The 144,179-nt window shown below is 39.2% G+C and overlaps 5 protein-coding genes across 9 annotated transcripts in view; 2 read left to right on the forward strand and 3 right to left on the reverse strand.

Annotated features, from left to right (window-relative positions):
- Positions 1-22,368: 22,368 nt before the first annotated feature.
- LOC116262425 (uncharacterized) lies at positions 22,369-82,424 on the forward strand. Its single transcript, XM_031641780.1, has 18 exons — positions 22,369-22,661; positions 24,842-25,015; positions 26,576-26,757; positions 36,892-36,997; positions 37,133-37,209; positions 37,980-38,067; positions 38,589-38,775; positions 60,836-60,962; positions 61,087-61,164; positions 61,375-61,476; positions 61,581-61,676; positions 61,888-61,962; positions 66,762-66,881; positions 67,252-67,380; positions 67,819-67,896; positions 69,088-69,174; positions 82,029-82,115; positions 82,194-82,424. Exons 1-18 carry the CDS (start codon positions 22,607-22,609, stop codon positions 82,242-82,244), a joined length of 1,899 nt encoding a protein of 632 aa, XP_031497640.1. The 5' UTR covers positions 22,369-22,606; the 3' UTR covers positions 82,245-82,424.
- A 3,638-nt stretch (positions 82,425-86,062) lies between these two features.
- LOC116261733 (probable protein phosphatase 2C 12) lies at positions 86,063-97,501 on the forward strand. 4 transcript variants are annotated; one of them, XM_050079922.1, is made up of 9 exons: positions 86,063-86,174; positions 86,621-86,952; positions 88,272-88,443; positions 89,278-89,431; positions 89,548-89,611; positions 93,037-93,144; positions 95,169-95,294; positions 95,383-95,615; positions 96,754-97,501. In XM_050079922.1, the coding sequence occupies exons 2-9, from the start codon at positions 86,758-86,760 to the stop codon at positions 96,974-96,976; spliced, it is 1,275 nt and encodes a 424-aa protein (XP_049935879.1). In that variant the 5' UTR covers positions 86,063-86,174; positions 86,621-86,757; the 3' UTR covers positions 96,977-97,501. The 4 variants fall into 4 exon arrangements, with proteins under 4 accessions (XP_049935879.1, XP_049935878.1, XP_049935880.1 ...); XM_050079921.1 differs by having other exon boundaries at positions 86,084-86,282; XM_050079923.1 differs by having other exon boundaries at positions 86,084-86,282; positions 89,374-89,431.
- A 5,152-nt stretch (positions 97,502-102,653) lies between these two features.
- LOC116261734 (BRI1 kinase inhibitor 1-like) lies at positions 102,654-103,756 on the reverse strand. The gene has a single exon (XM_031640561.2). The coding sequence runs from the start codon at positions 103,715-103,717 to the stop codon at positions 102,947-102,949; it is 771 nt and encodes a 256-aa protein (XP_031496421.1). The 5' UTR covers positions 103,718-103,756; the 3' UTR covers positions 102,654-102,946.
- A 24,100-nt stretch (positions 103,757-127,856) lies between these two features.
- On the reverse strand, positions 127,857-128,761 carry LOC116262763 (uncharacterized). The gene has a single exon (XM_031642256.2). The coding sequence runs from the start codon at positions 128,695-128,697 to the stop codon at positions 128,098-128,100; it is 600 nt and encodes a 199-aa protein (XP_031498116.1). The 5' UTR covers positions 128,698-128,761; the 3' UTR covers positions 127,857-128,097.
- Positions 128,762-140,148: 11,387 nt separating this feature from the next.
- Positions 140,149-144,179, reverse strand: part of LOC116262821 (DNA repair and recombination protein RAD54) — a 15,596-nt gene continuing 11,565 nt past the window's right edge. For both annotated transcript variants that reach the window (XM_031642328.2, XM_050079878.1), the window contains exons 19-21: positions 142,430-142,634; positions 142,234-142,332; positions 140,149-140,722 (exon numbers count right to left, since the gene is read on the reverse strand). In XM_031642328.2, coding sequence (XP_031498188.1) covers positions 140,375-140,722; positions 142,234-142,332; positions 142,430-142,634 — 652 coding nt within the window. In that variant the 3' untranslated portion in view covers positions 140,149-140,374. The remainder of the gene's footprint in view (positions 140,723-142,233; positions 142,333-142,429; positions 142,635-144,179) is intronic.

A 144,179-nucleotide genomic window follows, 5' to 3' on the forward strand; every position in this document is an offset into this window, starting at 1 on the left:
AACCAATTGGTGCTCTTGTGTATCTTGAATGCTTTATAAAAGGAGATTGCTTATGCCAATTGTGCTTATGGAAGTTTGTGGATCTTCAGCAAAAGGTGACATTGCTTGCATATATACCTGCTTAAGAAATTTAACTTTTGACCATCACATTGTACAATTTTCAAAATGCTTTAGTGATCTCAATTCTTATTTGTCTCTTTCTATGATTGTATTTGTGGGATTCATTCATGCCAAGAAAGTGGCAAAGTTTGATAGTTCTTGATGGGCCACAATGACTCATTTGGGGAACTTTTTTATATATTTACTTAGGGGGAACCGGTCGCCTTTGATGTAAAATTCCCAAGGAATACCCTTGTACTCCTATGCTTCTGGCTTATTTCGAGGCTTGGGTGGACCTGTGGTACATCGTTCAACTCGAGTCTCACGTTTGCCACCATTGCAGCCCATAGGAATAACACACTTAATCTTTTCTGAATGTGAATGAATGTGAACAAAGTTTACCTGGTGGTTCTTCAAAATGACACTTGATGTTTCTTAAAGCCTGTTTGATGGCGTCAGACATCCAGGGGGCTTTTCTCTCAATAATTAAAATCCTAAAGAGACGGGAAGAGAAAAAGGGTTTCTAGCCTGTTTTTGTAACCTTTGTGTGATGGCAACAAATAAATTTCATGGAGCACGTGACCACCATGTGATGACCAGGTGAAAGTTTTCTGGGGTGAAAAAAGTTACTGTCCCTTGCCTGCTTTATAAACATGTTGTACCGTTGACGAGAGTGAGCAAAACATAACTGCAAGAACTTTTATTTGAACGGTAAAAATAATTTGTATAAATCAATGAACACTTATAATTCCGTTAGGAGTCCTTGTTAGGCGTCTCCTAAGCTTAGCAATTTGCTTTAGTCTGTGCTTTCATCTGTTTTAGTGTGGTTAAAGGGTCGGTTAATGGACACAGTACTTGGGTAGGGGAAGGAATTGGAAAGCCTAACCCAACCCACTTGCAGGGGATTACAACCTTGATACTAATGAAATTTTCGCTGTTACCAAGTGAAGGCTGGGCTTTCACCGAGAGTTGGTGTGCGTGAGTGCAGTTTAGCGTGAAGTGACCTCGAAGGATGTCATGGCTGCCGTGGAAGCGCTTGGAGGAGACGATGGAGATTATGAATCGTCGTCTGCAGGCGGTCGAACACCAGAATATGGAGGCTGAAGCACGGATCCAGACGTTCATGGCAGAGCATCCCTCGTTGATGTCCTTGATGCGAGAAATGTTGAAGCCAGATAGGGGGACGGGATCGACCAGCGCCGATCGCGCGGAGACCGCTGATGTTGAGTTGCGACCTCCAAATTTGAATCCTCCCCCTCCTCCGTCTTCTTCGCATCTTCAAATCTCGCCTCTGCATCCACCTTTGCCGCTGGTGACAGGAGGCACACCGATGGCCTCACCGGCAGTTGGGGATAGAGGGCTGGGTCCATCGCCATGGAAGCAACCCAGGATGGATTTTCCCTGTTTCTCTGGTGAGGATCCCTTAAGTTGAATCTTCAAAGCGAAATAATTTTTTGATTGCCACAATATCGAAGGAGAACAGAGGGTTAGCCATGCCGTGTGCACTTCGAAGGAGCCGCCATCAGGTGGTATAGATGGCTTGTCACTGAGCAAGGGAGAACGACGTGGGCAGGACTTGTTGATGCCATGAAAGCTCGGTTTGGTCTGTCAGCATACGTAGATTACAACGTGGAGCTGACGAAAATCAAACAAAAAGGCATCGTGGTGGAGTACCTGGAGCACTTTGAAGACCTCAGCAATACGGTTCGTGGGTGGCCATTAGATGCACTGATTGGGGCGTTTGTGGGGGCACTGGGAGACGATCTGCGCATTGAGGTCCAGGCGGCCAAGCTTAGAAACCTATCAGAATGCTTTGAATTGGCAAGGCTGGTCGAGGAAAAGCATCGCGGAATAATCTATGGCAGTCGGATCCCATACTCAGAGAGAAACGAACGTCAGACTGCCCTGCGCCCAGAGGCAGCCGCAGCACCGGTAGCTACTCAGAAGTCAAACCAAATGGCTCGTCAAGTGGTCCGTTTCTCACGCCGGAACAGATCAAGGAGAAGTGCTTTATGGGGATTTGCTTCTGTGACCAAACCGTGGACACCTGGCCACACTTGTCGAAAACTTCATAGTATTTGGTAGAAAAAGACGAGGAACCGCCAGATGAGTTCGAAGAAGGAACCCAACCAGCGACAACCATGCAGGATGATGCAGAGGTTACCGAAGGGGGGTCCCCTTGAAATCTCTCTCCATGCACTGGTAGGGGTTACCGAAGGGGGGTCCTCTTGAAATCTCTCTCCATGCACTGGCAGGGGATGAAGTCCCTCAGTTGATGAAGGTAGATGATCAGCTGCGAGGCAAGAAAGTGAGCATAGTGGTGGATGCAGGCTTCACCCATAATTTTATATGCGAGAAATCAGCAAGGGCCTTGGGCTATCGAATAGAGAATCCAACTGCATTCGACGTGGTGGTAGGAGATGGCGGCACATTGAAGTGTAGGGGCTCTTCACATTGGCAATGGCAGGGGCAGACCTGGTGTTAGGGGTGCAGTGACTACGCAGCCTAGTGTAGGTGAAGTCCTGTGGGACTTCATTGGGATGAGGATGCATTTTGGCCAAACAAAGGAAGGGCGGTAGACTCTTGAACCCCAAGAAAACCTATGAGTGGACAGAAAGTGTTGAAGATTATGAAGGGCCCGGCGACCTCACTTATGTTGTTAATGACTGCGGTCAACAAGAGGAGACAGATCATACGTTGGAGGAGCAGGGATACATTTGTCAAGAACAATTGCAGGTCATATTGAAGGAGTTCAAAGTGGTTTTTGAACCCCTAAGGGTCTGCCCCCACGGAGACCCTATGATCATCACCTCGAACTCCAAGGTTGGGTGGGATAGGTCAATAGACGACCTTACCAATACAGTCCACACCAATGACAGGTGTTGGAAGAATTAGTGAAGGAGATGATTATGAAGGTAACCTAGCAGCCGCTTGCATCGCCCACATTGCTAGTTAGAAAGAAGGATGGAAGGTGGAGATTTTGCATAGATTATCGTGCATTAAATGCCATTAAGGTAAAGCTTCGCTATCTCATCCCCCTTATTAAAGAATTACTGGATGAGTTACATGGAGCTGTGTATTTTTTGGAGTTGGATTTAAGGGCAAGTTACCATCAAATCAAGAAGGCGCTTCAAGATGTGCCCAAAACTACCTTCCAAAACTACTTTCTAGGTTACCAGGATAAAGAAGAAGAGAGGAGAGAACGAGAGAAAAGAAAATCAACATCAAGTCTGATTAATTAGGGCAAAACTCAAGCTTAAGTACAAAACAACTATGGGTCTGGACTAGACCGACATTTACTGAAAAACAGATCCGTATTGGACCAATCTAACATAAAACTTAAAGAACACAACTAAGGAACACAAATACTGATGTTCAACCCCCGTGCACTACGATCCATACATGGATGGTAACAAATACTCCCCCTTTCCAAAAACACCTTGTCCTCAAGGTGTGAAGGATGGAAATAACTGCTGTAGATCCTCTGAATCTTCCCATGTAGCAGGTAACTCCTCCTCGGAGAGCCATTCAATCGGCCACTGCGACTTCCACCTTTCTTCTACTTTGAGGTGACATACCCTACTTGGTGTAAGGGATGCATGCCAATGGGGATCGCAAAGGTTGGTGCTGCAGAGACTTCTCCTTTTGTCGGTGGCTTGAGGCACGCTTTTAGCTTAGACACATGAAATGGCCTGGCTGATACATGCGAATCGTGGGAGGGGGTCGCCCATAAACGACCTCAAAGGGGTGATGTTCATGGAAGTATGCCAACTTGTATTATAAGCGAACTTTGCCCAAGATAAGAAGTTAACCCATGTTTTGGGACGCTCCCCAACGAAACACCTCAAATAAGTCTCCAGGCTCCGGTTTACAACCTTTGTCTGTCTGTATGTTGTGGGTGATATGTCGTACTCATCTTAAGTTGAGTGTCATGTAGTCTGAAATACTCTTGCCAAAAAGCACTAAGGAACATCGAGTCATGGTCACTTATTGACAGAAACTGCAAATTCTCGAGGAATAGAGAAGAAAATTTTAGGCAAAAATGTTTAACATGGTTCGACTCTTTATAGAGTCTACATCTACATCCACGGTCTAAGGCAATACTCTCTCAATCTCTCATCCATTACCATGAGATTGAGCGGTTCTATTTATAGAGATTTCATGGTTTACAAGATTTTTATCTGATAACTTTACATATGCAGATTTTGTAGGGATTGATTTTCCCTTGTGTTGATCCATTCGACAATTGCTTCCTTAGATAGTGGCTTGATCCGTATCTCCTTGATTTTCTTGAGTGATAGACCTATTCACATCTCCTTGATCTTCTCGTGTGATAGGCATATCCTTAACAGCCCCCTCAAATTAAGCATGGGAGACCGAATGCTTAATTTGCTGCGAAGAGCTTCAAAACGGATGGTGGAGAGAGGCTTAGTAAACTGGTCATCAATTTGGTCCATACTGGAAATATAGTGAACTTGCAAATGACCCTTGGCGATGTGATCACAGATGAAATGAACATCAATTTCGATATGCTTAGAGCGGCGAGGAAAGACCGGATTTGCCGAGATATATATAGCACTGACATTGTCACAAAAGATAGTGGGTACTTGTTGGGAAGAAATGTTGAGTTCCTGAAGAATGTATATAAGGGAAAGAACTTCTATAGCAGTGGAGGCGAGCGCCTGATATTCAATCTCATTGCTGGACCGAGCAATGGTCGCTTGCTTCTGAGCAGACAAAGAGACAAGGGAGTCACCAAAAAAGACTGCATATCCCCCAGTAAAATTGCGATCATCAATATTTCCAGCCCAATCAGTATCAGTGTAGGCAATTAAGTGAAGATGAGTGGACACAAAGGAAGGAGAAGACTATATCCAACGGTATGTTTGACATAGCGAAGTATGCGTTTGACCATAGCCCAATGCGTATCATGAAGAGCATGCATATATTGACAAACTTTATTCACCACATAAGAAAATTCAGGCCGAGTAATAGTAAGATATTGAAGCATGCCAACAACTTGACGATAAGGTGTAGGATCAGAAAGAGGTATTCCGTCATGAGCTGAGAGACGAGTGTTGGACGCCATAGGAGTGGATACCGGCTTGGCTCCGAGCATGTCATGACGCATAAGAAGATCAACCATATACTTCTGTTGAGATAAAAACAGTCCCTCAGGTGTGTGATGAACTTCTATGCCCAAGAAATAGTGCAACAGACCCAGATCTTTGAGAGGGAAGCAAACAACCAACTTAGAGATAAGACCTTCGACCAGAGAGATGGACCTACCTGTGATGATGATGTCATCAACATAAACAAGAAGGTAAATAAGAGTACCTTGTCGATCATAAACAAACAATGACGTATCAATCTTGGAGCCGATGAACCTATTCAGTTGATTAAACCACGCCCCAGGAGCTTGCTTGAGACCATAAATGGCCTTACGAAGTCGACATACATAATCAGGAAATTGAGGGTCGACATAGCCTGCAGGTTGGGTCATGTACACAGCTTCAGACAAGTCCCCGCGTAGAAAGGCATTGTTGATGTCCACCTATCTGATGGGCTAATGACGAATGAGAGCAATAGTGAGTACAAGGCGAATGGAAGTATGCTTGACAACCGAACTGAAGGTATCAAAATAGTCACAACCAGCCTCCTGGGTGAAACCTTGAGCAACCAAACGAGCCTTGTGACGCTCAATGGAACCATCTGGTTTGCATTTGATTTTGTAGATCCATTTGGTATCAACAAGATTAGTTGCTTGGGAACGAGGGACCAATGTCCATGTCTGATTTTGGAGGAGAGCATGAAACTCTTGATCCATAGCCTGTCGCCAAGGGGCATGTTTCACAGCCTGGGAGCAACAAGTGGGCTCGATTTCTTGATGAAGGTGTACTACAAGAGCAAGGGGAATGGAGTGCAGGGAAGAGGTATACACCTTAGGTTTAAGAGAGCCGGTTTGAGACCTAGTGAGCATATGGTGAGAGCGAAGGATGGAAGGGGTTTGCGATGGAATGGGATGAGGAAGGTTAGTTGTAACTAGGTCGGGTGATGGTGAAGGTTGAAGGTCACTGGTGGGAGTCGAATTAGGAAGAGGAAGAGGAGATGGATGTTGTGGCGGGGGTAAGGGGGTCGGTTGGAGGAGAATGGGAGATGATGGGGAAGGAGATAAAGTTTAAGGAATATGTACTGGCAGAGTGGCTGTAGGAAGGTTCGACGATTTGGTGCTTAAGGCAGTTTTGAAAGGAAAAACTTCTTCATCAAAGATCACATTGTGGTTCACCATGAGTTTTTGAGTTTGTTTGTCATAGCACAGGTAACCTTTGTGTTGACTGCTATAGCCCAAGAAAACACATTTGGCTGAGCAAAACAGCAATTTGTGAGCATTGTAGGGTCGAACACATGGAAAACAGGCACAACAAAAAACCTTCATAAATTTGTAATCAGGTGGTCGTTTGAATAAAACACGATATGGTGATTGCATTTTGACTGTAGGAGAAGGCATACGATTAATTAGATAGACTGTTGTTGTTTCTCTGTGTCTAGAGTATGTACAGTCCTTTGATTTGCAATGTATTTTCTTTACTTACGTTGAGTCTTGGTGTAAGCTTTAGTGTTCACCTGTGTCGGAGCACCCTTTCAAAACGGCCCCAAGTGTAATATTGGGATTCCTTGTTTTGGATGGTCGGCATGAGAATTCTGTAAGCGGCTTCAGCCATCCTATGTAAGTAAAGTTAAAAGCTTACTTGCTTCCCTCGTGATGTACTCATCTTGTTAAAGTAAATATATTGCGAGTTTTCTTTCCACACTCTTGTGTACTTTGTGTCTTTTGTTTTTGAAGAAGCGTTCAAGTGATTTGCGCCCACTTGAACGAGGCGAATGCTTGCAGCTTACTAGCAAGAGTTTTGCCGCGCTGCGCGGTCCGAAAGAGTCAGCCCGTGACAACTAGTATCAAAGCCCAGACTCTGTTCAATCTGGGGAAGCGATTGGAGAGTCAGTATAGAGCGTTGCGCCGACTTGCTGCTATTAAGGAGAATGTCATGGCATCACAATACAATTTGCGGGGTGCCAAAGGCAAGGAGCCGGCCCGTCCAGAAGAGACGAGCCCGACCCATGACCAGGGAAACCTGGAAGAGACGGTGAATAAGTTGGTCGCAGATGTGGCCACCCATGAGGAAGCCCTCGGCTTTGCTGCTGAGACCTTTGAGGGATTCAAGGAGGAGAAGAAGTTGATGCGGGAACAGATGGACGAGTCAGTGGCCATGAACCGATCACTCTCCGACTTGGTGAAGACCCTGCAGGACGAAGTTGCTGAACTTCGGGCTTCAAATCAGAGACTGCTACATACGAACTCAGCTAGTAGTAGCCAAGAGAGGACCAGTAGGGTCGACGTTCAACGTCCGGCAAAGTACAGTGGTAGTCGAGATGCGAGGGCGATCGATAGCTTTTTGTTCCAAGTGGACTACTACATGGACTTGCAGAACGTCGTAGAAGAAGATCTGAAGATCAAGACCGCAACAATGTTATTAGAGGGAGATGTTGTGATTTGGTGGAGGAGGAAAATGCTGGACATTGAGAATGGTGACTTCACAATCAAAATCTTCGATGACTTCCGCAAACAATTGAAGGGGTACTTTATGCCTGTTGATACTGAAAGGCATGCATATAGGTTGGTTGCAAACCTTAAACAGACAGGTGCCTTGAGAGACTACATCCGGACATATCAGAAGGTCATGTTGAATGTGCCTATGATGCCAGAAAAAGATAAACTTCACTGGTTCATCATAAGGCTCCAATCTTGGGCCCAAGCCGACGTGGAGAGATCGAATCCTGAGACCTTAGAGCAGGCATATGTGGCAGCCGAGCGCTTGGCTGACACCAAACGCAGAAGCTACATAGATACCTTCAAGTCTATGAAGAAGTCTGACCACGGCGGTAAGAGGGAGGAACGGCGAGACAACATGAGTGAATCGTCACCTCAAAAGCCCACCGAGAGAAAACCCTTCTTTCACAAGGACAACAATGGTCCACCAAGAGAAGTGACTTGTTGGGTATGCGGAAGAAGGCACTATACGCGTGTCTGCCAAAAACGGGTGAGACCCACCGAACAGGCCAATGCTGCGAGGGCTACCGAAGGCAGGACTAAAGAAGGGGAAGGATCGAGGATTGGTGCACTTCAGCTTCTCAACTCACTAAAACGTGAAGAGAAAGTCAAGGTGGCAGTGACGCCTTCCAGGGAACTCATGTATGTTGAGATTCTGGTGAACGGAAAGTCTGTGATGGCTATGATAGACACGGGTGCCACGCACAATTTCGTCTCAGTTGTGGAGGCGATGAGATTAGGATTCACCCTTGAGAGGGGAGAGTTGCGCATGAAGGCAGTCAACTTAGAGGCAAAACCCATCCAAGAAGTGGTCCGGGATGTAGTTGTGAAGATTGAGAGTTGGTCAGGGAAAGCCAACTTCTCTGTGGTCCCGATGAATGATTACCATATGATTCTCGGCATGGAGCAGCTTAGTGCAGCGAAGATGGTCCTGATGTCGCATTTGCGTAGTGTTAGCATCATGGATGAGAAGTCTCCCTGCATGGTGCCAGCGACAACAGTGAGAAAAGACAAGGGCAAGGTTGCGATGATATCTGCGCTTCAATTGAACAAAGGCCCAAAGCACAGCGATGGGGTGGACTTGGTGGCAGCCATGGAAGTGTCTAAAAACTCTCCTGGTTTGGTCTTAGAGGCACTTGCGCCTGTCTTAGAGGAATTTGCCGGGACAACGCTTGTGAAGCTCCCTAGATGGCGACCACATCGGCATACAGTGGGCCATGCCCCTACAGAATTGAAGAAACATGCAGATCAAAGACGAGGGTCGATGGAATTTCGAGTGGGCGACCAAGTCCTCGTGAAGCTTTACGCAGACCGGGCAGGCATCTTCCGTGGGCGACGCCGAGCACGGATCAGAAAGTATGAAGGGCCATTTACTATGGTCAAGTGGATGAGGAAGCTGGTGTACAAGTTAGATCTCTCGCTAGACTTCAAGGCGTATCATGTGTTCCACATCCGCAACCTTCAGCCCTTCTATGCAGATGCTGAAGACCCGGAGAGAAGCCAGCCATGGCGAGAACCAATCTTGCAATGAGCTCCTTCGACCCGGAGGACCACCGACCAACAGTTGGACCAGATCCTTCGGCACAAAACTCAACCATCGTGGCGAACCGAAGTGATACTTGGTCAAGTGGGTAGATGAAGACCAGTCAACAATGGAGTATGGCTTTCGTTTGAAGCGAAGTCATCCAGAAGATGTCAGGGTCTACCATGAAGATGCTAGCGCCGAGGACAACGCTTGTTTTGAAGGGGGGAGCCTATTCTCCTGCGTCTAGAGTCTGTACAGTCTTTTGCTTTGCAATGTACTTTCTTTGCTTACGTTGAGTCTTAGTGTAAGCTTTAGTGTTCACCTGTGTCGGAGCACCCTCCCAAAACGACCTCAAGTGTAATATTGGGATTTCTTGTTTTGAATGGTCGGCATGGGAATTCTGTAAGCGGCTTCGGCCATCTTATGTAAGTAAAGTTAAAAGTTTACTTAGTTCCCTCGTGATGTACTTATCTTGTTAAAGTGAATATATTGCGAGTTTTATTTCCACACTCTTGTATACTTTGTGTCTTTAGTTTTCGAAGAAGCGTTCAAGTGATCTGCGCCCACTTGAACGAGGTGAAGGCTTGTGGCTTACTGACAAGAGTTTGCCACGCCGCGTAGTCCGAAAGAGTCGGCCCGTGTTGCGGGACACCGACATAAGCCATGAGTGTAAGCCTAGTTTCCACTATATGTCAGTGTTTCCGTTCAGTACTTCCATTTTGTTCATGAGTGTGAGGACAAGAGATTCTATGTTCAATGCCTTGAGTTTGAGATAAGAGTGCAATGATTTATATTCTCCACCTCAATCACTTTGTAAAGATTTAATGTTGCACTCAAATTTGTTTTCAACTTGCTTTTGAAACGTTTGAAAAACAGGCAACACATTTGATTTATTTCTAATAAAAAATATCCAAGTATAGCGAGAAAAAACATCCACAAAAGTAACATAATAACGATAACCATGTAAAGAAACAACTAGAGCAGGTTCCCAAACATTCGAAAAAATCAATTCAAGAGGCACTTCTATTGTATTTTCAGATGAATGGAACGGTAAGACGTGACTTTTTCCTAACCGGCATGCTTCACAAACTTTATTAGAGTCTTGGCAACCAAACTTAGATAAAATATGACTAACTAGTTTCATGCAGGGATGTCCCAACCGATGATGCCAAGCATCAATAGTGGTTCGTTCTCTTACAAGAGCCGTGGGTATGCATGACATCTTTTGTAGCTCCACCTGATAGAGTCCACCTTTAGTTTTTCCTTGAAGAAGAACTCGCCCGGTCTTGCGATCCTTAACAAAGCATTTGTCATAGTGAAACTCAAATATTGCATCATTATCTTTAGTAAAATGTTGGACCGAAAGTAAATTTTTCGAAATTGATGGCACATGTAAGATTCGATTCATACGAAAGTCTGTATTGGCAACCTTAAAGCAAGAATTTCCAATGGACGATATGAACAAACCTATCTCATTACCTATTTTGAGTTGATCTTTGCCTTTGTAGTCTGAATATGTTGTCAAGTTGTTTAAGTCAGCAGTGACATGATGAGTTGCCCCTGAATCTGGATATCATGCACTATCTATCTCTTCGGATTCAGCTATAGCAGCATTGACTTGTGGTGGCTCGTCTTTGAGAAACCGATATTCTTTGCAACGCAGTACACTGTGACCTGCTTGCTTGCATGCTTGATAGATGGTGCGACAATTGGTAACCATATGGCCAGGATTTCCACATCCGTGGCAGACTATTGAGCGACTTGCTCCAGTTCGACCAGAATTCACATTTCTATTTCCACGACCCCGTCGATTGAAAGGCCTGCTTGAGTACCCTCTCTTTACTTGTTGATTGCCATATTCAATATTGGCAATATGAACTGCATCAGTTTCAGGTTCATTTGCTTCACATTGAGCTTCATGAATCAAGAGAAGACTAAGGAGTTCCTCAAGTTCAATTTGCTCAACTCGTGTGTTCAATGAGGTCCTCAAAGCTCCATACTCATGAGCAGGAAGACCAGCAAGAATGTAAGATACCAGATTGTTGTTCTCTACTGGTTTAGATGCCAATGCCAACTGATGCGCAATGTCTTTTACTTTGTGAAAATAAGTGGCAATGGAATTTGTACCTTTTCTTATGAATTGAAGCTAAGCGCGATAATGTTGTATCCGAGAGCGAGAGTGGGCTGCATACATGCGTCTCAAAGCACTCCATACTTCATGCGATGTCTTCAATCCTACTATTTGACTGTGTACAATGTCTGTGAGGGAAGAAATAAGCTACCCAATTAGCAGCTGATCCATCTTTTCCCATTCTATATATGCAGGATTTATCGCTACTTCCTTGTCATTTTCAGCAGGGAGAAATTTTACAGGACACATATTTGTGCCATCAGCATATCCCATCAATCTGTAACTTTTGAGAAGGGGAATGAACTGAGATTCCCATAACAAATAGTTGTCTGTAGATAGCTTCACAGCAAGAAAGTGTTGCAGGCTTGTTGGTGTTGGAAGAACAGAGAAAATGCTGACCACCGATTGTATTGAAGACATTCCAACATTGTTCTGAGTCGTCATGACTTCAAAAAATCGTAGAAAATCAATGGATGGTCGGATTGATCTGAAATTTGGATTGTAGGTAGCTGGAGCATTGAGCAAGGGATGCTCGACAAATCAGATCAATCTGGGTTCTTCTCGAAAATCGCACCCCAAAGGAAGAAACGCCCTTTTTGACGAGTGTTGGTGGAGCTCCTTAACAGCAGCGACGGCACTTGCAGAATGTCGGCTTTTTACCCCTTCAAGGTCACCAAAACCAATATGTTGGTGAAAGCTTTTTCAGCTCTGATACCATGACAGAAACTGCAAATTCTCGAGGTATAGAGAAGAAAATTTTAGGCAAAAATGTTTAACGTGGTTCGACTCTTTGTAGAGTCTACATCCACGGTCTAAGGCAATACTCTCTCAATCTCTCATCCATTACCGTGAGATTGAGAGGTTCTATTTATAGAGATTTCATGGTTTACAAGATCTTTATCTGATAACTTTGATTTTTCCTTGTGCTGATCCATTCGACAGTTGTTTCCTTGGATAGTGGCTTGATCCGTATCTCCTTGATTTTCTCGAGTGATGGACCTATCCACATCTCCTTGATCTTCTCGTGTGATAGGCATATCCTTAACACTTACAATGGAACATGGCATCCCAACACTTACAATGGAACATGGCATCCCATGTAGTTTGCCCACTTGTTTTTGAAAAGTCTGTGTTACTGTTTTGGCTGAAAAAGGGTGTGCGAGAGCTATGAAATGTGTATACTTAGAAAGTCTGTCTACCACCACCAATATGATGGACTTACCATGGGAGCTGAGTAAGCCTTCGATAAAATCCATGGATATGTCCTCCCAATTCTGCTCGGGAATGGGAAGGGGCTGCAATAAGCCTGCTGGGTGCGTAGTATCATACTTGTTGCGTTGACATACCTCACACTGCCGCACATACTCCTGCACCTTACGCTTCATTCCCGGCCAAAAAAATGCTGCCCTCAAGCGTCTGTAAGTCCCCTCTACTCCTTCATGACCTGCACCTTTCGAATCATGAAAATGTGAGATCAAAATGTTTGGCAAGTCTGTCTCGGTCGTGATAAATATTCTATTGCAGAAGCAGAGGTAAGGGGGGCGCCATTCATAACCATATCGTCTTGTATAATCTTGTGTTAGCTCAGTTCGAATGCGCTGCACAGATGCGGCCGATCGGTGCACTTGCTGAATATCCTCCCATATGTCACAATGAATGGCTGAGAATGTCCAAAAGCCTTGCCCTTCCTGCACTTATCGAGATAGTCCATCTGATGCTAGATTTTCTTTCCCACTGTGATGTCGAATCTCAAAATCGAAATTCGTCAATTTCATCACCCAACACTACACGGCGAGTACTAAGGTTTTCTGGTGGAGACAATAACACAAGTTGTGGTGGTCTGTGATCACCACAAACTTTTGGCCCAGTAAGTAATGATGCCATCTAAGAACAGTCAACACCATAGCGATGAGCTCGCGCTTGTAGGCAAATTTACTGTAGAAGGTGGGCCCCATTGTGCGACTGAAGAATGCCACAGGATGCTTGCCTTGGCTCAAAATAGCTCCTACCCCTACGTCTGAGGCGTCCGTTTCTACCTCGAAATGCATGGTGAAATCGGGCATGCGTAAGACCGGCGCTGACATGATGGCATTTTTGAGCTTGGCAAACGCTTCCTCGGCCTGGTCGGTCCATCGAAACTGGTCCATTTTTGTCAAATGTGTCAATGGTGTGGCGATACTCCCAAAATTTCGCACGAACTTGCAGTAGTATCCTACCAAACCCAAAAAACCACGTAACTCCCTGACCGACTGTGGAGTGGCCCAATAACGCACGACCAGCACTTTATCCTCTTTCATTCTCACGCTGCCCTTGCCGATCACATGGCCAAGATATGTGACTTGGCTCGTCCCGAATGAGCACTTGGTTAGTTTGGCATGAAGGAAGTGATGCTTTAGTGTAGATAACACCACCCGTAGATGATCTAAATGTGTCTCTTCATCTGCACTAAAGACAATGATGTCATCAAAGAAGACCAGTATGAACCTCTGTCGGTGCAGCCGAAAAATATCATTCATGAGCGATTGGAATGTCGTCAGGGCATTAGTGAGACTGAACGGCATAACGTGGAACTCATAATGCTCATCCGGTGTCAAAAATGTTGTCTTAGGAATGTCCTACGGTGCAATCCGTATCTGATGATATCCTGCACGAAGATCCAACTTGGAAAACAAGGTTGCGCCCTTGAGTGCATCTAGAAGATCTTCCACGATAGGGATGGGGTAGTGATCCTTCACAGTGATAGCATTCAAGGAGCGGTAATCTACACAAAACCGTCAGTTACCATCCTTCTTATGAACAAGGAGGGCAGGAGATGCAAAAGGGCTGCGACTGGGCTGAATAATTCCCTTTTCTAGCATTTCCTACACCAGTCGAGTTAGGGCATTACGTTGGGTTGGGTTATACATGCATGGTCACCTCTTCACGGCTTCGGCCCCCGATTGAAGCTCTATGTGGTGGTCATAGGCGCGTGGAGGAGGTAATCCATGTGGAACATCGAACACGTTTGAGAATTCCTCTAGTAGGGCAGGTAGACGTGCTCCCGTGAGGGTGGTGGTTGGCCTCTCTTCTCTCACACGCTGGTCATGAATAACACATAAGAAGTGGCTGCCCCTTGCATCATCTTGGTTGTGGCTGTCTCCTGGACTGGTTGTCTTGGAGTAGCCGACAGGGTTAGGCGCCTCCCATCCGGTTGTGTAAAGTGCATCTTCATGTTAACGAAGTCCCACACTACCTTGCCCAGCTCTTTCAACCAGTGAATTCCCAAGACAAGGTCTGCCCCGGCCATGGCTAGTGTATACAACTGCACTAAAAACCCATGGCGTTGTATCTCCAATTTCTTGTCAGTGCACCATGCTATACATTGTAAGGAACTTCCATCTCCCACGACCACATCAAATGCTCGTTGCTGGTCGATTTGACAACCCAGGGATCTAGCGGATTTCTCGCAGATGAAGTTATGTGTGGACCCAGTATTCACTAGTACACTGACCTTTCGACCTCGGAGCCAACCCTCCACTCGCATCAACTGCGGAACTTCATGTCCCGATAAGGCATGGAGGGATATTTCAGGCGTCTAAACGAACTCCCTCTCATCTTGTCCCTGTTCGTCGAGAGTCTCCACTGGGGCGTCGTCCCCTTCTTCCTCAACTAAATACATGTAAAATGTCGACAAGCGTGGCCCGGCGTCCATGGTTGATCACAGTCGAAGCAAATATTTTGACGTTGTTTTTCACGTATCTGTTTCGGAGTAAGGCGGCGAATAATAAGGCGGTTCGCTGGTTTGTCTATGTTCGCCCAGCCTGGTGGTACTTCCGAACTTGTAGCAGCTGCACCTTGAGGATGAACCACGACCACCCCTCGCCCGAGGCTCTAATATCGCTGTTGCTTCTCCTCCACCATACGAGCTATCGCAAAACAATCGTGTAAATTGAGGGGTCACATGCCTTGCGCCTCAATACGGATCTCGTCCTTGAGTCCCCCAACATAGGCACCGATCAAAGCTTCCATTGGCCATCCCCGAACCATATTACTAAGTTCTTCGAAACGCTCCTGGTAGGCAACGACCGACCCCGTTTGACGTATTTTGGAGAGCTCCTGGTTGTAGTCAACATAAGCCGAGGGTCTGAAACGTGCCGCCATGGCTGTGATCAAGGTCCTCCAGTCTGGCCGTTCGTGTTGAGCTATGAGCCATCGGTACCAACGAATTATTTTCCCGTCGAAGTTCATGGCAGCATAAGCCACTTTCATCGTCTCCAAGATCTCGTGGCGCTCGAAGAACTGTTTGGGCTTAAATATCTAGCTATGTAAATCTTCTCTGCTGAATCGAGGAAAGTCGATCTTGGTGGGCTTGAAGCGCGCTGGGTCGGTCCCCCCATAAAAACCAGTAGATGAGTTAGGGAAGAATCCCGCAAGGGCATCAGTTCGGCTATTGCTGCGGCCGGGAAGGGTTTGATTGTTCGTGCCGCCGGAGACGAAATTCAGCATAGCAGCGGGCAGAACGTTGCTGGTGGGCATGGCCGATCCGAATGTACCAAAGGCGATGCCGGCACTGATCGGAGGCTGAAACAGAGGCGCGACGGGTGGCGTACGCTGATCCTGACCGCATACACTAATCCTAACCTGGTGGCGTGTGTGCCGACGAGCTGGTAGGAACTACGTGCACTGGTGAGCGGTTGTTGAAGTGGGGGACGCCGAACGGAGTGCTGCCAAGGGCAGGAGCTTGCTGCAGCAAATCGTGGAAACCGGCTGCTATGGAGGTGTGAAGACGAGCCTCAGCCTCGGCTTGCGCACGTTCCATGGTCTGCAGCCGCCGGTTCACTTTGATGATTGTTTCTTCCATCCAGGCGCGATGCGCTTCTACCATTGCCAAGGCGGCGTTGTTGAAAGAGGGTGCATCTTGATCGTCGGATGTCGGTAGCGGCGGCGGCGTGGCCATACCAGGCTCTGATACCATTTGTTAGCCGACGGCTACAAGGCAGCGTGAAGGAGAAAGAAGAAGAGAGGAGAGAACGAGAGAAAAGAAAATCAACTTCAAGTCTGATTAATTAGCGCAAAACTCAAGCTTAAGTACACAACAACTATGGGTCTGGACCAGACCGACATCTACTCGAAAACAGATCCGTATTGGACCAATCTAACATAAAACTTAAAAGAACACAACTAAGGAACACAAATACTAATGCTCGACCCGCATGCACTACGATCCATACATGGATCGTAACACTAATGCTCTTGCCACATTCCAGTCCTTAATGGATGATCTTTTCATACCTTACCTTCGTCGATTTGTACTTGTCTTTTTTTATGACATCTTAGTGTACAGTCTCAAGGAGGATGAACATTTCCAGCACCTGTGACTAATTTTGTCTACGCTGCAGCAGCATGACCTACATCCTAGGCAAATCAAAATGTGTATTCGGGACAGATCAGATTGCATATCTGGGTCATGTGATCAGTAAAGGGAGAGTTCAAATGGAAGACGACAAGGTGAAGGCTATGAGGGAGGTAGTCCTTTTTGGGTCTAGCAGGTTACTACAGAAGATTCGTCAAAGAATACGGGTGGTCAGCAGCCCCTCTAACTGAACTGACCAAAACTGATAAATTCAAGTGGGGCGTGAAGGAGCAGGAAGCTTTTGAGAAACTTAAACAGGCCATCACTTTAGCGCATGTGTTGAAGATGCCAGATTTTGGAGCTCCATTTTGCATCGAAACGGATGACTCAGATCATGGGGTAGGAGCGGTATTAAGCCAAGAACAACATCTGATTGCTTTCTTCAGCAAAGCGATGGGTCAGCATATGAGCGGGAGTTAATGGCTATGGTGCTAGCAGTTATGAAAGGGAAACAATATTTAATGGGACGGAAATTCGTGGTGATGACTGATCATAACAGCTTAAAATACTGTTTGCAACAAGCAACTTCGACCCCCACCCTACAACGATGGCTATTCAATCTCATGGACTTCGATTTTGAAGTCCAATACAGAAGAGGGAAGGAGAACGTAGCAGCGGATAGTCTGTCCCGCTTAGGCACTCCACCAAAAGACTTATTGCTGGCCTTCTCGCAAGTGCAAGCTGATCTGTGGACGAGGATCAAACAAGCCCATCAACAGGCTGAATCTGTGCGCAACATAAGAGAACGACTAGACAACAGCCCAGTCCAAACATATGAGTACACATGGAGAGATCCTTATTTGTATTATCAGGGTGAAATTGCATTCCACTAAAAACAGAAATTCCACAGTACTTATTGGAGCACTATCATGATTCCAAGATAGCAGGCCATGCAGGGATAGAGAAAACATATAGACGTATCAAGGGCACATTCTATAGGCCAAGAATGAAAAAGGCCATCATTGAGCATATCAAAAACTGCCACACCTGCCAACAAAATAAATATGAAACGATGAAGCCAGCCGAACTGTTACACCCTCTGCCTATACCGGAGCTTATATAGGAAGATGTTTCCACTGATTTCATAAAAGGACTCCCAGTATCTGGAGGAAAATCAGCGGTCTTCGTGTATCTTTATCGCATTATCCCACCCATTTTTTGCTAAATCAGTAGCAAAGGCATTTCAGGAGCAGGTAGGGAAGCTACACGGAATTCCCTGTTCTGTAGTAAGTGATCGAGATTCTCTCTTTTTGAACAATTTTTAGAAAGAATATTTTCAACTACAAGGAAATTGACAATAAAAGCCTAGAAACTTACCTGCTTTGCTTTGCAAGGCAGCGACCAAGATTGTGGGCTGACTACCTGTCATGGGCAGAGTATGCCTATAACACCGGGTGGCATTCTTCTACCCGGACCACCCCATTCAAAGCAGTTTATGGCAAAACCCCTCCCGACCTAAGAAGGTATCAGCCAGGGACAGCTAAGGAAAAGGATATTGACACACAACTCATATGCAGGGATGCCATCTTGAAGGACCTCTAATAGCATTTGGCTGCTGCCCGCAATCGTATGGTTCTGCAATATAACCGACGCCACCGAGATCAGCAGTTCAAGGTAGGACAATGGGTGCATCTTAGATGGCCACCCCATGGATTGGGAACCAAGTCAACATGAGGTAATGTCAAGCTGGCATCTCGTTTTGTAGGCCCTTACCTCATTACAAGAGAAGTGGGAACTTTGACTTATGAACTACAACTTTCAGCAGGCAGCTAGATCCACCCTGTTTTTCATGTGTCCAAGCAAAAAGCATGCTATCTAACTCCCACAGCTGAAGAGCTAAGTTTAGCACCAGCTCTGCATGACCTCCCAGCCTTGTTCCCTTATCGCAGGTTGGGCACACAGAAGGTAACAAAGAATAGCAGCATAATTACTGAATGGCTCATTGAATGGAACAGTTATGAGGACTTACCAGCTCCTGGGAAAGTGCAGAAGATATTCAGCGCCGTTTCCCTGAATTCACACCTTGAGGACAAGGTGTTACTGTAAGGGGGGAATACTTGTTAGGAGTCGGTCTGAGCCAACTTGTTAGGCGTCTGCTAAGCTCAGTAATTTGCTTTAGTCTGTTCTTTCATCTGTGCTTTCCACTGTTTTAGTGTGTGGTTAATGGATCGGTTAATGGACCTAGTACTTGGGTGGGGAAAGGAATTAGAAAGCCTAACCCAACCCACTTAATGCTTGTATATAACTGAGCAGGGGATTACAACCCTGATACTAATGAAATTTTCGCTGTTACTAAGTGGAGGCTGGGTTTTCACCAAGAGTTGATGTGCGTGAGTGCTGTTTAGCGTGAAGTCCTCACAAATTCAATGAAAAATAAAAATAGCACATCCGAATGAACAGAAAACAGCACATCAAAAGCTTACTGGAAAGTACAACCCATTCAACAGCTGCAGAAAATCATATTATTTGTGAACCATTTGCTTTCTAGTGGCTAAATCAAGGACCCAGTAAGATCTTCCCAATGTCTACCCTCCTTTCTAAAATACTGTGAGCCTCTGCCACTAACCGATGATGATTGATGGGCCAGTTGCAATCCCCACAAAACCAATTTCAATTTTGTTTCTCTAAAGATCAATTAGATCCAGTTAGAATGTTAGAACAACCCAGAAAATAGTCAACATATGATTGTTACTCAGGTAAATCTAAGTTACTTTCTACTCTATGATGTTCTTTACATACCACTTTGCCAACACAATCACTTGTCAGTTGGCAAACTTGCACGTAGAAGTTAACTGGAGTGAGTAAAGTAAATGGAAAACGGTATCATCATCCCTGCCTGATAATTACATGAAGAGTTTGTTGCATCTGAAATAAATCTGGTTGAAGTTTGGCATGTGCTACTTGCCATCTTGTTTTTAATCAATCTTTTCTCGTAACAAAGCAAGATTATCTTGTTTACCATTTCAAATAGAGCTTTAGAATCTTCTGCTTTTATAGATTATGATAGTTGATCTGATGGTTCTGCGATAGGCGTCTTCCTTCCTATCATTGACATTTTTTTTGGTCTATAAGTTTTTGATGAAACATAAATGAGAAACATTTTGTTGTTTATCGTGATTTAAAATTCCATGCTCTCCATTGCAATTTAGAGAACGTTCAATGTACTTGAAGTAACGATGGAATTGAGGTCACCTCTCGAGTTCACAAGTTTTCCTTTTCTTTTTTTTTCATAAACAAGAAAAGACCGCCAAACTTATTAAGAACTCCCCAACAAATGAGAGAATTAAAAGACAACATAGGTGTCTTTTAAATTTAACTCACAATTAGAATTCAAGCGAATTGCACTTATTAATTCTTGAGGAGTGTGTTCTTATTGTATCATATTTTACAGTTGAGACAGTCTATGTGAGTTTAAAAGTTGGACTGTAATATGGTGTAGACATTTTGTTCATTAGCATTCGAATCCAAGATGAAATCCAGCTTTGCGAACGTCCAATAAATCAAATATGATAAAAGGTACGTCCGATTCAAACTCTATCCATTGGCGTCCCTACACAAGGAACAGGCCATTTGAATAATATGGCAGTGTCCAGGTTTCTTGCGGGCACCACTTATATGGGAGATCACATAAGCGATTTTCACAGGTTTGTACCGATGTCAACAGATCGGATACGAATTAGATAAATATTTTATTCTTCTTTTTTGGATATCTATATATTCCAATTCAAATTAAACCATATATGAATTCATGATTTGAATCTGAATTTTATATTAACAACCAAGTCTGAATCCGACTTTTAAATTGAATGGCACCGAGTGTAGAAAACTGTTTAAAACTATATCTGATCCGAATTCGATCGGTTGTCATTTCCTGTATTTAAATTCGGTCTGGGTTCTCAATTGAATATCAATTTTGTTTTTGCGCATCCTATTCGGTTCAAAATTGGATTTATCAACATCCCTACAGGTTTGGTGCTGCTGCTTGATTCCTTTTGAATAGAAAACTGATTTTCAGCATGAAAGGGTTATGGATTGTGGGAGATGGAGGTGACAAGCCAAAGGATGATCTCACTGTTCACATGGTTCCTGGGTTTCCATATAGTGCCAACAATCATAAAGGGGTGCATTTTCCAAAACGTGGGAGAACTTCCTTAAGGTCATCATATAAGGAGGATTAATTCTAATAGATAATCAGTTATCCCAATATAACTTAGGAAATTTATGGAGAGTTGAATTTAGTGCAGCACAAAATTACAAATTCCTGATGATCCATAAATTTTTAACTAACCTTGCCCTCAATCATTGAATTTATTGATGCTCTCTCTCTCTCTCTCTCTCTCTCTCTCTCTCTCTCTCTCTCTCTCTCTCTCTTAATAGTTGAATTTATTGTTGCTGTATACGCATTCAACAAACCCCTGCTCTGCCATAGCAGGGTGTTCTCTTTTTTTTCACACTAGTAAGTGTTTTATTTATTTTATTTAATTGTTTTGTAGATTTGGCTAACCAACATATAATACGTATATGTGTATCCACATACTTACAATATATGTATAATATATATTTGTATACAATATAAGACACATGTAACTCTATGCATTATATATGTAAATAACATTATCTATGTTACATATATACATATGCTGAAATGTAACACACACACACACACACACACACACACACACACACACACACACACACACACACACACATATATATATATATATATATATATATATATATATATATATAGTATAACATATATGTATACGTTAAATATATAATATATACTATTATATGTATATATGTTATATATTCACATAGATGTAACATATATATATACTACATACTATAGCATATAGTAATATATTATAAAATGACATATATGTTATAAGTCATATAATATGTATGTACACACACATATATAAATATATATAATACATATTATAATAAATATAATATGTTTGTATAATACATAGTAAATATTATATATTACTGCAACACGCACACACACACACACACACACACACACACACACACATATATATATATATATATATATATATACCATGTATACATGTGTATTAATGTATATGCATGTACATGTATAATATGTAGTTGTATTATGTATATATGTAACATATATATATGTACACATACGTTATACATATATAAAAAATACCTAACTCTTGATATTTCTAAAATACATTTTTTTGTCTCTTGGTTGCTTGAGAAGATATGTAAAGTCACCTCCATCGAATTACATGAACAAGATAGTAACTTGGTAAAGACATATGGGTTTTTCTCATACAACTTTCTAGCATGCGTTGATGTAGAGAATTCATTGATCTAATCAATTTACATATAATGAGATTGGCTATTTGGATATAGATAATCACGTATAAATATTTCTTGGTATATTTGAACAGAATCGAAGACAAGGTCTGCATGGCTCCAATTTTTATATGCAAAGGTTTAGCGAGTTAGATCTAAAATTCATAATTATGAAGCACATCCAGGAAACAATGACCATTGCTATTCTCGACGCGTGTATGAAACTGCCGTTTAATCCCATAAAATCCGTCATTGTTTGCTTTAACTCAAAATGTACCCTTCCATGTCCGGAGGCAATGAAGCCGGCTTCAGATTGGGAAGTTCATCAGCGTCAGGGTGTTTCAGTAGAGAGTATAGCGCCACCGCCGCCTTTCTCGCACGAGCAGTATCCGTTATGATCGAACCTAGGATAACGGTTGACATTTACATAACGCCTCTGCATCAGCCCACGTGGTGGTGGTACTGGTCGTCGTCGTCGTCAGACGTGGAGTTGGAGGCTTGGAACGCCACCGACCGAAGAAGATGAAGCTGCAACCAGGCCTATCTGCGATCGTCACCGGCGGAGCCTCCGGCATCGGTAATTGCCCTGACTAAATTTGTTATCTTCTGTGAACCTTCAGATTGTCTGGAGGCTTTGATGATCGAAATGATTGAGCATCCCCCCGCAAATTTTTTGGTCGATCATTCTCGGTCTAATGTTTTTTTTCATGGTTTTGAACCTTGCGCTTTCGCGATGAATCAGTTCGCATGGTTGGTTAATCGCGGGGGATAGAGATTAGGTTGTCTGTGGCTGGGATTAGAAAAACCGATGTGGTTTTAGGAGTTTGGGTTGGAGTTCCACGAATGGTATTTTCTCGTTTTTAGTTCTTGCTGGTTGAAAGGAAGCATTGTGATAAGCACGGAGAGAATAGTTTGTAGGCAATATTTCGAGGTATATGCCGTGAAAATACCTGATTGTCACAGTAGTCATTCTATGTGGGTTTTCTGACTTGCTTCACCATGCTTGAGGGAGGCGCCTCTGTGCGCCTTCTTCTCTGGATGAGTGCGACAAGAGGTTGACTTTATTGGCTGCTGAAGAATGCACCGGGAAGCGCGTGAACAGGGATGACCAGCGTGCTTTTAGATGCGCGCGTATTCGTCTGCTTTCCTTTCCAAAAGTCAGTCTCGCATGCCGCCTATCAACATTTAGATTGAGAAAAACATTTAGATTGAGAAATCTTTTAGTAACAGAACTTTTAGCGTTTATTATTGGTGCCCACATTTTGGCAGTTGGCACTCTTCTGTCAGCTTCAAGTCCGTCAGTTCCAATTGCTTGCATCTGTATTAAGGGAGTTTACACAGAGAAGAATACGGGGTAATTGACTGATATATGAGACAGTTCACAGAGTAACAAATATCCTGCCATGCAGTCTGCGTAGCTGGAACTATGCCGATAAAAGTTGGTGATATCTTGCTAAACATCTAAGCCGGACGCCTGGGAGGAACACGTTTTATAAAATATTTTATTAGAGTATTAACCACTTCGTTCTTTTCTACAGATGTGTATGATATTTTTCGGGAAAATTGTATTCGGTTGAGGTGGAGCATGTTAGTGAAAACAAAGTACATAATTTGCTTTTGGGGACTCTATATACCTGCAGTATGCATCCATACCAACTATATAGATGCACATGCACAGCTGTGCACGATAAAAAAAGATTGCAGATCTGAGGATGATCCTACCCATAGGGTTTATGCTGAAACCAGGAATATACATTTATAGTAATAAAGAAGTGTTTATATGTATATTAAAGAACCGTTATAGAAGTCTACTAATAAGATTGTTCTTGTATATGCCGCTGTCAGACAGTTAAAAAGTAAAAGTGAAAATGCAGGTCCGCGAGAGCTGTATTGTCAGGTTGGATGTGTTCAGTTGGAAAGATTGTAAATGAGCTACTTGGATTATATTGAGTACCGTTGTAAGACGAGAATCCAAGACAATCACGTTAAAGAGATTTTGGACCTGAGGTTCTAGATTAGGAAGAAAAAGCAAGATAGGATGCAAAGTAGGAATGAGCAATAAGGGGTTGTAATTTTCTAAATTTCAGGAAATGGGAAACATGAGACAGCTTAGAAGCAAACCAAGAAATAAAAGGGAAGCAACCTGTGCATCAATCTGAGAAAAGGATTTCAATGGGAAAGGGAAGGGAAATAAAATAAGAAGTTATACAAAAAAAAAAGAGGAGAATGAATGTAATCGATTTACTTGGAAGCAAATATTTATTCATGTCTTGATAACTGGTAAAAATATGTACACTGATGATCTTAAAATTGCGCTATACTTATTAGTATTTAATACATCATTTATTGACTAGCAATATATAAAAACTTTCACCTAATGGACAAAGCTAACATCATTTATTGACTAGCAATATATTATAAACTTTTGCCTAACAACTTAGAGAATCTCAGATCCCATACAAGAATAAGTTAAAGAGTTACAACCTAATGAATAAGAATAATGTAATTTGGCACAAGGATATGTTTGTTGATCGTCTACACAGGCACATTTCTAGATCCCCATGTCTCAAGATTTTTCCTAAAAAAATTCCTCTTGTTTTCAGTTATGTCCTGTGATACCCTTCTCATTCTGCTTCCTTATGTACATAATAAACTAAAACATGCAAAATTTTTATTACTTAGTTACACTTTATTGTTTAAGCTGGTGCATAGAAAAATAATTACTAATATAACTCTCTGTTTAATACCTTATGACAGGTGAAGCACTCAGTTCTGCTCTTGGAAAAAAAGGAGTTTTTGTCACAATTGTAGATTTATGTGAAGAAAAGGGAAAGAAAGTTGCCTCCATGTTTGAAAAAGACTTTAAGGAGCTTTACCCAAACATGAAATCTCCTTGTTCTATGTTTATTAAGTGTGATGTTTCAAATCATAGTAAGCATTTCCTTCTTCAGCTCATGGCATACTATTCCTGTTTGCACGAACACTTATTTCATGACTTATAGCCTTTATGACATTTTCTCCTTATGTGTTTGTTATCAATATTTATATTTTGATTATCTTCTGCTTTTGCTGTTGTGCTGTTAGTATCATGTTGTATAAGGTTCTTACTTTTTGCATTGATGTTAAGTATCATTTTCATTGTTTTCCTATTTTCTGTTTCCTTGTGTTTTGTACACAAAAGAATGTTTCTCTAGACCTCAAGGACAGGTGCTAGAATTTGAACTGATATGTGGTTCATTGATGGAACACCTCCCAAGTGGCTAGAATCAGACTGTAGTTGGTAGCTGTTTGCTGTTCAGGTCGATGGTAGTTTTTGTTCCTCCAGTAATGGCATTTGGAGAAATCCCTTACTAAAATGCTGGGGAGCTGAAAAGGAAGATACGGGACAGTTTGGCTTTTTATCCCTCAGGAACATATTATTTGTGAATACCATCTCTTTGGAGTACACATTACAAATGTCCCTGTCCCTTCTTCTCTTATAGGTGACATCAATCCTATAAATTGGAGGGGTTTCAGTTTTCTACTTCACAATTCTTGTTATGCCTCACAGAAAATCTGCAGTAGTTGCAGGACTACATTCTTCAAGAGTTTGATGGTGGGCATTTGACTTCATCTTTTTTGTTTCTCTGATTTTATTTCAGTTTGACTAAGCATATGAGGGGGTTGCACATGAGTGGAGCCATGCCTAAGCTTGGAGAGCCTGTGCTCAGCATGAATATTAAAAGCTGGGAATTAAATTTGAGTATATATATATATATATATACATATACATATACATATAAAACAAATCAAAGACTTCATGCATGATACACCTAGACCTAGTTACTGAGCCTAATTTAGCTGAGTTCCATGATAGTTGCTCTTGCTTGTCCCATTTGGTAAATGAACTTGAATAAATTATTGTGTGGGTCAAGCTCAATCCGAGATTGTACAAGTTGAACTCTAGTCAAATTTGAGTTGCCCATCTTTTGCACTCCTGACCATTTGATTTTCAATGAGCATAATTTGCTGCCTCCTCAAGGCCTTTGTGTCTTCAAGTCATTGCGGAAACATGTATTATATGTCTTTGAACAAAAATGAGCAACTGGTGTGCGACAATCTCTGTACCTCAAAATGAGCTTTCAACCATTTATGTTGGAATAGTTTATTGATACAGCATTTACATGGCCCGGTCCTTGATGTCAAAAGTTTGGTTTAGCTGAAATAGTATAAAAGAACAGATTATTACCAAATGACAACCAAAAGCATGCAGTACCTACTCTTGTTCCTATAATGGGTATGCATGAATTGACCAGGTTTTGACTTCATAGAGTTTCACTTGCGGAATGATAGTAGAAGGGGTTTGTTACCAAAGGATGACCCTGGACCCATGCTAATCCAAACAGCACACTACTTTTAGTTTTTTTTTTTTTCCCTTTTACCAAGCTATATCCCTGTTATTATTTAGTGGAAAATGGTATTTAAACACTTTTTGCTTCAATTGATGAATAGGTGATCTTGTTGCTGCCTTTAGGAGGCATTTGGATGTATTTGGGGGATTAGATATCTGTATCAATTCTGCTGGCATCGGTACTCCAGTGCTATTCTATAAGGATAAAACAGATGGTACATGTTCTTGGAGACGTACTGTACATGTGAACCTGATGGCTGTTATTGATTGCACTCAACTTGCGGTATGCACATGTTACTCAAACACGAGACTTTGGTCTCTACATGTTTCATGGTGTGGTTCATTCTGCCAATTTTCTTCTCATGGTATAGATTTACATGGTCCATAACCACTGAAAATCTGCTTTTATTATTAATCTCCCTCCCCCCCTCTCTCTCTTTTTCCACAACCTCCCTTCCCACCAGTTAAAGCTTTCTAGCAAACCAAAGGGTGGGTGGGCTAAAGTACTTCTAACCACCCACACACAGAACACACTCATACAGGCAGATATGTTGTATGTGTAGTGTGTATGTTATGTCACATTAGCGTAGGTCGGGGTGAACTATTTTGCAAGAAAGATTCGGTGTTGCTGTTTCAAGGGTGCGTTTGTATTTGTATTCATGTATATGAAAGAAGCTTTTGTGTATAAATTTAAAACGTACGTATGCATTAAAGTATAATAACAGTTACTGTTAACTGAATATATGACAGATAGCTATCAGACCCTCAGACACTAGACTTTGATCAGAATCATCTACACTGATTCTATGGAGGTCAGAAAGTGGGTGTTAAGTTGCAAATATAAAAGCTAGTATGTTTTTCAAGAGTGCAAAATACCCTTCAAAGAAGGAAGAAATTGAGTTTCCTTAGACAAAACTCATTATCTCCTTTGAGCGATATTTCAGGCTTTTGAAAAAACAACTTGGCTTCCATATTTGAACTTAATCTTTGCCATTTGATTTCATCAAAATCGAAGGCCTAGATGATTCCCACTAAGTCTTGCATGTGAGTCTAGTGTTAGATGTTATATATATAAAAAGAGAAAAGAGCACACTATCTTTTTTAAACACATTAAATTTGTATACTTTCTCTCACATTCTTGATTTCTTTCATGAATAATTTTAAGAACTTTTTTTTTCATTTTAAGTAACTTTAAAAACCTATAACATTGAATAATTTTAGGAACTTCTAGATTTTGCAATATTGAATAGATCTAAAATTTCTCATATCTATATGCTAAAAACTTTGAAAGATGAAATAACTGACATGCTAAATTTATAGACTGTAAACCTACCAGTAATCAAAAATTTTAATGTTGAAGTAATTTAAAAATATCTCTTGTTGAGGAATTTTAAAAACTTCTGAAGTTTAAGGATTTTTATTATCTGTATTAAAAGCTTTAAAAAATGAGTTAACGTAGTACATTATATCATGACTCTATGCCATCCATAAAATAGTAGGTACAAATTTCCAAATGATTTTAAACTTTTCCACAAATAAAGACATTGAGATGGTCATATCCTTCGATAATTTTCACATGCATGCCATGGACGTCACACTTCCCAATTATGTTCGCTTTGAAAGTTATGGAAGCAATATTAATAATATCAAATTGCCATTGCCACTCATCCAATCTTAATAAACTATGTAGTTGTGTGTGTGCAAATGCATGCATACATGGATGTATTTCCGTGTCGAGAGATGTAATTTCTGTTGTTCACAGTTCCCGAATGAGACAGAGGAAGCTTTCAAGAGACCATGAAGGAAAAAGGAGAAAAAGAGCTATCCTAGCGAAAGAAGAAAGCAACTAATACATGGAAAGATGAGTTGAAAACCTATTAGCTGGTGAATGACCTGTAGGAATGAGGAGGCAACCTAGTTGGTTGACTAGTCTATAAACCATGCCCCTGACTAGTCGTCTAGGTTGACAACAGAACATTGGTCAACAAAAAGACTAGCAAAACATTCGAATTCTCACTCCCTCCCTAAGTGAAAAACATATTGTTATCAATTTATAACAACGATTAAACTGGAAAATGACACCTAGGTAGGTTTTTCATTATATAATAATTAACACGATTATGTGTTTGAAGAGCAAATTAATAAAGTTGGAAAGCTATGAAATGTGGGTGCGGCTGGCGGACAATCTTATCAGTGTCAACTCCACCCGAGATGGGTTTGGGTGCGACAGGTTAGTCCGCTGTGTCCGACCCTTTGACCTCAGTGGGCCAGGGTCTGTCCATTCGCTGGACACGGTCAGTGCTGACTGGGTACATTTCTGTCTGTCGAAATTTTCTCTTTTCCCTTTGCCTTTTCCACCTCCTCCTCTTTCCGCCCATTTTCCCCCCTCGTCTGCTTCCTTTCCTTCCGTTCGCCGCTGCACTAAAGCTTCCTTCACCAGACGCAAAGGGTCTTCCAATTTTGATGATATTGATGAACTAAATCAATGATAACACATTTGTTGGATGAAATAGAACTTCATATTTATTTATTTTAGAACAATGTATCCAATTTTGATATCAAACTTGACTTGAATTGAATTGATCAATCATGATTGAAATGGTGAATGATACATTTTTAGTTTGTTCAAAATCTTCATGAATGTATTTTTTTTTTCATATTATATATATATATAGCTGCACCCGCATACCCGTGATTTTGAATTTGGTCCGCGCCTGCACCCGTACCCACACTCGCACCCGTACCCATGTGGCATAGTTGGAAAGTTAAAGCCTTAAGATTATGTAGCATAAAAAGAGCAAGTTTTACAATTTAGCATCATCTTTTGTAATGTTTTAGAGCATGCTATATCTTCCGCTTTGCTAAGAACCAGCCCAGTTTCTAAAATGTAAAAGTCCAAACCAAAGCCTAAAATCAATAACTTTTTTTTTTAATATTAAAAGAGACATAAATATAATCATGTCTTGCACACACACACACACAGATTATTTAAAAATCTAAAACATACAAATATCCAAATTATAGCAGCATATGAACTGTGATTGGAACTATAATCATAAGTACACAAATACAGAGAAAATGCACATATATGTACTTCTGACACAAATCACATCCACAACAGCAGAAAGAAAAAGGGAAAAAAAAATTGCCTAAAATTTGCTTCAAAATTGCCTAAGAAGAAGAAGAATGCTTCAAATTTGCAGAAAAAAGAAGGAAAATGTTGGCCTTGTGCAGTCTAAAAATAAGAAGAAGACAATGCAGAAGATTACTTCAGAATGCAGAAAAAGAAGTAAAAAGGATGCCGTCAGACAGGTCAAGAAGTAAAAAAAAAAGAAAAGGAAGAAGGAGAAAGACAAAGGAGAGAAAATTGAGGGTTGAGAAAAAAAAAGGGATTAGCCCGTTGAGTGTGTAGGTAAATCTAGGCATGCTGGACGATGAACTAGGCATTTCCAATGAAAAGCCACCTAAGCAACTAGTCTAGAAAATCACCAACCAAGCCTAGTGATAGACTCTTACCTCCGGATTCTCACTGATGAACTAGAACAATCAATGAGAAGGAGAAGGATGTTAATCTTCAAAACCCAGCTGGACATTCTGCAAAAGTCCCTCATAGAATACAATAACCCCTGAAATCGCCCTGCATTCTTGTAAAATAGAAAGAACCACATTTAATTGGTACATAAGTGTTTGATACATAGCACTCCCTCAAAATGATTCTCACATCCTTCACACACACAGCCATTCATTCACATGCATTGGCTAGGTTCTTTGGGGTTGGTCACCGAGATTGTTTCATCCAAGAATTGGCCTGCTAGCTGTGCTGGTAGTGGTTAAACTGCTCTCCAAGATTCACCAATGGAGCTGCTTGCAACTAGCTGATTTGATCCACCAAACTTCTGATCAAGATCAGCTTGGATTATCAATCTTCATCCACTTTTTCCGGCCAACATTGCCGAGATTGTGTTGAACCACCATCCCCTCTTAGCTGGAAATCTTGGGACATTCTCTCAAAACCAGAACCAGTGGATCTTAGTAGAAGATTTGTAATTTCATAAAATTTGCAACTGCTCTATATATTCTTTAATTTTTTGTGTTCCATTGATTTTCCCCAGAAAATGTTAAAAAGAAACTTCTAAGAAAAAATTTCCCAAGATATTCCTGGCAATGATAGGTGACTATCTCACTGATCTGCACAGCTTATCAGACGTTGGGAATTGCCCTTAGGATTAGAAGGTGTCACTTGTGTCCCACCTTACAGAAACACAAGTGCCACTCCCACCTTCCATGGTGCTTCACGCCTTTTTTGGGCCTTTTGTTGGTAACAAATTGCACATATATCTACGGGAATGCGGAGGTGTGGATATTATGTAACTATAATCTGCATAAATGAATGTAACAAGTTTAATCAATGAAGGGCTTATAGCATATCAAATTTTATGGTAAAAAATTTGTTTTTTATTGGTAAATGAACATGATCTCTATTAGGTATGTTATATCTTCAGTCAATCTGAAAGATGCACCTAAGCCATAGTTTCTTATGAGTGGAAGTAAGTAGACCTGGTGAACTGTAACATTAGTCTATATGCACGTGCAACTGCATATTTATCTTTTTATATTTGTGTATGCATGTTTGTGTATATATATATATATATATAGAGAGAGAGAGAGAGAACAATAACATTACCTGTTTTTGGCAATGAAAAATAGTTAAGTTACCTGAATGCTGCCTCTGATAAGGCCAGGGAGACTGTACTCCATTCCACATATACAAAACTCTGCAGGAAATCATCTGAAATCTGTCTATTCAATGTCTTGGTGAAACAAATCTGCTGTACAGTCCTAGTTGGATTGATAGATCCAGTGTAAATTTTGTTGCAGCCTTGAAACGTGGAGAGAGAGAGGGGGGGTTGAAGACGTGAGAGTTGAGAAGAAAAGAACCCTTCCAATTCACTAACCCTATAAAGAGATTAGGGTAAAAAGAAGATTTACAGATTACATCAATTTAAAATAAAGAAAATATTAAAGAGATCTTATAACTCTTTAATATTACAAAGAACCACCTAGAAACATAAACATTCTTATTTCAACACTCCCCCTCAAGCTGGAGCATACATATTAAACATGCTCAGCTTGTCACAACATTTAGAGAAATCACCAATAAGGAGAGCTTTGGTGAAGACATCTGCAGCTTGGTCTTCTGAAGGGACATGAATAGTGGCAATGGTTCCTCCTTGAACGAGATCCCGAATGTAATGACAGTCAACCTCAATATGTTTAGTTCTCTCATGGAAAACTGAATTATTAGCAATGTATGTGGCTGCACGGTTGTCACAATACATGTTCATGGGAAGTGGAATCGACACACTTAGGCTAGATAGCATGGATCTAACCCAAGTCATTTCTGTTGCAGTTTGAGCCATAGCTCTATATTCAGATTCTGCACTAAATCTTGACACCACGCCTTGTTTTTTACTTCTCCATGATATGAGGTTACCTCCCACAAATACACAAAATCCTGTGGTAGATTTTCTGTCCTCGACTGAGCCAGCATAGTCAGCATCACTATAGGCTTTCACTTCCAGAGTCTTGCCTTTTGTAAACAAAAGGCCTTTGCCAAGAGATGATTTCAGATATTTAACCACCATCAAAGCAGCATCCAAATGAACTTTCCTTGGTTTTTCCATAAATTGACTTAGCTTCCCCACTGCAAAACTAATGTCTGGTCTTGTCACAGTAACATAAAGTAGTTTTACAATAAGGGATCTATAAGATCTAGAATCCACTAATTCTGTTTGGTCATCATGAAGGTGTATACGTGGATTCATAGGCAAATTAGCCGGTTTAGCTCCTAGCATCCCTGTGTCCTGCAATAAATCAAGAACATACTTCCGTTGAGAGATAACAACACCCTCCCTATTGCGAGCAACTTCTATTCCCAAGAAGTATCGAAGTGGACCAAGATCTTTCGTCACAAAGTGTTTTTGAAGAAACAGTTTTGCATCAAAAATTTCTTGATTAGAGTCACCTGTTAGGATAATATCATCAACATAAACCACGAGAACGGTTATACCTCTGGAAGTCTTTTTGATAAACAAAGAATGATCAAGAGGAGATCTCACAAAGCCACACTTTGAGACTACCTCGGAAAACTAGTGAAACCACGCACGAGGACTCTGCTTGAGTCCATAAATAGCTTTCTTCAGCTTGCACACTTTGCCACACTCTCCCTGTCGTTCAAATCCTGGTGGTTGTTTTATATAGACAGTCTCATCGAGATCACCGTACAAAAAGGCGTTTTTGACATCCATTTGATACATGTGCCAGTCATGGTGGACAGCCACAGAAATGATAAGACGAATGGTTCCCAACCGAGCAACTGGAGAGAAGGTCTCAAAGAAATTCACACCGTAGGTCTGCGTGTAGCCCTTAGCAACCAACCGAGCTTTGTATCGTTCCATTGAACCATCAGAATTATATTTCACTGTGAATACCCACTTTGAGCCAACAATATCACAACAAGAGGATCAACAAGTTCCCAAGTGCCTCTCTGCACTAAGGCATCCATCTCATCTTGCATAGCCCGTCTCCATTGGGTGTCTAATAAAGCCTGCTGGTGACACGCAGGAACTGTATGAGCAGCCAGAGCTTGAATGAACTGTTGCATATTTTTACCAACACCATCAGTAGACACAAAATGAGATATAGGATGTAAAGTACATTGTCGCCTGCCTTTGCGAAGAGCAATAGGCAAGTCTTGACAGGGATCAGAATGACTAGGGCTATGCACTTCAGATGTACTTACCTCCTGAGAAACCGTTGGCGAAGGATTATGAGAAGGGTCCTGTCGACGTGTGTAGACCAGCGGAGGATCACGAAACTTGGACACTACAGTAGAAGGAGATTCAGAAGGAAACGACTCCAAAGGAATAGGAGGAATAGGTAGTGGGTCTGGTGATGGTGGCATCTCAGGAATGATGGAAGAGGAGCTATAATAAGGCTGAGACTCAAAGAATGTGACATCCGCACTGATATACTCCTTTTGAGTTAAGGGATCAAAGCATTTGTAGCCCTTATGGTTTCTGGAGTAGCCTATAAAGATACACTTAATGGCTTGGGCTCCCAATTTATCACGTGTGGGTCCAAGTATGTGAACGAAGCATGTGCAACCAAATACTTTGGGAGCCACTGAAAATAAAGGTCGTTGTGGATGCACAAGTTTAATGGGAACCTTGTTGTCAATGGAGGATGAGGGTAAACGGTTGGTTAAGTAACAGGCCGTGAGGATGGCATCTCCCCAAAAAGATGCAGGTAACTTGATATGAAGCATTAGGGAACGAGCCACATTTAGGAGTTGGCGATGTTTACGTTCAACTACTCCATTTTGTTGGGAGGTATAGGGACAAGTAAACTAAGGAGAAATGCCATTATCGGAGTAAAACTTCATTAAGGTTGATGCTTTGAACTCAAGGGCGTTATCAGTGCGAATGTTTTTAACAAGAATACCAAACTGGGTCTTTATTTCAATAATAAGATTTTTGAGAATACATACTACTTCAGACCTTTCCTTCAAAAGGAAGACCCAAGTGACTCGAGAATAATCATCAACAATGACAAGAAAATGCCGAAATCTTGACCTACTAGCAACTCTGCTAGGACCCTATACATCAACATGAAGAAGATCAAATAGTCCACAACTGAACGGACAAAGACTCGATGAATAATGGCTACGGGTGTGTTTGCCAAGTTGACAGGCTTCACACTGGAACGACTCTGGTATTGAAAGCTGAGGAAGAAGGTGACGGAGCTTGGAGACAGATGGATGACCAAGTCTGAGATGCCACTGGAAAGAGGAGGACGGTGAGGTGATCGATGATGCTGCAATACCCACTGGATCTGACAGGAAGTAGATGCCCTCTTTCTCATAGCCTCCACCAATCGTCTTCCCAGTTTGCAAGTCCTGAAATGAACATAAACCATAGTCAAATATAACACGACAGTGTAAGTCATTAATCAATTGTCCAACTGATAACAAATTTGTTGGGAACTTAGGAGCATATAACACATTAGGAATAGTCATAGACTGAGAAATCTTGATATCACCATAACCCAGAATAGGTGATCATCTACCATCTGCAAGTTTCACATGACGTGCCTGAGACAACATGTGTAGCACAATAAACATAGAAGGTTTACTACAAAAGTGGCTCGATGCTTCGGAATCAATAATCCAAGTAGTACCTGTATCATTTGGGACACTATCAACAGACATAGCACTGTCTAACATGACTGTAGAGGCCGACGGCTGGGAAGATCTGAGTGCTAGGAAGTCCTCATACTCAGACTTGTTGATACTCACTGTCACTGTCTCAGGGTGAGAAGGAGATAAAGACCCATCTACAACTAATGAAGCTGCTTGAACAGACCCAATAAGAGATGGTAAAGAATTCTTGCCCTGCTTAGATGCAACATTTCTTCCTAGGGATGCACCGGAAGGACGACCATGTTTATCCCAACATCTTTCTTCTAAATGTCCTATTTTACCACAATAGGTGCACTGAAATCTTCCCCTACCTCCTCCTGACCCACGACCAATGCCTCTCCCCCTGAATGAACCGCGTCCACGACCTCCTGAGGCTACCAAGGCCAAAGCCTGTAAGTCACTAGAGGGCTGAGAAAGGGTCACAGCAAGACGACTGAGTCTGTTGTAGGCGTCGGCTAGGTCAGGGATTTCTGCTCCAGTCAATATCTGAGTCTTTGCTACAGCATATTCAGGGGAGAGACCCTGTAAAAACTTCGCAACCATAGACTGTTCACCATGAGTTTTATGACATGTTGGACATGGGGGACGTAATGATTTAAGTCGTTCATAGATGGACTTGAGGGAAGCGAAGTACTGAGCAAGACTTTGATCATCCTGTTGCAAATGAAGTAATTCCTCCTCCACCTGCAATATCTTGCTAACATTCTTGTCATTTGAGTAAGTTTGTTTCAAGAAATCCTACATTTGTTTGGCCGAGGTATAGTATGCAATAGTTGATGCGCTTTGTGGTTGCACATTATTCATGATCCATGACATGACAATATTATTATCTCCCTTCCATGAAGCAGATTTTTCACTCTTTTCGACAGGCTTATTTTCTTCTATAACATGCTCCTTCTCATGTCCAATCACTGACATCATAAACACACGAGACCAAATCTCATAGTTAGATCCATCTAACTTTACCGTAGAACCATAAGAGAATGGGTTTCCTCCACATTTAACCTCATGAAAAAAATCAGTCCTGAGATTTTCAGCCATTGCAAATCTATCCACAAGGGATCAACCACCACAGGCAAGAGAAATTATATATATATATATATTGAAAAAGAGACTGATCAGCAAGACCAAACTTCCCACACAGCCACGTTAGATGCACAAGAGCAAGCAAACCGCTGTCCAACTGTTGACAGCAACCCACGGCCAACAAAAAACAGCAATCTGAAAAAAACTGGTCGCAGGCAGCTTCAAGGCAGAACAGGGCTGAATCTTCTAAAATCCGCCAAAATTCATCCAGAGCTCGGATCGAGCTGAATTTTGGACTGAAGCTTGCTAGGATGATTATCTACAGACGCCCAAAAGATGGGGGGCAAATGCCCACCCTAAGGTCCACTTGTTGTCAAGGCAAGGAGCTGGACTGTCGCCTGTCACAGGCTGTTTCAGAACAGGGCAGGGCAGCTCCTCCTCACGATCTCAGCAGGAAACAAGCAAATCCAGTCTTAACCAACCAACAACTTTATCTAACGCAGCTGTACCACACATTAATTTTCACACATCATGGATAACGACATCAGATAAATGTAGTCAACGTAAACTGCCACAAAAAAATCATAAAGAGCAGTCCTCCACTTGGCTGCCTTGATCATAGACCACATCAACCCATAAGAGTCCAGACGACTGGAGTCTATTCACGCATACTTCCTAGCATGAATAGACTCCTCCACCTAGTTCAAGTTGCGTCGCCAGTCACGTCCCGCTCTGATCCCATGTTGCAGCCTTGAAACGTGGAGAGAGAGAGAGAGGGCTGAAGACGTGAGAGTTGAGAAGAAAAGAACCCTTCCAATTCACTAACCTTAATCTCTATTATAAAGAGATTAGGGTAGAAAGAAGATTTACAGGTTACATCAATTTAAAATAAAAAAAATATTAAAGAGATCTTATAACTCTTTAATATTACAAAGAACCACCTAGAAACATAAACATTCTTATTTCAACAAATTTAATATGGCAAAATAAGCTTGAAGTTCAAACAATATGAATTATTCAGTCAGAAGAAGCAGTGTGAGTCATATAGGTCGATGCAGTGAATAGCATGTCTGTGGATCACACCAATAGCTTTTGCTTTTTTGTTATTCTAATGGAGACCATTTCATACAGATTCAAGCTATGCAAACAGGAGGGAAACCTGGAGCTGTTGTGAACATTGGCTCTGCATCAGGGATCTATCCTTTCCCGGCTGATCCAGTATATTCAGCTACAAAAGGTTCCTCTAATACTATATTTGAAATGTTATGTTTGTCACTGAGTTATTGCATTTAGGCATGGTGAAGAGCTCCTTTAATTTTATACCAGATTACACATCATGAACCTGATAATGCTATAATTCTTTTTCCAACAGGAGGTGTGGTTATGTTTTCTAGAGCTCTTGTCCCATATAAGAGCGAAGGAATACGTGTTAATGTTCTGTGTCCTGAGGTAAGAATGCTGCTGGAACACATATTATTGTGTAGAACATAAGCAAAGAAACATTCTAAACTGAAAGCAGACATATAATTTGACTTATATTACTTTAGTTGCTGTTCAATTTCTTCAGCTACCAATTGACACAAGGTCCAAAATCTCTCTATCTCTGTAACCCAGTAATGTTCTCATCTCTTTTAGTTACTTAATCCACAACAATCAGTGTGTGTTTGTTGTTTTTACCTATTGGAAGTGATTTTGATCTTTTTGCACAATGATGACTGTGTATTTTATGGGATGAATCGAGGTTCTGCAATTTTCATGATCGTAGCATTGATGTTTTTCCATTCTTTCAAAAATGAAAATCATATTGTTTCTTTTGTAAACTAGATTGCTGTGGTCAAACAGTGCAGTATTTAATGTTTTGTGTTGTTGCTTGTGTGAAGTGATTTTGCTTTTATGATAAAGGATGGCAATGCATTTTGGCATTTTATGGGAAGAATTGTGGTTCATTAATTTTAATAATGACGAGATAGTGCTTCTTCTGTTTTCATTCTTCGCAAAATGTAAAGTATCTCTAGGTATCTGTATAAACTGATTGGATGATAAAGTAACTTATTTTGTCATACCCAAATCATGGACTTTTTTACCTTCTCTTCCTCTAGCTTTAAAAAGCTTAGTTAACATTTACTGCATAGCGATAATGTTCTTTTACCCTCATGAAATTGGACCATTTTTCAAATTTTTCTAACTGAAGTCATCTTGGTCCAACTTTGTGCTTGCAGTTTGTTCGTACTGACATATCTGAGAAGGTAGACAAGAAACTGATTGAATTAGCAGGAGGTTTTTTGCCAATGGAGATGATTATAGATGGTATGCATCTTGGCAATGTAGAGTTCATGACAATGCATCTATTGGCTTGCTCTGTAGTTTTTGTCAGAAATCTCTCTACACAGGCACACATGCAGACACATTTGTTGTTGCATTTCATTATTATTGACACTTGATTGTCCATGTTGATCTATCAGTTGTTCTTTAGACCTTGCTTGCCTTTTGCCAGTGTTTGCAAAACTCATTATTATACATGACAATGAATATTTTCCATACTCAGGAATGTAGGTAACTTTACATATTTCTTCACTTGCAAGCTTATATATTTAGTTATATAGTCATGGGAAAATTTATTTTTCCACAAAATTGTGTTTTCTTAATCCTGCTGTAATCAATTATATGTCTTTCTGATCCTTTATTTTTGTTATTATTGTCATAAGTAGATCTAACTTCTTAGCTACAGGAAAACTATTTGTATTATTGTTCTTTTGAAGATGTTCTTCCTTTCTTTATTGTAATCCATGATGATGGAAACTTAAGATTGCCCTGCTTTTCTTTGTTAGGTGCATTTGAACTTATTGAAGATGACAGTAAAGCCGGTGCTTGCTTATGGGTTACAAACCGTAGAGGCATGGAATACTGGCCCAGTGAAACAGAAAAGAGAAAGTACCGAATCAATCCATTGAAGCCAAAAGCCTTGATGCACCAAAGTCAGTATAATGTAGAGATACCAAATAGTTTCCTTAAAGTGTAAGCCTTATTAACTTTTATTTATGCTCTTTTATTTCTTAATATGGTCATAATCTGTTTGGTTGATTGATTCTTCTCTATCCTTGAGGTAGTGATACTCTATTATACTGTTCACAGTTTGTTAGTTACTGCTGTTTTTCCTAGTACTTAAACACACAAACTTTACGTGTATTTGATATTGCAGTATTCACTGTGTGGTGCATGTTGTCTGTTAACTTCCCCTTGCAACATTAATTAGTTCCCTGCCAGAGCTGAAGTTTATTTTCGGTAATGTCACGCGTGTCTTTGATTGGCGAAAAATTCTCAGGTATAAGGTAAGTGGCCCAGATACTAAGAGACCCAGATCAATACTGTATGATGGTCATATCAGTGTCTGCAATTTTTCACAGAAAGTCTCTATACTTCTGTGTAGACCTGTAAGAAAAAACATTTTCAAAATTTTTGTCAAGTTTGAATTCAAGGTTTGGGTTTGAAAATATAAATATAAAGTGTTTCCTCCAAAAATCCTGTCAATTCTATCTTTTGGTTTCTGATCATAACAGCCCACGACTGTGAAGATTCAGTAATCTGTGCAGTACTCTGTTTTTGACAGAAAAGTAATCTGGAATTCATAAATAAATCAATGGCATTATATGAGTTTAATTTAGTGTTTTTCTTCATGACATGTTCAAGAAGTTACAAATAAATTTTGGGCCGAACACCCCATCTGGGTGTTTTTTATATTAATTTACTGTGTGTATGTGTTATTTGCTCTAAGAAGTTTTTTATTTACTTTCCCAAGAAATTACTCTTATTGACAATGGTATGGATGGTCATGGTTTAATATTCTTATATATTCCAAAGGTCAGGGTCAAAATTTCCTATCCAATAATGTTCTTTGCAAGGCAAATTCTTCCTTTTTTCCCTACCTGAATTTGCAGAATGGCAGAGAGTACATGACCATCACCATAGTTTGTTATTGAGGAGGATACTATTGAATAAAGAAGTCAGGAAGTCTTAAGTCCGTACCAATCCAGTCAATACACACATGGCTGAATTTTGGATGTAACCTCCCACACATCACATGCCAACAACGATGTTGTTGCTGCCGTTTACTCATCATCAGTTGTCTTAGATCACTAAAGCACCTAACATTTGTGTGTTAACATGCTTCAATAGGACTGCTATCCTTTGTATACTTCATGCTCATGAAGCCACTAAGGATATCAGTATATGTGTGTGTGTGTGTGTGTATGTATGTGCTTAATATAGTTTTCATTTAAAAGTTGCACATGTAGGCTACATCCTTTATGTCATGTGATTTCTTGAAGAATTTTCAAGCTTCATGAGAATAATTATGTTTGGCTATTTAACTGATAGTCGTAGTACTAGTATCAACACAAACAATAATCCATGAAATGATTTTGTGATGTCTTGTCTTCCATTCTTCTCATTTTTTCTCATTTTCATTCACAACTTTTATCTTTTTTCTGTTCCATCTAGTTCATGAGCTTTTCCATCTATGGTTTTTGGTAGTGTTACACGTTCCCAGGTTTTTAACGGTGAGATTTTTCTAAGGTTTTTAATGACAAAGTTGTTTTATTCGAGAAAATCTCGGGGAAAACTCAGATTAAAATTAAAAAAAAAAGTATAAATGGAATAAATGAGAAACTAATAGGAAAACATGAGTACAACTATATAAAAGTGATAAAAGGAATGTTTTAATGATAATAAAAATGGTGAAAACAATTTATTTTAAGTTTATATTTAAATCCAGGATAATTTCAATGCTAAAAAATAGAAAAATGAAAAAATCATGAAAATATCGTGAAAAAAATGTGATAAATATTTTCCCCGATTTTTTCTTTTTTCTGATTGTTGACATTAATATCGTGATATTTTCAAAAATATCGCGATATTTGTGACACTGGACTTTTTTGTCAAGACTAGTTGTGGTTCACTTTTAGACCCACTAATAAGTCCCCACAAACCTTTACTTCTAATGAAATGTTTCATATTCCTTGCCCATTGAACATAATTAGATGAAGCAAACTTAGGGAGAGGAATGGAGATAGCTTTGTCATCCATGATATGTACCTTCTAATGTACTTGAGTTGTTTAACATTAATAAGAGAATGACCAACAAAATCAGCCACAAAAATCAGCAAGATAAGAGCTTGTGACAGCACCAAAACAGCCACAAAAATCAGCAAGATATTCACGAAAACAGCCACCAAAAATCTGCAAAAAGACCACTTCTCTTTATGCAAAACAACAGCGAATAATTTCATCAAACAGTTAGTGTGATTCACAGCTACAAATAGGCAACAAGGACTGATTTTTCAAGCCTTGAAAATCCGCAAACGAAGAGCAAAACCACAACTCTGATACCATGTAAACAGGAATGAATTTAATGATTGAAATGATTCAAGAGACTCACTCTTCAAGATACCAGTCACTTCAAGAACTCACACAAGGAGAAACTTCAAAGTAGAGGTGAAAAATTTCATTACTAAATCTCAAACAATACTCAAAACCAGGCCTAAAAGCCCATACAAACCAAGGAACTACAGTCCCTTATTTATGGTACAAGAAAGGGAAAGAGAGAAAAGGAGATGGCTGTTGGGCCAGCTCCAATGGCTAGAAATCTAGTTGTTGGAAGCTGACCACAACAGCTAGTTCTCCTTCCCTTTTAATAAATACAAAAGGTAGTAAATAAAAGAAACAGAAAAAAATACATAAAAGAAAAAGAAAAACACATAAGGAGCCTATGCACACATATATACAAAAATATATATACAACCATATATCAAACAACCAAGGGTATACGACATATGAAAGTATATATAAGTATTTGTATGCATATGTACAATAAATCTAAGCTAAACCTTAAGTTCTAACAGTGGTTTGGTTGTTAATGAGACCTTCTAAGGATTTGTTTTGATTTTTCAACTCAGGTGTTCTTTAGAGGTTGTTGAATTCTTCTTATATAAGTAACAATATTTTTGAGTAGCTCAGTTTTACAGATAATGTCATTTTGATTATTCAAAACGTCATTTTCATTGTTATCATCATGGAAAAAAACATCATCCATCATCCGTTCATAAAGAAAGTAATAATTACTATCTTTCACATTTATCAAATCTCTTATCATTTTCAATAAATATTGTAGAAACGGTAAAAGAGAGAAGAACAACGTGGAAAACCCTCAACAAGAGGGAGAAAAAACCACGGGTGAGGAGATCGGTGCTCACTAGCCACCAGACACTCTCTCTCTTAAAACTTCATTAACCAGAAATTAGGGTTACAAGTCTTTAAGGCCCAACCAGGACTACAAGCTAGATCGGGTCTGGACCCAGACCCGGTCCCATGACCCATCCTTACATGCTTCAACACTTCCCCTCAAGTTGGGCATACATATCTGTAGAAATATGCAATGGAAGAGAGAAACAAAGAAGAAACACACGATATACGTGGAAAACCTCAAGAAGAGGTGAAAAACCACGGAGAAGCTCTAACCTAGGGGCAAAACCGCAACCCTAGGAGAGAGAAAATCTATTCCACTTAATCAACTCAATTATAATAAGTGGAGATTATATAAGGGAGAGGTAGAGAGCTCCGCCTAGGGTACCGAGCCAGCCTCGGTACCCGCGCCCATGGGACCGGGTCCATATCCGGACCCGGTTCCCTATTACAAGATATTCTAACACTCCCCCTGAAGCTTGGCATACATGTCGAACATGCCAAGCTTGCTAACATTCTTCTTAAATTGAGATGTACATAAGGCTTTGGTTAAAACATCTGCAACTTGATCTTCAGACTTCATATACAGTAGGATCAATTCCTTTGAATCTATGCGTTCCCGTATGAAATGGCAATCTATCTCCACATGTTTGGTTCTGTCATGAAAGACTGGATTATTAGCTAGGTTAATAGCAGACTTGTTGTCACAATACATCTTCATCTTCTCTTCCATTTCAACCCCAATATCTGCTAGAAGAATCTTTAGCCATAACATTTCTGTAACCCCCATAGCAACTGCCCTGTATTCAGCCTCAGCACTGGATCTAGAACATACTTCCTGCCTTTTACTCCTCCACACCACCAGGTTACCTCCCAGAAAGATACAGTACCCTGTGGTGGACCTCCTAGTATCTGTGCACCCTGCCCAATCGGCGTCAGAGTATCCTTCAATATTCAATTGGTCCTGCTGAGTGTACAGTAATCTTTTCCCTAGATCATTCTTTAGGTACCCCAACACTCTCTCTGCACTCTTCCAGTGACAATCAGTAGGAGCATGCATAAACTGACTCAACACATTTACAGCATAGGTAATATCAGGGCGAGTAAGAATAAGATAAATAAGCTTACCAACCAGCCTCTGATATCTTCCTTTTCCTTCCTCATCCAAGATGTTACCAGTTTTGATACTTATCTTTGTACCTGACTCCATTGGGGTTAGAAAAGGCCTGCATCCCAGTTTACCTGTCTCCTTTAGAAGATCCAGAGTGTACTTCCTTTGGTTCATAACAAGTCTTGTCTCTGATCGAGCAATCTCTATCCCCAGAAAGTACTTTAGTTTACCCAGATCTTTCAGATCAAATTCAGCAGCTAACCTCTCATTCATCTTCTTTTTCTCTTCTTCATCGTCACCTGTGACAATCATATCATCAACATATACAAGAAGAAGACTCACCAAACCATTTCTCTGCTTAATGAATAGGGTGTGATCACCATTTCCCTGTTTGTATCCATTAGTCTTCATCACTATCCTCAGTCTTTCAAACCATGCTCAAGGAGATTGCTTTAGTCCATACAAGGCTTTCTTGAGATGACAACATTTTCCGCTTTGGGCATATCGAGAAGGCATGCTCATATAAACCTCTTCTTCTAAATGGCCGTTCAAGAATGCATTCTTGACATCAAGCTGGTTCATGCTCCACTTCTTTTGCACAGCAAGTGCTAAAATAACCCTCACGGTTTTCAGTTTAGCAACAGGGGCAAAAGTTTCAAGATAATCAATACCATATTTTTGACTGAACCTCTTTGCAACAAGGCGAGCCTTATACCGTTCCACCGTACCATCAGGTTTGTACTTCACACTAAACACCCACTTAGAACCAACTAAATGAGTGCCTTTGGGAATATCAACTACTTCCCACGTGCTGTTCTTTGCCAAGGCATTCATCTTCTCTGTCATGGCCTGTAGCCATTTAGGATCCTCTCTGGCATCTTCCACAGACCTGGAAATCACAGACTTAGACAAGGATGTAATAAAGCATTTGTAATCCTTACTAAGTTTCGCATATGAAACAAATCTCTGAATAGGATGAGAAGTACATGACCTGGTTCCCTTGCGCAAGGCTATGGGAAGCTCTTCATCTATTGGACTTGGGTCATCCGGGGAACTCACAGGATTGGGATTGGTTACATCAACATCTTCAACCACATCAGTCTTTTTTCTAGTGTACACCTGGCCGAACAGATGATCACGGGCTGTGGGCTGATCATCCACAGAGTTCCCTCCCACATGGCTGTCGCTATCACCTCTGACTGTCTCTGCCACACTGTGACTAACCTTGTACTCCAAAAAATCCATAAACTGAATCAGCTGATCTGAGGAATACTCTTCCACACTGTTCCCTATACACTCCCCCTGAAGAGGATTCACAGGAAAATACGCCTCATGTTCATGAAAGGTAACATCCCGAGAGACATAAATCTTGGACGTAGTAGGGTCAAGACACTTATATCCCTTCTGAGTTGAAGAATACCCCAAGAAGACAGCTTTGACAGACCGAGGATCAAGTTTCTTAAGGGTTGGACTATGGTCATGAACAAAGCAAGTACACCCAAACACCCGAGGAGTAAGAGGCCAAGGGTTCTGAGTAGGCCTGAGGACAAAGTAGGGAGAACGACCATTCAACGCACGAGTAGGCATACGGTTAATTAGATGGGCACTAGTGAGAAGAGCATCACCCCAGGAGCGCTTAGGAACATGCCTATGGAACATAATGGCACGGGTGACATCTAATAAATGGCGATTTTTACGTTCGGCCACGCCATTTTGAGGAGGTGTGTAACTACAGGATGTCTCATGAACAATACCCTTGCTCCTCAAGAAGTCATCTAAAGCTTGGGAGACATACTCTCAGGCATTATCAGTGCGGAAAGCTTGAACAGAGGTCTGAAATTGAGTCTCAACAAAAGCAACAAATTTTTTGACAATGATGGGAACTTCACTACGTTCTTTCAACATGTACACGAACGTACAACGGGAGTAGTCATCAATAAGAGTCATAAAATAATGAAAACCACGACAAGTGGGTACTCCCGAAGGACCCCAAACATCAGAGTGAACTAAAGCAAACGAACGAGTAGTTTTATTGAAAGAAACAGGGTACGAAGCCCTGACATGTTTAGCCAACTGACAAACTTCACATGTGAAAGACTCAATAGAAACAGAAGTAAAAAGCCTTGGAAACAACTTCTTGATCAACTGGAATGGGAAATGCCCAAGACGCTCGTGCCATCGCATAATGGTAGACCTGTCTTCCACGCCTGACAACTGTCCACTAATGGCTGAAATCAAGGCAGACGCAACTTGTACGGGCAGTCTATAGAGTCCATCAATAACCGAACCAATCCCAATCTTCTTCCCCGTCACCAAGTCCTGCAGGGAACAATGATCAGCAGAAAAGATTAGATTACAATTGAGTTCTCTGGTAATACTACTAACAGATAACAAGTTCATAGGGATATTGGGAACATGAAGAGCATTATGAAGATGATATTTATTCAACAAGGACAAACTCCCTTTTCCAGCCACAGAAATAGAAGACCCATCAGCCATAGACACGCGTTGTTGCCCTGAGGACAATTGGTATTCTTGAAACAGCTTAGGATCCCCTGTCATATGATGCGTAGCTCCACTGTCAACAATCCAATCACCAAGAGAGGGATTACCTTGATTGCTTGTGGCAACAAGAGCTTGAGCTAACTTAGCTCCCTCGGACGTGGACGTTTCCTCTTGCGTAGTAGATAGCCGGCTGATATAAGCTTGCAATTCCTTGATTTGATCGGAGGAAAGCTTTGATTTTTCAACAGTTGACGAACTACCCTGACTAGAGTCAGGCACAGAAGAACCCCGCCGACTAGAAGGAGGACGACCACGAACAAGTCTCTTCTCAGGATGAATATCCCAACAGAAATTCACAGAATGCCCCAACTTGTTACAATGACTACAACGTCGAACAGGACGTTGTCCAGTCCCTGAGGCACAACTAACAAACGCTGAGGGGGAACTCCCATGGCTGGAGTCAATATGCATAACTTGGCGACGTTGTTCCTCAGATTCCACCCGAGCATACACCTCCTCAATCCCAGGGATCTCGTCACAATTTAGAATTTGGCTCCTAATGGATTCAAATTCATCACGTAAGCCTCCAAGGAAAATAAAGGTCCGGTCCATCCATTCTTTTTCCCAGTACAAGGCATGATCAGAACCACAATGCCAGTCATCATTCACATTGTAATCAAGTTCCTCCCATTTAGTCTTGAGGGCGGCAAAATAAGATGCTACAGACAAGTCACCCTATGTAAGAGAGTAGATGTTACGTTTGATTTGATACGTACACAATACTCTCTTCTTACGGCCATACATCCGGGCAAGCACAGTCCACATGTCATATGCAGTCGACTTACGCAAGATCAGAGGCTGAATATCGGCGGAAACAAAACTAATGATCCAGACTTTAACTTGGCTATCTTCCAACGCCCAAGTCGCCCATCGCGGATCCGTTTTAGAAGGTGCAGGTTTCTCCCCAGTAATATAGGACAGGCGACCGCGGCTAGTTATCCCAATTTCTAAGGCAGCAGACCAAGAGAGGTAGTTGTCTTTGTTCAGCCGGATGGAGGTGACTTGAACAGGCAAGTTCTCACTCTTGGTATTACTGCCCGTGTCAAAGGCAACATAAATCTTGGGAGTCATCTCTTCGGCCATCACAATCACCAGAGAGACGCAATACCAAGAAGACGTCGCGAAGAATCACTGGCGGCGGCGGGAAATCGCTGGTGACGACGGCGACGCTAGAACGGACGACGACAACGGCGCCGCAAGGAGAAACAACGGCGGGAAAAACGGCAGTGGCGGCGGAAAAGAAAACAGCGACGGCGACACTGGACGAAAAACGACGGCGGCAGCAGGAGACCAGCAGCAGCGAAAACGACGGCGGCGGCAATAGAAACACCAGCAGCAGCGGAAACACACGATCACAGAACAAATCCCACACGCGCTGGCTCTGATACCATGTAGAAATATGCAATGGAAGAGAGAAACAGAGAGGAAACACACGATATACGTGGAAAACCTCAAGAAGATGTGAAAAACCAGGGAGAAGCTCTAACCTAGGGGCAAAACCGCAACCCTAGGAGAGAGAAAATCTATTCCACTTAATCAACTCAATTACAATAAGTGGAGATTATATAAGGGAGAGGTAGAGAGCCCCGCCTAGGGTACCGAGCCAGCCTCGGTACCCATGCCCATGGGACCGGGTCCATATCCGGACCCGGTTCCCTATTACAAGATATTCTAACAATATCAAACATGCCCAACTTGGATACATTTCTCTTAAAAGAGGTTGAAAATAGAGCTTTAGTTAGAACATCAGCGGTTTGGTCTTCAGATTTCATGTAAAGTCGGATTAACTCTTTAGCATCAATCCTCTCATGGATAAAGTGGCGATCAATCTCAACATGTTTTGTTCTGTCATGTAGTACATGATTATTGGCTAGGTTGATTGCTGACTTATTGTCACAGTACATCTTCATAGGCCCTCCAATTTATATCCCAATATCAGCTAGCAATATCTTCAGCCATAGTAACTCTGACACTCCCATAGCAATAGCTCTATATTCAGCCTCTGCACTAGATCGAGAATACACATCTTGCCTCTTGCTCCTCCAGATAACAAGGTTTCCTCCCAAGTATACACAGTATCCTCAGGTAGACCTTCTAGTATCAGCACAACCTGCCCAGTCAGCATCGGCTTCGATCTCAACAAGCTCTTGTTTCACATATAAGAGCCCCTTGTCAAGATTTCTCTTCAAGTAGCACAATATTCTGTCCACAGCCTTCAAGTGTGCATCAGTAGAGGCATGCATGAATTGACTCAGTACATTCACAGCAAAAGTGATATCTGGTCGATTGAGGGTAAGATAAATCAACCTCCCAACAAGACGTTGATATTTCCCTTTGACTTCTTCACAGAGCAACTCCCCATCTCTAAGACTCAACTTGTGCCCAACATCAAGAGGAGTAGAAGCTGGTCTACACCCCAGCTTACCGGTCTCTTCCAATAGATCTAGTGTGTATTTCCGTTGATTTAACACAAGGCCGGTACTAGACCTAGCAACCTCAATACCAAGGAAATACCTCAGTTTACCAAGATCCTTGAGATCAAATTCGGCATCCAACAACACTTTTAGCTTTGTAATCTCATCCTCATCATCACCTGTAATAATCATGTCGTCCACATAAACAAGTAATAGATTGACTTTCCCTTCTTTCCTTTTCACAAACAGAGTGTGGTTTCCATTCCCTTGATTGTAGCCATAATGTTGCATTATTCGTCTGAGTCGTTCAAACCATGCTCTGGGCGATTGCTTGAGGCCATATAAAGCCTTTTTTAGTTTGCAGCATTTTTCTGGTTCATATCCTGGGGGCATACGCATATACACCTCCTCTTCGAGATCGCCATTGAGAAATACATTCTTAACATCCAGTTGGTACATCCTCCACTCCTTCATCACAGCTAGGGAAATAACAACTCTAACTATCTTCATTTTCGCAACTGGAGCAAAGGTCTCCAAGTAATCAATCTCATATTTCTGACTATACCCTTTGGCCACAAGACGAGCTTTATATCTCTCAACACTTCCATCTGGTTTGTATTTGATGGTGTAGACCCACTTGGATCCAACCAAGTGAGTTGTCTTAGGGATCTTTACAACTTCTCATGTCATGTTTTTTCTCAGGGCTTCCATTTCTTCTTGCATCGCATCAGCCCACTTGGAATCACCTTGAGCTTTAGCAACAGTCAATCACAGCCAAAGAAAGAGAAGATACAAAACATTTGTAATTCTTGCTCAGTCTAGAATAAGACACTAAATTACTAATCGGGTGTTGAGTACATGACCTGGCACCTTTTCTCAGAGCAATGGGAAGATCTTCATTTTCAGCTTCATCCTGAGTCTTCAAAGCATGACTTGGTTCATCCAGGGGAGGAATAACGTTGGGATTGGGATTGGAAGTAGACTTCGCACCACCAGTCACTTCATCTGTACGAGCACCTCGTCTAGAGTAGACCTTTCCAAACAAGTGATGGCCTTCTCTCTCAGTCCTGGTGGAACACCCTTCCTCCCTCTCATGTTGATCAACAACTATGAGAGGTTCTGAATACCCCTCCTCCCTCTCATGCTCACCAACAACTGTGAGAGGTTCTTCTCGTTTGTAATTCAAAAATCTATAAATTGAACCTCTTGACTCTAAGAATACTCCTCCCTAGACACAGACTTCTCCCCCTGAAGAGGATTCTCACAGAAGTAAGAGGCATGTTCAAAAAAAGTAACATCCTTTGTAACATAAACTCGACCAGTGGTAGGATCAAGGCATCTGTACCCTTTCTGAGTAGGAGAATACCCAACAAAAACACCCTTAATGGACCGTGGATCAAGTTTCTTAACATGGGGACTGTGATCATGAATAAAACACACACAACCAAAGACTCGAGGGGGGAGGAGAAAAGGTTGACGACTTCCCGAAAGTAAAGAATGGGGAGTCTGTCCATTCAACACACGACTAGGCATGCGATTGATCAGATACGCACTAGTGAGAACAGCATCATCCCAATAGTGTTGGGAAGATTTCTTTGAAACAAGAGGGCCCTGGTGACATTAAGTAACTGGCAATTTTTCCTCTCAACCACCATGTTTTTTGGAGGGGTATAACTGCAGGACGTCTCATGAACAATCCCCCTTTTTTGAAAGAAATTCTCAACAGATTGACACATAAACTCACGTGCATTATCAGATTGGAAAGTCTTAACAGTTCCACCATATTGAGTTTCCACCAGTACAATGAAGGTCTCTATGACATGAGACACCTCACTACGGTCTTTTAACAAGTATACAAAGGTGGTTCTGGAGAAGTAATCAATAAAGGTTATAAAATATTGAAAACCTTGACGGGTAAGAATTCCCGAAGGCCCCCACACACCAGAGTGAATCAAAGAAAATGTTTCATTAACACAACTAGTAGAAATAGGGTACGAAGCCCTAACATGTTTGGCAAACTGACATACATCACAAGAAATCATAGATAAGTTCAATATGGAACACAAGTCGGGAAACAACTATTTTAAAATCCCAAAAGGTATGTGCCTAAGGCGTTCATGCCAATACAAAAAAGACTGAAGACAATCTTCTCTTCTCTTTTTTGTCCTGCTGATCGCTGTCATAAGAGCTGTGGCTACGCGAATGGGAAGTCGGTATAAGCCTTTAGACACCAAACCATTCCCAATCATCTTCCCTGTCACCAAGTCCTGCAAAACACAACGATTTGCAGAAAAAATGAGTTCACAATTCAACTCTTTAGTAAGTTTACTAACTGACAAGAGTTTTAAGGGAAGTTGAGGAACATGTAATGCTCTTTCCACTTGAAATTTGTTCAACAAGGACAAACTCCCTTCTCCTGCCACAGAGGTGGAGGAACCATCTGCAAGAGAGACACGTGCCTTTCCAGATGACAGCTTATACTCATGAAACAACTTAGGGTTACCCGTCATATGGTGAGTAGCACCACTGTCAACAATCTATTTTCCCACACAAGAGTTACCTTTATCTCCTAAAGCAGCAAGAGATTGGTTAGCCTTCGTATCATCTGATGTCTCGACCTGATTGACATCAATCTGACTTAAATAAGCCCGAAGTTCACGAATCTATTCAGCAGATATAGAGGCCTTGCCTCCACTAGATTTGGTATCCTCCGACATAGGCGTCTTCCCACTAGAAGATCTCCCCCTGTTACCCCTTTTTTCTGGATGAAGATCCCAACAGAAATCCACAGTATGGTCAGTCTTCTTGCAGTGAGTGCATCTACGAAGAGGTTTGGGAGCACCTCCAGGACCATGACTAATAAATGTAGACCTCTCATTATAAGATATGTGATCCCTCTTTCCCCTAGTGGTACTAGCCTTCTCTGTTCTTCATCCTCAACACGAGAATAAACATCTTTAATACTGAAGGATTCTTTAGAATTAAGAATCTGATTCCTTATATTTTTGAATTCATCGTTTAGTCATGCTAAGAATAGGAATATCCTATTCTCCCACTCTTTGGCCACATAACGCATCTGGTCTTGAGGACAATTCCAAGTATCATCTGAATGGTAGTCAAGATCTTTCCATTTGGATTTTAGTGCGGCATAGAAATCTGCGACCAAGAGATCACCTTGCCTTAGAGCATACACATCATTCATCAGTTGATGCACACAAACCTTCCTCTTCTTCTGGCCATACATTTGTTCTAAAATAATCCACATATCTCTCGCAGTCTTCTTACGAAGAATGAGAGATTGAATATCAAATGACACCGAATTTACAATCCAAGTTTTCACTTGGTTGTCCTCAAGAAACCAAGTATCCCAAGCCATACTATTTGCAACAGGTTCAACCTTACTCTCATTCACATATGCAATATGGCCTCGACCAGCTATACCCATGGTAATGGCGGCAGACCACTTAAGATAGTTTTCCTTAGTAAGACAAATGGTAGTGACCTGAACAGGAACACTCTCAGTTCTATAAGCCCCGATTTCAGTTTGATCAGTGTTGACAGTTGAAGAGGAAGACGCTGCCATGATCACAAACCAGTCGGCAGCAACAAAAAGAAGACACCGACGGCAGCACTCAACAGAGGGCACTAGCGGCAGCGAGGAATACCGGTAGAGGAGCAGCGAGAGCAGGACAGGCGATGAAGGCAGGACGACGATCAGCAATGAAGGCAGCGGCAGCAACAGAAAATAGGACGACAATCAGTGGCATGGAGCTACTGCAGGCATTGCCAAGGTCTGGCGATGAAGGCAGCGGGCATTCTGGCGGTGAAGGCAGCAGCACACGGCAGCAACAGAGAGCTCTGTGACAGATGAGCACCACCAGACGAAGGCAAACAGCAAGAGAGCCTCGGGCGACAGCAAGGCACTGGTAGAGGCGACACCGTCAGCGAAGGAGAACGTCGAGCGTGAGCTGCGCTGCAGCCAGAAACCAACGGCAATAGCAAAAGCGACGGCAACAACAGGAGGCGGTGGGAACAGGCATGACAAAGGTTCCTTCAGCGATAGCAGCGAAGGAGCTCCTTGGTAGACTCCACCGAGTGTTGACGACGGCAGAGAAGGCGAGCGGCAGTCTCGGGCGATGCTCGCAGAAGGTGCACCGTCGGGCATAGCAAACTTCGTCGGGGTCCACCGGAACTTCACGGGGACAAAAATCTTTCACCAAACAGAGTTGAGAATTCTTTGTCAAATCTGAACAGTGATCTCAGAAACTGTTCGGCTCTGATACCATGTAGAAACAGTAAAAGCTAGAAGAACAACTGATGTAACGTGGAAAATCGTCAACAAGAGGGAGAAAAAACCACGGGTGAGGAGGTCGGTGCTCACTAGCCGCCAGACACTCTTTCTCTTAAAACTTCATTAACCAGAAATTAGGGTTACAAGTCTTTAAGTAAGGCCCAACAAGGACTACAAGCTGGATCGAGTCTGGACCCAGACCCAGTCCATGACCCATCCTTACATGCTTCAACAAATATAATACTTTTATACACGAGTCTTATCTTTACGAAACAATAACATTTTTAATTTTTTGGGTTTTACAATACCAATTGTAGAGATACGAACAAGAAGAAGAGGAAGAGAAGCAATGATCACGATGTAACGTGGAAAACCCTCAACACGAGGGAGAAAAAACCACGAATGAGGAGGAGTTGGTGCCCACTAGCAGCCAGACTCTCTCTCTCTTAAGATTATCATTAACTCTTAAGGATTAGGGTTACATGACTTAAGTAGAGCCCAAAACGGGCTACAAGGCGGGTCGGGTATGGATCCGGACCCGAAACCCACAATCTATCAACACTCCCCCTCAAGTTGGGCGTACATATCAAACATGCCCAACTTGGATACATTCCTCTCAAATGAAGCTGAAGGAAGAGCTTTCGTCAGAACATCAGCAGTTTGGTCTTCAGACTTCATGTAAGGTAAGATCAACTCTTTCGCATCAATCCTTTCCCGAATGAAGTGACGATCAATTTCAACATGTTTTGTTCTGTCGTGAAGTACAGGATTGTTGGCTAAGTTGATTGCAGACTTGTTATCACAATACATCTTCATAGGTCCTTCAATCTCTATTCCAATGTCAGTCAACAATATCTTCAACCATAATAACTCTGACACTCCCATAGCAACTGCCCTATATTCTGCCTCTGCACTGGATCTAGAGCAAACATCCTGTCTCTTGCTCCTCCATACAACAAGGTTTCCTCCCAAGTAGACACAGTACCCTGTAGTGGATCGTCTGGTATCACCACAACCTGCCCAATCCGCATCAGAATAGCCCTCGATTTCCACAGTCTCTTGTTTCACATACAGGAGTCCCTTACCAGGATTTTTCTTCAGGTAGCATAGCACTCTGTCCACAGCCTTCAGATGTGCATCGGTTGGCGCATGCATGAATTGGCTCAAAACATTCACCGCAAAGGTGATATCAGGTCTCGTGAGGGTAAGATAAATTAGCTTCCCAACCAAACGTTGATATCTTCCCTTGTCTTCTTCACAGAGAGGCTCTCCATCTCTGAGACTCAACTTGTGCCCAGTGTCAAAAGGGGTAGGAGTAGGTCTACATCCCAATTTACCAGTTTCTTCCAGCAAGTCTAATGTATATTTCCTTTGGTTTAGTACAAGACCAGTACTAGACCTAGCAACCTCCATACCAAGAAAATACCTTAGTTTTCCAAGATCTTTGAGGTCGAATTCTGTAGCCAGTAACCCTTTTAGCTTGATAATCTCCTCCTCATCATCTCCAGTAACAATCATGTCATCTACGTAGACGAGCAGGAGAGTAACCTTGCTCTCCTTCTTCTTCACAAACAGAGTGTGATCTCCATTTCCTTGTTTGTATCCATGACGTATCATCACTCTTCTCAGTCGTTCAAACCACGCTCTGGGCGATTGCTTAAGGCCATACAATGCCTTTTTCAGCTTACAACACATTTCTGGTTCTTCATATCCTGGAGGCATATGCATATATACTTCTTCTTCGAGGTCACCATTGAGGAATGCATTCTTAACATCCAGTTGATACATCTTCCACTCCTTCATCACAGCTAGGGATATAACCACCCTCACAGTCTTCATTTTCGCAACAGGAGCAAAGGTTTCCAAGTAATCAATTCCATATTTCTGGCTAAACCCCTTGGCCACAAGTCGAGCTTTATATCTTTCAACACTCCCATCTGGTTTGTACTTGATGGTATACACCCATTTGGATCCAACTAGGTGAGCGGCTTCAGGAATCTTCACCACTTCCCATGTCAAGTTTCTTCTTAGGGCATCTATTTCTTCTTTCATTGCATCGGCCCACTTGGAGTCACTTTGAGCTTCAGCGACAGTCCTGGGAATCACAGCCAAAGAAAGAGTAGAAACAAAGCACTTGTAATCTTTCCCAAGTCTGGAATAAGAAACAAAATTACCAATGGGGTGTTGAGTACATGACCTGACACCCTTTCTCAGGGCAATGGGAAGATCGTCATTCTTCTTTTCAGCCTCATCATGGGTCTCCACGGTCTCCTCGGTAGGACTTGGTTCATCCAGGGAAGGAGTGGCATTGGGATTGGAAGTAGATCTAGCATCACAAGTCATCACCTCTGTCCGAGTACCTCGTCTAGAGTAGAACTGTCCAAACAACTGAGGGCCTTCCTTCTCAATGCTATTGTCACCCCTTTCCTCCTTCTCAGGCACATCAACAGTATTAAGTGATTCTGTTTTCTTGTAGTCCAAAAAATCTATAAACTGAAGTTCCTGTCTCTGAGAATACTCTTCCCTGCCCACAGACTGCTCCCCCTGAAGAGGATTCGCACCAAAGTAAGAGGCATGTTCCAAGAAGGTAACATCCCTCGTAACATAAGCTCGACCAGTAATAGGATCAATACATTTGTATCCTTTTTGCGTAGGGGAGTATCCAACAAAGACACCTTTGATAGACCTAGGATCAAGTTTCTTGACATTTGGACTGTGATCATGGATAAAACATACACAACCAAAAACACGAGGAGGAAGAGGAAATGGTGGACGACTGCCAGGAAGCAACGAGTGGGGAGTCCTACCATTCAAAACACGACTGGGCATGCGGTTAATAAGATAGGCACTAGTAAGAACTGCATCACCCCAATAGTGTTTAGGAAGATTTCTCTGAAACAAAAGAGCCCTGGTGACATTAAGAAGTTGACGATTTTTCCTTTCAGCTACCCCATTTTGAGGGGGGGTGTAACTACAGGATGTCTCGTGAACAATCCCCCGTTGTCTAAGAAACTCCTCAACAGGCCGACACATGTACTCACGGGCATTATCGGACCTGAAAGTTTTAACATTCGCACCATACTGGGTATGCACAAGAAGAATAAATGTCTCGATGATTCGAGGAACCTCGCTGCGGTCTTTTAACAAGTATATAAATGTAGCACGAGAGAAATCATCAATGAAAGTGATAAAATACTGGAAACCTTGACGGGTATGAATGCCCGAAGGTCCCCATACATCAGAGTGAATCAGAGAAAAAGCTTCATTAGCACAACTAGAAGAAAGAGGGTACGAAGCCCTCACATGTTTGGCAAACTGACAAACATCACAAGAAATGGAAGACACATCAAAGGAGGAACACAAGTCTGGAAACAAATGTTTCAAAATCCCAAAAGGTAAATGCCCAAAACGTTCATGCCAGTACATAAAAGACTGAAGACAATCTTCTCTTCTCTTATCTGTCTTGCGGATCGCTGTCAACAGAGCAGTAGCCACACGTATGGGAAGACGATATAATCCATCAGAAGCTAAACCAATCCCAATCCTCTTCCCTGTCACCAAGTCCTGCAAAACACAACGATCGGCAGAGAATATAAGTTCACAATTCAATTCTTTAGTAAGTCTACTGACTGATAAGAGATTTAAAGGAAACTGGGGAACATGTAAAGCGCCCTGCACATGAAATTTGTCCAACAAGGACAGAGTGCCTTCGCCTGCCACACAGGTAGAGGAACCATCTGCAAGAGAAACACGTTCCCTTCCCGAGGACAACTTATACTCATGAAACAATTTTGGATTACCTGTCATGTGATGAGTAGCACCACTATCGACAATCCATTCCCCCACAGAAGAGTTACCTTGATTGCCAATAGCTGCAAGAGCATGATTAGCTGTAGTTCCCTCTGAGGTCTCAGTCTTGTTGACATCGAGCCTGCCCAAATAAGCCCTTAGTTCACGAAGCTGGTCAGCAGAAATGGAGACTTTTTCTCCACTAGAGGCTTGCACCTCAGACACGGGCGTTCTCCCAGTCAAAGATCTCCCTTTGTTCCCCTTCTTTTCTGGATGAAGATCCCAGCAATAATCCACAGTGTGACCTGTCTTCTTGCAGTGAGTGCACCGGCGAAGAGACCTAGATGGGCCGCCAGGACCACGACTCACGAGAGCAGATCTCTCGTTATAGGGCACAAATTCCATCTTCCCTTCTTTTGTAACAAGCCTTCTCTGTTCTTCCGCTTCAACACAGGAGTACACATCTTCAATACTGGACACCTCCCCTGAATTCAAAATCTGACTTCGAACACCTTCAAACTCATCATTTAAACCTGCTAAAAATAGGAACACCCTGTTTTCCCATTCATGAGCAACATAGAGCGCCTGATCATGGGGACAATGCCAAGGAATATCAGAATGATAGTCAAGCTCTTCCCACTTGGCTTTCAAAGCCCCATAGTACTCTGCAACAGACGAGGTCCCTTGTCGAATGCCATAGACTGTCTTCATTACTTGGTAAGTACGAATTGCGGTCTTCTTTTGGCCATACATTTGCTCGAGGACCACCCACATGTCTCTAGCAGTCTTCTTCCGAAGGATAAGGGGCTGAATATCGGCGGAAACGGAATTGACAATCCAAGTTTTCACTTGATTATCCTCAAGAAACCAAGTATGCCACACATCACATCACTTGTTCTTGCTGGTTCGGGGTTGCTCCCATCAATATAGGCCATGCGACCACGGCCAGCAATCCCCATGGTCATAGCAGGCGACCACGAGAAATAATTATCCTTGGTGAGGCGAAGAGTGATGACCTGCATGGGAACATTCTCAGTTCTAAAAGCCCCTATTTCAGTGGGATTGGTGTTGACGGTTGACGAGGAAGAGGCTGCCATAATCACAGACCAGTAGGCAGCAAGGGCAGCAAGAAGCAATCACACGATACAACACCAAAAAACGGACAGAGAGCAGGAAACGGAACCAGGCAAAGCGGCGCGGCGCTGGGCGGGAACAGACCAGGCAGTCGGCGCGGCGCTGGGCGGAAACAGACCAGGCAGAGCGGCACGGCGCCGGAAAAGGACACGGCGTTGGGCGGAAAAAGACCGCCGCTGGACAGGTCGTCGTTTGGGCAGGCCGACGCTGGGCGGAAGCGGCTGAACGGGAACGCCGCTGGGCAGGCCAACGCTGGGCGGAAGCGGCTGAACGGGAACGCCGCTGGGCAGGGCGTCGCTGGGCGGAAGTAGCGGCGCTAATCAGGGCGTTTAATTTCTTTAGAGGAGAGCTTGTCCTGTTTGTCATTTAGAATAAAGCATTTAGAACCAAAGACTTTTAAACAATTGTTGTTTGGTTCTAAATTACAAAGTTTTTGTAAAGGAGAAATATTTTTCGAAACCTTTCAAGGCATTCTATTTATTAAGGAGATAAATGTGAAAATGATTTCGGCCTAAAAGTTTTTATGAACACTTCTAGAAATACGAAGGGCTTTAGTGGTTTCAAGGATATGCCGATGTGTTCTTCTCGGCAAATCCCATTTCATTGAGGGATTTTGGGACAAGATTTTTTATGTAAATTCCCTTATTGTTTAAAAAGTTTTGAAATAATTGGAAAGGTATTCTCCTCCACCTGAATCACTTCTAAAAATTTTGTTGTTGGTTTCACATTGAGTTATAACTATATTATAAAACCTTTTAAAATGAAAGTAAAGAACTTTGGATTTGTGCTTGAGAAAGTAAATCCAGTCATATCTTTATAATAATCAACAAATAAGACATAATAAGAGAGACCACCTTTAGACATAATAGGACTGGGTCCATGAACTTATAAATGCACTAATTCAAAAGGTGTTTTTGCAACAAAAGTTCGACATCAAAACATAAGGCTTCATTTTTCATTTTGGCTTTTATACAATGAACACAAACAAAGTCTTTCTTACATATTTCTTTCAGAAAGAGGATACAAGATATCTTCTCAAAGCTTGAATGTCCAAGTCATTGATGCCAACAATGTATATATCTTTCTTTGAGACAGTACGAGAAGGTTTAGAAAGATCCAAATTGTCAACATTAGTAAAGATCTTCTCTTCTAGAACCTTACTTAATTGTCTTCCGGAAAGATGATTTTGCATGCAAAAATTATTTTGTAAGAAAATCACAACCATGATCGGCTATTTGAGGGAAGGATAAAAGAAATCAAGCTGAGAGATGTATCTAGCTTTTGAAATTTTATAAATCTTTTGAGTCAAAATTTTGGTTAACATTCACTATATACTCAATTAAAAGAGGGGTTTCATCGGCCCTTTTGAACCATTGAGGGTCATATGATTAGAGGCTCTCAAATATCTACAAGAGCTAACTGGATGAAATGGATGCAATTGTACTCTCAAAATTGCAGTGTTTCCTCCTTTAGTAGCATTGAAAAGCATCCATGAAATTGGGTTGGAGAGCGCTCAGCCGCTCACCAATTTTTTTGGGGCACCTAGGTTTTATGTGTTCCATTTCATGGCAATGGAAACATATAACTTTCTTGTTCATTTCTTCATTAGGCCTATCAAACTTAGGAGGCATATATGGTTTTATGTATGTCTTGGGTCGAAAGTAGCAAGAATACTGTCATTTTATCTTTGGAAAAATCTTTCCCTTTGTAGTTTGAAGAGACCTTTGATCTACGGAGTAAAGAGGTCTTGGAAGCTTCAAATTCAGACTTCAAGCCAATAATAAATTTGTAAAAATTTTTCTCTTTGGATTTGCTTTTCTGTCAAAGAGTCAAAATAATACCCCTAGCATTGTCCCTTTGTGTTCAAACATCGTTATTTCATCCTAAAGTTGATATACTTCAGTAAGATGGCTCTTTAATTGTCTTGTCTCCTTGTTGGAGATTGGCATTTTTCACTTGTATGTTGCACATGTGAACAATATCCTTCATTGCGTGAGGCTTAAAATATCCCATGCTTTATGGGTATAGTTCAGCTTTTATCTAATAAATGCATCCCTTCCAGAAGTAGGGGCCTAAAATAGCAGAATCAATTCAAGTAGAATCCAAGTGATAATCTTGATGTCTTACTTCCTATTCCTCCCATTTGTTCTCATAGTCTAGTATTATCTTTTCCTTGTTGGGACTTAATTTCTTCATCTTGTTAAAACCAGTTGAGACTTCTCTTTAGTTTAAACCTTTTCTCTCACTAAAATACTCCATGATTTTAGCTCATTGAGCATAATTAGTAGCCGAGAGTTTTGGAAAAGAAATACGAGAGACTTTTCCATCCACAGGATGGCAATTATGCAAAGACATCCAAAAGCAAAAATTATCTCAAGCCAGCCAATAGCCCTTGTCAAGAAACCAGCAAATGTGAATTGAAACACATCTTGAAAAGAGGGGTATCAACCCTTTAACAGCAATGGAACAATACTGCATCAAGCCAAGCTTGAAGAGGCACAAAGTGCAGCCAGAATGAAGAAGCTTTCAATTCTGCAACAAAGGCTCTTCAGCAGCACCAAGAAGGTGGGCAGATACATTCATATAAGAATCACCAAAAAAGGTTGATAAACATGAACAGCCTTCAACATAGTAACAAGCTCTAATTTTCCAAGGTACCCACACTTAGAAAAAACAAGCAGAAAATGACTGCAAACAGTCTTGCTCTGCTGCCATGTAAATCCTCAAAAGTCAAAACACTCAGGCAAACCAGATTGCAGAACCCTTGAAGGAGGCAAAACTGAGGTCACACACTTTTTGGAATAAGCTGAAATTTATTGAAGAAGAGAAATACAAGAACCTGGACCTCTCAGGCCATAACATTACATGGGACACAAGTTCCTTATTCATAGAGTACAATACAATACACAGACAAGGGAGGAACTATCTGTTATACTGTTCCAGTTGCTAGAAATCTGGTTGTTGGCACTAGCCAATGGCCAGTTCATCTCAATAGTAAAAGAAACGGGAAAATAAAAGTAAAAAAGGAAGAATAAAGTACAAAATATAAGTAAACCCTATGTTATATATATATACATATGTGTGTGTGTGTGTAGATATATACATATACCTACCATGTTTATATTTGACAATCACCCAAACATGATACACACACACACACTCTTGCATATAGATTAATAAAATACATCTTGGTGTTATGCTTTATCCTTTTGTTCTCGTCCTCATTTTATTAACTGGTGTCTTCGAATCCTGCCAATCATTCTAACATCTCATCAAGCCATGGACATGATAAATGGTTATTATATTTAGGGAGTGGCTGTCTACATATGCATCAAATGTCATCCTTTCAAGTATTAATGATGCCAGTATTTAAAATTTGCTTTTTCTTGACTATATTCTTATCAAGTGTGTGTTTTTTTCCTTCTCAAATAGTAGCCGTATACACAATAAAAATGGGATGATTTTTTATATTTACACTTTTCAAAATGTGTTATTATTTTTCTACAAATAATGGTTTGCAATTTCAATTTATAGAATCGTTCGAAACCTTGATCACAACTTCCGAAAGGCTACAGAAGTTGTAAGAGCCCAGTTGAATTATCCAATTAAGTCTGACCATGTTGTTGTGAAGATACTGTATGCTGGTGTAAATGCAAGTGATGTAAGTCTCCTTTGATTCTCATGATTTTGTTACCGGTTTATCACTTTTGAATCGCCTCAGAAGTAACCAAATTTCATTTTTCTCTTGAAACTGACTCTAATAAGGTGTTAATTGTTATCAACAGGTCAATTTTACTTCTGGTCGTTACTTTGGTGGCAAGGAGGCATCAAGCACTCGTCTTCCATTTGATGCTGGTTTTGAGGTGTGTGCATATCTTAATGATCTTCTGGTGATTAAGTAATTATGGTTCTCTCTCCTTTATATGGCATGAGGAATTCTCATGTGCTTGGAGGTGCTTTGCCTTATAGAGGCTTTCTTTCTTTTTTTCAAGAAAATATCTGATACTTGTATCGTCCTCTAATTTCTGAATTAGCTCATCACATTTATGCTGTGGATGTCTTTTTAATTCCAGGCTGTGGGTTTAGTTGCAGCTACTGGAGATATGGTTAATGATATTAAAATCGGCACTCCTGTTGCAGTTATGTGTTTCGGAGCTTATGCTGAATTTACCACGGTATGCTTTGTCCTAAGCAGTCTATAAGTACATAATTCTCATCATGTGTTTTTTTTTTTCTGACTTTGTCTGTAGCCTCATTTGTAATGTATATGGAAGTGCAGGTCCCTGCAAAACATGTTTTTCCAGTGCCAAAGCCTGATCCAGAAATTGTGGCTATGCTTACTTCTGGGCTCACTGCATCGATTGCCTTGGAACAGGTTTTTACTTCTATAGTTACAACGTTCTTGTCATTATCCATTTAAATGTCAATGTTCTTTTAATTACACACAGATTATGAAATACTATCCCTTCCAACAAGCACCGCACCGGGTCAGAATTTACATACCATTTTGTCTACTGATTGTTTAGCTATAGATCACATGCAATCCTCAATCCTGCAGATATATTTTTCTTCTTTCATTAATACAGGCTGGCCATATGCAATCTGGACAAGTGGTTCTTGTTACAGCTGCAGCTGGGGGAACAGGACAGTTCGCTGTGCAGGTTTGTCTTTTTAATATGTAGCTTGCTCAATTTATTTGTTATGTTCCTTTTGTAGTTCATGAACATGTACCTAGTTAGCTACATATGCAAGCATGCCAACTCATGTCTACAGAGTTACAATTATAGACATTCACAGTCAAGATTGTTCACAGCTCGGTACCTACATCTCAATGCATATCACTGTAAACCAGAGCTGGACCAGCGGATAGAGATCCTTCAATATCACAAGCTTGAGGCACCAGCCTCATCAAGAACAGAAGAAAAAACTCAAACTAGAGGTGCATAAACTTGTATTGCTGAACTTTGAGATACTACAAAAGAACAGGCCTTAAAGCCTTATCAAAACAAGGGTCAACAGTCCCTTATTTATAGTACAGGAAAAGGAAAAGAGGAAGAGGGAGATGGCTGTTGGGCCAGCTCCAACTGCTAGACAAATAAAAAAAGATAAAAATAAAAAGAAACATAAAAATACACAAAAAGGAAAAGAAGAATACATAAGAGACCTATGCACACATATACATAAAAATATACACAACCATATATCAAGCAACCAAGGGTATATGACATATGAAACATAGCCACAAAATTGTTCTCAGGAAAATATCGGCGAGGTTTTTCTTGGGTTTTTTTTGGCGAAGCTATTTTTGCGGAACAATCTCAGGAAAATCTCGGCAATTTTTTTAGAAAATAGAAAAAAAAAAAGACAGAACTTGAAGGTGTAAAATTTGCTGTTTGCTGCTTCTCTATTGAATAGTTGAAAGTGGGAAGCAATTTAAAGATGGATGGATTACCAGCCTTACACAGTTATAAGTCTAAGTAGAAAACAAAGTCGTTTGTTGCTATGTCGCTATGTCCTTATCTCTAAGCAAAGTGTGCATTCCACGTATCTGCAAAGTGCAGCAGGTGGGAATGAAGGAAAATCTACAACGAAAACAAAAAAAAGCTGCAAAAAATAAAACCTACCACTGGATGCAGGTCTTCTTCTTCTCATGTCTCCAAGTTCTCTGACTCTCTCGAGCAGCAACGATCAAAGGCCCTAAACCCTATCATGGAGGGAAAAGGGGCCTCTTTCCCTTTTTCATTTTTGCCATATTTTTTCAAAAAAATTCAACAATACCCCTGTTTGAGCAGGTTTAGACAGCGACAAAAAACACGATAAAAACTCGATTTTATCGTGATAAAAATGCGATATTTATTTTTTGGAAATATTTTGAAAATATCACGATATTTTGCCGTTTTTATGGTAAATATTGCAATATTTTTTAAAATATTGCTATATATGTGGCTATGATATGAAAGTGTACATATATATATACACGTACAGAAATATAAGATAAACTGTAAATTCTAACAATGACTTGGAGAAAAAGGAGTACAAAAAGGATAATGAGCTGATTTCTTATCATTTTTTTTGGTACATTTTCATTTTCTAGGTAGGCAAGAAACACTAAATGATGATCTACCTAGAGCCTTGATGAGGCTGGTGAAATTGGACAAGCCCAAGAACATAAAAAAAAAAGGAAATTCATAGTCCAATGCTGCAATTACTAATGTTACGGCCAGAGAGAGAGAAGCCAGAAAAGATTATCATTAATGTAACCCTAATCTCGATTCTCAAAGTTAAAGAAATGTTACGGCCAAAGAGAAGCTAGAAAAGATTATCATTAACTGATTAACGTAACCTTAATCTCAAAGTTAAAGAGATTAGGGCTGGCAGTACATCATTTACAATATTAGTCCAAGCAACATTAGATAATATTAAAAGACCTACACTCCAACTTTCTAATATTGCAGAAACACTCTAGTCGATCTAGAATATCTAACAACTAACAAATATGTGTTTATCAACGTCCTATCCTTTGAGCAAAAGGTTTTCAGCTTTCAACTAAAAGAAGCACCCAGACAGAGCCAAGCTCTGATACCATGTAAACCTCACTCATAAAAATAAAAAATCATCCTGTCATTGGTAGGAATAACACAGCCTAGTAAGAGCATACTAAAAATGTTGGTGAGATGCAATAAATAGAAGACCTTTAGACGTGAGCCTCTCAACAAAGCCCGGCTACAATGACTAAGTCGAGAATGTCAAACATTTGACTTATTGCATTTATCAAGACTGTAAGTTCAAGGACTCGATGACGACATAGACTAACAAACTAACTTTTACACATGACAGGCATTTTGATAGCATCTTTTGGGATAAATACTTCACATCACTCTTCTTTAGCGAACATCTTCCTTGCTGTAAGATCCTTGACATAAGCAAAATATGGAGTAAGTTCAACAAAGGCATTGAAATGATCTACAATGGTGGTAGTTGATCCACAACTTGAACTTGTAGTAGTTTGAGAGGTTACTTTTCCTTTGTTTGCTAAACTACATTAAAAAAAATAAAAAATGAAAAACAAGAAAAATATTATGAACAGAAAATTCAAGACTAAAAGAAGAATAAAAAGGCAAAACATTCCTAAAGTTAAGCATGAGAAAAAGCAAAAACATTATTGAATTGATCCTCCTAGTATTGGAATATCAATTCTTTAATGGGCTTTGTCCTTGTGAATTGACCACTTGATAAATTGTTACAGAAAACTGATCACTCTTCAAAGAACTGTTAAATCAGCTGTTCTACCAAACTGCTCACAGACTCATAGTCTGTCAATTCTCATTACTAAATGTCGATGAAGAGAAGATATGACGGAAGTGCCGCAGCAATCAAGTAACTAGAAAGCAGTTGTGGACCCTTAAATAGTTAAATGATAATTGACAAAGGAGCTTTTCCTCCCAAATCATAACCTACTCGCCTCTCTCCTAATATTGGAATATTAACTTAAAGAATTGAAAGAAATTTAGAAAAATTGGCAGCTGATATATCGAACCGGCCATGATGAAATGGTAATAAAATGAAACTAAATAAAAGTGGCAGCCAATAGATAAGCACAAATAGATCAAACAAAAGGTCAAAACACAAATAGTATTACAGATTTACAGTTTAATCTTCAAACAAAAATATCCCCAAATCAGCAATGAAAAACCCCAAATCAAGAAATGAAACCCTAAATTTGTAATAGCCAAAAGAAAAAAAGATACTTATGTCGTGCATCGCCACACATTGTTGCTGCCGGTCATTGCAGGGAGGAGGAAGACTGAAGAGGGAAAGATCAGCCAGGGTTAAGCTCTAGTAAAGAGCTCAATGTTTTTTCTAATTTTTTTTTTTTACGGTTTGGATTGGGTATGACCCAAACGCAATCCAAGTTGTACCTGTTTGCCTCGCCATACCTGTTTTGGCGTACCAGAGCAAGTACGTGGCGCAATCACAGATACCTGTGTGACATATGCCGCACATTTCTTCCCTTTAAAGTGTTGCAGACTCTATCCAGAATTCTAAGAGGGGCACACACACCACATAATGGTTGATAGAATGGCCAGGGGGAAGACGCACAAGGACCAACCTAGGAAGGCTCCTCGCAAATTAAGCAGTGATTTCCTACTTTACACCTTGGGCACAAAATGTTGGTAAAGAGAGGGGTGGGGGGTGGGGGGATCAGTCTGATCTGACTTAACAGGCCCTCTTAATCCCCATATAAATATGTTTAAGGAAATGAACCCTTTGATGGCAGTTGAGGCTTTTGCCCCTAATGTGATCAAGTGGGTGCATGAGTTTGTTGACTTCTGCAGGTGGAGTCCCATAGCGAGACACTACCACAAAGGCAATTATATAGTTGCTTGGCAAGCCTAAGTTGGTTAGAGAATTGGCTATATATTGCCAAATAAAAATATTGTGAAAATGTCACAACAATATCATGATATTTTCATCTTATGTTTGAAAATTATCAATTTTTTTTTATCAGTGCTGACAATTCAGTGATTATACATATTTTTCTGTTATTTTATCAATCATCAATGTTTTTCCGATATGTTTGTTTATTTAACATGTTAATATTATTTTGAACTTTTGTCAATACTTCTGTCAAAAAATTAGTATCGATTTTATAGCTTTCTCTATTATAAAATATTAATGTCCTGACATTTCTTTGAGAAAAACAAACTTTCTGATTAGTGCCCTAGAAAATATGTTGCTGATAAAAACTTCAAAACAATATTATGCAATGTGATATATGTGTCAGTGTTTTATGTATCCATACATGTCTAGTTTTACATACCTATTATGTGTTATGTATCCATACTTGTATGATTTTCTATGCCTATTTTGTGTTATACGAATCATGGAAAATGTGTGCAGGTTTGCTGGAGGTCAGTCCACATCTTTTTGTTCTTACCCGACCTGAAATTACATGTCGGCTTCTTAAATTAATTGGCATCATGAAGGCATTTCAATTTGCAGGGAGGACAAGTAAAATGAAATTAGTCCACGTCCTTTATTCCTATATAATTTGAAATTGCATGTCAGCTTCTTAAATTGATTGCCATCATGAAGGCATTTCAATTTGTAAGGAGATATGCAGAATGGCAGTTTACATTTTTAAGCTACAAATTTCATGTGTCCTTTCTGTTTTCTATAAGCTTTCTTATAACCTTGGTGATGGCAAACGATTGGATATTTCAAGGAACTTAGAATCTGTGAAGTGAGAGAGAGGATGATGAGTTCTCATCTATTGTTGACCAGGGCCATTAATAATGTCCACATGCACATGTTTACTTTCTGAGTTCATTTAGTGTTTGTAGTCTCATTTTCATGCTCTAATGAGATGACAAGTTCGAGAAATGTTTTCTCCAACTAACATAATCTGCTTGGAGCATTGTACAACGAAGTTCACTTTGAGAACAATTTTTTCCTGCAGCTTGCAAAATTGGCAAGAAATAAGGTGGTGGCAACCTGTGGTGGTAAGAGAAAAGCTGCATTCTTAAAAGAGCTGGGAGTTGATCGGGTCATAGATTATAAATTTGAAGATGTTAAAGCTGTAAGTTTCCAATCCACAGCATGCTTTTCACCTGCTTCATGATTTTGTTTTGTTTCTCAATAAATCATATTTTTCTTCTGTGACGTTGGCTGTTTGTAGACACAATGCCCATATTAGGCATCATGTGCATTTCTAGTTTTGTGCGCTGCTACTCCTTTTTACTGCATCCATCGTCAAATGTGTGCGACGCAGCGGAAAGCAACATATTTTACATGTCATTCGTGAAGATTGATTGAAATTTGCAGATAACATGGTTCAAAAATTTGTGACACCCGTGTATAGATTTTACTATCTTCCACACATCATTTTGCATTGAAAATTAAATGAATCCTTTGCTAGTGCTTATTTAAGCATCTTTCTTTGTATGCAGGTTCTGAAAAAGGAGTTCCCGAAAGGTGTTGATGTTGTCTATGAGTCTGTAGGTGGTCATATGTTTGATATATGCTTGAATGCATTGGCGATTTATGGACGGATGGTTGTCATTGGGATGATTTCTCAGGTCCTAGTTATTTTTTTCTGTACTGAAAGCAAAGTGATTGAAGTTATTTTTCTGTTCTCTGTTTGATTTACTTTATTTTGCTTTATTTCCATTGATGGTTAATATCAAGAATGACCCTGGTTGGCCTTGCTGGGTTGTGTAGAGTTATTTGATACTACAAACACTTGTTTCTCTGTTACAGAGAAATAAAATTTGAAAATTTTTCACTTAATTCAGGATTGTTGTTTTCTATGAAGATTGTTCAAAATATGTTAAAAGTTTGACACAGGGAACATTAGTAACCTTATTTTAATTTCCAAGTAGGTTTTAGTTGCTCTCCATAATTTTTTGTTTTAAGGTATTTGTTAGTAAATTTGTCAGATTTATTTCATAAGATTTCTTGTGATTACTTTAATGTTCTTGGAGTGTTATTTGACGGAAGACTGGACTTGATTTCAGTACCAGGGTGAACACGGATGGAAGCCATTGAGTTATACTGGACTATGTGAGAAGATTCTTGCAAAGAGCCAGACTGTGGTATGCTTATACGTGTTGCATTTGCTCCTTGCTTTTACAAAGTCATACTTGATTTGTATTTGTTTATATTTGTGATACACATTTAAACATACAATAGAGATCAGCTTTCATGTTCTGGTTCCATTTTAGCAAAGCTGAGGGAATTTTGCAGGGAAATTTTAATTTTTTTTGCTTCATATTTTTCTATTTTGGTTCCTGAAGGGTAATGCCTGGATGGGATGATAATGTGAGAAACTCCAGGACTGTTCACTGCAGAAAACGAGAGAGAAGAAAATAAAGCTGAGAAAACTGCTCGTCAGAACAGTACCAGACGTTGGTTACTGATTAATTATAGTTAGGGATGATACCCTATGTCCATCATTACAAAAATACCCTTAAATATAATAGGTATTTACAATGACGAACTTAACGTACAAGATATATTGGGTGGGTCCAATGAGAACCTGATCCAGATCCAGACCCAAACATATTACACGTCTAACAGATAATAGGTTGATTATCAATCTGTTCTTTTGACATTTATTCTATGCTGCTTTACATGCACTCTCTCTCTCCGTCTCTCTTTCTCTCTCTCGTGAAGCACACACACATATTAGACTCATAGAGGCTTCAAATTCTTTTGCCCATTGTTTTCGGCTATTGCAGGAAAGCATCAATTTCAGGGATACAATGCCTACCATTTTACAATCATCCCATAGCCATGAAGGCTGATATCTCCATGTAAAAGTGTTCTGTTTTGGTTTTCTAAGATTGAAAACAAACTAATTATTCACATCGTATTTTTTCCCAGTATGTGCAAGTAAATTATGAAGGGTAAGCTAAATGAACTTCCTTGGATACATTTTGCTGATGAACCAAATTTTCTTGGATGGAGTTCACTAGACTCTGTTTCGTGTATGACTTGATGGTTATGTAATCATGTTGACCATGCTTATAAGATGGTAATAATGCAAAAGTTTACTTGTGTATTGATGATAATTACGTGAAGTTTTACTTTATATATGAATTGACTTCTGCTTTATTTGCCTATCTTTTCTTGATACGTCCTCAATGAAATTTGGAGATCTTTTGCTTTCAATATTTTGAATTATACTGGCTGCAAATTATGAGAAGGCTTCTCTTATGAATATTTTTACCTGATAACTACCATTTTCTCTGGACAATATCTAAACGACATGGTTGTTTCTCCAGGCTGGGTTTTTCCTCATACAGTATGGCCATTTGTATAGAGATCATTTGGACAAGTTGTATAATCTCTTCTCAGCTGGTAAATTAAAGGTGATAATCTATCTTTTTGGTTCACCTCGACATGCTCTTTTAGATATTGGTAGATTAGTTCATTTTTCTCTTTAACCCATTGTTAAAATGAAAGTAGGATATCTGTCGAATACTTTTTCCAAATATAGACATGGATACAATTGGTGATAAAGTTGATTGATCATCTTTGTGTTCAGCTTTTTGCTTTTAAGACAGAATGTTATTCTAAGTCACATGGGTACTGTTGCGAGAGAGAGAGAGAGGCAGCAAAAAGTTTGAGTTCATTACGTGACCCTAATCTCTATTAAGAGATTAGGGTTAGGGAAAATTACAAGAGAAGTCCACTAAAAATAACAAAACATTTAAAGAGATCCTCCCTAACTTCCTAATATTTCAGAAAACCCCTTTTTGTATCTTTAACACTCCCCCTCAAGCTGGAGCATATATATCAATCATGCTCAGCTTGTTACAACATCTCAGGAAATCGCCTATGGGAAGAGCTTTAGTGAGAATATCTGCTGCCTGATCTTCTGAGGAGACGTGAATAGTGCTAACAATTCCTCCTTGAACTAAGTCCCGAATATAGTGGCAATCCACTTCATTGTGTTTAGTCCTCTCATGGAAGACAGGATTGTTAGCGATATATGTAGTTGCCTTATTGTCACAATACATCTTCATTGGGAGATTCACTGAGACACCCAACTCTACAAGTAGTGATCTAACCCACGACATTTCAGCCGCAGTTTGAGCCATAGCCCTATATTCCGACTCAGCACTAGAACGAGCCACAACATTCTGCTTCTTGCTCCTCCAGGAAATAAGATTACCACCCACAAAGACACAAAAACCGGTAGTAGACTTCCTGTCATCTACAGATCCAGCATAATCAGCATCACTATACGCCTCGATGTCAACACATTCTCCTTTCTTGAACCATAGCCCCTTTCCCGGGGCTGATTTCAAGTATCTTACAATCATTAGAGCTGCATCCTAGTGAACTTTTCGCGGTTTTTCCATGAATTGGCTCAACTTATTTACAGCAAAGCTAATGTCAGGACGAGTGACAGTCAAATATAACAGTTTCCCTATCAGAGATCTGTAAGATCTAGAGTCAAACGGCTCTGAGTCATCATCATGTATATGAATGCGAGGATTCATGGGAAGTGTGGTAGGTTTATCCCCCAATAGTCCCGTTTCCTGCAGAAGATCAAGAACATATTTCCTTTGAAACACTACAACTCCTTTATTACTACGAGCCACCTCAATACCAAGAAAATAACGAAGTTGTCCAAGGTCTTTCGTAACAAAGTGTTGCTGTAAAAACTCCCTTGTTTGAGCTATCTCTTGATCATTTTCCCCTGTAAGAACAATATCATCCACGTAGACAATCAATATCACAAGTCCTGCTGAGCCTCGCTTGATAAACAATGAGTGATCAAGCTGGGATCGGCGAAATCCACACTTAGATAACACTTCAGTAAGCTTTTGGAACCATGCACGGGGACTCTGTTTGAGTCCATAAATAGCCTTCTTTAACTTGCATACCTTGGAACACTCCCCTTGTCGCTCAAAACCAGGTGGTTGCTGCATATAAACGATTTCAGAAAGGTCTCCATACAGAAAGGCATTTTTTACATCCAATTGAAAAAGAGGCCACTCTCGTTGGACAGCAAGAGAGATAATCAAGCGAATAGTGCCCAACCGGGCCACAGGCGAAAAGGTCTCAAAGAAGTCAACACCATAAGTCTGAGTATACCCTTTTGCGACAAGACGAGCCTTGAACCTTTCAACTGACCCATCAGAATGATACTTGATGGTGAATACCCATCGTGAGCCAACCACATCACAGCGTGTTGGGGGGTCTACCAAATCCCAAGTCTCCCGAGAAAGAAGAGCATCCATTTCCTCCTGCATAGCTTGTCGCCAACGTGGATCTAACAAGGCGTGATGGTGCGAGGACGAGATAACATGACTAGATAGAGCTTGATCAAACTGTACTAAGCGTGTACTCAGATGAGCAGTAGAGACAGAATTAGATATAGGATGTAAGGTACACTGTCGCTTGCCCTTGCGAATAGCAATAGGGAGATCTGCTGCAGAATAGTCATCACTTAAACCTGAGTCAGTCTTATCAGTAGAGCTTACCTCTTGAGACGATGCTGGTGGACGGTTGAGAGAGGGACCTAGACGACGAGTGTAAACCAACAGAGGCTCAAGAAAACGTTCATGTGGCCTAGGTTGAGATGATGGAAATGACTCAAGTGACACTGGTGGAATAGGAAGAGGTATAGGTGCATGCATCTCAGATGAAGAGGGACTTGACGGAGGGAAATAAGGACGAGACTCAAAGAAGGTAACATCCGCACTGATAATGTCTTTCTTGGTCAAGGGATCAAAGCATTTGTATCCCTTTTGATTGGCTGTATACGTAATAAAAATACATTTGATGGGTTGGGCAGCAAGTTTGCTTTTGTTCGGGCCTAGGATATGTGCAAAGCAAGTGCATCCAAAAACTTTGGGAGGTTCATGAAATAATGAACGCCCTGGATATATAATTTGAATTGGAATACGGTCTTGAATGGAGGAAGAGGGTAATCTATTAATGAGGTAACACGCAGTAAGAATAGCATCACCCCAAAAATAGGCAGGCATGTGAGAATGTAACATGAGGGTACGAGCTACGTTTAGGAGTTGCCGATGTTTGCGTTCGGCGGACGTATGTGGACAAGTATATTGAGGTCGAATTCCATGGTCGGCATAAAACTGAAGTAGAATGGAAGACTTGAATTCAAGAGCATTATCAGTGCGAATATTTTTGACAATGAGTCCAAACTGAGTTTTTATTTCCTTGATAAATTTTTGAAGAATACATATGACTTCAGATCTTTCCCTTAACAAGAAAACCCAACTGACTCTAGTAAAATCATCAACTAGAACAAGATAATATCGAAAACATGATCGAAAAGGAACCCGACTAGGACCCCATACATCCACATGAATGAGATCAAAAGGACTCTGACTCGACGGACTTTGACTCGAAGGAAAGCTGCTCCGTGTATGCTTGCCCAACTGGCAGGCATCACATAAGAAGGACTCTGATGCAGGAATATCTGGAAACATGCGACGAAGTTTTGGTACTGAAGGATGACCCAGTCTGAGATGCCATTGGAAGGGAGAAGGCTTGGAAGGGACTGAAGATGCAGCAACATCAACTGGGATTGACAAAAAATAAAGGCCCTCACGCTCATGGCCGCCACCAATCATCTTTCCAGTTGGTAAGTCCTGAAAAGAACAAGAGTCAGATTCAAAAATGACTTTACATTGTAAGTCGATAGCTAGCTGTTTCACAGATATCAAATTAACAGGAAACTGAGGAGCATATAGCACATGTGTAATAGTGCCTAAACGTGGAAGGTAAATATCACCGCTACCCAAAACAGGGGACAACTTGCCATCAGCCAGCTTAACATGCTGTGGTGTAGAAAATCTGACAAATGATGAAAAGTTTTGTGGTTGATTACAACAATGTCTAGAAGCGCCCGAGTCTATCATCCATGTCATACCTGGATCAGCAGTAGGAGCACCAACAGAGAATGCTGAATCTACAACAGCGGCATTGGTAGATGTAGAGGTAGATGTAGAGGCAGACCTCTGAGCAAGAACACGATCATATTCATCCTTACTTAGGTTAAGGGAATATAACATAGATATAGAAGGATCAGTAGAAGATTCAACCATAGATATTGTTGCCTTTGAATGAGTTGCTTGGGATGAAGAAGGACCTCTGCTTGTGGTGATTCTACCTCCACCACGTCCAGATGAAACATTAGACCTGAGGTGAGGATGTTTGTCCCAACAACGATCCTCTAGATGACCAATTTTGCCACAATAGAGCACTGAAATCTGCCACGTCCAGCACCACGGCCTGTACCACGTCCCCTAGTGCCTCCAAAAGAACTAGGGCCCCGTCCTCCTGATATCACAAGTGCAGAGATTGGTGTGTCATGCGTAGTCTGAGAAAGAGTGGCTGCAAAACGACTCAGCCTATTATACGTGTCTGCTAAATCTGGAAGTTCACTGCCTGTTAGAATTTGAGACTTTGCCACAGAGTATTCTGAAGATAGGCCAGATAAAAACTTCGCCACCATACCAGTCTCAACGTGTGATGCATAACAATGCTGGCAAGGTGGACGAAGAGCCTTTAACCGTTCATATGCAGCAGTCAAAGTAGCAAAATATTGGGATAGGTCCTGATCCCCTTGTCGAATGTTACATAACTCCTCTTCTAGTTGTAGGATTTTGATTACATTAGTGGCATGCGAGTATGTCTTTCTCAAGAAAGACCACATATCCTTGGCCTTGGTATAATATGCAATAGTTGGGGCTATATGAGACTCCACACTATTCATAATCCAAGACATAACAATATAATTATCTTTATCCCACGCAGCATATATTCCTTTTTTCTCAATAGGTTCATCCTCCTCAAGAATATATTTCTTCCTATGACCAGCCACCGACATTATGAATACCCTAGACCATATTTCATAATTTGAGCCATTAAGTTTCATCGTGGTTCCATAAGAGAATGAATTCCCAACCATCTTGTAGTCAGTAGACCCTTCAGATTTAATGTTTTCAGCCATAGTAAATAAAGAAGACCAGATTGTCGCAAACGTTTAAAGAAAGAGGGCTAGGAAATTACTGTCACTTCAGATCTGGTTCAGCCGATGACAAAAAAAAAAAACAAGAATGAACTCTCAACGACTGAAGACTGCTGCTCCCAACGACTGAAGACTGCTGCCACTTATAACAACAGCTAGTTCTCATAAAACTTCCTGTCCACGTGTCAAAGAAATCCACAAAATCAAACAAAAACTTGTACTAAGGATCAGCAGCAGTCCTCACTCCTCATGCAGCCTTACTTTACTGAACTTGTATCTACGATCTATAGAAAAATTCTGATCATATTCAAAAAACTGAATTTATAAGCAGCATATAGACTCCACAAAGCATCCACAACACCTCACGCAGCCTGACTTTCCCGAAATTGTATTTACGATCATCACAAACCACAGCGTCACACGTCACGCTGTAAATCAGGCCCAAAACTTAGGCAAATACCTCAAGAATATCACTCTTGAATCTCCCACTAACTCAACAAGGCAATACACAAGAGTCCTCTAACAAGAGGATAAAGAAAACATGTATTTATCTTCAACAATAATACAAGAAGTGGCTTAACAAGCCATGGGTTAAAGAGAGGGGAGCCTACACTATATATAGAGGAGAGAACAAAAGAAAGAGGAGAGCCAACCGTTGGGACTAGTTCCAAGGGCTAGAATTCTAGCCGTTGGGACTAGTCCCCTTTAGGGAATAAGGATAAAGAAAAAGGGGGGAAAAGGGGAAAATAAAAATACATAAAAAAAGGGGAAAAATTACATATGTATCCTAGTATCCAAATATATATAAAATATATATATATATATATATGTATACATATAAGACATATATTAGATAACTAATATACGTAATATATATATATATATATATATATATATATATATATATATACATTTAGAATGCATACAATCTAATATTCTAACACCCCCCCTCAAACTTATGGTGTGATAACCGAAAGTTTGTTAAGGAGAAAATTAAATCTGGCAGCAGCAAGAGCCTTTGTGAAGAAGTCGCCTAGTTGATATTCAGAAGAGACATAGGAGAGATCAATGTTCTTTTGAAGGAATTCTTCACGAACATAATGACAGTCCATCTCTATATGCTTCGTTCTTTCGTGAAATGTGTGATTACTAGCAATATAAATTGCACTTTTGTTGTCACAACAAAGCTTGACCGGATCCTTGATATCAATTCCCATAACTTTCAGCAAGCTCTTCAGCCACACTATCTCCATTGTTGTAGTTGCCATCGCACGATACTCAGCTTCTGTTGATGATAGTGACACCTTATGTTGTTTCTTGCATCGCCAGGAAATTAAGGAATCACCTAAAAACACACAAAAACCAGTGGTGGAGTGCCTATTATTGGGATCTCCACCCCAATCAGCATCTGTATAAGCAACTAACTCTAATGTAGAAGAGGAAGACAGAAATAGTCCTTTGTTGATAGTATTTTTCACATAACGGACAATCCGCATTGCCGCTCCCATGTGCACTGAGGTGGGTCTTTGTTGAAATTGGCTTATCACATGTACAGCATGAGCAATGTCAGGTCTGGTGATGGAGAGATAAGAGAGAGCGCCAACTATTTGCCGAAAAGGAGTGGGATTCTCTAATATCTCTCCATCATCAATTTTCATTTTTACTCTCAGTGCTTCTGGAGTATCCACAACTTTGTCATCTGAGATACCTGTTTTGTCAACTAATTCACTAGCAAACTTCATTTGAGAAAGAAGGTAACCCTGTTTGCTATAAGCAACTTCAATTCCAAGAAAATAAGTTAGTCTTCCCAAATCAGTCATTTGAAAACATTTGTTAAGAAAATGTTTTACCTCTATAATCCCTTCATCATCACTCCCAGTAATAACCATATCATCAACATACAATAATAAAACAATTACACATACGGAGGTGGTTTTTACAAACATGGCAGTATCAGAGTAGCAAGATTGAAAACCTTGATTAAACATGACACTACTAAACTTGTCAAACCAGGCCTTGGGAGCTTGTTTCAAACCATAAAGGGCTTTCTTAAGTCGTAAAACTTTGTTTTGAGGTAGATCAAAACCAGGAGGAGCACTCATGAAAACTTCTTCCTGTAGGTGACCATTTAGGAAAACATTTTTAACATCCATTTGAAAAATAGTCCAATGTTTAATAGAAGCAATGGCAATAAGAGTTCTAACAGAAGTCATGCGAGCAAAAGGAGCAAAGGTTTCTTCATAATCAATTCCATATTCTTGAGCATATCCCTTGGCAACAAGTCTGGCCTTATATCTTTCTAAAGTTCCATCACTTCTAGTTTTGATTTTATAGATCCATCTACAACCAATAGTCTTTTTCCCCATTGGTAGAGACACAATATCCCAAGTCTCATTGCTTTCAAGAGCTTTAAGTTCAAGATCCATGGCTTCAATCCAATTGGGATCTTCCTTAGCTTCAAGGTAAGAAGATGGTTCATAAAAAGAGTGATGAGCCATAATACAAGCTCGAAATTTTGGGGAAAAAGACTCATAAGAGATAAATCTTTGAGGAGGTCTAGTGTGCCTTTGGGATCTCCTAGGAAGAGATTGATTAGTTTCTTGATTTTGGGGATCTCTTCTTCTATAAACTAAGATCTCTTTTGGAGGAATGATATTAGTAGAATTATCATTGTTGACCTCTTCAATTGGCACTTCTACAATTTTATCGGGTTCATCATCATCAATATCATCATCATCATCAATATCATTAGTCCAAAGAAAAGTATAATCTTCTAGTTTCTTGGGTTCATCTTTGAAACCATCTTCATTTTCTAAAAAGATCACATTTCTAGAAACATAAACTTTATCTCTTTCCATATCATAACATCTATAACCCTTTTGAGTTTCGGAATACCCAATAAAAACACAACAAGTAGCTTTGGAAGAAAGCTTATCGTCTTTATCACTTAACACAAAACATTTGCAACCAAAGACTTTAAGTCTATTGTAATTAGGTTTAACATGGTGGAGTTTTTCAAAAGGAGAAATATGTTTCAAAAGTTTGGTAGGCATTTTATTAATTAAATAGGTTGAAGTCAAAACAGCCTCAGCCCAAAAGTTTTTGGGAACATTTTTAGATAAAAGAAGGGCTCTAGCAGTTTCAATAATGTGCCTATGTTTACGTTCGGCCACTTCGTTTTGTTGTGGAGTGTTAGGACAAGATCTTTGATGAACAACACCTTTTTCTTTTAGAAATTGTTGAAATTCATTTGACATAAATTCTCCTCCTGAATCACTTCTAAAGACTTTGATATTTGTGCCAAATTGGGTATAGATCATGTTGTAGAAATTCTTAAAGTTTGTGAAAACCTCTGATTTGTGTTTGAGAAAGTAAACCCAAGTATGCCTAGAAAAATCATCAATAAAGATCACATAGTACAACAATCCTCCTTTTGACATAATGGGAGCGGGTCCCCACACATCCGAATGCACTAAATCAAAAGATTTTTGAGCAATAAAATTTCTATTATCAAAAGGTAAGGCTTTCATTTTAGCCTTAATACAATCATTACAATGAAAGTTCTTTTGACAAAAATTCTCCATGAAGGGAAGATGAGACATTTTTTCTATATTGGAATGTCCAAGTCTTTGATGCCAAGTTTGAATGTCACATTTTTTGGAGATATTGCAAGATGGTCTTGAGAGGTCCAAAAAGTCTATGTAGTAGAGATCTTTTGTTCTAAAACCTTCCCCAATCGTCTTCTTGGATACTCGGTCCTGTATCAAACATTTGGATTGTGAGAAGATTATATCAAAACCTAGGTCGGCTATTTGAGAAAATGATAATAAATTTAAGCTTAATTTAGGAATGTGTCTTACTTGAGGTACTTTTAAAGTTTTGGATCCAAAAGCTAGATCAAGGTTTCCAATAAAATCAATTTCAAGAGAAGTACCATCCGCCGTTTTCACAAAGGAATAAGAATCATTTTTAGTGCATTCGGTGAGAAGGGATCTACAAGGAGTCATATGAAAAGATGCACCCGAATCAATAATCCAAGAATACTTACTTGTAGAAGTAGATGCTACGGTAGCTCCCAAAGTTGAAGGTGTGTCTCCTCCCTTTAGAAAAGGTTGAAGAGCACTTATAAGTTGATCAAGTTGGAATGAGCTTGCATCTTTTCTTTCTTCTTGAATTGGAGCTGCAACATTGCTTCTTTTGTCAAAAATTCTAAGTTTTGGACATCTTGGTTTGGTATGTCCTTCTTCTTGGCAATGATAGCAAATAACTTTTCTTCTTACTCCTTCATATGTACGATTGAAGTGAGGAGGTCTATAAGGTCTCAAATGGGCTCCCGGCCTAGATGTGGCAAGCACATTGTTGACTTTCTCTTTATCAAGACAAAGACAATTTTCCTCCATTTGGAGCTCCGCAATAGCCTCATTCATAGATGGTGTTTTAGAACGATGAAGTAAGGCAGTTTTAACACCATCAAATTCAGGTCTGAGACCTATGATAAACTTGTAAAACTTGTCACGTTGTATTTGCTTTTCTCTAAGAATAAGATCTTGTGTCCAATGTGGTTCAAAAATACTTAATTCATCATACAATTGATCCATTTCAGCCACATAATCTTTAATAGATCTATCTCCTTGTTGAAGATTGTGAATTTTGAGTTGAACATGATGCATATAAGCAACGTCTCTCATGGTATGAGTTTTCTTTAGATATTCCCAAGCTTCTAGGGCAGAATTTAACTTGGAAATTTGCCCGCTAGTAGCATTGTCAACACAAGTCAAGATCCAAGTAATAATTTTGTGATGACCAACACTCCATTCTTCCCATTTCTTGTTGTATTCAGTCATTACTTTTTCTTTTTCGGTTCCATCCAATTCCATAGCTCTTCCATCAACAACTTTAGTAAGGACTAGTTGTGGTTCAAGTTTTGTCCCATCAACTAGTCCCCAAAGGCTTTTACTACGAATAAAATGTTCCATAGTTCTAGCCCATTGTATATAGTTTGTTGATGAGAGTTTGGGAAATGAAAGAGACGAGACTTTGTCATCCATGATCACAATCAACAAGGTAGATCCACTTACAAGTTATGACGAAGCTGGCTGTCGCACAAAAAGAAGTCCACGGCAATAAGAAAAACCAGTCTCCCTTCTTCTTGTGTAAAACTTCTTGTGTCAAGAATCAGCCAGCAATAACGATGAGTACTTCGAGTGCTTCACGGCTCCAAAGAAGGAGTAAGAGCTGAAACTTTAAGCTGAAGGACAGCAAGATGAATAGCCAAAACGTGGCTCTGATACCATGTAAATCAGGCCCAAAACTTAGGCAAATACCTCAAGAATATCACTCTTGAATCTCCCACTAACTCAACAAGGCAATACACAAGAGTCCTCTAACAAGAGGATAAAGAAAACATGTATTTATCTTCAACAATAATACAAGAAGTGGCTTAACAAGCCATGGGTTAAAGAGAAGGGAGCCTACACTATATATAGAGGAGAGAACAAAAGAAAGAGGAGAGCCAACCGTTGGGACTAGTTCCAACGGCTAGAATTCTAGCAGTTGGGACTAGTCCCCTTTAGGGAATAAGGATAAAGAAAAAGGGGGGAAAAGGGGAAAATAAAAATACATAAAAAAAAGGGAAAAATTACATAAGTATCCTAGTATCCAAATATATATAATATATATATATATATATGTATACATATAAGACATATATTAGATAACTAATATACGTAATATATATATATATATATATATATAGATACATTTAGAATGCATACAATCTAATATTCTAACACACGCTACATCCACAATAGTCTGTTTCATACGACCAATATGAGGATCTGATCACGCCTTCCACATAGGCGTGATCAGGTCCTCCTTCACACGGCACGCCCAACCCCTATTCCCTCACTGTCTCCTTATTGGGTGATAAGAGGGAATAAGGAGTAGCGATGACAAGAGAGAGGACGAAAAAGAAAGGAACTCACTTGGCTGTTCGCCGGAAAGATAGTCGCCGGAGAAGATGGTCGCCGGAGAAGGTCACCGGAAAGCGCACCCTGCCGTCGACGCCCACACCCGCTCTGATACCATGTTGCGAGAGAGAGAGAGAGGCAGCAAAAAGTTCGAGTTCATTACGTGACCCTAATCTCTATTAAGAGATTAGGGTTAGGGAAAATTACAAGAGAAGTCTACTAAAAATAACAAAACATTTAAAGAGATCCTCCCTAACTTCCTAATATTTCAGAAAACCCCTTTTTGTATCTTTAACAGGTACTTTAGTAAGATTCAGGTGTCGCTGCACCCACACCTAAAGTGGGTACTTGGACACACTTGGGTACTTTTTAGTTTGAGCTGATTCAAAGTCCAAACCATAGACACAAATAACGTGTTCAGAGTTTTAAACGGCGAGGTTTTTCTCAGATATAATACAGCGAGCTTGAAAAAAATGGGAAAAAAACTTGAAAAATATGGTAATTTTTAAAAAATTTTAAAAAAAATTAAAATGGGAAAAATAAAATAAGCGAGAAACTAATAACACAAACATCAAAAGATAAGTATATTTGCAACAAATAAAAAATAGAAAATGAAAAAAAACTGTTTGGCATTAAAAAATGAAAAAATAAAAAAAGTGAAAAAAAGCGTTAATGCTTTTTCTTATCGCATTTTTTTGAAAAAAATGCCTTTTTTGTGACACTGTTCCAAACTACTTAATTTTACTTTATTTAATTTTTTCCTAAGGTTTCACTTTGTTTTTTAAAGTTATTGTTCATTAACATATAATGTTGTTATTTATACCACTTGTTTATTTAAATGTTGCTTTCATTATCATTTTTTGGGTGTTATTTTGCACATATAGACATACATATCCTACCTTATCCTCATACCCACATTTTCTAAAGTTACCATATTTGTACCTTGACCCAAATTGTACCCTTTACCCATGTGACTTAGATGCTAGTAACTGCTTTCTCTCTCACCCACACCGAGACAGTGAATGGTAACTTATCCTGCTTTCCTGGCAAAACCCAAGACAAATTGATAGCAAAAATGTAATTTTTAGCATCTGAGATAGATTATGATAATATTTTCACATTGCAAAAGCCTCAAGCTATGATTAATTTACTATATCCTTCAAGGTTTGACCACGTCAACAAGAAAAGTTTAGACTTGTTGATGACCTGAACAACTATTGCATCATGTCAGTGAACTGCCCAAAAATGGTCTGGAAACATGAAAGTTGCATTGGTTCCATAGGAATTTTCCCTGAAGGTGCATCTTTATAGAATTAAGCACCAGACTAATCACCTGAAATCTTGCAAAGCTGCAAAAAATCAAGAAAGGTTGTCTTCTCATAGACGTGTCCGCATGAATTTTTAAAAAAATTATTTTCTGATAAATATCCATCTAGTTAAGGGATGATTTGATCATGAAAGGCTGCAAATGACTCCAGAATAATTATCTTCTCATAGACATGCACCTGTAATTAGTGGTTTTTATCAGGCCTTACTGTTGAGACACAGAGTAACAAAACTCTGCCGGTGCTGTCCTTCATGGACTACCAGTTGGTCAAATCGCCTTCTCACATCCAATGGGCCAGAGACATGGTAATGGTCAGTCGAAAGTTGGCCAGCCCATGCATTTTGCTCTAGAAACCGCTATAGGGCTGCGTGCAACTGGTGTCAACCCTGTACATAGCTTGTGGCTGGCACTCTTTGTTGCTAAACAGGCTTGACCAGCGGCTACCCATTCTATTAATTTTGGCAGACCGCTATAGGGCTGCGTGCAACTGGTGTCAACCCTGTACATAGCTTGTGGCTGGCACTCTTTGTTGCTAAACAGGCTTGACCAGCGGCTACCCATTCCATTAATTTTGGCAGACCGCTATAGGGCTGCGTGCAACTGGTGTCAACCCTGTACATAGCTTGTGGCTGGCACTCTTTGTTGCTAAACAGGCTTGACCAGCGGCTACCCATTCCATTAATTTTGGCAACCCATTGTGCAACCTGTTACGTACGTTCAGGGCATGATACTAAAGTATTGTTCCTCGGCTATGTTGAAACTGCAAAGGACAAAAATAATGCAAAAGATGTACTCCAGTTCCCGTTCTCAGAGGGTATAAGAAGTTAAGCTAATTGTGCATGATACATGTGTTGTGTTTTAATATGCTTTAATGTTCTTGCAGAAAGCTTAGCCTCTATTCACTTTTCCTCGCAGGTATTAGTTGATCCGAATCAGTTCTTTGGACCGGGTTCTGTGGCGGATGCAGTAGAATATCTACATTCTGGTGAAAGCCTTGGAAAGGTATTTATGTTTCTATACCCGACTACCACATGATGAATGCTTGGGTCCTCATCTCCACGTGCTATTTGTGTCGTCCAGGTGGTTGTCTGTATGGATCCAAGTTTCAGTAAGCAGAGAGCAAAATTGTAAATGTTCGCATGTGCAGAGAAGAATGACTTCGTGCCAACTTGCATACAATTCTGAAAAATAAAATAATACCATCCTTGGAGAAGTTGCATACGGGTCGCTGCTTGGATAATAAACATCAGGTCTTGTATGAATTATTCCCTGGAGATTACATGGATATAAATGGACGGCCGTCTTGTTCTAGTTTTGAGGCTGTACATTCAGTATATTATCTCTTCAACACATAAACGGAGCTGTTCAATCCTCTAACCTCTAAGCTTGCCATTGACAAAATCATCAGCAATGAAGCATCTCGCTTATATAAAATATCATAATCTCAAAGCCAAGCTACAGTCATCAATGCAAGATGGAGAGAGAGAGAGATGCTTAAATAGATGGTGTGAGAGTATATGATAAATCTACTTCTCTCTCTCTCTCTCTCTCTCTCTCGACGGGATACGAAATGATTTAACTATAGATCCTTATTGTAATAAAACCAAGGCTGCCTAATCGAATTGAATGGATTACAAGGCAGGATAAGGGGAACCAAGGGCCAAAGGTTGGCACTGTTATGCTATGAACGGCCAAAAACTGATAACCTCCATTTTCAACCACAGAACACAGGAAACACCTAGATCGTTCCATGTATGAGACCCTTGGCATATGTCCCTTGAAAAATCACCCCTTGCACAACTAACTTTTAGTGTGAGATATATATTGTGACCTTTGGGAGTGGCCTGTTCCGAAGGCCACGTTACGGCGACTTCCTTAAAATGAATATGGTTCAAAGGTATCTTGGGAGTTGCCGGTTAAATGTGAGAAAAAATCATATTTGATGCCTAACTTCTGGCGTTTATCTATCAGGTTTGCTTGCCTAGAAGGTTAGGCATGCGACATCCCTAAGTTGAAGAGATTAAACAGGACACGTCTCTTGGCAAAAATCTTATTGTAGTCTGTCTAGCCCTAGCTTGCCAATGAGGAAAATGTGTATCAAACTAGAAATGGTACTGCCAACCTCCTTTTAAATGCATTGATATGAACAATTGGTGCTCTCAAACAAAGCCTAATATACCTATAGAATTGAAAGACAGGAGCACCATCATTTCCTAACTTTGATCTAGCGGCTAGGTGTCAAAGAAAAAAGCCACTGATATTGGAAAAATTAGAAAATGTGGTCGATTTCGAACAGACGACAAAGATACCAAAAGCAATACGCAAACACGAAGGGGGAAAGCAAAATGTCATGAAATAGATAAAGTTGAAATAGATATTTTTTTTGTTGAGAGACACTATACATAGTAACCTCAAATTTAAAGATTCAAGAAAAAATCTTAAACAGTGCAAATACATAGTAAAATATTTGAGGGCACTAATATGCAATCATCTAAATTATGTGGGACCAAGTGGCAAACTGCCCACACAAGCCAAGATGTGTCTCTGGTTGAAACAGGCAATAAGGTTCTAGGTTGAGTTTGATTGCCTTCAATTTAAGATCCGAGTAAGAGATCCTCACCAATCTCGCATCTCGAATCACTTATGGGAACAGTTTCTTACTGTTCGATGCATATGCTCCACAGACTTAGATAGATTCATGAAACACTATGTTACGATATTCTTTGAATCTGCCCTAATCTTTGGGGTGGATTTATGGTACAACAATGGATTGTTGTTGTTGCCAAACACCCCAAAAAGAAACAGGTTTCTTGGCAATTATGGTAGGAATAGTTGGCCTTCCATGCTTGTTTCCCCTCACTCAATAGATTTTATTTTCTCTCTTAGCTGTTGCTTGGTTCTTTCGTTTTTTTTCTCTCTCTCTTGCTTCCCAGACTAGTTTAAAAACCAGTCTTTAATACCGAGGAATCTCTTATTGACCAGACATTTTAGTAAGGATTTCTAGGTAGAAAACCAGTGGCCCTACAAAAATTAGTCTATGAAAATGCACCCATACCATACGTCTGCCAGACCAGACTTCGTTTAGTTTAAGAGAATTCTTTACTTTCAAATATGTGCATCACACGTCTCTCTAACTAATAATACATTCAATCTTTAATTAAATGAAGAACTCAACTGCCAGTTAATTTGATGTGTTTGTTCGGTGCATGTTATCATGTTCTTGATCCGTCAGACTTTGAGTTGTTTTGACTGTTGACAAGAAACCCACCGTTGAAGGTGGCATTAATCAAAGCGTTGATTAAGATAACTTTTTTATTTATATGAAGAAAAATATAATATTTATGTAACTTTGACTCCTTCTGGGTCTATTAAGAAAATTTTATTTCTTAGTTTTTTTTTTCTTTTAATCGTGAATCTTTGCTCTTAATTATGAATCAGAGGAGCCTGATATTTGCCAATTTTCTGACTAGGCTCATGATTGCTGATGACAACTCACAACTGCCAACCAAGGACTTAACTAAAATACTTAGGACCTATTTAAAATCTCAGTTGAATTGACATAAATAATCATAAGAAAATAATTTCCATGGTAAATAACAATGAACTGTCATTTCCTAGAGTAAAGTAACTATTACTCTTAAATTGGAACCGACAACTTTGAAAACATCCAAAAATATGAAGTATTCAGAAATGCTTAATAACATTTGGCAATTAGCAGAAAGTCATTCATCTACATGGAATTGGCAGACATGAAGGCGGCAAAACGATCACAGGTAAACGTTCTTGATTTTGCATCATAAAAATGTGTTAAGATCACGAGAAATGTGAAAGATTGTGAAGAACTTTATAGATTTTTGGCTTTTGCAAGATTTATCGCAAATGTTAAAAAAAATCTCATTTATCTCAAATTCCAGAAGATTCTTGCATTTATTCCAAACGTGCGGAGAATGTGATAGATCATGGGTTCCTAGGAGATTTTGTTCCAAATGTTAAGAAAGATCATGTTTATCTCAAATTGCTAAAATTTTTCCTCATTTGTCGATAAAATTTGCGCAACTAACGAGGTGCAATACTTATTTTAAATGCGGGAAATCTTTATTTTTTGCAAGCAAATCTCGGAATCGATAAATACCAAGAGATATTATCAGATCTGTCTAATCAAATAAAAAAAGTTAAACGAAGTAGAAACAGATCCAACAAAATTAATCCAAGTTTAGAAATTGACATATGGCCGGCCTTCAACTTGGCACCTTTCACATTTTCTTTTTATTTGGTTATCTCCAAACTTGATCAATCTTATGAACTGACTAAATTAATGAATAAAATAGAAGAAAGGTCAGATGTGGTTTTTGTATTATCTAACAATCTCTTAACTTACTTGCTTTTTTAATTTAAGAGTCATTTTCATGGCTGAAATGGTTCGGACCCAAGTTGGAAACCGGTTGGTTGCTATCATATCAAAAACAGTTGCTTCGAGATAATGATTAGGAAAAAAAAATTGAACAATCTAATTGAATAAAACAATTTGAAATATAAAAAGTTAACAAGAATTCAATTCCACGACTCATTATTAGTCGGTCTTGGTCTGACTAAAAAGACTGAAATTAAATCCAAGACGCAAATATTATTCAATATTAAACTCAAATTCAAATCCGAAAACCACTTACATGGTAGGTCCTGCCCCAAAGCGCGTTCCGGGTTGACGACGATGGCTCCGGTTTGATCCAAATTGAAGTCATTCTTGTGTGATAATTGGTACACGATCCAAATCTGGTTTGTGGGGAAAAACAAACAAAAAATAGAAAGAGAAAAGGGAAAAACATATCAAATCGTGATCATTCATAGTATGAATAATATCGGATTTTGAAAAGGGAAAATCGAACTTTTAACGGGTTTGGATTTTACAAGTACTGGATCCGTTTGGACTGAAACCTCGAGTGTTCTTTCGCTTCACAATGAATTCGTCCTCTGGTTTTTCAACGTTACGTGCAGTGGGGGAAGAAGTGGGGAAATTCCGCCCGAGTTCTCCGCTCACGTCTTCCCGCCAAACGCCAGAGTCAGGTTTCTGTTCGTCTTGTTCTTCCCTACAAATCCCCGATTTCTCGCTGATCCCTCGTCGTTGCATTCGTTCCGATGAGGATCTCTTTCGCGGAATTGCCGCTCTTTCCAGTTAGTCCTCCTTTTCTTAACTTCCTGTTCTGATCTTAATGCTGTTTGGGACGCGGTTGTCATCCTCTGTTTTCCTCGAAATCTGTATCCGCGGTTGGTCTTCTCCATTGATCTCTTCCGAGGAAAGGAAAAGTAAAACAAGAGCGAATCCCTTCTTTCTTTGGTGTTTTTGTTTACTTTTTCTCTTCATGCTCATGATCTCTAATGGTTGATACGATATTCTTTTGGGAGTTAAAAGGGTGGAGTTTTCAGCTCTTCTATAGTACAATTATCGAGTTCTCTATCGGTCTTTTCTTGGCTTTTCCTCGTTGTCACGGGCGAATTTTTTGCTGGAACAGATTGTTTACGATCAGATGGGCGCGGAGCGCAGGAAGTCTGACATAATTATGTAGCGGATGAAGATTTTGTAGGGTTTTAAGACGACTCTGAAGAAAGCAGACGTGCAGGTTTTTGGTTTCTCTATCCCAGTGAGGAGATGAGCGTTAAGAACGATCGCACGGTCCCGTTGGCGGTGCTTCTCAAGCGTGAGCTCACGAGCGAGAAGGTGGAAAAGCCGGATATTCTGCATGGGCAGGCGAATCAGAGCAAGAAGGGGGAAGACTTCACCTTGTTAAAGACGGAGTGTCAGAGAATTCCTGGCGATGGGGTTTCTACTTTTGCAGTGTTTGCGGTGAGTACTTTGCGTGGTTACTGTAGACTTTTCGGGTACAATTATGTTGATTATGTTGTTGATTTTTTGCAATTAGTTGGTTTTGTGTTACTTGACTAGAGGGTGGGATCGTGGTTTTGTTGCTTTACGAGTACGCAATGATATCTATTGCTTCTTTATGCTGATTCCTTTTATTCGCAATATTTAGTTGGTTTTGAATGTTCACATTGCTTGCTTCATGATGATTCTTACAGAGTATGCTGTAAGCATATCACTTGAGAAGCCATGCATCATTGTCATCTACTCCGTACGTTAAAACATTCTAGGTAGTCCGCCAAAAAGTGTGTCAGAAAATCGATGCTGAGGAATAGACTGTTTGGATATCTCTTCATTAGCATTATCTCGATGTACACCTATGTCTAATGCTGGTGGTGATGTTGTTCAATTTTATGTTCTCTGTCTGCTTTTAAGGGTATAGCAATCTGCAAACGAGCCTCAGCAGATGACAATCTTAATGTGGTTAATTTGCCTGCTTTTGAAATCGGTCCTTTGTGGAATCTGCTGCCTGCTCGTGAAGAGCTAAGAAACAGACTTTAACTATTTGTGTATAGTGCTTGAAAAGTTGTATCTAGTGGATGCTTGTTGATGCATGGTCTGGACCCTTTTTATCCTACACATGGTCGACCTATAACTGGTTATTGTCCTTGATTTTATGATACGTTGGTTTTAATAAAGATCTCCCCCATGTTTGAAGGTTTCAAGCCTATGCATACATGTGAGCATTAACCTTGAACACCTGTTACCACTGAAAGCTGTTAGGAGGCTGAGCTCGAGCTGGTGTCATGGATTGGTAGTGATCTTATCACCATTCTTCATTTTCTGGAAAAAGAACTTTGCCTCTGAATTTTGTCACTAATAGCTTGAAAGGGAATGGAAGTTGGAAGTGGAATGTGTAACTTGGTTGATTGAATTATGGAAGTCAAGCAGCAAATCAAAATAAACTGGACTAAGAGATTCATATGGGATTAACAATTCAGTCCCTTGAAGGTCATACCATTGATTGTGTTCCTAGACAGGTAGACTCCTATTGTATAGATGAGACTGCTTATATTTTTCACTTTGTATTGAAGATTGTTGTACCTTAAGTATCAAAAGATGTGATGAAACTGCGTAGTGCTACTAAAAGTCTTTGGGTTAAGGGATAGTAAGTTCTTGCACTGTCAGAATGCACTATTTGCCAATCCTGTCCACATGGAAACTCTCTCTAGAAACATTTTATGTTTGTTTGTGTGAAAATCTGTTCTGAACATGTCTCCTTAAATGTCTTCTTTATTTGTCAGCTTTTTGATGGGCATAATGGATCAGCAGCAGCAACATACTCGAAGGAGAATCTCTTGAACAATGTTTTGAGTGCAATTCCTTCACACATTAGTAGAGACGAGTGGCTAGCTGCATTACCAAGGGCATTGGTTGCAGGATTCATTAAGACTGACAAAGATTTTCAAGAAAAGGGTATGACTGTGGCGCTTATGCTCACAGATTCTTTTTTCGTTTATTTATCATTTATTCAATATTCTTTGGTCTTGTATAAGCATATCTATCTGAAAAAGAAAAGAAAAGCCATTATATGTTTCTTCTTATGGTGTTATTTCATATTTTTTTTAAATTCTTGGTTCAGAGGAAGAATAACATGACAAATTATTTTTTTCAAGACTCATTTTCATTTGAATAAACTTCTTCTTTATAGCTTGTGCTATATTGAAGCACGTAGCTTGTAGGTTGCACTAATTGTAGGTTGCACTAATTCCTGCATGGCGCCTGGTTTTTATGGGAATTCTACACTGTAATATGATCTTGATTGTGCATTCTTGCCAATTCTATCGTTTCTTGTGGATTCCTGTACAAAGATTTTGTCCCTTATGTTTGGCCTTTTTTTTTATTGTCTGAACTCTGAACCCCCCTGGCAGGATTTCAAATATCCCTGCAGCTTCTTGATTTTGCTTGATAGAAACAAATTATAGATGCTTATTTTTGTATGGGAACATGGTTATTTGCAATATATTTGGCCAGATCATCTACCATAAGATTTTATGGTGCGAACATGGCAATCAGTTGGAATTTGATCGAGTGTGATTTTCTTCTTGAATTGACTTCCTACACTTATTTCTGGAGGTCAAGCTTCTTTTGAAATTTAAAACAATTTTTTTTGGACTATTTTGTGGAATTTTTCTTTGCTGGTTGATGATGTACATGTTTCAAATGCTCCCTTCTACAGAGCCTAGAATTAATTTTTTTTAAATACAAGAGTTTTGATTATTGTTCTTCAACCACTTTCATCACTTTCAGCACAAGCTTCAGGCACAACAGTGACATTCGTAATAGTGGACGGATGGATGGTTACTGTGGCCTCTGTAGGTGATTCTTACTGTTTTCTTGAATCAGCTGAAGGCTCAATTTATTCTTTATCAGCTGATCATAGGCTTGAATCAAATGAAGAAGAGTGAGTTGTGCTATGTTTTCGCTGATTTTCGTTCAAATTGAATTACTATTATTATTCTTGACGTGACTCCCCAATTATTGCCTTTAATATGTCTAACTTGCACAACAATCTTGTAGGAGGGAAAGAATAACAGCTTGTGGAGGTGAGGTTGGTAGGCTGAACACTGGTTGTGGTGCAGAGGTGTGCTACTCATTACATTTTTCATACTTGAATTGGCTTTGGTTCATTCTCAACATTTTTGCTTGCCTGGCTTTGCAAGCATGTGAGGATTTGTGATGACTTTTATGGACACAAACACAATATGTGCACAAGCAGTTGATCAGCTTGGTTAAAATTTAAACAAGTAGAAACTACAAGGTTCCTGTCATTTTTTTTTGTTTCCTTAAAGGTGCACATGGTTATAACATACTTATTTTTTAGTACAATGATCTGATGACAAAATTCTTTTCCTTCAATACAACAAAAAGATTCTTGCTGAGCCAAAATGTCATCCCACTGGGTGAGTGGCATTCATGGTGTTCTGTGAGGGCTCACTACGGATGCCTAGCAAAGGCCATAAATACAAGATGTATTAGTGGTGATTGATGATGCTCACCCCTTATCCGTGATTGATGATGCTCATTGCTTATTCCTAGTCGAAGTCCCTAAACACAGGATGATCCTTTGTAAGCTGGTCAACACCATGAGAGTGAGAACTCCTATAAGAGAATACTATAGATACAATTATTATGAAATTCTCTTTCTCCTGCTATGCAGCACCTGTGAGTATATTGTAGGCTAGGCTGTAATGAACATTAAGGTAGTGTTTGGCAGCAATAAGATTAAAATCTTGGGATCAAAGTTCTAGGGTTTTGATCTTTGAACGATTAGAATGGGGATTTGCATCCCTATTCTAAAATCAGGGTGTGTTTGTTTAATTTGGATTATAATCTACTGGATTTCTATCCAGTGTTTGTTGACAATATGGAAAAAAATTTGGAATGTTGGCAAATTTGTTAAATAACAACCTTTTTAAATTGAACTTTGTTAAATTACTCATACCATGAAGATCACCAACTTGAAGATATCCATTGATCATTGCATTCCACATTCTAACACTTTACGTGCATCATCTGAGCCACCAGCTTTACATCATCTAAGTCACCACCTTCCATATACTTACTTGAATTCGGCCGCACACCTTCACTCCCATCTCACAAAAAGCACTATCTGAATTAAATGGGCATCCACGTGCTTGGGGGAGGTTAGCACAAGTATAGAGTATTTGAAAATATGGTTATAGTTTGAGGAACAGGCAGACGAGCAGAGAGCCTTGGTTAGGGTTCAGCAGAATCAAAACAAGTGTTTATGATTCAGGGAGCATATCTGCCACACGCAGATGGAGGAGGTTAGGCCAGACTTGTAAAGTCCGATGGTGTATTCACAGAAAAAAATGTGAAAGGGCTGTTACTACTCATGGAATTTGACAAAAGATGAGTCGCCGATGGACAAGGTATGCACACCGGCGATCCATAAACTACATCTTCTTTCTTCCTTTTCATCTTGAAAACCATAAATCGTATCTTGAATTACTGCAGAAGCCCTTTGATATACAAATTAATGCAGAAAGTGGATGACCCATAAACCGCTCAAGCTCTCTTCTGTTGTCCTCCCCTTCTCACTTTTTTGTTGATCTGCCTCACCCTTCTCTCTTTCTCACTTTTTTGTTGATCTGCCTCACCCTTCTATCTTTCTCTCTCTCTGTGTTGATTTTTTCCCCTTTGTCTCTCAGTCTTTGCTGATTCTGCTTCATCCCTCCTCCTTTGCTGATCTTGCTTCGTGCAAACGAAGAGAGAAAGAGCGAGACTAGTCTTGCTTCAAGCAGAGCGAGAGAGAAACATCACTCTGGTTTGGCAGCAGACCTTCGCATGAAGGAAGAAGAGTAGGCCTGGGCATTGGGCCGGCCCAACGTCCGAAACTCGAGCCCAGGCTCGGCCCCGCCTGATTAAAATAAAAAATATTTTTAATATAATATAAAAAAAGTTGAATATAAAATATATTTTTAATAATAAAATATATATTATTTATTAAACAAAAATAATATTAAAAAAATCGGGCTGACCTAGGCCTGTTTTTTTGGGGTCGGGTACCCGGGCCTTATGCCCAGGCTTAAAGAAGAGAGTTGGAGAGAGACCACATGAAAGCTCAATGAGCCAAAAATTCTTCCGAGGATTTTGATCATACCCCTTGGGGGTGGATTAAAATCCATGGATTTTCATCCTGAATTTGCCTCTCAAACCTGGATTTCCTGCATTTGCTGGGAAGTGGGAACTTTTCAAAAATGTGGATTTTGAACCCACTTGAACAGTACATTCCACGCTCGCCAAACATGCACTAATATTTATTAGAATATGGATTGAATGATCCCCACGTTTTTGGAGTTGGTAGATAGATTGAAATTTGTGGGTTCGGTTCTTCTCTTAGGTTTGATATACTGATTCCTTTCATGAGTGTTGAACTTGTGCTTAGGGGAAAAGAGTTATCGATAAATCAATATTAGGTAGAAATGCCGTGATAGTGTGATGCGAAGTTTTTGTTTTAAGTTTTCTCATTAAATGAAATGTTCAAAAACTAGCACCACAAAGAGATTCTGAGTTGCCATCATTATCCAATTGCAACCTAATGTTTGCTGTAGTATGTCACTGAGAGTTGCACTTACAATTGTTTTATCATATCCTTTTCTTTTGAGTGTAGTTATCCATATGCTTCTTGGCATTTTTTGCAGCAAGTTTTTGTCCAGACTTTCTTTTATGGGAAACCTCAGAAAGTTTGTGTGTTAGAAACAAAATTAAGTTGGTTAGTACCAATAATTGAGATGTTGCTTAGCTCTCATAATTTGAGCTCACTTTATGTTTAATGAGGCTCTATCTAGTGGAACCTAAGTCACATGAGTACGGGTACGGACATGATAATTTTAAAAATTGTGGGTATGGGGATTTGACAGGGTGGCAGGATATATGTATGTACATATGTAAAATAGCACAAAAAAAATCAAAATGAAAGCAACATTTAAATGAACAATTGATATAAATAAATAAATAAAAACATTATATGTTAATGAATAATGGTCAATCCACTTCCTTTCATTTGTGCAATTATTTGACTTGAGCACACTGTTAACCAACCTTTTGTCGCTTACTTCCATTTGTGCAATTATTTGACTTGAGCAGATTGTGGTGCAACTTGTTCCTTTGTCCTTTGTAAGATATTAACCTGCTACTAAGGATGAAACAGGTAGCCACTGATCAATTGTTCAGATATACCACCAGGGTAGCTGAATAAAGCTTGTTTCTAGGATTGAACAGTTAAAGTGCAAAATATTGCATGAAGAAACATGAGGGACGTTTGATTGTTGAAGCTTATGTCCAAGTGAATTGCATGAAGACATTTAAAAGTTGACTTGTGTGGATTACATAAGGATCTCTCATTTGACACAGCGTCAAAATGTTGAAGTTGCACATTTTTTAGCTTGTAATAATCACACACACTCACTTAGTGACAGCAAAAATACATTGTTGGGGTCTTTTTCTGAATTTATCGTCTGAATGCTTACCCTTTTGTCTCAGATTGGACCTCTAAGATGCTGGCCAGGTGGCTTATGTCTGTCAAGATCTATTGGAGATATGGATGTTGGCGAGTTTATTGTTCCCATCCCTTTTGTCAAACAAGTGAAGGTTGGTTTCCAGTGCACCTAGTTACATATAAATGCATGCCGTCTGTCATTCTGTTCTTGTATTTCATGGCATGTGCATGTGTCCTTACATTCTATGAGAGTGGATAAGCGAAAAAACTTAATAATTCTAGACTGGTTCCTTCAATCTTACATGAGCTGATATTCCATAGAAGTTTTATGCTTCTTTTTTTTAGAAAATAATTTAATGTTATAGATGATGACTTTGTGGAGAAGAAAGGCAATGAATACTGCCTGTGATCAAGAAGATATGCCCCTTCCTCTTTTGTTTGATTGGTTGCATTTATTTCACTAGTATCTGATTTTGTACAACTGATGGCAGCATAGTAGATGACCTTTGGACTTTATTGTGGATTCACATTCTTTGTGAAGTTGACCATTTGATTCTCTTCATGTTCTATAGGGACATTAGAAATATGATAGATTGAGCTTGAAGAAGCTTCTGGATTAACTTAATCAGTGCTAATATCTACGGTTTTAGCTTTTAGGTGGTTCATATTTGGGAAAATTCGAGTTACATATCCTGGGTTAAGCAGTTAAACTTGCTTTTGCAATAAAAGAAATTAAAAATTGCAGCTGGATTAAACTTGACAAATAGTTTGGGGTTTTGTTCATCCTGTTTCATACCTGGAGAGGAGAGATGGAGTTTCCATTTTTTTGTGGATCGATTCACTTGCATCCAGTACAGCAAACAACAAAGTAACAAATGCAATAATGGACTTTTGACAAGGTGTTGCCCATGTGGACAGCGAGGTTTGAACTAGAATGGTTTCTCCCCTTTCCGTATGGCTTATGATCATACAGCAAAAGCACATGGTTGGCAATTATAAATTGCAAGCAATGGATCAACCTTCTCTGCCCCTTTCTTCTTAACAGGGCCAAATTGTTGTTGTTTTATTAGTATCACCACTAAGATCCAATAATCAAATCAGGTGATGGAAGGGAGGGAGAGATAGATCTCAGAAGCAAGTGGTAGTTTATACTTTATATAGATCAAGCCCGCGGATATTTCCATCTAGTTGAGAGCTTTTGTGAAAAGAGATTTTTCTCTTTATCAATAAAAAAAAACATGTCTTATCACTTTCTTAGGATTTTTATTGTTTTTTTCATCAAGTTCCTGCCTTCATCTTCTTTGTTCGCTATATTTTCCTTAATATTCGAACACTTTTCCTTCATAAGGTATCTCAGTTTTCTTTCCCCCTTTCTTCCTGATAGGCTTTTCTTTTTGTTAAAGATTTATGGTGTTCCTTTTTTTTTTCATTCATCTGCTTCCAATAACTGAGATCTTTAATGCTGTCTTCTAAAGTTGTGTACTTGTTTAAGGTAAAGAGGTTTATAACTTGAATGATGCTTTTAGTGTGCCTCTTGATGCTATGGGCGACCATATCAGCATATTGCTTTTTATTCACTCGGTAGGACTGCCGATGACTTGGATTTTTTGGGTATTCATTTTCCAGCCCAGTCTGTTAATTTTTGAATTTGGATTGATAAAAGAAGATTGGAACAGATTGTGATATTTCTCTTTGGATTTGGTTTAGTCTTTTAATTTGGACTTAGGACAGGTCTGAGCCACATCCCATCCAAAATTCAATTTTCATGTCTAAAAGTGTCTGTTTGTTTTGGGGATGCAGTATTGGTTAGCCAGACACTCATAGCTGCTGCAGGTTTGCAGTGTCATTGTGAACTACCAAGTTTCTTATCATGTCAATTTCTTTGTTTTGAAGCCATTTCCATTATTTTGATGTCCTTATTGTTACATGCTTTTAACACAAGTGACAATGTTTCAGATTCCTCTTTCCTTTTTGAGATCAGCATCAGCATTCCTTGCATATATATATATATTTGTGTGTGTGTAATTTTTCTCTTGAATGGTGGGATATCCTGTTACTATTGCTCCTGATAGATTGCAGCGTCATTCATTCATATTAGGACGCCAGGGAGTTTGTCAACAGGATGGGTTTGTGTTCAAAGTGAGTTTTCCATTGACATCATTATATATTACTGCAGTTGTCTAATGCTGGCGGTCGTCTTATTATTTCAAGCGATGGTGTTTGGGATGCCTTGACTTCCGAAATGGCTGTAAGCTGTTCTAGTGGGTTACCAGCAGATGTTGCAGCCAAGAAAATTGTGAAAGTATGAATTCCAGAGGCCCTTTCATGTTCTATTCGTTTAGTACTTGAATTGGTGTCTTCATTTAAATCATTAAACACAATCTTTTCAGGAATCCATAAGATTAAAGGGGCTTCGAGATGATACCACATGTATAGTAGTAGATATACTGCCACCAGAAAAGCCACCTCCCTTGCCGCCACGAAGGAAGAATGGAAAAGGGATCTTCAAGTCTATGTTTTGCAAAAAGACTGCTGACCTGCCATCCCATACAGATAGAAAATGCTATGAGCCGGATCTTGTGGAGGAAATATATGAAGAAGGGTCTGCAAAGCTTGCTGAAAGGTTTTCCATCTATCTTCTACTTTTAGTGAACCTTCTCACAGTGCATTATCATATAAGCCATTGTGATATGGGAGTCTCGAAATCAAAGCATTTTATCTGCTTTTGTATTTTGTGGGAAGAAAATTTTCTACTACATACTATACATTTAAGGGTCAATCTCCAACTGTTTCATGGATATGGATGTAGCCATGGAACTGGGTGCAGGTACACTTCGTTCAGCCACACAGTTCTCAAAAATGGGATGTTGGGAAATGTCACTCATACAGATGCACACATGCACAAAAAGAATGGCTGCATGTCCACGTGTGAACATTTGGACTTATGCACAATGCCTGTGCCGCATGGCAAGGAAAAGTGATGTATCTATGTTATACTCAACTTGTCCAGGTTGGGTGGGGTAGAAAGGAGGGGTTGCACCATGTGTCCACAAAGTATTTCTAAAAAGGGATGGGGTAGGGGAATGCTTTTGATTATCTACTTACCTATAATTTAATTTGTTGACTGCCGAAGAGTTCTGCAGTTCTAGTGAAAAGCACAAAGCCACAAAATTACTGAAAAGGCTTGCAAGGAATGATTGCTTTTTTGCTGCTTTTGAGTATGTGATGAAAGGAGGGGCTGTTTTTGATTTTATGAGAGAGAGGGATGGCTAAATGACCTGCACTGATGAGAATAAGGAGATAGGTTGTTGCAAGTATGAAAAATAATTCCTTACCCCTCTATAGGGGTGATATTGAACATCATCCCACAAGAGGTGAAAAGGTTGCCTAATGAAACTCATTTCCTAGTTCTAGTCAAAGGTGTCCAAGATGGGAATATAATCTCAAGTACAAACTCTTGAATAAAGATAGTTTGGTTGTACATGTGTCAACCAATTTGTGTGATGCAGTAGGTGTCATAGCTTAGTCTAATTTGAAGCTTTGTCATGCTTTTGTCTATTAAAGAACGGGAGTTGTTAAATTTATTTACCATTGAACAGACTTTTCTCTTCACGACAATTGTGTCAGTAGTGGTATGTTAGCTGTTTACAGTTTTTGCTTTACATATTCATACTCTGTTCAATTGTATGCAAGTACATAACTTGCTCTTCTATGACAAGCTTACATGTAAATCTTGGATGCTAATATTGTCGAATCCTCAGGCTAGCTATGGCGTATCCCCTGGGCAGCATGTTCAAGCTGTTTGTATGTGCAGTTTGTCAAGTTGACATGAAGCCTGGAGAAGGAATTTCTGTACATTCTGGTTCCTGCCGTGGTGGAAGAGTGCGGCCCTGGGATGGTCCTTTTCTTTGCCCAAGTTGTCTTTTGAAGAAAGATGCTATGGAAGGCAAAAGGCCTTCAGGAGCTAGGCTAGTTGACAGATGATTGGCCTATTTTTTAATTTGAACTGCTTTTGTGAGTGTGTGTTCTATTGAATGTTGAACAACAGTACTTGATGCTGCTTCTAGAAGTGCATTTTGAGCATCATCACATTCAGAAAGCATGGGACTGCGTATCAGGATAATTCTGCCTTCAAAATATTTCTAGAGCTTGATGCTTTGTCAAAGGAATTTGGGTGAACATCAGATTTTAATTTCATTCCACTGAAGGCTACGCATATCCAGTTTGAGTAACCAACTCTACCTTACAATGATGATATGACTGGCTGCTTAGCTAATCAGATTCATGTTGAAGCTGCAGTCTGAGAGAGAAAGTTGGCGAGCTTGGCTAACATTAATGGTAAAGCAACCAACAATTTTTTCATGAGGAACACAGGGTTGAGATTCATTTCTGGTTAGGGTGAAAGCAACTACTTGTATAATTTTAGCAACTATTTTTAGATGATTTTTTTAGGAACTATACAGCTGATTTTTATAGATCAATGTAGTTGATTTTTTCTCTCCTGTGAAATGAGAAGGCTGGTTTCTTTAATTAGTAGCCTGACAATACGATTAGATCCTGGTTGTGTTTATTAGAATTTAAGGGTTTGCTTGCAAGATTTGCATTTGTTGCTCAAGATCAAATTTGTTACAAGTGCAGAAAAGTTGGTGGAATATGATGTTTTTTGTCCCCACTATGCATATGGGCAAGGATTACGGTTGATTTACCACCATTAGCATCAAAGTGGCATTACTAGTCCTATCTGAATTTTCTTTTCCAACTTTTTTGTTTGGTTAAGATAACCCGGTCATTCTTTTTTCTCTGCTATGGTGATCATTCCTATTCTTGTATTCTTTGGCATTGCTAGAGGAAGGTTACTCGGATATTTAAAATGTACGAGTTATATGGTTGCTGGTGTTATTCCCTGAACCCTTTTTGTGACAAAAAAAGGTTGTGTTTGAAATATGAGCAACTTAGGGTTGTCATCAAGATGATTGGGCATCACAAACTCAAAACCCACATGGAGCGTTCCTTTTTTTGTCAAACTTATTCCAACAATATAGTAGATGGATGTGTTGGATTGGATTCAATTAGGTGTTTTAAGAATCGAATTCAGATATGGAGCCACTTTTTCTTCATTTTGGTTTCAGTTTGGATCTGCAACTATTCGAATTAACTGGATTTGGTTGAAAATGCATCTAATCTGAATGCAGTCGCGAAAGTTCGTCGTCACTGGATATGTCTTGGATTCAACAGACTCGCATCTACCACGTTATAGAAAAGCACCATTGTCATCACAAAGTAAATTCTCGCATGTTAAGATTATATCGGTTGCGACCAGAGTTAGAAAACGACATGGTGACATATTGTCACAGGGAGAATTAGAAGACTCTGGTTTACTTTCATGGGACATAGCCAGCTAAACCTTTGTTTTTGTTTGTGTAGCATGTGATTTCCTACTTCTGTGACAACCCGTCACAATTTTGCGAAAAGATGAATGAGCCAAACATGTCCTTGTCGTGCCTCAGAACTTGTTCCATACCATTTCCGTCCACTTTCCAGGGAAACTGCACCACTGTCTGGATGGCCACTAGTGACCAAGAAACATTACTGTGAGCTCCATTATTGCTCAATAAGCAAGAAATTTGTCTGCATTTCCAGAAAAGAAAGATTGTCATTTTCAAATTGTGACGGGAAAGAGACGCAAAGTAAAGAAGAAGGCCAAGTGCTGCAAGTATGTTTTGAGGGTATTAAAGTGCGGAACCAGTCAGGGCGTGTAAAATTATGGAAGAAACACTTTGTGAGTGGACCAACTATGCCGGCATGCCATGTGGATATTGAGATGTAAAGCCTCCTTTCTTCTTCAGTAAATTCTATTTAGAGGGGGCCAACTTTTTGACTTCAACATCAGAAAGGTAAGGGAAAGTTGCCTTTTAGTATGGGTCTCACTTTGGTAGTTACCGCCAAATACAGACACTCTAGTCGGCGTATATTATTTCAGAAAAGAAAATTTTATACTTTCCATGCTGTTTTAAAAAAAAAAAAAAAAAAACTTCCCTTCAATTGCACCCAAAAAAAATATTTTACAATTTTTTTTCTTTCAGTGTATGAGAGAGTGGTTTGAATTCAGATTATGGAGAACAGTTGCAAAAGTACTACATATTTTTGTTAATGTTTTGATGCTTATAATTTGAGCTGGCGAGAAAAACGTCTGGCAAGTACTAGTAAGAACATAGAAGTGTTTTTGAGGTACTTTCAAAATATCACCAATATTTGTCAATGTAATGGATAACAAGAAACGAATGCCAGCAGAAGGTTTGCTGTGTGAAGAAAAAGGTTGTCTTCTAGCCCTTTATTTCAAGAAAACTGTTCACGAGTCCCCCACTTATTGGCTATATTCCAAATCTATCAGTCGCTTTTTGTGTTTTCTGCATTTGTTCTTCACTTTTTCTTAAACCAGAAGAAAGTCATTAGTCGGGTTAATAATGGTTAAAATGATTAGCACATACCGTCAAATATAACAGACTGACCATTATTCTAAAGAGAATCTTATATTGAAAATGAAAACAAGAGATGCTTGGGAAGATAAATTTCGAAGAGAAAATATAAGTGTTTTTTTCATTGAAACTAATTATACTCTTCTAAGCTGCAAATGGTGGTAAGCACGTCACCCAAATTGAATAATACACATTATGACAACTAATGCTCTGAAAACAAGCCAGAACATTAAAGACATAAAGATATGACCTTAAAAGACAGTTTCCCATGAGAAAACATAACAAAAAAAAAAACCATGAGCTGGAAAAGCTAACTGAGAAAAGAGTCGTGTTCTTCTAATACATAAACACAATCAACAGAACCCTAACTACCCAAGAGATTATATCGTCTTTATAGGAGCTGAGGCAAGTGTGGGTTCGTGTGGGCAGTTGACCATACAGAGCCACAAAATTTGATCATTTTTATATTGCACCTCAGACTCATTTCTTCGTTACATACTTCTGCCCCTTGAAAATTTTAAACTCGAATGCTACAGCCCCTTAACCAGAAATTCCTGTCCCTGCCACTGCATCTTTAGGTTTTCTGAGTATGAAAGTTCCATTTATGTCATTTATTAACTTATTTTAAAGATGCCTATAAACTCATCGTTTGTGTATTAGATCATTCTTAAAGGTAAGCTAATCCTTTTTTCTTACTGTCCAGCTTAGGTAAAGCTAAAAAGGCAAAGTTGTGCGGGCAGCTGTAGATTTAAGGGTGAAAAATTGTAACCATTCAAATATAAGAGGATGAATTTGGAAAACTCAGCAGAGATGAGAATAACTTGAAACCTCCAAACCATTTGTCCTTAATGCAGGTCCCACTGCTTCATTTTAGCAAAGGGCCACCGCCACTAAAAATGTGTTATTTCCGCAGCTAACTGATACCAAGGGACTGGTAAAGTCCATATTTTTCTCTGCTCATGCTCATGAGGTTCAAGACTGCTTTGGAATTTGCGTAGGGAGCAGGACGCCTGTCAATTAAAAGTGTCGCACATCCACAGTTTGTAATAAAGAATGGTAGCACTAATAGTTAGATTTTCACCTACCGACTAGTTCGACCAACTATGGTGAACTGTAAGAATTTAACAAGCCTTTCACTTTAATTTGCCATGTTTTCCCGTGTATTTTCTAAAAGGAACTTACGTTTGTTCAGAGAGCGCACGTCGATCGTGCATCTCTTAGGCATGGGCTGATTCTGTAGTACTACTAATTACGTGCTATATTTGTTCCTGTCCCCACATTGGCTTGTCCTGAATCAGGCACAAACTTTATCATAATAAAATTAAGAAAGTTTTTGCTAGTGAAGGAAAAGGATAACCAAGGGAATCTTTAGACTGACATTGAAATGGACCACTAACTTAGAACCCATCTCGTCATGTAGCAGGACACTGTTGGCCCCATATAATAAATAGGATTGTGTGGCTTTCTAGATTGTAGTTTGACCCATCAAAGAACGGTCTTTAATTTGCAGCATGTGCATTGTTGGATGATAAGTTGAACATCTGTCAGGTGCTGCTGGTCAAAAAATATTGTCTTTATGTTTGAATAACCCACTTATCTCACAGACATTGCCGTCATCCTCATCCTCATTATCATCTTGAAGGGTGGGGATGTCATATTTAGATTAGAGATCAAAACCAACTATTCCAAAAATATTAGATATGGAAAAAAAAAATTAATATCCAATCGGATTCAAATTCAAAAAATGACATCCAATTGAATTCAGATTCATATTCGGATTCTATATCTAACACCATTACATTTTAAAAATTGGTTCTATTGGTTCAAAATTCGAATTCGGCTTCAGATGCAAATGTAAAAGTTCGATTCAGATCGGATTAGGATTGTAAAATCAGATTTTAGATTCGGATTCATGACTTTTTTCATTCTCATTCGAATTTGAATATGTAAATATTTGAAAAAAATGAATGTGGTTAAGAGTATATCATATTCAAATGTGATCCATTAATATCCCTATTGAAGGGACTCATGAGAATCACTAATCCTAGGATCAGCATTATTTGTGTTTATGCAAAAGTTTATACAGGTGAAAAAGTCACGGCTACAGAGTTGAAATCTATGCGGCTCATAAGAATCACTTGTATGCGTGGCAGCTGAAGTACAAAGGCCATGGAACAAAAGAACACATGTTGAGAAGTAATATACATATATAACTTCATTACTTCTCAATATGTATTCTTGTGTTCCATATATGTGAAATTGATAAGTAACTAAATAATCTATCTTGACCTTATATATATAAGAAAATTGAATGGAGACTTTGTCTTTTTTGAGCCATACAGCCATATAACAGGGATTGTCTGATCCATACGGTTAAAAAAAAAAAACACAAGTGCAAATTGACTTTAGTTAGGTGGTTGGATGACTCTAAATAATATATATATATATATATATATATATATATATATAACAAAAGTCATGGGCTTTGGTGCTAAAATAGCGCCAGATGACTCTAAGCTAGTGCCAAAGAGCGCCATAAGTTCAACTGCCGCAGTTGCATAATATGGCCCATATGTTGCTATCTTAAAATTATTTTTATTGAATTTAAATTAGTAAGCAGTACTTTTAGATTAATGCTTTCAAGGTGACGCGACAAACACTTTCAGGTCATTCCAATATGACTCATAGGAGTTCTTCTTCTCTCTCTCTCTCTCTCTCCCTCTTGTCCCCAAATTTTGTTATATATTCCCATTTTATCGGCTCTCTCTCTCTCTCTCTCTCTCTCATACACACAAATACAGATTTTGAGTTTTATTCTCTTTATTTCTCTTATTATCGGATGTTGTCGCTTAATATTAAATCATGCAAAAAATGAACGCTAGCAATTATATTGTCCTTTTAAATAGAACTCAAGATCTAGATTAGTTTTTTCTTTCTATTTATATATATATACATCGAGCGTCTCATGTACGCCAACGCCAAGGATTAGTGGGGCCGAATCTGGTTGTATGCATCCCCTAATGCACAAAAATTGTGCATTAAAGTGAGTAATAACCGGAATACCTATGATCAAATAAAAAAAAGGGGAACCTTTCTACGAAACACCAGCGAGACATATGAGACGCGAGACATGTCATCATTCAACGAGGGGACGAATATTCTTGTAACTCCGTGTGGTTGCTTACTGGATTTGATTAATCCCATGGATCTATTTATTCATCGTAACCTTATATTGCGTTCTTAAATTAATAAGATCATAACTCTTGATTCATCCTTTCCAGTTTTTCAAAATACTACAATCCACTTCCCAGAACGTCCAACGCAGACAGGTGAATTACAGAGAACAGACAGGTGAACTATAATCGTGCAGTATTCATTCGTTTTACAATTTGAAAACCAATTCACAAAAAAAGAAAAACGGAAAGGACAGCGTAAAAACTCTGGATTCTTCACTATCCTATTCCTCTGAAGGCCGTACTCAAGGTTGATGAACCTGTTTTGGTGCAGCGTTGGAGTTCTTGCAGTGGGCGATGGCCGCCTGTATGGCATTCTGAAGGTCCTCCATCGTGCTCTCACTCTTCTGCGGTGGAGGTACGGAGCAGAGGACGCCGCTGTTCACGGGCGATCTGATGGCAGAGGAGCAAGGACCAGACGACCTCGACGGTCTTCGTTTCGTAAAAGAACGAGCAGAATGGTCTCTGCAATTCCACCTCTGCCTCCCTGACGAGGCTTTCTTCTGCTCCTCACTCTTGCTGTCAGCTCCCCATGTAAAGAAAGGCTTCACCAGCTTCACATACTTCTCTATCACCTCCTTGGCAGCCTTAAGTCCCAGCTTGGACCCTTTCTTTAGAGTGATGAAAGAGAAGGACCTGGGCTTGCTCTTGGTACTCGACGCATTCTGGTTGCTGGAGCTCCGTGGCTTCTCCTCCACGCTGATTCTCTTCTCCTGATCCTCGGCCGGCTCGTTTCCCTGATGATTACGGTCGTCGTGATCATGGTGGTGGTGGTGGTGGTGGTGGAGGGGGAGGAGGTGGCCCTGGAAGAAGAGGTCATCAGCCGGGCAGAGATCGATTTCATAAGAAGGTTGCGTTGTCGGTGATGGCTTCCTATAACTATCAAGAGGCAGAGTGATGCTGAATTCAAAATCGTGCGTTGGAGATGAAAATGGCGAATTAGATTCCTTAGCCGGAAAAGTTGGCCGCCTTTTCTCTTCTTCTTGCTCATTTTCCTTGCCTTTGAGCACTTCCATCGCACTGAGACATAGAGAGCGAGATGGGACATCCAAATCTTGGCTACACGGCTAGATGGCTCGTGCAAAGAGATAAGTCAGGCATACACACGAGAAAAGAGATCCTCTCGTTTTCTATCTTTATACACAGAGACCAGTTATAGAGGTAATTCTTCTTCAACACATGTGCATCATCTAAAATTTATAGCTTCCCCATCACCGACAACGAGCAGCTAACTCTTGCCTCTGTTTCACAGATTCAATTTCCTGTTAAAATAAGACATGAGAACTACAAACACCAGGTCTCAGGTTTTACCTCATAACAAAACATTCACGGTGGTTGAAGATACCGCGGGCAAGATGGTCCGACTGCTCGTCTTCAGTAGCCTGCAGCCAGTCCCTTTGAACAGGGGGGTAAAGCTTTCTTCCCTACGACGCCATTGGCGTTGTCACGTCGCCGGGGCAAGACCTGCCTACCGCTTCGATTTGATGTCACTCTCAATGATACCTTTGTCCCTTCTCTTAAGGAGTGCTTTAAGGCCAGATGATATAAATCGGTCAATTTTATGTAGCATTATGCTTGTTCCTGTTGGTTACTTTTCCTTGCACTAACTTTGTCTAGAGTACCGAATGTCTTATTTACTTGCGTGCAGTATCCTCACTTAGGTGGTGCTAAGTTGCTAACCTTTTCACTTAGGAATTTTCCTTAATTGGGTATGAGCCCCAAGGCACCCTGTGTAAGAGTTGGTACCAGCCATTGTCCACAGCACAGCACAGCACAGTAAACATGAGAGGGAGAAATAGAAAGGCACACGATATTTGTACGTGGTTTAGCGAAGCGCCACCTACTTCCACAATAATTCTTCCATACCCCTTCAACCTCCACCGAAAGCGTTGTTTTTATTATATCTCCTTAGATTGTTTTAGGGTGTATCTTTACAAGATTTGTTTACAAATTTTCTCAAGCTATTATCATGGAAGTCGCTATTTTCTTCAACTTCATTTTCTGGGATCTTTCCTTGAGTCATTCTTATCTTCAAATGTGGACATATCTTGGACCTGTCTTATCAACACCCATTGCCTTGGAGTCACAAGATTTGTGCCCACCTTCCTTAATACTCCCCTGCAAGCTTAGTAATCTGGGTCAATAAACTTGATTTGTGCCCACCTTCCTTAATACTCCCCTGTCTTATCATACCAAAATTTGATATGCCTAAAGGTTTTGTGAGGATATCTGCAGCTTAGTAATCTGGGTCAATAAACTTGATTTGAATGTTTCCATTTGCAACTACCTTTCTAACAAAATCAAAGTCTATTTCTATAAATTTTGTCCTAGCATGAAAGATAGGGTTTGCTGCAAGAAATGTGACTCCTAGATTTTCGCACCATAACACTGCTTTTTCTTTATTCTTGATTCCAAGTTCCCCTAAAATTTTAGAGACTTCTGCTATGGCTTTATACTTTAGATTTAGCAACTGTTTGCTGTTTACTAGATTTCCAAGATATTAAATTCATCCACAAAAACATCAAATAGCCTCATGTGGATATCCTGTCATCTAGGCAGCCAGCCCCAATCATCATATGTAAAAATATTAAGCGCTAATGAGCTTTTTGAAATTTCAAAACCGAAGTTTCCTATTCCTTTAGGGTACCACAAAACATGCTTAACATATTGCCAAAGTTCTATGCAATGCTGGTTAGGGATGTTAATATATCTGACTTGAATCAGATATCCAACCGAACCAATCCAAAAAATCGGATATGGAAAAAAAATTAATATCCAATTAAGAAATTGGATCGGGTCCAGATTTAATAAATGGCATCCAATCAGATTCAAAATCATATTCAGACATATATAAATATCCAATCAGATTCATTCGTAGACAAATATCCTATATCTCATGCTATTACATTTTAAAAATTCGCAAAATTCGGTTCAAAATTCAGATTCAGATTCAGATATGAATATAAAAATCAAATTCAGTTCGGATTCAGATTGTAAATCGGATTTTGGATTCAATTCGGTTATGACTCTTTTTTTATTCGTATTTAAACCCAAATTCGAATTTGAATATGTGATATCCGAAAAAGCATAGATGATTAAAGGTATAACCAATCTGAATCCGATCCGTTGACATCCCTAATGCTGATGCATAAATTGGTAAGCCTAATTCACATGTAAAATGTATCTTGTCTGGTGAATGTAGCATATTGCGACACACCTACTATATTGCAATATTTATGGTGATCAACAATGTCTCCTTGCCGAGCATTGATGACTTTATTTGGGAAATTGCTGGAGTAGCAGGTGGTTTAGATCCTTCCATTTCTACCTTCATGAGAATATTTGATATATATTTTCTTTGTATAAAAGTAATCTTGCTTTTGCCGTGAAGCACTTCTGTTCCCAAAGAGTGACGCATGGTGCCAAGATGCATGATAGAAAATTCTCTACTTACTTTGTCAATGAATTTGTTTATCTATCCAATAGAGTCTCCTATACTTAAAATGTCATATACATATATCAAAATAAAAATCTTGTTAGCACCTTTCATAACGAATAAAGATGTTTCTGCTCTCGACTCATGAAATTCTATAGAAAGCAAAATTTTTTCTTAATATTTCAAACCAAGCACGCGGGTTTGCTTGAGCGCATAAAGAGCTTTATGCAATTGACAAACAAAAGAAGGATTTCTTTTGTACTCAAAACCTGATGGTTGCATCATGTAATCTTCTTTACTCAAATTGCCATGTAAATAGGTGTTTTTAACATCTAATTGTTGAACTTGTCATCCCATGCCGGTACATAATGCCAAAATCAACTTGACTATAGTTGATTTGATCACATGAGAAAATGTCAACTCTCCATAATCTATTGCTTCCTTTTTATTAAACCCCTTAGTTAGCAGGTGAGCTTTATAATGAGCAAATTGTCTTATATGTATGTTGTTTTATCTAAATGACCCACTTGCAACCGGCAGTAATTGACACTTATTTAGGTGGGACTAAGGACCATGTTTGATTTATGGTGAGAGTTGTCATTTCATCTATCATAGTTTGTTTCCATTTTGGTTGGGGCAAGCCTTAATCTTCATTATAGGTAATTTGAGTTTCAACCGTTGGACTTAAGAAGATTTATTAGGTTGCCTGGTTTTGTCCATGGTTCTGGTAACCATGTGATGGTTCCAACAAGTTAGCTAGGTTTGGCAGGAGTTCAAATAAGCTGACAATTACGATCAAGGCCTGCTGAAGAACTTGGTGATAGAGAGGAACTTGATTTGATTGTGGTAGGACCAAGGTACATTTGACTAGGTTTAGATATAGTCAGAACCCGCTCTCAGCTTGGTACTCATGGTTTTCTTCTCTTTCAAAGGTCAAACTCGGGTTAGGCAAATATGTTGGCTGCATGGTGAAGGATTTAGTATTGGGAACCAAGATAAACTTGCCATGTGGCTTTACCCATATTTCAACTTCTTCAAGTGTAATACTCATTTTTTGTTTTCAAAGAAAAAAATTTGTTAAAAGAACATCACATGTCAAGACACATAATATTGTTGAGAAATAGGATTAAAACAATTACAACCCTTGTGATTGACACCATACCCATTAAAAATGCAAAGTCATTACTTGAGTTCAATTTATGCTTTCTATATGGCATCAACGAAGGAAAACATGTGCAGTAAAAAATTTTAAGATGATCATATGTAGGAGCCTATTTGAAGAGAAATTCAAAGGGACTTTTATTTTTAGTATCTTGGCTTAGAAGTTTATTTATCAAGTATACAGCAGTCCTGAAAGAACCCACTTAAAATTTCATTGGCATAGAAACATTAATTAGCAAGGAAAGACTCATCTCATTGACATGACATTGCTTTCTCTCCACAACACCCTTCTATTTGAGTGTATGAGGGCATGGCACTCATTGCCTTATACTATGCAACATCAAAAAGTTTGAAAAATATTTCTCCCTTGAATTCTCCACCATTATCCTTATGAAAGGTCTTTATCTTGGAATCAAGTTAATTTTCAATCATCAATTTGAAACCCACAAAACAAACAAAGACATCAGATTTCTACTTTGGAGGAAATAACGAAGAAACCTTCGACAATTCATCTACAATTTGAAGATAAAATTTAGACCCTCCTCTGGATGGCAACACTGATGGCCCCCAGACATTAACATGAATAACTTCAAGTGAAGTTTTGGCAATAAAATTAGATTCAATAAAGGGAAGCTTATGAAGTTCTTTAACAACATAATCTGTTCATTTACCTAAGCAATGAAGCTCTCTATTACAAACCAGCTTACATTTTTCAAGCAAATCAACTATTTTAGAGTTGCATATTCCAATAGAAAATGTTGAGTGTATTCCTTGTCAAATAATGCTTACATTGAGTGTATTCCTTGTCAAATACTGCTTACATTGAGTGTAATTCCTTGTCAAATAATGCTTACTCCTTTTCTGTGACACCAAAGCAATTGCTAAAGGTGTTGGCTAGTGGAATAATCCTTACTTGATAGGTCCTTTAACCAATACATATTTGTGTTGCTCGATCCTTGAAACAAGATTCATCGTGATGAAATATAAAGCAACACTTGTTATCTTTAGAGAAATGAACTACTGAAATCAAATTCTGAGCCATCAAGGGAGCATGAAAAGCATCATTTAATTGAAATGAAGATGTATTGTGAGTGAAAGTAGACCTATAACTGCTTGCTAGCAGTATTTATCTAGTCACCACTGTAAAAAACTAAGCAATTAGCTTGGCCATACTTTTATTTGTTGTAGAGATCACTTGTTTATTGTGGCATGGTGTGTAGCATCAGTGTTAGAAACCCATGAAAAGTTGGTTGTTCATTCAAGAACTATTGTTGCAAGAGCTTTAGGTATACTGCATAGGCTTTAGTTGTATGGTTTGTCGTATTGTTTCTACACCCAAAAACTGACAAAGGATTTGTGATGACATTCATATTTGAAACTATTTGGGCCCTAATTATTTTCGAAACCCTGATGGCCTCCTCCAAGCCTCCATCATGCCCTCAATAGTTTCCACTTCCTATTCTATGTTGAGAGAAGAAATCAGTGGTGGTGCTTTCAGTGGTTGAGGATGTCATACGTTTGGAAGACAAAATTTTCAATTTTTTTTTCTTGTTTTAACAATAAATCAAATAACTCAGCAAAAGTTGGAAGAGTTTTTAAAGTAGTGATGATGCTTACAAAACTTCCATATTCACTGGGTAGACAACTGAGAGCAAACAACCCTAAATCATCATTCTTAACATGTTTACCAACCACAAAAAGCAATTTAGACTAAAGTTTAACCTTATTGAAGTAATCAATGATATCATTTTTGCCCTTCTTAACATTTTGAAGATCATGTTTCAAAATGATTACTCATGCCTCAAGTGCAATGGGAATGGTGATTATCTGTTTAAGAACATCTTTCAAGACCCTGACTTTAATCCAACTTAGTATGAGTTTATCTACATGCTTCCAATTCAAGAATGTTGCTTTGATTTTCTTTGCTTCTCCTTTATTGATGTATTCATCTAGTGCTAACAGGTGTCATTGACATATTTGATCAATCATGGTTGTACATGATGGAATGAATCTCATATCTTCATATGAGAAAGTTGTTGCGAGCACATCTGACTAATACCAATAATACAAAAGCATTCTACTAAATAGTGGAGGACTAAGTGGGAAGGGTTGCCAACTCTAATATCGTATTAGAGTTGGTATCAGTGATTTCATAAAACACAGAGAACATTTTTATCTTCAACCAGGGATCTTAGATATGCCTTATCAATATCTATTGCTTGATGTCGCACCATTTTTACGAAGATTTGTCACCACCTTCCTTAATACCCTATTAGTAAAGTTGAGTTAATACCTTACTTACCTTGTTCATGATCCATTCCTCATCGATGTTCATGGGAGTTACACAACCTTAGCATTATCACTTTCAAATTTTTTAGTATGTCTAAAACATACTTTCCTTGAGAGATAAAAATTTCTTCATCAATTTGGATTACTTGGAGACCAACAAAATAATGCAACAATTCCAAATCAGACAACGATTCCAAATCAGACATTTCATACTTCATCAAATATTTTCTCAACTCTACAACAAACTTATATTAAGCGTCATTGTAAACAACTAAAAGAACCATCTTGCAATAGGTGGAAAGTTTTCAGTGAAATCAACTTAACATTTTTATTCAAAGCTCTACAATCAAACTTCCTCCATTCTTTTTCACATTTCTATTAGCATCATATGTAACCCTATAGACTTATTTTACATTGATTGATTCATTCCCTTCCATAACCTACATTTCTTCTTTCATTCTATTTATCTATTTTTTCGTCTACACATGCTTCATCATAAGATTGTAGTTCTATAACAACAAAAGCAAATGCACACCTATAAATATCTCCTAAAGAACCTAACTTTTTTGAAGGAGTGGCACCATTAAGTGTATACTATCTGCCTTCAATGGTTGGATTGAGAGTTCTTCCCCATTTGATATTTTTATGATGTTGATGTTTCATCAGGATGGTCTGGTTGTGTTTCAACTTCATCAATTTGCAAGCCCACTAGGATTATAAAGATGATGACCTTTAGCTTTACCACCATACCCAATAAAGATGGACTTTTACTTTTCTTATCCAACTTGGCTCTATTAGTATGATCAATTAAGGTACATACTTATGAGTAAAAACTTTTAACATGTTTGCATTTGGTCTCTAATTCTAGTAAGCTTCATATGGAGTGAGTTTCAAATTGCTTTTGTTGGAGAGATCTTGTATATATACCACCATATGGATAGCTTCTGCAGAGAATTCACTTGACAACTGGTTTGCATTCGACATGTTGCATATCATTTCCACCATTGTCCGATCAGCCACTCCATTTTCTTGGGTGGTTTTTCTTAGTGTAAATTGTATGTGAATATCCTTGTTACAAATTAAAAATTCACTATATAAGAATTCTCCCCTCTATCAATATGCAATATTTGTATAGTTTTCCCACTATCATTTACAAAAAATGCTTTAAACTTCTTAAATTTATCAACTATGCAACATTGGTGACTAAGAAAAAGCAATCAATTCATTCTAGAAAAGTCATCAGTAAAAAACAAAAAATATCTATTGTCATTTAATGAACAATTTTTCATGGAGTCACAAATTAATATCTACATAAACCAATTGAAGGGGCATTTCTGTACTTTTTCAAATGAAAATGGCAATTTGTGTTGGTTGTCATAAACACATCTTTCATGCACGTCATTTTGCAATCAATGAATGGTAAACCAAGCACTATGTTATTTTGATGTAGAAGCTTCAACCCATTAAAGTTCACCTTTCATACCTCATATGTCATAGTTTTGAACGATCATCAACCTTTTTCTATGAAAGCACAATTATTTGTGTGGATTGTTTCAAGAGGAAACATTTTATTTTGAATCAAGTGCCTTTTAAAAGAACTATACCACATTTTTTATTTGACAAGCACTATTTTCAAATAAACGGATGTAACTTTTTTTAGTCAATTGCACCACACTAAGTAAATTTTGAGCTAACCAAGGAACATAGTATACATCATGGATAAGTCATTATGTCTGCTTTTGGTTTGAGACAAGTTGTTTGTCATTTACACTTATTTCATTGTTGTCTCCAAGCCGCACATCAAGCATTGTAGTCTCATCAATACATTCTGAAAAAGCTTGTATCACCTATCGTATGGTTGCTGTAGTTGCCATCTGGAAACCATACTTATATCTCACAAATATTAGCATTCATAGATGTAAAACACATTTTTATTTTATTCAACAAACTAATTTGTTGTTTTTCCTTTTCAAAACATTTGGCTTCAATATGACCAACTTCTTAAAAAAATAACATTGTTTTCCTTTAAAATATTAATTTTGATTTCCTTTTTCTAGTGTATTATTAAACTTTTGAAAAGCACCATAAGATCTCCATCATCTTCTACCATGCCTATGAGCAGTTCCTCTAGCGCCTCCTCATCTTTGATTTCTTCCTTATCGTTTATCACAGCTTCCATGTTTTTCTTTTGAAATGTCTATTTTATTTGGAAAGACATGTTTGATTTCTTTTTCTATTGGAATGCTTATATGCTACTTATGAGCTAGAAGTGACTCATTAATTCATCAATAGAATATGTAGTCAAATATTTAAATTCTTCTATTGTAGTAACAATATGATCAAATTTAGAGGGCACAATTCTCAAGACTTTTCAACTTTATATTTTGGGGATTTATGACCTCATCTAAAGTCTTCATTTGATTCACAATAATAGAGAGCCTAGAGAAAAAATTCTGAGCAGACTCAGCCGCTTTCATGACAAAAGTCTCGAACTCTCTTTGCAAGGTTTAACTTTAACCATGGTAATCTTTTTGTCCCCATGAGATTTTTGCTTCAAAAGTAGCCAAGCTTCTTTTGACTTTGCAGCACCAACAACAGTTGGAAAAATCATCTCACTGATTGCTATACTACAAAAGTGCCTTCACATCCTTCTTTCAAACTTTGTAGCAACAGTTTTTTTCTACTGACTTGCTGCTGCCTTTGTTGTTTTAATATCTGCATATATAATCATTCTCAACCAACTCCTAAAGATCGTCTGATATGAAAAGAGAAAAGTCTTCATTGTAATATTCCAAATTCATAGTTCTCACCATTAAAAATAAGCACTAAAGATTGGAATAAGCTGAGAGAATTAGAATTACTTGCCAGTACCAATTTATACCCTTTCACAAAATTTTCCCTTGTCAGTCTCTTAAATCACAGAAGCTCCTTGTTTCAGCAACACTCTACAATGACCTGCAATGCCCATGTAACCTGGGCTCTGATACCACGACTGAGTTGAAGGTTGGTTTACAAAACTCACACAACCATACAGAAAAAGCAATGAAAATAAGCAGCAGAATGAAGGCAAAACTGATTTTTCTTCTTCTTTACTTACTTTTCATAATATTTAAAAGAAAAAAAAAAAGAAAAAGTAATAAACTGGAAACTACTTGAAACTTCCATGGTCACTCTCCTAAGACCTACCCCAGCAATTTTTATTTGAACATTAACTAACATTCATGAGTAATTATGAGCAGTATGAGGCGCCCTTTACTTTGGATGGCCGGGCGGCTTTCTATTTTGCTTCAATGAAGGCAAAAAAAATTCTGAACCGACCTATATAGGAATTACACCTGGTGATAATTGCCCACATTACATTACAAATCCTGGTAAATATTACTTGGTAGTTACATGAACAACACCAACACTCACCAAGTACATCATGTATCGTAAGGGGCAAGGGGTTGGGTAGGAGCTTCGGCTTTCTATCACACATTGGGCAATTAGAGCTAGTGATAATTGCCAACGAGCCTTTGTGAACTAATTTTCTTTCTTCTGAGGTACAAGTAAATATGAATTGGTAGTTACCTAACCAACATCTACAATATTGACCAAGTATATCATGCATTCTAGAGGGACAAGGGGTTGGATGAGGGCTTCTGCTCTCTACCAGATGGTGGGTCTCCCTGTTCATCCGGAACATTGACCAAGTATATGGAGAATTCCCCACAACTTGAAACTCTCAAGTGATATGACATATTTGAAGGGAAGCTGAATCAAAGTAGTCATTGAGCATTTTGCATCTTAGAGTCATGTGCCTCCAAGACCGCAAATTATAATTGGGGGTGTTGCACAAGGTTGCCGGCAAGAGATTGATATCTGATTTTCTTGTCTAATTTGGAAAGTGACTTTTGTTAGTAAGGACAGTGAATGGATAAGGACATAATGTGCTGCCCGGGTACGTATGTGTGTTAGAGAGAGGGAGAGAGAGAGAAACACGGAAATTAAAAGTGAACATAGCATGTCTACTAATTTGCGTGAATTCAGACTCATTTGGCTCATGCAGATCTTGATAACTCATTGTTGGGGCAACCCAAACCAAAATAATTGCATGTTTTACGCAATTTTAAGTTGGGTGAGCAGTGAGGGTGGTTAGGCCTGCCATCGGGCCGGCCAGATGCTCGAAGCTCAAGTCCAGGCTTAGCCCGGCTCGAAACTTGAGTCCGAGCTTGGCCGGTGCCCGACCCAGTTAAAATAAAAAATTTTTTTTTTAAATATAAAATAAACTTTTTTAAATATAAAATACATTTTGAATAATAAAATATATATTATTAATAAAATAAAAAAATAATATTAAAAACTTATCGGGTGGAATCAAGCTAGGTACGGGGTACCCGTGAGGTTTCAAGCCCCATGTCCACCTCTAAGGGTGGAGCTAGCAAGTTTTTTTTATGGAGGTCAAATCACATATTTCAAAATATTTACAAGGGTCAAATATGTTTTTCAAAATTTTAAAAAGGCCAAATAAAAATTTATATATTATAACGTGAAAAACTTTTGTTTTTTCACAATCAAGGGGAGGCCATGGCCCCTATCGGCCTCTCTTTTGCTTTGACCATAAGCATTTCATCCCACCACCCAACAAAAGGGCCGAAGCCCCAACTTCGTCCCCCCTTACTCAAATTTAAGTTGAATGATCAATGTTCGCTGTTAAGTATACTCAGTGAGAGGAGAGGAAAATACGGTGTATGAACGTCTGGACTGTATGTTGACATCTCATTGTTGGGACAGCTTGCACCGAAACAATTGTATATGTCTTGTTTTTAAATTGAATTTACTGTCAAATATTTAATGAGGAGAAAGAAAATTGATGTTAAAGCAACTTGTTATCCAATTGTGAAGATTAAGTTCAACGTCTAGCTAGTCTCATTTTGGAAATTGGTCTGACAAATTTACCGTTTTATATATCTTTTCAGCTTTTAGAATATTTTTCATTGTTCGCCTTGCAGGTAAATGTGATTCTTAAATTCACAAGCGTCATGTAAATGTTTCGTATAGAGATAAGATTTTGTAAGATTCAATTTGATGACATGATTGCTTTAGTTCTGAAAAGCATGATTTGCTTGTCGATTAATCTTAAACTTTTATACATAATTAGATTATATTATATATGCATAATATAAAAAAAAGAACACCCTTTGAATATTAGTTCTCTCTATCTCTCTTTCTCCTTTAACATTTACAAGATTTAGATTGGAGGATAAGTTTAATTCTTAAACATCATCATATATGCTGTGAGGGTAATGCATAGCAAAAATAAAGGGTTTACAACGTTGTGAAGATGAATATTGGTGAAATATAGAGCAACCTAGATGATTAACCTAGCTAAAATAGATAAGATCATAGAAAAGCTGTTTCATGAATGACAAAATACATTCCTTGAGCAAGTACATACTGGAGACTTTCGTCACTTCGCATGATCCCATACAGAGCCTCGTAAAACTAGGTGAAGGTAACAAATAAAGAAACGTGTATGAATTTACATGGTAAGGATGATGACAATTTACGATATTGCAATCTATGCTTTCCATCTGTGCATAAGCAATTGCAGCCAAAGGTGATTTCTAACATTTTATGGTGCCATGCATATTCGATTATCTGTAGATCCATTTGCAGACTGCACGCTTTTCCTCTTGAAGAAGTTTCTTCAGGCAGAAAATTTTGGTTAAGGGGTGCACTACACATATATGAGTAAATAAATTCTTGAAAGCTAGCGATGTAAAAATAAGTAAAATGTGTAGAGCTGTATGGGCAACTGCCCATATATACCCGCATGTGGCTCTGGTGCCCCGCCCCTGTCACCAGCCATGGCTGCTCGCCGATGATGTTGTTTGTGGCTTGAGCATGGTTCTCTGGCTTTATAGAATTACTAGCACATCATTTTTATCATTGTAAGTTTTTCATTTGTTTTACATTTTATTAAATGGTAGAAACAAGAAAGGAGTGAAGACGAAGAAGAGAGGGAGAAAGTGAAGACGAATGAATTCTTCATTCCAAAAACTATATTGAAGCCTTACCAATCGTAAGGTATTTATACAACATTCAGTGCTCATCTTCCCTATTTACTCGAATATACAACAAAATGATAAGGTAGGAAATCACCAACGGGATAAGGCAAGATCACGTCTCAATCTGGCTCAATCCTTTCCTGAAACCACGACGTTGCTGATTTCTGATCTTCTTCCTGAAATTACGATGCTGATTTGTGTAACGTCTAACACTCCCCCTCAAGTTGGCGCTTCGGGATCTAGGAGGCCTAACTTGCTTCTTAATTTTGATGAACGCATCTTTACCTAAAGCCTTAGTGAAAATATCAGCAACTTGATTTTGAGTATCAATATGTTTGGTACGAATCTCTCCATTCTGAATTCTCTCCCTTATAACATGACAATCAATTTCTATATGCTTGGTCCTCTCATGAAATACAGGATTTGCGGATATGTGAAGTGCTGCCAAATTGACACAATATAATTCCATTGGTTGTTGATGTTTGATTCCAAGATCTCTTAATAAATATTTTATCCAAATCATCTCGCATGTCATTAAGGCCATTGATCTGTACTCAGCCTCTGCTGTTGACCTAGAGACAGTGGTTTGCTTCTTCACTTTCCATGATATTGAATTTTCTCCAATAAAGACGCAAAAACCTGAAGTGGATCTTCGTGTCATTGGGCATGCAGCCCAATCTGAGTCACAATAAGCTTTGACACAAATTTTACTAGATGAAGATAAAAATATACCAAAGCTTGGTGTGGATTTGATGTATCGAAGGATTCTGAAAACTGCGTCCAGATGCGTGTTCCTGGGTTGCGACATGAACTGACTTAGTAATTGGACACTGTGCAAGATGTCAGGCCGTGTGATGGTGAGATAAATGAGCCGTCCAATCAATTTTCTATAAAATGTTGGGTCTTTCAATGGCTGGCCTGCTTCATCATCAAGTTTCAAATGTTGCTCCATCGGAGTTTCGCCAGGTTTAGCACCACTATATCCAGCCTCGCTTAGAATATCCATGATGTATTTCCTTTGAGATAAGAGTATGCCTTGTTTGGAACGGGCGACTTCAATACCCAAAAAATATTTTAATGCGCCCAAATCTTTCAGCCGAAATTTGTTGTTGATGACAGACTTCAAATTTGTAATTTGCTCTTGATTGTCTCCTGCAATTATTATGTCATCCACATAGACGATGATAAAGGTATTGCTATGGGCAGTTATATTGGAGAATAATGAGTAGTCTGCCTTTGACTGAGTGAAACCTAGTTGTATTAAGGTTTCAGTAAGTTTGAAGAACCAATTGCGAGAAGATTGCTTGAGCCCATATAATGATTTTTTTAGCCGACATACCTTGTGCTCCCCCTGTCGGGTAAAACCAGGAGGGAGAGTCATGTAAACTTCCTCAGAAAGGTCACCATGTAAGAATGCATTGTTGACGTCAACTTGTAATAGACTCCACCCTTTTATTGCGGCAATAGACAAGAGAAAACGAATGGTAGTGATTTTAGCAACAGGTGAGAAGGTCTCTGTGTAGTCGATGCCCTCAGTTTGGGTATAACATTTGGCGACGAGTCGAGCCTTATGTCGTTCAATGGTGCCATCAGCATGGTATTTAAGTTTATACACCCATTTGCATCCAATGGGGTGCTTGTTGGGACACACCAAAAAACTCGAAGATGTTCATACTTGGGTTTCTTTCTATAAAGAATTTCGTAAGGGGTTTTGTCATGTAAAGGTTGTGTGGGCAACCGGTTTAGCAAGTAAGCAGCGGATAAGATACAATCGCCCCAAAACTTGATAGGAAGGCCAGCTTGAAAACGAAGGGCACGAGCGATATTTAAGAAATCTTTGTGCTTCCGTTCTACCACTCCATTTTGTTGTGGGGTGGCAACGCAAGAGTGTTGGCGCTCTATGCCCTTATTATGCAACAAGGTCTCCATGTGGGAGGAAAAGAACTCAGTCCCATTATCACTACGAATTTTTTTAATGGTTGTAGAAAATTGATTTTCTACGAGGTTAAAAAATTTTTCAATGTAAAAATATGTTTCTGATTTGTGGCGCATAAGAAAAACCCAAGTGCAACGGGAAAAATCGTCCATAATAGTAAGAAAATAATGGGCACCCGATAGTGAAGGTGTTTGATAGCCTCCCCATATGTCACAATGAATCAACTGAAATATGCTAGAAGTAGAGATAAAACTATTCAGAAATGGCAAACGTGATTGTTTGGCAAGATAACATGTAGAACAATGTTCATGTTTGGGAGCAGAATTAGAAAAATTGAAAATAGCCTTCAAACGAGGAAAAGAGGGATGACCAAGTCGAAGATGCCAGAGATTTTGCTGGTCCGATGAAACAGCAGCAGCACGTGGTCCTTCACCCTTAAGAACGTATAGTCCATTTGCCATCCTACCCTTCCCAATCATCTTCATCGAGCGTCGGTCCTGAATAATGCAAGAATCATTGTCAAATACAACTTGACATTGATTTTCATTGACAAGTTTAGGTACTGATATAAGATTAAAAGCAAAAGAGGGAACACAAAGAACATTATGCAAAGTAATGGAGGGGTTTAAGTGAAGCTGACCGACATGTGTGACGGGAGTAGAAGAACCATTAGGGAGCTTGACCGGATTTGATTTAACTAGCGATGGATGAATAAGACTGGATAATGAATTGGTGATATGGTGTGTTGCACCGGAATCGATTATCCAAGTTGGGAAAGGAGTTTGACAAAAAAGTGAGAGGGTAGTACCTGCGAGATTGGCTTTGGGAGTCTTGGAACTCATGAACTCTAGAAACTGTTGGAAGAGATCTGAGTTGGGAGAAACTTGTTGTTCTGGTTTGGTAGGGTTGCCGAGAGATGCAATATCACTTGTGGACGAGTTTGCTTGTGGCTGCTGTCGTTGAGCACCAAAGTTTTTCTTCTTAGGAAAGCCATGTAGATGATAACATCGAGCTTTGGTGTGGCCTAATCGACCACAATGATCACATTGGGGTCGAGGGCGTCCCATGGATCTAACGACATTATCATGACTTGTATCTTGACGTTTTATGGCAGGTGCCGCAGAAATAGCGTCAGGCTGAAGTGGATTATGAAGCTCTCGTTGTCTTTCTTCTTGAACCAATAAAGCATAAGCCTTGGAGGTGTCAGGCATTGGTTCCATAAGAAGTATCTGGCTACGAATGGGACCATAACTTTCATTCAAACCCATCAAAAACTGAATTAGTCTATCATGTTCTTGTATCTCAGTCAACTTCTTTATTGCTCCACAATCACATACCGGAGGACTAACATATGCATCATATTCATCCCATAAACCTTTGATGCGTGTATAATAAATGCTTATAGGAGACTGACCTTGTTTGCAATTGATGATTTGCTGCTGAATTTGATACAAGCGAGGAGCATTAGACTGTGTGAATCTGATTTGTAGCTCTTTCCAAACAAAGGCAGCTTCTTTGGCATATACGACCGTTGGCATCAAAGACTTATGAATGGCATTGAGCAGCCAGGAAAGGACCATATTATTGCATCTTTCCCAAGATATAACAAGAGATGCCGGGGATGTGGGTTTTGGTATGGAACCGTTGACGAAACCCATCTTGTTTTTTGCCAAGAGAGCCATGGTCATGGCACGCCTCCATGTTTCATAGTTGTCGCCAGTGAGAGGCTGAGAGACAAGGCAAGCACCGGGATTGTCAGAGTGATGGAGGTAAAACGGATTGTCATCTTGGGCAGTTGTTTCTGATCTTGAAGGGGACCCAATAACTCATTGGGTTTCTGCCATGATGATGAAACCAGTGCAAGCAACAAGCTTAATTGTTGGTTGAGAACAACAATGAAGCAAAACAGGGGACGCAATAGAGAACCCTGAAAATGCAGCAAAGAGGGGCAGCCGAAAAAGACCAAATTCGACTGGCACTAGCAAGGATTCCGCCCGAGCATCATTTTGTTGGAAACGTGGTGCTTGGAGGATGTTGGTCGTCCAAAAAGCTTAGTGAAGAACTTCCGGTGGAGGCAACGCCAAGGATTTAGAAAAAGCGAGAGACTGTAGCAGGGGCTCGTTGCAGACAAGGCGGTGCTTCAAAGGTTGATTGTGCTCCACCCATAGCTTAAAAGAAAATGAGATTTCACAGATTTGTTCCTCAGATGCAGACGATTGTTTTGACTCCTTGCTCGCCGGTTAAGATGGCCGGAGTTGAGAACGCTAGCCGATCCCTTTTCCGTTAGCAACCAGTCTTCCTCTGTTCAGCAATACCACTCCGACTGATTACAGTCGGGTTACTTCCCAATCTGTCAACAGCGACAGATTCAACGGGAACGACAAAACTCTAGAGCAGCTGGCTCTAATACCATATTAAATGGTAGAAACAAGAAAGGAGTGAAGAGGAAGAAGAGAGGGAGAAAGTGAAGACGAATGAATTCTCCATTCCAAAAACTATATTGAAGCCTTACCAATCGTAAGGTATTTATACAACATTCAGTGCTCATCTTCCCTATTTACTCGAATATACAACAAGATGATAAGGTAGGAAATCACCAACGGGATAAGGCAAGATCACGTCTCAATCTGGCTCAATCCTTTCCTGAAATCACGACGTTGCTGATTTCTGATCTTCTTCCTGAAATCACGATGCTGATTTGTGTAACGTCTAACACATTTTTCTAATTTAATTGTAGGATTTTTTTCTTTTCTACAAAATTGATGAATTTCTCCCAAGATTTTTAACTTTGCCGAAAACTACCCAATAAAAACCTCGTTATTTAAAACCCGTCAATGGACTTTGTATTATGATTTGAGGAAGGTGAAATGGATTGGATCTGAGATTCTGAAGGCTGTGTTGGTGGGTATGCCAGAATTAAGTGCACCTATGGTAGGAACCGGATATTCGTGGAGTTTAGCTGGATTGAGCATACGGGGATTTGACAAATCAAATACACCTTCGTGCACATTAATAAACCTAATGTTGTGGGCAGGAGCTGAGCCAGAAATTTGTTTTTATGAGACACTAAATATATAATTAACAAATTTTTAATTGGCCATAAGTAATAGGTTAGTGACCCCCGTCTCATGGGGCCGCCTGATGCACCCATGTCTACTCAAATTCCAACACTTAATTAAGGTTTAAAAGAGTGAGCTCGTGTGCCCCGGAGATCCACGTATTTCTGCCTCTCTGGTTGCATGCATGATAACAACGGCGCCAAAGACATCATCGACTCTAGTAGCATGGGAGCTTGCCATATAGGAGTAGGCGCTAATGGAAAGGTTTTCTAGCAAAGGTTTTGTTGGTAGTTAACTTGTGATATTGGCAGAAGCTAAGACCTATAGAGGCCTCTGTTTGGACAGCCCATATTATCAGCAACATTAAAAAAAAAAAATGATCTCATTCGAAAAGTTTAGAACCATTATCTGATTAAATGTTCAAACTTCTGCATTTCTTATGTATAAAATTTTTATGACTCCAGTCTCAACATAAGCGCTAAGCAAGTTTAATATCCTGAAAGCCTTTTCTCAATGTACAGCAATTAAACAACCGCAAAATTTTGATGCTGTTTCAGATTGTTTATATCACGTTGAATTTGATAAAGATGGATCTGCGATTTAGATCGAAGAACGACTATGAAATGTGCCCACAATGGAAGCAAGATACTTCTGAGTTTGAAACCCATGAAAAGATCATGAGATTGCAATCTATGCAAACATCCAGACCGGTGGTTTTGGTGGAATTATATTATTTTTGGCGTTCCACGAAAATTTATCGGGTATCAAGTAGATCGATATAGCCGAATTATCTGTTAAAAAGGTGAAAAAAGATATGGATTAATTAGTTTCAATATTCTTGCGCGAACTCTATTCTGTTATTATGTATCCTTAGTTGTTTGTATAGAAGAATTATTATGGACCATGGTTGAACAATTTGGTGTGAGATAGAAGAAGAGAACAAGGTTTCAACTTTTCAAGGCCTAACCCTACTCTGATATGATTAGGGGTGAACACGAGCAGAGTCTAGCCCGAGTTTGGTCGGCTCGAACTCGGCTCACCTTCAATATTGCACAACTCGAGATCGGCTCAAGCTCGAATCTAATTACATAATGTTAACTCGAGCTCGGCTCAATCAAGCGTGTCAGAGCTCGAACTCGAGCTCGTTTAACTCGTTTAAAGCCTGTCGTTTACTGGTGTGTTGCAGTATGGCTGTGGCAAACGATGGCAGTGAGGGTGCTGCAGCTATGGAAGAGATGATAGCAGAGGATCTGCAGAAAAAAAGGCAACATATGAGATATTTGGATTTTAAGTTTTGGGATTTCAAAGAACCCTATTTGGATTTTAAGTTTTGGGTTTTCAAAGAACCTTAGCTTATGTTCACGGTTTCAGATGAGGGTTTGATAAACCTGAAAGCCCTCGCTCCAGCACCAGCCTTTGCTGTCTGAAAGTCCTTGTTGAGTGAGGGTTTCAGATTGATCTGAAACCCCCTCGCTCCAGCACCACCCTTGCTGCGAGCGAAGGTGTTTTGAAAAAAGAAACCCTTGCTCCAGCTAGAGGGCTTCAGATTCTGAAGCTCCAACGAACAGAGGGTTTGTGTTTTGAAAGTTGAAACCCACGCATGTTAGAGCAAGGGATTTAAGAAACACGACCCGCAACTTAGAGCTAGAGAGAGGGAGAGAAAGAGAGAGGCATACCTTGACACGCTTTGCAGAGAAGGGGCAATGGTGGTGTCGGACATTTGTATGAAGCATTGAAGACCCTTTTCACTATGATGAATGAAAACCCAAGGGAAGAGTGAAAATGAAAACGATAAATACCTGTTTTTCTTATTGTTTTACTTTGCAAAGGCGCATATTCATATGAGAGTGCGCACCATATCATACATGATTGGATGATAAATACAAAAATGATAGTCATACATTTCGTTACAAAAGGATGTTTTCCATCACAACTTGTTCTGAGAACATGTGAAAGAATAATTTTTCAGAGCTTGTTTTCGAACTCAAGTCTGATTTATCAATTGATAAAAAAACAAGGCTAATTGGTTCCTGATTTGTAAATAATGGGCCAGATGACATGTTAAATTGGACATTTCCTTCTATAGTATATTACTGCTATATATTTCACCGGTATAAAAAATCACCGGTATAGGCATGTTTTTTTTGTAGTGACATATGCCAGGACAGATCAAAAGGACCATATATATGCGTACAATCTGCATCTCAACCCATGCAAACTCAAAGAGAAATCATAGGATCTAGACAAAGAGGAGTTTCGAATTGATGAGTGCTTTGAGGTTGCAAATTAAAATATTGCTTGCTCACTTTAAACTTTTTTTTTTCTGATGGCCAAGTTGGGGTAGGGGGTGTCACTATATCTAATTTGAATAAGATATCCAAAAGAACTATTTCCAAAAATTCAGATATGGGAAAAGAAAAATATTTGATTGAGAAATTAGATCAGATTTATATTCAAATATACATAAATATCTGATCAGATCTCGATAGGATTTAATTTTAAATTAATATCTTGTATCCAACACCATTACATTTTAAAAATTGGCCAGATTGGTTCAAAATCTGAATTCAGATTCAGATGTGACTGTAAAAATTGGATTAGGAATGTAAATTTGGATCTTAGATTTGGATTCAGACATGACATTTTTTGTTCGTATTTGAATCCGAATACGTGACCACTCAAATTTTTAAAAATTCAAAAATTTGTATGTAAATTTTAAAAAATCTAGTTCAACCTATTTAACAAATTTGGAAAATTTTATTTCAGCCCATTGTTAAAATTTTGAAACTATAGTTTGGCCTTTGGAATGAAAATTTTATGGCTATGCCCCGTATGCAAGCATAGTATGTTGAATCCTTAAGTCCATTCCCGGACCTAGCTATCCAAGTGGGGCAATCTCATGTTGCCTGCGGTCTATAGCTGATATTGTCCTAGGGCAATTCTTGTAATCAAACTTATAAGACAACAAAGAGTGTAGAATTAAGAAAGCTTCAAAAGGCATGGAAAGTAGATAGCTAGATTACTGACAAATATTGTAGCAAAAACTACATATCCAAGATATGACCACTGGCAACTTTCGCAACCTTTTCACTCAAGAAAGGCAACCAAGTGATTTGTTAGGACAATGTTGTTCGGCCATGTCTACAACAGTATCTTTTGTGGTGTCTGCGTTCCTCTCTCTCTCTCTTTGTGTGTGTGTGTGTAGAGAGAGAGAGAGAGAGAGAGAGAGAGAGAAATTGGTAAATACTAGACTACTTGAATAAAAGAACACTATTCAAAATTAAATATCAAAGTTTTTTTTTCTCAATCTAATCCTATAGATGTGATCATAAGAGTGATTTGATGAGAAACATGCATTAAGTTTGTCATGTTTTTTACTTTAATAATGGGTTTTCAATAATAGGAAAATGAACGGCTCATTTTGGTATATATAACATCAAAATTTTGGTAGTAGAACAATCGAACTGTATACAAAAATAACTTGATTTAAACATCATTTATGTTAAACATGTGTTTATAAACACATTAAGACGCTGTCCCCAGAGTTGGCCATATGGTCTTTCCTTTTTTATCGTAACGCGCTGTAAGGAACTGATGGAAAAGAAATGAAAAGAAAGGGAAGGAAATGGAAAGAGGAGAGCAAGGAGATGAAAATAATAAGAACGAAAGCGATTAATGTAAAATCTTGTTTGGATAGAAAGTAACGGAAGAAAATGAGTTATAAAAAAACTTATCTTATATGTAGCTTAACTTTGTTTAATTTATTTTTTTATTGTTTTTAAATGACTTTTAAATGTTTTATCACCATAAGTATAACTTTTTAGGCCATCCCATATAAGTACTAAAATATAATTACTATATAAAATATTTTACCATATAAATTTTTATTTTTAAATATATAATTGTAAAAAGTTTCAACAAAACATGCTATTGGTAGTCGGTCCAATGTTAAAAGTTGATGCATATGTGTGTCCGTACAAAAAAGAGTAAAATTTACAACAATATTAATGTTGTTTGCGAAAACGAAAAAAATAAAGAAGAAAAAATAGAAAATAATTGTGTGTATATATATATATATATATATATATATATATATATATATATATATATATATATATATATATATATATATATAGAGAGAGAGAGAGAGAGAGAGAGAGAGAGAACCATTTTATCTTTTCCCTCCCAATTGGAAAGCATTGCAAATACATTAACTTTTCACCTTTATTTTCCCTCCTTTTTAAGTGGTTATCCAAACACAAGAAAGTCTATCCTTTCTATTCTTTTCCCTCTCGTTCCCTCCAAACAAGGTGTAAGCATGTTTTAAAAAATTTAACTGCACAAACCTACTAAAAAAAATACTTAAGAGTGGCAAAAAAATTGTACCAAAATTTTAAGACTAAATCAGATTATATGAAGTGAAGAAACCAAAGTGTTAATTAAGGCTCTTCTTAAATCTGAGTTTTTCTTTTACTCGTATAAATTTGAGACCCGTTCTTAATGCCTAAACAGCCTCTTTATTAATCCTAATCCTAGATAAACATGGAAGGCAGAATAGAGTGGGTTAAAGAGAAACCGGATACCAAAATATAAAATGTCAAATCAATTGAGAAGAAGGAGATACTTTCAAGAGGTTGAAACTAACTCATTTTCCTTTTACCTTAGAGTTCTAAGCTGCTTTTGAACTTAGTCTAGCCGATTGCTAAAATAAAAAAAAATTAAAATGCATTAAAGTCACGCAAAATGTCGGCTTTCCCAAGAAGCTTTACATGTTTGCAAGCAAACATGATTCCAATGACCGAAAAACCTTTATTGATGCTTTACTGCTAAATTTGGCTTGGCTTGACTGCCTTTACACGTGTATATTGTTGAAGTTTCACGCTTTTGTACATACAGAATATGACTACTTGAAGCATGAGCATATGCCAGATTGAACATAGCATGTTGAATGCATAATTGAACCATTAATATGACTTAAGATCAACAAGTGGGGACTTTGAATTTCATATATGTTTATGCAGCACGTACTTTACCATTATCCATTTCATGCACAAGTTAGCCGTTAAAGGCCTCCATTATTGAGCTATACATATAATTATTTGACACCTGGAATATATTATCGACCATTTGTTCTCGAAGGGACTCTTATCAGTTTATATATATATATATATATATATATATATATATATATATATATATATATTAAATGGCAGCTATCTAATTGATGCTGTTTAATCCAACATTATGAACAATAAAGTGAAAAATAAGGAGAAAAAGGTAATGAGTATTTTTGTCATTTACATCTTTTTTTTATTGTTTTTTTCTTAATCATCCGTCAGCTTTAAATGTCATTATGTTGGATCAAATGGTCCTGATCAAATGGATAGGTGATTTTGAAAAGCTAGTGCCTTATATTTAATATATATATATATATATATATATATATATATATATATATATATATATATATATATATATAAAGTTTGGTGACCGAGCCATATGAAAACTTGCCTACACCAGTCTCTTAAAAAAAATTTATTTTTAAATTACCATATTTAAACATTTATCTTTTATATATATATATATATATATATATATTACATACAACCTACCATATATAAGTATTTTTAAACAAGTGCCCTTCTAATCGGACTCCACCAGTGATGTTGGGCAATATCATATGTGCAGTGAAGGTTGACCTTTCTATATCCATTTGCTTTTTAAAACTGAACCGTGCATTTATATCACATTGGGTTTTGCTTAATTAGTGAAGATCAGCTGTTTAACTCTACGATCAAGGTCTTTTTGATGAGCCAAGAATGAAATTTTTGTGTACTCCTAAAACTATATGATGCAGGACCGTCTCAATTTGGGGTTTTATTTATTATTTTGTTTTATTTGGTTCCCGTTCTAGGATTTTAGGTTTTTATTCCTTATTACTTATGGATCCAGATCCAGGGAACCGTGTGAATTCTATATAAAAATGTCAAGAGGCTCATCTGTGATTAGATTTAGAGTTTCCTCTAATCCATGATCAAACGTCGAACTTAAACGAAAGAGAATGCAGAATAACTATTAGGCATTTTCATTAACTCAAATGCTAATCACAAATTAGGCTCTAAACATCTTTATATAGCCTCCATACGGATCTCTGGATCTGGATCTAAATGTAATAATAAATAAAAACCTAAAATACTAGAACGGGAACCAAATAAAACAAAATAATAAATAAAACCTCAAATTGAGACGGTCTTTTATTTTATTCCATGCTTTGTTCCTGCGTCACGATATTTGTGTTCAGAAAACAGAAATTGTTCACTTATTGCAGGTTTTGATCAATTATTTGTTTCCTTTGGTACATATGTTCAGAAAAACAAAAAGTCACTAATGCATTTGTAGATTTTCGATCATTTGGGTGATCACACTGAGTCAAGGCAACTTGGATTGTAAATCCCAACTTGGGTACGATACGTGCAAAACTAGTACTAGCAAATTCATAACTATGAAGCCTTTTCTTCCTTTCCCCTTATTCATGAGGTTTAAGGGTTGCAACACGACTTGGGAGAACTTACAGTTTCTCCCTCAACTTCAACTTGAGAGTAGCGTCTGTCACCGTTTGCAATTTACGTCTCTGAAACAATCGATCAACAAATGTGTAGGTGGCGTATTGATGTAGAGAAAGGCCAAAGAGAAGTTAAAAAAACGCGAAACATAAATCAAATGAACTCTTATTATACTGCTACTTGATAATCGATTAACATGTCGCTGCTGCTTATCCAGGGTAAGCTTTTCTCTGCATTTCTTGTATGAAAGTGGAGTTTAAGTTTGGTAAATGTCATGTATGTATCTCGCACTCAGCTAGCACGCGCAAGATTCGTGATTGAAGTCCAATGATATTTACCCGGAAGATTATAGGTCTACGGCCAATAAAAGTAAAAAGCAGGCCAATTTTGATCATATTTGCAAAGCAGGCCCATTTTATCCTATTCACAGTTGCTAGAATGGGGTTGAATAATTAAACAGATAGATGGAACTCTCTCTCTCTCTCCACGTTTTGCTGAAGGAAGTCATCGTCTTCATCCGCACTCTGAAAGGACTTCCACAACATTCTTCCTTCCTTATTTGCTTTCTTTCCGGATTTCAGTCACACTAGTTCATTACTTGCAGTAGTCTTTCTTATGCAGATCGCTTCTATCTGGTGCTCAAAATCAGTGAGCTCAGAACTTTACATGCAAAAATAACCCCTTCACTCGATAGTACATGCCATTTTTACAAGACAAATACGTAACCAGAAATTAGAAAGATAAAAGGATTAACAAGGGGCAAAAAAACAACCCAGCACCTTCAAACGGAAACAAAGAGTATCCTCTAAATTTAAAACAAAAAGAAAAAAAAAAATCAGCTTTGTCAATTTCTCTACACCCCCACCTTGATCTACACAGACGCATACATGGCTTAATAACAATCATACTTCTCGGTTCTCCTCCTGATGCGGCTCTCCCTCCTCTTCTCTCCCTTCCTCTTCTTCTTCCTCTTCTTCAATCCCCTTCTTTTCCTGTATATACCAACGATACGATGACTGGTCGCCGTCCTCTCTCCATCCCCATATCTTCCTTTCCTCTCTGGCATCGATGTCTGGCTGATTTTTCTTGGGTGTAACAGTCGCAGAGGCTCTCTTCAAACCCAAGATCCGCTTCCATCTTCTGCTTCCCTTCGGTGGTCTGGGCGATGGCTCTTCATCAACAACACACAGCTCATCTTTGAGAGTCGACATCTTCTTGCCAGGGGCAGAAGAAGGAGAGATCCTGCTTCCCTCATCCTTGAAGGGAAGCATCCTCCCCTGGAAGAAAAGCTGGTCTGCCGTCAACATGGTGTTGTTGCTGACGGAGAACTCAAAGTCTGCGTCCTCCGGCGAGGCAGAGGCCCCCACGGCGCGCTTGGTGATGCACCCGCCACCACCCAAGTGCTCTGCCTCCACGAAATCACTGGAGAAGGATATTCTTGGGCTCAAGGGTGCACCGAATGCCTGATGCTCTGTGTTGAACATATCCAAGCTGCACGCCATTAAAGCTCTCTATCTTTCTTTCTCTCTCTCTCTCTCTCTCTCTCTGAACTAAGCTTGTGGGGGAGCCAGGGGTGAACCCACATGTATTTATACATGCACATGAATGTTTAGTAAGGTCATGGCATGTGTAGGCATGTACTGTTTGACCATGCATAATAAAGTATTTATTCATGCCACCCCCTACATCAGCAGATAACATTAATTTGTCATTGATTTTGTCAATAGTACAGCTATGGGGGAGACGTACAGCTATGCAAATATGCAGGCTTACTCATGGGCACCTTTGTCCTTTTCATAAAGCTGCAGGCTTCCTCTGCAGAGAGTGAGTTTAGAATCTTTAGAGTTAATTAAGCTTGCCTTATGTAAACAGATCATGGAAATGTGGAGTCACTGTCATTCTACAGTGTTTGAACTGTTGATATTCATGGGATATTGAACTGTTGATATTCATGGATATCCCTCTGCAAATGAGAGATGACATAAGAGATCAAATCGTATGGCCTGTTCTGGTGATGTTGAGTCTGTGAACGAGATAGTTTTACCTTGAAAAGACAGAAACTACCCTCCATTATTAATTGATTTTCCCGGCCTTCTTCATAATTCATTTGGTACGATCGAACTCTTTCACCATCTACCACAAATTTTTGGTCTTTTCACTCTTTCCAACCCCAGAGACTACTCTGGTGCTTCAGGGTCTACTCTTATAATTGGGAAAAGAAAAGGCAGCCAAGCTCCATCCAATCTCTTTACTTTTTAATGGGAACAACAGAAGTAAATTAATTAAAACAAGTAGCTATCAGACTTTCCTTTCGTATACCAAATTTTACGGGAATCATTGATTACAAAGATATGAGATGATGTAAATTAAATTGTAAATGTTGGGAATCAAACTTTTAAGAGTCCGAAATGTCCTTCTAAAGAGGGGGGAGTGAGGGGGAAAGGGAGAGAAAGAGGCAAAGAAACAAGTTTTGTTAAATGAAAACGCATGCCATTAAAGGGTGTTTTGGACTTTTTAAGTTTTTTTAGACTGTTTATAAATGGATAAAAAATCAATTTGGCTTTTATTTTTGCAACTTAATTTCTATTATCTGATTTTTTTTCTAGCCAAGATTCTCATAAAAGTCTTTGCCATATGAATGAGAAATTGGTAGATGCTAGATACATACCAAACTATCTTGGCCTTTAGAGTAAAACAAGAGAAAAAGATGACGAGACATTTTCATGAGTTTTTTTTTTTTGTGTTTGTTTTTATCAAAACTGCCAACTAGTAAATTGTTTCCGATCCATTTAACATCTAAATGTTTAGCATCTACCAGTTTTTTTTCTATACTGAACTTAAGCCATTAAACGCAATTAATCTACTGTGCAATCCACTGCTCATGCTACCACATGGATTAAAATAAGATTAATATGCTTGGAAGAGCCAAAGCAAGTGGAACATGGAGTACTTTAAAAGCAACAGAGAAAAGGTTTCTCAATCTAGAGACTCGTCCTTCTTTATGAGAAAATCAAAGGCACATAGACAGACACACACAGACAGATGTATGTGTGTGTGTGTGCGAGAGAGAGAGAGAGAGAGAGAGAGAGAGAGAGAGAGGATAACAGTGGTTGGGAGTGAGTGAGAATGTGCAGACAGTGGTCTCGCAAGGGAGAAACAGGCTAGCGAAGCAGAGACGGCAGGTCGCCCAAAGTGTGATGTCATTCCTTCTGTTTTGCTGGCAGGAAGAGCAATTGGGATGATAATAATAATGGAGAAGAGGGAGCAAGCTGCCAAAGAGGCTTTCATTGCGGGCAAAAGGGAGAGCAGCGGTGGAGGGGTTTGACCGGCCTTGACCGCCTTTCTAAAATTTTGGTTCGGCTGGGCGTGAGCTGGACGGTACAGGTGCACCCCACGTGACCACCTCCCCACCTCCGTTTTATTATCCCTAATTTTGGCCCGACCATGTGCCCACATGAGTCCCTTTATGCCCTCCATGCACTCACTTCATAGCCCCTCTTGTTTGATTTGGACCATTCGAGTCACACATTCTCTCTCTACCCACATCTTCTCTCTCCCTAAGTATCCTTTCATTTTTCAATGCTTCTCTCTTCGATGCCACTGGCTCTAGGTTTGCTTTGTTAGGATGCTTAATTGATTTCTAAATTGATTCCTTGAGGTAGAAGTGGGTTAAGACTAGAGATGTGATTTTGGTTCTTGCGTTCTTCGCTTTTTTATGGGTTGTTTGGGAATAGTAACAATATGCTACTGTTTCATGCATTTGCCCAAGAAAATAAAACATATTCATGAAATGTGTCTAATGAATCTAACCAATTTTTTGAATATATGCATGGGACACTGGACAGTAACATATATTTACTATTTCTAAAGGGTTTGTTTGGCACATGATATAATGTGTCATTACTCCATGAAGCTGCCTCAAAAGTTGAAGCAGATTTATACAACACATTTTAAGGTGTCAATGAATTTGCTCTAATTTTTTTTTGTTATATTCATGGAACAATTACATGCCATTTACCAAATGGACCTTTAGGGTTACTGGCTACATTAGCCTTTTCCATGGCCTTCACCTTTTAGAGAAGTTACTGGTTAGGTTTTTGGCATTAGCCTTATGCTGGGTGCATTAGTACTCCAATGGAAGTTGTTCCCTTGGCTAAAACCAGTACTGATTTCTCTCAGTGGTGGGTTGCAAGGCCAGGATGCAGTTGGATTTGTATTAACATGGCTCCAAGGCAAAGTTGGCAAACTTGTGTCCCAGACTCATATCGACAGATGATTGGATCACTGGGTCATCATGTTGACTCAGCCGAGTATTCAAATAGCCATAATGTAAATCACTGCAGCTGAATCGGGCAAGTCAGACTGAATCAGGTGCGAGCCGAGCCAACCTTCATTTGTAGCCGGATTTGTTGGTAATTCCCGAGTCAGCTCAGCGAATTCGCCAACACTGCTCTAAAGTGCAGCCAAAGATTGGATTTCCAACAGGTGGTACGCAAACACGCTGTCCTGTGATTTGGCGCAAAAAATTAGGCTCCTAAACTGCCAAAAACTTATTAGTGGCAATGCTTAGCTTATAAATGACTGGCACCATCTGCGATCCGATCTATCTTCAGCCTTAATTTGTCTTTATCAGTTCTCACTCTCTAGGTGTCCCAGCAGGTACTAAATTTCATGAAACTCGAACTTGAACTCAATGACACAAAAGAGGTTATCTTACGGAGCTAAATATTAGGTTCCAATACGGAAAAGCTTAGGGTGAATTTTTGGACTCAAAAAGTAAGTTCATTAATTAAGCCACCACGGACCTCAGGCTTGGTTTCCCTAAGCATGTGAATTGGTAAATGTGTAGCACCACCAAGACCATACACCTTTCATTAGTGTGTCTTCCCCATTACAGTATTCATCGACTAATCAACAATAAAAGTGTGTGGTCCCTGTAGGGTTTGTTTAGCAGTTGAAATATTTTGTGAATATTTCATGAATCTGTTCTAAAGATTGAAGCATATTCATAAAACACTATGTCACAATATTTCATAAATCTACCTCAATTTTTTGGGCAGATTTATGAAATAGTAACAAACTATTACTATTGTCAAATGCTCCAGAATGTTTTACATTCAACCCTTACTCTTAGTTTGTCCTAGAGGACCAAGAAAAGACAGGGATGTAAATTAACGAATCATGTCTAACCGTTTCTAGGTCTTGTCATTTCAATTCTGGAACTTATTAGATTCCTCTAGCTGTGCCAGATCGAACCAATCTGTGACCTAGCTTGGGGAAATTAGCTCACATGTGATTAGGGTTTAAAGCTACAACCTAACCAATTTCAGAAAGATCTTGTGGTTCTTCTAGGAGGTGAGTAAGACTCCTGGCAGACCAGCTTAATTTTGATTAGTTAACTTTATAAGAAGCAGATCTTAGGGTTAAGGTTTGGGTGAGGGTTAGGGTTAGGGTTAGGGTTAGGGTAGGGTTAAGGTTTAGGATCGGGCTGAATGTTGGACTCTTCAAATCTCACTCACATGGCATGAAATGAAGTTGGTGACTCACAAGGCTATTGTGTGGCTTTGGGATTGAGTTCCGGAAGGGGCCCAATGAGCTTGTGCCATGTTCTTATGTTAAAATTTTTCCATCTTTACACATGGCAAGATCTGAATATACTCTATTTAATTTGATTAAATATAAGTTAAAACTTAGGCGTGTGTCGGTCATTTGAGAGGTGGAACCAGTTGAAAATGTGGGTCCGGCTCAATTTAAAATTCTCCGCTCATTTGTGTTTATTTTTTGCACACATTTGGGATCATATTGTATGAAAGGATATTGATGTGAATGCACACATTTGGGATCATATTGTCTGAAAAGATACCTTGAAGAGGTTGAAGTACCTCCTTCATTTCCCTTGCTTCTGGGATCTAAGTGCTTCTGGATGTGAGTGAACTTAAAGTTACTCCATTCAACTTGAGAGTAGTGTCTGCAACTGTTTGAATTTCAAAAGAGTAATATCCACCATAATCAAATTGATGATCGGACTTTCACGGTCTCTTTGCCCACTCCGGAATTCCATGGCGGTGGTTAGACTATCGAGATTTTTGGAAATCATGATTTTGGTTATGGGAAATTGTGATGGAATTTCCAATAGGAAGTCGTTGGTGTGAATATCCAGGTAGAAATTGAAACATTAGAAATGTGACTCTGTGGGTTTGATGAAGATCTATCCCAGAAGTTTCGGCAATTCTTGGAATTGTTGTTCAAGATGCGAATTCAGATGCTTGAACCCAAAAAAGTATGGCGTGGCCTTAATCACACCCACAATCGAAATGGAACATTGGTGCCTCGGATCAGGATCAGATCGGAACCAAAATCTGGTTCCAATTTGGATGCATCACTACTGAAAATATCGAACTGGGCAGCCCAGAAAATCCGAGATATTTGAACATCAAAAGCACCTTAGCCGTCTGATTACCTGAGATATATCTCAGATCCGAAGTGATATACGATTTCAGGATCTTAGGTCTCAAGATTTTAAATTTTTTGATTTTAACAACAGTCTGAGATCTTTTACTCACAAGGTGCACGTTTACAATCATGAACTTGTAATCCTTATGGCTTAAGTTTTTTTAAAATCTCGAGACAAACTCTTCCTTCTCTTGCTTGAGATTACAAATTTGTAGGCTAATAGAACTTTTGATTCATGAGGTGGGCCTCACCTTGTTTAATTAATGGATCTGATCCCCAGGGAGAAGACTACTTGGCTGATCGACCCAATATATAGTTGAACCAGTCTGGCCGGAACGTGACCCACCCATGACTATGAGCGTATCTCTATATTAGAAACAATCAGAATTTTTCTCTCAGATATACCTACCATGGGCCCAAAATCGGAGGTCTTTTCACATAATTTTCTTTTTAATTAACCTGAGCCAGCACATACGTTTGCACGTGCATGCTTCTGAAGACTCAAAGTGTTTGATTTAGTTCCAATGCCTGGTTCTGTAAATCTTTTAAAATGAAAAATGTCCAAGAAACAAAAAAAGAACAAACTGAGGAGCTATCCTTTTAATAATGCCAATCTTGGTATTAAAAAAATATACACAATGACTCATTGTGTGGGTCATCCGATGGAAGCCGATCAAACTGCTGTCCAGCTCTCATTACGGTCTAGCAAATGCCGCTTTCTTTTATATATGTATATATATAAAAGAAAGAGAGATGAAGCCACTTAGATGTTAAATAGTTAAAGAACAACCTCCCTCATTGAACTTTTTGGTCCGAGAAAAATAGATGAAAAATTATGGGTATTTTTGTTATTTAATATTAGTTCTTATTATTTTTCTCTCAACCACTGATCTGAAAGAAGTCAATACATGATAATTACTCCTTATTTATCTAGCATCTAACTGTCTAATGCCTATCAGTCTCTTTTCTTTCCTCCCTCTTATATATATATATAATTTGAATGATACTCTAACTTTTTAAAGTTACGAAGTCATCTAATTACAGTATCTAATCCAACATAATGGATTGTTAAAAAAAAAGAGAAAAATGGATATTTTATCATTTAATATTAATTTACACCTTGTTTTTCATGTTTTTCTTTCAATCATTCATCTATTTTAGATGGACGGTCTTGATTATATAATCCGATGACTCTAAATAGCTAGAATCATCACTTTTATATATATATATATATATATATATATATATATATATATATATATACACACACACACGTGCGTGAGAGAGAGAGAGTAGGTGCACGAGAAAGAAAGAAAAAGAGATTAACACTGCAACAGTATCAGACATTTTGCAGCCAGTTACGCATGCATTTGCAAAAGGATGGACATGGCCTCGGCTGGCACAGGCAGTTGAAAAAAAGAAAGTAATGAGTTCGGCAGTAGAGCTGCTGAGCTTGAAAAGCATTGCGCTCACGCCTCTGCCATGCCTTGATGTCTAACATGCCCTCTCAATTGTTGTGTTGCAGTTCACTTCTCTTGTCTAAGGAGTTGTTTCTTGAAGCAGTCAGCCAAATAAAAACAGTCTATAACATCCCAAAGGGGATTGCCGCAACTAACAAAGTGGGGTTGATAGGCTGCCAGCTTTTGTTTCAAGCTCTCTAGACGTCAACTTCTTGTACTATAAAAGGAGAATACATATACGCAAGTTGAAGACGACAAGGATGTCATCCCAATACATCAAAAGCAGACTTGGTGCCCTGAAGGGATAAGAGCAAGGATGGGAGCTTGGTTCTTTTGTTGAGATGTATGATGAAATACTTCCTGCTCAACCAACATAGTTTGAAACAATTTCAAAATAGACATGAAACAATAGAGAAAAGCTCAACATGTGCAGCCGCAGTCTAGGGATGCATGTAAGTGGATTTAACATGTTCGACTATTGTTCAGATCTAGAATTCAACTAGTCAGACATGGAAAACAAATGTTACTAATCAACTTTCATTTTGTATGCAGTTTTATAACCGAATCTGAATTCAAATTTGATATCCAACTGGCCTGTTCCGATTGGCCAGTTCCGATAAAGAACCAATATTACATGCATTTATGCTAGTCCAATCTGGATTCAGTTCATAAAAACAGCATCCATATTGGAGCCAAAATCCAATTACACAATATGAGGGCATTGCGACCAATTATTTAACTGAAGCAAGTTATACATGCCATCTCTATGCACGATTTTTTCGTGCACAAGGGTATGCAGTGACCAAAATGTCCCTATTAAAAATATATAAAAAAAAACTTTTTTATAAGAGTAAACCAGGATTTTTTTTAAAAAGAAAAAGACTAAAATGTCCTCTACTATAAAAAAAAAATAAAAAATGCCCTCATCTTGTATATTCGTTGCAATTCCATTTTTAACTTGAACCTTCCAGCTCCTTTGTGCTAGTTTCTGCCAAAGGTCGTCCCAAAGACTTCAACTTCTTGCATTATTATGTCATTAAATGAGGAAGCTTTTGCAGGTCGAACATAAATTTACTGAGGACTTCATCATGTCGCTTCCATTAAATTGTGAACAACATGAGTTGGTATCAATAATCTTTCTTAATTGACCTGTCGGTAGCCCAACAACTCACCTGTTTCCCAGAATTCATGTTGCATTTGGACTATCCAGTAAAACCAAAAGTCAATGTTGTTGTGTGTTAGATAGTTGTCCTATGGTTAAAATACAAAAATTTGTCATTGATATGATCATAAATAGTCGCTAAAACTACCATCAACTGTCATTGCACCATAAACTGTGGCTAATGTCAATTTACTAACTTTTTCTAGAGATATTTTTCTAAGTTTTTAGCCATCCTCTAACATCTACCATCTTAAATTGTCCTCTTTCTACATGTCAAACCATGTGCATTAACTTGCTCCATAAATAACCATGATGCATATCCCTTTAGTTTTAGTGAGAAAAAAAAAAAGCAGGGCCCATGATCAAAATAGTGTTTGACTGAAAAATTGGAGACAAGACACAAGTAGGCAACTGTATTTTGCAGTCCTGCCTAGATTTGATTTTCATGGAGATTACAAACCCAAAATAGCCAGGGCTGAAGCATCCAATGTTAATGCTGCTATTAAACAAAAGATGGAAGTACAGTTTAGGGATGAACAAACTGCTGCCATTAGGGCTTATAGCAACTTAAGACACTTAAAGGCTCTTTTGGCATCTATAACAGCTTATTACTGTCGAGTGATTTTGCATCAAAGTTTCGGATATATTCATGAAACAGTATGTTACAGAGTTTCAAGAACTTGTCTCAATTTTTAAGGCAGATCTATTGGACATTAACAATTCTTTATTGGTGTTAAACAGCCTCTTAAGTATGAGACTACCCAAGTGTCCAATTAGTATGAAATTGAAATAAAGTCCTTTGTCAACGATAATCATTTTAGACTGGGTAAAATTATTTTGCCCAAAAAATTACCACCTTCAATTCAAGTTCCCTGAAAACGGCCGAGAAGCTGTGACCTTTCGGTCCCGTTGGCCAACTAGATTTCTCTGTGAAGCTATGGATTCCCACTATGGCGTAGTCTTCTTTTATTTGAACACATAAAAGAGCATAAATTCGCCTCTTTTGAACAAAATCCTCCATCTATTCCAAATAGAAACAAAGTTCAAGGGTCCCACCACCATCTCCTCTAAGATTGAAGCTTGATTGGAAGAAAGGACAGGATGTACAGCAGGCCCAGTTCGCTCCCAACAAATTAGTGGCAGGCAGACTTTCCAAGGCCTACTGTAATGGGCATTGCGATTTCTGCCCCTCTCGGCCTTCAGTCTGATGGCCCTGTATGGTTGAAGGGAAAGGGGGGGGGAGAAAAGGAGGGAAAGCAAAGGGAAGAGAATTGAAATGGAAAGGAAAAGAAAGGAATGGAAAGGAAAAGAAAGAGGAGATTTAAAAGCTTGTTTGGATAGAAAGAAAAGGAAAGGAATGAGAGGGGTAGTGTGGAAATAAAAAGATTTTTCATCTTCCCTTTCTTTCCTTTCCTTCACAATCCGTATTTGGGAGGGATTGCATTTACACTAATAATCTCTCCCTCAAACACACTTTCTTCCTTTCCCTCCTTTTCCCTCTCTAATTAGCCAACCAAACAAGCTCCTTGCCAAACTTATTTGTAAGTCAATAAAATGTGGCATTAGCATGCAAGGAACTAGTTTACATGTACCAAGAAACCTAATGAAGAAGAAACCCATCCCACACAGATCTTAGGGGATACGAAACCTTGTCCTATCTGACCAGCATCCTTATCATGTAAGATTTTTTTGTTTAAGAAAATCAATCTTCCTTTTGTTGGGTAAGCAAACAAGGGTCCTACTCAAGAAACCGGAAGCCCGGGGTTCAAAGCCTGTTGGGGACTTGGTTGGTTGTGGTGCCATTGCAGTTCAAAGGAATAGTACTCACGAGAATCGAACTGACGTGCATTGTTTACATGTAAGGATTATGAAGATACTTTCTTAGTTTATGGCAACTATGGGAACTGTTGAACTCTTGACCTTCTAAACTCCAAGTCGCATAGCCATGTGGACGGGTCCTGAATGGTAGGATGATTGATTGGTAGTATCCGAGCAGCCTAAGTTTTGTGGCTGAGAAAATAATGAAATGGACAGTTCATCTTGAATGTTTTGCCTTTCAGGCTTATCCTCTTTGTGGGTATCAATTGAGATGCCAGAAGGAAAAAAGTGAATTGTGATCATGGTTGTACTGCCATACAGAAGGCCTGCACAAAGATTTGTAGAATCTCTGCTGTCCAGTCTCCAAGCTGCTTATGGGAATGCACTATGCAGTGGTTAGAAATGCACGCTAGGATGTGTATAAAGCAACATCGCCCCTTGACTGATTCAAGCAGATAATGCGACATAAGATTCAGATTGATCAGGTTTGAAAGCCTAGCCAGTGTACCACTTTTTTGTCCGGCTCCTCTTGACCTGCAATCATTGAAAACCACCATGGCTCAAAGAAAGGGAATAATATGGACGCAATCTTGTCCATGGCTGCCGAGCGGTCTGGAAGGGAATCATGCAGAACAGGCGTCAGCCATAGAAGTGCCATAATTAAAGCTGGGGCAGGGAGTGTGAAAATGGACAAAATGGGGCTGGGGCCCTGGTACTTTATTGAATTGCAAGATGACTTGATCATGCTATATCTGAAATCCAAATTCGAAACAGTGGTTTTAGCTCCGAGTTACCATCCAAATCCCAAAAACTTGATTAGCTGTAGCTGCCCCTGAATCCAGAAATTTTATGAATGTAAGGATCCGATAAAATGTGCCCAACAACGTATCAGATTTAACCAGAATAGCAAATAACATGTGCTTTATTTGTGAAGGTTATGTTCATGTCAGTTTTTTATCCACACCAAATCAAAATTAGATATGACTTTCACACATGGAATTCACTCAGAAGTGCATATGAATCCTACTTTAATTATATAGACCCGAAAATAGTGGACGGCATCCAACAAAAAATCAATCACTGAAAAACCCCATAGTTAGGCAGAAAGCCTATCTGTCAAAATCCTGTACAAGATGTAGAATTGGACCCCTAAAGTGGAGCCATATCTTTTGCAGACAAAAAAAGTATCTGACCAGCCACAGTTGAATTTTTGTGAAGGACCGGCAAAGAATTTAATACTTCTTTCCGTGGCCAAAAGAAAAGAAAATAAAAGAAAATGGCCGTTTAATTGATCAAATTTAGCAATTAAGTTGCCTACTACTACCAGGTGTTGCCCTAAAGACCTTTCATTAGAGCTGGGCATCAAGTGGGGGTGCCGGACGGGCTTTCAAATACCTGGCCCAGTGGAACTGGGCTCAAGCCAGCCTGAGCCCGACTTTAGCTGAGCCAGCTCAACTCGATAACATATATAATATAAAAAAATTTATTCATTTTTCATCATAAATATCATAATTTATATATTAAATATAAACATTTTTTTATTACAATCGAGCCAGGGCTGGGCAACGGGCACAGGCTCCTGGCCCATCCATGCCAGATTTCGAATCAGGCCAGACCAGTCCTAACCTTCTATGGTCCGGACCATGCAAATGGGTCAGATTCGATAGACATTCTAAATTCTTCCCACTAGTTCCGACCGACTTGCTAAGCTACTTCATCCAGATCGTCCTACTGGCCTCTGCAAGCACCTTTATGGCCTTCTCTTTAAGCGTTCTATTAATAACAATTAGCAAATGGCAGAAAACAGGATGCCTATAAAGGTTTTATAATACGCATCTATACTGACAGTATATTAGTTATATGTTGCGGTAGACGCAAATGTGAAATTGTCAAAGGTATATCAAAAACATCCAAGTGCTTTTTTTTAGAATCAGGAAGAAAAACTTCATCAGACATCATAATTTTCCTTTTTAACCAGATGCGAAATTTTCCTATGCAACTGAGAAAGTGTTCTATTCGAATTGCAAAAAGATTTAGCATCGTAGAATTTGTATGCATGTAAGTTATTTTTTAAATTAAATAATAAAATAGGCCGATACAAGACGATCCATGTGGACCAATACAGTGCTGATAACAATACAGACAACACTGCTAAAATGGTCAGCGTAGGTCACATCATCATCATTTAGCAACTCGGCCCTGACTCAAAGAATAAACAACGAGATTTGAAGGCCATATCTCGCTTGGTGGAATTGCCTATCTGTACAAAAAGGAAATGCACGAGGTCTAAACAAAATCATCATCGTCATCATCAATTTCAGCAGATATCCTTTTGACAGGTAGCTGGATTTTATGCGAGATGCTTTCTTTGCTTACAGAATTTACACTAGTATTAGTGTGCTTTGCTGTCATAGGAAATTTTGGCAGCTTCTGCAAAGGAGGAAAGGCACCGCTTGTTCTCCAGATGGTCGAATCTTCAATCAAATGGGATGAGGCACTAACTTTATGTGATGAAAGTGCAGAACTAGGGTTAAGGGGTTTCATCAGGATGGTATCTGAAACGGGTGACTTTCTTTCCATTGGCTCAACTGGAACCAGCTTTCCATCAACTTGATTGGTAAAGACAAATGTGACCTGCAGGTACAGGACAAACGATTGCAAACGTGATGCAACATGCTGGTGGTCAACCAGTCTGCATAATGTGGTGAAAAGAGAGCGTAATAAACTTCAAAACAAGTAATCATGTGAATAACTAGAAAAGATGCATGAATATAGCCTTTACACGTTAAATATGCTCAGGAAAGGAACGCTATTGTTAGGGGAGAACAGATATTAAACATTGTCAACATAAATCACTTACAGCAATATCTGCCGAAAGATTTTCTTGTACAGCTAGTGCCTTGACATTTAGTATTGAAACAGAAAAAGAATTGAACATGAGACCAAGCAAAAAGGAATGGCAGATACAGGTAGTAGCTGAAAGTGGATTATCAAAAGAATGCCAAGAAGCAAGTTTAAGGGCGAATGGTATGATCAGCTGTCTTGGTGAGATAATAGAGAATCTGGCTGAGAAGAATTCATATACAGAAACCATGCTAGTTGATCTAAATTGTCTACAGCAGTTTATGAATTGATCCATGCTAGTTGATCTAAATTGAAATTGGTCAGTTAATAAGACTTGAAGAATAGTTTATTTGATGAAAACATGTTCTAGTAAATTGTTTTTGCCAAAAAAGAATTGCTACAGAAAAAGGAAACAGGAGGGGCCACAATTGAAATTAGGAAGGTAGGTTCCTAAAAACAATTAGGGGGCCAAGTTTCCTAAACAAAATAAGAATCTAGATTCCCAAAACAGTCAAGAAATTAGGTTACAAAGAAAAATGGGAAAGAAGGTGGGACATTCGTCCCACCTCCTTTAAAAAGGGACAAGAAGGAGGAGCGAGCTCTATTTGGAATCCCATCCCAGAGTGAGAGAGAGAGAGGAAATTGAAAAGTTTTTGCACCTCTCCCTGTTCAAATTTTCTTGCTTCTTCAACTCCTCCAACTTTTTCCCGTACCTGAATTGTGTAGGCATTTGAAAAAGATAGATATCCAGTCCAATGAAAAGAAAAAACGTATGTTGTCTTCCCCTTGGTCCCTGTTTTAGCAGCTCAGTTCACAGTTCAAAAGACAGAGATAACAGCAACTGTTTGCTATTAGGTATCGAGTGGTTGAAGTAATGTAGAAAGCATCAAAATAATATAACGGGCTTGACCATCTATCAAAAGCATCTTCAGATTCTTCCCAACAATCATGTGAACTAATTTTGCCCTTAGACAACAACAATCCTGTGTTCACATGACAGCAAGAATTGATTTAAATCAAACAAGAATGTTAAGATAGTCAAGCTTTTCAGGAAATTGTCAATACTGACAAGTACAACTATGGTAGAATGTCAGAAAGAATGCAAGTGGACAACGAGATAAAGAATAGCTTATGGAGTCCACTTTTTGTCTGCATTAAATGAAAACACTGGCTGCAGCACTAGGTTGACAAGAATTGACTGTCTTTAATTTAGATAAGAATGATTCCTATAAAAGCTGGCAACCAAAGCAATGAAAAAAGAAAAAAGCAAAACTAGAAAAAGAATGAAACCCAAAAGGTACCTCTTCACCAGCTGAAGCTTGAAGAATCACGTCAGGAACAGTAGTTGAAGAGGAATGATGCCCCCAGCTTGCTAAGTCCTCCTCAAGTGGTCTTCCCAGCTGGAAAGAAAGGATTACAAGTAACAGAATTAGAACAACTATCCTGGGAGCAAGGAAATTTAGTTTGAAAAAAAAAAAACTATCAAATATGACCCACTTGCTTCTCTGAATTTTTCAACTCTTCAAGGCATCCAGCAATCTTTGCAAATCCACCAATATCAGCATCCGGCTGATCAGTGTGACATACATCTTCTGCCACCCTTCTTTCAAATACATACTGTGTCAGACTTTTTATGCCATCTTCGACTTGCATATTGTTGGTATTGCAGCGTGCGCAGTTCATATTTTCATGAATTTCCGACCTGTAGAAAGAGAAACATAAGATATGATATTTCATCTGGGAATATAGATTCAGCTAAAATCAACCCTAGTTTAACAGTTTTACTGCCTCACTTTTATACCAACATACATACACCGCCACATCTCCATTGGTATACTCGAGTCTTTGACTTACATAGATATGACCTCAAAAAAGTTAACAAACTGCCAATTCATGATTGGTGGGAGTTATTTACTATTTTGTGCTTTCCACGATAGGGGTCAGATATGACCAATTTTCTCTCTTTTGCTCCATTCCCACATACCTAAAGTGTGTCTAGGCTCCCATGTAGGCCTGGCAACAGGCAGGCTGGCCCATTCATGAGCCTGTAGCATCTGCCACGACCCCATAACCCATAGATCGGCCGGCCAGGACCCTATATAATTAGTGTGTTTTGGACCTTTTCTTCAAATTGAACAGATTGGATCCCAGACTGAATCACTAATTAGACCATCAAAAGTACCAGTTTTCAAATAATTTTAACATTTGAAGATATTATAACTCCCACTATGTAATATTTGTGTTAACACACCTCAAATCCCTGGCTGGTGAGTGCAATTGTACTTGGGGCTAGACTCTTCAGAGAGAAAAGGAGGGTAGCAGGAGATGGATAGAGACAAAATGTATCGGGTTTTTCTGTACACAAAATAATGTTTTTATCCTTATAGGAGCCCCTGAGAAGGCGTATGACCTAACCTAGCATATTAAGAGCTAAGAAAAACCTTTTCTTAGATGAATAGAGGGAAGACTGGGTAGTCATAAAGCACCCAATATGGGTTGGGTGACTGAAAACCAGACTAGGTACTATGAAACCCAGTCTCACACCTGCCAAGGCACCAGACAGTACCTAAAAGGCTAAATGCTAGCCTGAGTCAGTCCAAACAAGAGTTTTTCTTTTTTGTTTGGAACCCTAAAAATTTTTCTTTCTCTCTCTTCTGATATACTGATCGAGGTGAAGCTTTTCAGAACCTCCTTACTCTTTTTTTCTTTTCCCCTCCCCATGTTTCCCCCTTTCTCTATTAAGTGGAACTGCCTAGGCCTTGTCTAGGTGCCACCTAGTCCCCGCCTAAGCTCTTCATGGGATCTCCCACCTAAGTCTGCCTTGCGCTTTTAACTGTATAGATTTATGTGCAAAAATTAAGTTCAGCATGATTTTTTGGGCGCCCCTTCACACATTGCTGTATTCACAGATTATAAACCATTGTAAATTGAATTTCATAATGTTTCAAAGAAGATTAGACCTACTACCATAGTATTTTCATTTTTCACATTCTCCACACATACTTTGTTCCCTCCACTTTTGACATGCCCCTAATAGCACTAGCATAGTTTCACCCTTAGCACTCTTGCCTGGCCATCCAGCAAGCCCAACGACCTCTTCAACTTATTTCAAGTGCTCTCTCTCTTATCCTTTCTCATCCACTTCCAGCTTCTCCTTTTCTTTTTCTTCCTTTATTTCTTTCTTTTGTTTTTTTATGTTTCTTCTTCTTTCAGCCATTATTATTCATCTGCTTTTGTCTCATTCCTG

Source organism: Nymphaea colorata, chromosome 10, assembly GCF_008831285.2.
Source record: "Nymphaea colorata isolate Beijing-Zhang1983 chromosome 10, ASM883128v2, whole genome shotgun sequence".
In the NCBI taxonomy this organism is placed as follows: Eukaryota; Viridiplantae; Streptophyta; class Magnoliopsida; order Nymphaeales; family Nymphaeaceae; genus Nymphaea; species Nymphaea colorata.

What these genes read in the sequence shown, in the direction of transcription:
- LOC116262763 (XM_031642256.2), bottom strand. Translation starts at nt 128,697, where the DNA reads ATGGCGTGCAGCTTGGATATGTTCAACACAGAGCATCAGGCATTCGGT.
- LOC116261734 (XM_031640561.2), bottom strand. Translation starts at nt 103,717, where the DNA reads ATGGAAGTGCTCAAAGGCAAGGAAAATGAGCAAGAAGAAGAGAAAAGG.
- LOC116261733 (XM_050079922.1), top strand. Translation starts at nt 86,758, where the DNA reads ATGAGCGTTAAGAACGATCGCACGGTCCCGTTGGCGGTGCTTCTCAAG. An exon ending in CTACTTTTGCAGTGTTTGCG is followed by an intron (nt 86,953 to 88,271) that starts GTGAGTACTTTG and finishes TTTATTTGTCAG; the next exon opens with CTTTTTGATGGGCATAATGG. An exon ending in CAGCCAAGAAAATTGTGAAA is followed by an intron (nt 95,295 to 95,382) that starts GTATGAATTCCA and finishes CAATCTTTTCAG; the next exon opens with GAATCCATAAGATTAAAGGG.
- LOC116262425 (XM_031641780.1), top strand. Translation starts at nt 22,607, where the DNA reads ATGAAGCTGCAACCAGGCCTATCTGCGATCGTCACCGGCGGAGCCTCC. An exon ending in CTGGTGTAAATGCAAGTGAT is followed by an intron (nt 60,963 to 61,086) that starts GTAAGTCTCCTT and finishes TGTTATCAACAG; the next exon opens with GTCAATTTTACTTCTGGTCG. An exon ending in TTGCAAAGAGCCAGACTGTG is followed by an intron (nt 67,897 to 69,087) that starts GTATGCTTATAC and finishes TTGTTTCTCCAG; the next exon opens with GCTGGGTTTTTCCTCATACA.